Genomic DNA, 144,179 nt, shown 5'->3' on the forward strand with positions numbered 1-144,179 from the left:
ACCAGGGACTTCCCTGGTGATCCAGTGGTTAAGAGTTCACCTTCCAATGCAGGGAGGGTGGGTTCAATCCCTGGTCAGGAAGATCACACCCGCCTCACGGCCAACAAACCAAAATATAAAACAGAGGCAATATTGTAATAAATTCAATAAAGACTTCAAAAAGGATCCACATTAAAAAACAAAACAACAACAAAAAAACCTTGAAAAGAACCACACAAACTTATTATCTTACAGTTTGGAGGTCAGAAGTCTGAGGCATGTCTCTCAAGGCTAAAATCAAGGTGCAGGCAGGACTGCATTCCTTTATAGGGAGAATTCCTTTTTCTTGCCTTTCCAGCTTCTAGAGGATACTCAGAGTTCTTCACTTATGGTCCTTTCCACACTCAGAGCTGACAAAGGCAGGCTGAATCCTTCTGACTGAATTATTCTGAGCTTCTCCAGATTCACAACTCCTTTCAACTCACTCTCTCCCACTTTTAAGGACCCTTCTGGTTGCATCAGGCCCACCAGGATAATCTTCCTATTTTTAAGATACAGTGATGAGCAACATTAATTTCATCTGCAACCTTAACTTCCCTTTGTAACCTAATATATTCACAAGTTCTAAAGATTAGGATCCGGACATTTACAGGGGAAGGGAGGCATTAGTAAACTCGCCACAACAGATATCACTGGAGCTATGCTCAGTTTACAGTTTAGTGATGCTGGTATTGAACCCTGAAATTTGGAAGACAATTTCAGGGTAGTCTGAACCATCCCCACAACCTGCCAGCCTCTCACATCCAAAATGGATCTGCCAAGGTGCTAGCCACACACAGGCTAGTTAAGACTCAGGTCCCCGGGATGCAAGCAGTGTCCTCTGTGATACAGAGTTCTGATGACTCATCTTTGTAGAATTCATGGAAGTGCAAGCTCGCTGAGCTGCTCTCCTTTAATCAACTGTTTAATAAGTCCCCTCCATGTCTTTGGTGAATCATATTGGCTGATGACACAGCATGCTGAATCTCTCTGCTAGTTGGCTAATTTCTGATATATATTAACATTGTCACTTCCAACAATCGAGTGGGATGTGCAGCCATGTCAGCTGTGATTGTGTCCCAACCATTCATGCCTGTATGTATGCTCTTGTAATGATGTAATTTAATTAAACGTCACATAAACCAATGGAAGACAAACATGAAAAGAGAGGTTTTTTTTTATGTACACCAAGTAGAATGCCTTAGAAAGTCTGAATAAAGATGAGTCATTTCAAAAAAAGAAGAGACAGGCAATTAGATGGTAAAACAACTGTTAGAGAGAGAAAATATAATCACAAAAACCAAGGATTTTGCCAAAAAGCAGAAGTGGAGCCAAAAGTGAGAATTAGCTACAGTCTTATAAGAAGGAGGCGGAAGTGGAATATGGTGAAAACAAGGTGGGAGAAACCCTTGCCGATTAAAAAAGCAGTGTTAAGTGAAGCAGACCTCACTTGTACTGGCTGAAGAGTGGGTGAGTTAGGGGAAGCACACTGACTGGAACCGCCCACCCTGTCCAGGCACCATAGTAACCATTTGCATGAGTTGTTTTAGGACAGGAGGTCCTGGTAAGGAACATGGAACTAATAAGCCACCACCAACCAGAAGAGTTTGGGAAAGGTAAAAAGGAGACACCACATGTCCAACCACCTCTCAGAATCCTTCTTGCTGGCATCCATCTTGTCTGAGCAATGTGTGCGCCACCAGGAAGGACTCTGTGTCAGAGTGATGGGCCAAAGACAACCCGGAAACTAATCCCATCGTCATAAAACCCAAGACTGCGAGTCACGTGGCAGAGCAGTTCTCCTGGGTTCCCTTACCCTACTGGTCTCTGCTCAGGCACCCTTTGCAATTAAATCTCTTGTTTTGTCAGCTTCTGTGTCTACTCAGACAATTCATTTCCAAGTGTTAGACAAGAACCCATTCTCGGGTCCTGGAAGGGGTCCCCCTTCCTGCAATAGGTGGGTTAGGTCTGACTAATGTGAACTTCCTGTGTCATCCATCCACCTGAGGATGGATTTCAGGATGGTTTGAGAAGTGCTATACAGATATGAGGATTACTTCTATAAGGGTGAGGAGGACAGCAGGTTCTCCATCATAACAATTTCTGTTTCCCTAAATCCGCCCTGCCTTTCTGCCTGAAACTAGCAGGAGTATAGGAAAACCATTCTGTCTGAATAAAATCTGTCAACCTGTGCATGATCCCAGGCTGACAGATCAAGCCATTGAAATAATGCTTCTTGGAAAAACTACTTCCAGCAAGTCCCAGCCCTTTGCTTGATGACCTTACCCTTTGGAAGACAGTTATTAATCGGGGAAATATCAAAGTGCATCTGATGACAGATCTTCTGATCTCATCCTCTGTCTTGCTCTTGAGCACATCTAAAGAAGAGGATAAATACTTTCTTTAGTCACCATCTTAAAGCTGCCATGGGCCTTGTGCCCATACATGCAAATCTGGGTCCTAAATGAATTCAAGACAGTGGAAGGAGACAATTCAGAAGCCCTGGCTACACATTTCTTCTGCCTTTCCTTTTCTGTGGGTTTTCTACCAGTTAGAATGCAGAGTCTGCTTTCAGTGACACTAGGGTCTATGGCTGCTCTAAAAAGAAGAGTTGAGTCATGGAATGAGCAAAAATCCTGGTGCTACGCAAAACATATGGAATCTAGGTTCCTAACCCTTGGTCACCCCTAGCCCTCAAGGAGCAAGACAATGTAATTGTATGTAGATGGGTCAAGAAGCAGATATTTATGGTAACGACGACCCTATATGAGAGACAGCAAAAGAGACACAGATATAAAAAACAAACTTTAGGACTCTGTGGGAGAAGGCAAGGGTGGGGTGATTTGAGAAAATAGCACTGAAACATGTACATTACCATATGTGAAATGGATGGCCAGTCCAAGTTCAATACATGAAACAGGGCACTCAAAGCCGGTATACTGGGACAACCCAGATGGATGGGACGGGGAGGGAGGTGGGAGGGGCATTTGGGATGGGGGACACATGTATACCCGTGGCTGATTCATGTCAATGTATGGCAAAAACCACCATGATATTATAACGTAATTAGCCACCAATTAAAATAAATAAATTAAAAAAAAACAGATATTTAATATAGTTTCAAAACAAGAAAATAAACCAATAGACAAAACTAAACTAAAGTAATTGAAGATTAAAGGGAAAAGGAAGTTGTGTGACAGAAATACATCATATACTAAGCAAATCAACAAATGGTATTTTAAGTTGACAAATCATACCTAAATTATTAATTCTATTAGAAGTATTAAAAAAATGAAACAGTTAAAACAAGGTGTGGGACAGGGAAAGAATTGTTTCTTTCCATTGGCTACTCCATTGGATACTTTGCAGAAAGCGAAGAAGAACTAAAGAGCCTCTTGATGAAAGTGAAAGAGGAGAGTGAAGAAGTTGGCTTTAAACTCAACATTCAGAAAATTAAGATCATGGCATCCAGTCCCATCACTTCATGGCAAATAGATGGGGAACAATGGAAACAGGGAGAGACTTTAATTTTGGGGGCTCCAAAATCACTATAGATGGTGTCTGCAGCCATGAAATTAAAAGACGCCTGCTCCTTGGAAGAAAAGCTATGACCAAACTAGACAGCATATTAAAAAGCAGACACATTACTTTGCCAACAAAGGTCTGTCTAATCAAAGCTATGGTTTTTCCAGTATGGATTGTGAGAGTTGGACTATAAAGAAAGCTGAGCGCTGAAGAACTGATGATTTTGAACTGTGGCGTTTCTTAGAGAAGACTCTTGAGAGTCCCTTGGACTGCAAGGAGAACCAACCAGTCAATCCTAAAGGAAATCAGTCCTGAATATTCATTGGAAGGACTGATGCTGAAGCTGAAACTTCAATACTTTGGCCATTTGATGAGAAGAATTGACTCATTTGAAAAGATCCTGATGCTGGGAAAGATTGAAGGCAGGAGGAGAAGGGGACAATAGAGGATGAGATGGTTGGATGGCATCACCAACTCAATGGACATAAGTTTGAGTAGGCTCCGGGGGTTGGTAGTGGACAGGGAAGCCTGGTGTGCTGCAGTCCACGGGGTCACAAAGAGTTGGACATGACTGAGTGACTGAACTGAACTGATTGGATACTCTCTTGTACTGCTTGAATATGTATGTAAATAGTAAAACGTCTAGAAAAATGTACCATTAAACTTTAAAAAATGCATTCATTTAGAGAAGCAGAAAGTGAGAAGAAAATCCATTTACTTTTCAACCTCACGTTTGTATTATTCCCAATGAATCTGCATTCGCATTGAAATCTGAAACTTGACAGTGAGTGATTATATATTTATAAAGTGGGATATTATGAAACTATTTAAAATATTGTTGTTGTGGAAGACACATGGCAAGGAAAATTATTCATAATAAATGACCAAACTGTTAAGAGTCTTAAATGCTATTCCCATGTGACCAAAGTGAACTGACCATATTCAGAGCTTGTTTGATTTGAAGCTTAAAATATGTTTTAGATTGCTTGTTCTGTCAGTTATAAAAATTTCAACAACTTACTAGCAATAATCAAGTTAAGATAATAAAAGTAGAAAAATTACAGCAAAATACTCATGTTGTCTATTCCCTAGAGACAACATTCTAGTATAGAGTCTTTTGAATTTTTTTCTACGAATTTAGAAATTTTTACTCTGTACATATATACCTATAGACACATACACACATATGATTTCATTAAACAAAATGGGATAACTCCTACTGTTCTACTAAAGTAATACAGAAGGTTAAAAAATAAGTGTATCATTAATGAATAGCCCCATGTTAAATTAGGAATATGTTTGTTCTTTCACAAATAAATTTTCTCTGGAAAAAAAAAATACCATGTGTATCATTCTTACACAAGAGGCTCATTAGTTTTTTTCTGTATCCTTCTACATTTATAGTATGAACTGCTACAACAAGGATAGCATTTAAAATATTATCAAAATTATAAAGACTTTGAATTTAAAATGAGTTCAAAGACAATTAGCTTAAAAAGCCCAAAAGGCTTTATTGAGTTAACAGTACATTTAAAAAATGAAATTAATTTTAAAGCATTGATTTTTTTTCTAAAAGAGGGAGACATTTAAATTGTTTTTTAATTCAGTGTTTCAACTCAAGAAATTGAAATTAACTCAATTTAGGTTTTCTATAGCGTTTGCAAATAGGTCTTGGTATTCATATGGTCTAAATATCACCACATGCCAACTTCTGGTAATTTGCTGTTTCCCAGAAAGCTGAATTCAGCAGTCAGCAGGCTTGCCTTGAACAGCACTGCTTGGAAAATGGGGCTGGGGGAAGCACCATTTAGTTCTAGAGGCTGTCAGAGAATCATTAAATGTGATGGTTTTATGCACGTAGTCTATATAACATGTGTGTCTCTATAAAACAGGCACTGAAGTTTTAGGCTAACCCTTGTGCTAGGGAAATCTAGCTTGGGAAACGCTTAATTCACTAATTATTGTCATTCTCTGGAAAGCTGCCCCCCTGACCTTCATATCTGCTATCTTTTTCTTATTGCTTCCTCTTCAAACCATACTACATGTCTATAATCCCTGTGATGAAGGCAAATGGAAAGACTGCCTTCATTGAAAACTGGAGTAAGAAGGCACTTCTTGAGTCCAGTGCCCTCTCTGGCACACCAATACATCATGGTCTTGTATGACAAGAGGAAGGGCCACACGCCTACATGAGGCCACAGAGTGGGGAACTCGGGCTTCAGATTGGGTAGTGTGATTCATGGAAGAATTTATTAAAGCTCCCTTATGTGTAAGGTAATGCACTGGGAGCATATCCATCAGCAAATCAGATTTTTGTGTTCTAACCCTAGGGGCCCTCTAGGAAATAATTAGATGAGCTTGGGTAAATGATCTAACCCTAATGTGGCCCAGTTTCCTAATGTAAAATGGGGACAATAAATAATACCTCTGTAAATTAGCTTTTAAGCACTTTCTTGACCTAATTTTGAGGACCTGACTAGAGGCCAGTCAGTTCCCCTTCTTGAGTAGCCAAGTAGGTCTACACTCCCAACCACCTCCCCTATCAAACTCTCATACTTCGGGCCTCTATAAACCCATCTTAATCATCCTAGGGCCAAGTAACAGAATTCTTGACAGTCCTTATGGCAGAGTCTACTAAGATTATCCAAGTTAGTCAATTCTGAATCTGTTGGCCCTGCCTTGCTCTTTCCTTCCCACAGCAACCCAAATGAAGGTGCTTACCCACAATGTTCTTCCCTTTGCTTCATTATCAACCCTGATGCTTCCCCTAGTGGCCCTGCATTGCATGCTGCCTTTTCCCCAGGGACCTGTGGGAATAGCAAAACTGTATCTTTCTGTTTTCTTTCTCTTGATCTGTGTTTGGCCTCACAATATCTATCAAGGTTAAAATGACCTGCCCTGCACCACTCACAGATTGATTTGGAGACATATTAAGATAATGGATATGAAAGCCCTTCAAACAGTTTGGAGGGATTACAGACATGTGATATGGTCAGAATCACCCTGTTCGGTATTGGAGAGAAGCAAAACACCAGGTGACAGACACGCCTTGTGGTAGACATCATTGCTCAGTCACTCAGTCATGTCCAGCTCTTTGTGACCCCATGGACTGTAGCCCGTCAGGATGATAGTCAACAATAATACATTTGCAATACATACATCTGAAAAATGACTTGTATCTAGAATGTACACTGTAACTCCTATAACTCAACAATATGAAGACACAACCCCGGAGGGGGTCAAGGAAACCCCTTTAGGATGGACTAGTTGGATCTCCTTGCAGTCCAAGGGACTCTTAAGAGTCTTCTCCAACACGACAGCTCAAAAGCATCAATTCTTTGGTGCTCAGCTTTCTTTATGGTCCAACTCTCACATCCATACATGACCACTGGAAAAACCATAGCCTTGACTAGATGGACCTTTGTTGGCAAAGTAATGTCTCTGCTTTTTAATATGCTGTCTAGGTTGGTCATAACTTTCCTTCCAAGGAGTAAGCGTCTTTTAATTTCATTGCTGCAATCACCATCTGTGGTGATTTTGGAGCCCAGAAAAATAAAGTCAGCCACTGTTTCCCCATCTGTCTGTCATGAAGTGATGGGACCGGATGCCATGATCTTAGTTTTCTGAATGTTGAGCTTTAAACCAACTTTGTCACTCTCCTCTTTCACTTTCATCTTTAGTTCTTCTTCACTTTCTGCCATAAGGGTGGTGTCATCTGCATATCTGAGGTTGTTGATATTTCTCCCGGCAATCTTGATTCCAGCTTGTGCTTCCTCCAGCCCAGCATTTCTCATGATGTACTCTGCATATAAGTTAAATAAGCAGGGTGACAATATACAGCCTTGACATACTCCTTTTCCTATTTGGAACCAGTCTGTTGTTCCATGTTCAGTTCTAACTGTTGCTTTCTGACCTGCATATACAGGTTTCTCAAGAGGCAGTTCAGGTGGTCTGGTATTCCCATCTATTTCAGAATTTTCCACAGTTTATTGTGATCCACACAGTCAAAGGCTTTGGCATTAAGTTTATTTAATTTTTTAAGAAGGTAAATCAGTGAAAGGTCTAGAAGGTTTGGCAATACGAAAACAAACAGGACCCGAAACATGTTTTAAATTTCTATTTCATGGTAGAAATACAGAGATAAAAGGATTCTAATCATGTTCAGATGCCTGTATCCATCTCTGAGTACTGTGTGTCTAGTACGAAGTTAGTGCGTGTGCCCTAGCCATCCCTTTAAAAGAATCATCTGAAATAGGAATATCAAAGACATCTATGAAACAAAAGCTTGAGCATCTTCTTTTACCTAATCAACACAGACTTTCTGGAAGCAACAAAGAACTTGAAGAAGTTCTTTCACTGGCACCACCCAACCCCTTCAATAAAAAACAAACAGAAGAAATCAAAAGATGAGAATAGAGAGGCTTGTGTTTGAGACTCAGCTTTTCTACTTACCAGCCTTGTGATTTTGGCAAGGTACTTAACCTTTTTCAGACTTGCTTTTCTTATCTGTTAAATGAGGACAGAAAATATAACTCACAAATTCTTTGTAAATATTAATAGAATACCATATGGAAAATGCTTAGCAAGGCTTGATATATAATATACTTTCAGTAAACAATGGCTAGGGAAAAAAAAAGGTAGCTCTTGTTACACGAAGTTTTTGTCATATATTCCTTTTTATTTTTTATCAGCATGTGTTCCTTAGCATTCCTGGGGCTTCAATAGCCTTTAAAGCACCAAAAGTTCCACAGTTAGAATATATTCAAATTCCTTAGGAATAAGATAATATGTAAATGTTTTATATATTATGTTATCATTTTTCTCTCTATTGTTTATTTCTTCTATTGGAAAATTTATGAAAATGCAAAAGGAATGTACAGATGACTAATTTCAGAAACCTAGGGAAATCAGAGGGGACAAATATGGCAGTTAAAATGTAGTCTGAATTTATTCTGCAAAGCATGGAAGGAAATGATGTCATCACTTGGAGTATGGGAAAGTAGGAAATGGTTATCTGATGTGTGGATGAGGAGACATCTCAAAGTCATAAATGGTATGGCTGACTATCCTCAATCTTACCCATCTTTCAGGCTTACCCATCTTTCAGGCTTATTCAACTATTTATTTACAATTTCTAAATTTATTGAAATCTGTTCAGCTGTTTTCAGGCAACAAACAGATGGAGTTTAGGATTGGTGAATTCAAATCATCAGGCTCACAAACAGAGAGAATGGACTCAGTCTAAGAACAGACTGCATTGTTGAAGATAAAATGAAAAGGTAACCTTTACACACCAGCATTTAACTGCTGGGAAGTTCCAAACACTGATGGAAACAGTTGGCTGTCCATCTGGAAGAGATACTTAAAATTAAGTTAAACACAGAGTGCTGTTTTAAGGTAACAATTGCTTCCTATAGATTCCTATTCTATTAAAGCCTCAAAGTTATAAAATATAACCTTGGAATCTGTTAAAGTATAAACCAAGGCATATCAAAATGTTTTTAAGCAAAAGTTGGTTTCAGTCAAGTAATGCCAAACCAGAAGTTCTCCACCTAAAGCACAGATTTTTATGGAGTAAAGGCAGAAGCAAAGTAAAGAAATGATTGATTGGCTTGAGTTTAAATTCTAGTTGGATGTTTGCAATTGGTTGCCCTTAGGGTTCAATTTTGCAACCTTGAGTCATGCTGACCTAAGGTTAGATTTGGGTCTGCTTACATAGGTCACCATGACTTTAGAGCAATATTGGTCTAATGATCTCCTTGTTTAATTAACTTAAATGTTAGAAAGCATCACCAACTCAATGAACATGAATCTGTGCACACTCCAGGATATAGTAAAGGACAGGGGAGCCTGACGTGCTGCAGTTCTTGGGATTGAGAAGAGTTGGACACAACTTAGCAACTGAACAACAACAAAAAAAATCTCAATAATCTCAATGCTGGGATATCTTCTGGAACTCTAAAAGTTACCATTGAATTACTTTAGTTTTTTATATTTATTTATTTGGCTGTGCCAGGTCTTTTCATCTTCATTGCGGTAGGTAGGATTGGTAGAGGAATCTTTAGTTGCAGCAATATAGGATCCAGTTCCCTAATGAGGGAACCAAGCCAGGCCCCTTACACTGGGAGCACAGAGTCCAAGCCACTGGATCACCAGGGAAGTCCCTGAATCCCTTTAAATTGAGAAAGGTTGAAGGTAGTAACTAATGTCAGTAATTTATAATGAATTCAAACTCTGAAAATTCCAGATGTTAGGTTATAAGGTATATATGATTGCATTTAACAAGTTTTTCTATTCACACAGTGATTCAAAGATTTTAATAAAGTGCTATTTTAATCAACAGCAAAATGCCTGACCAAAGCTATTAGCCTCAGCATTAGAAGACTAAAAGGTAATGCTGTCCCAACTATATCATAGCTACCGAGATAGTATGGCAGCAATTAGCCTGGAAATATGGTTAAATTACTTAAGTGTTACCCAGAATAAATCAGGGAGCAGATACACCACTTTTCAGAATTAAAATCACAGTGGACCCACACAGCAGATCTACAGGTGGTTGGTAAGTTCCTTGGGGAATCTTGTTCTGCCCCCAGCTATGCAAGTTCATAATCCCGGCCACAGGCTTACAGGCCATTGGAGCAGCATCACAGTAGTCTACTCTCCTGCCCGACTATAAGGCTCCCCTGTGTATTCATTAGTTGCTACTAACTTTATGAAAGGTGAGAAAGACACAGACTCACCAACACATCTATGGACTCCTCCACAGGTCACAGCCTCCCTTGCCATTGGGTAGAGGCCATGAAATGGGTTCTGAATAATGGAAAAGAGTGGAAGTGATAAACCTTTTGGTGGTCTCACTATTAAAAACATTTCATCATGAGATCCAGCCCTTTCTTCCCCTTCTATGGCAATGCAAGAAGTCACAGAAGCAGCCCAGGACTCAGAGCTCACTGTGTGGAATACAGACACAGGAGAAAAGCCCAAGAAACAATAGGCCTTGCCTCAGAACAATATGAACATCCTCTTTTCTGCTGCTGTTATTAAGCCAGTGGAATTGCTGGGTTTCTTTGTTATTGCATCATAGCCAAGCGTATGCTGACTACTATAAAGTGACAAAAAGAATCTTTCTGTTTTGACTATAACACAGAAGAAAATACCTTTGATTCCTCTTATGCCTCATAGGTCCCTGAGAGATTTCTGTTACAAAAGATAGCTTTGTTTGATAATGAGCCAATAAGAAGGCTTAGATGTATAAAACAGTAATTTCAGCCACTTTCCAAAATTAAGAATCATATAACCTTCCATCTGTACAGCAATAACAAGTTTTTTCATAATGCTTTCATGTACACATCTTCACAACAGCCCTGGAACTTTTTTAAGTGTATAAAATCTCAACTTTATGATTGAACAAAGTGAGTAATAGCAGGATTTTAAGTAAGATGTCCAGGAACTCAGTTAGTGAGAGCACAGATGAGATAGGCTGTCACCTTTGGTCCTTCTGTAATCAAGAAATGCTCCAAGCTTTCAGCCTTGTCGCAGATTTTTACAAGCTCTTCTTTTAATAACCTTTCTCCATTGTGTTCCTGACTTATTACCTCCCTGGCTCCCAGCACTCTTATTTATATGCAGACTCATTCCAGCTGAACATCCCAGTGTTTATGCTGTGTTTACTGTGCTGTTTCCTAACTAGAGTCCATTATCTACTGAAACAAGAAGGATGTTCACAAATAACACACAGCTTGCCTATGGCTGCCAGACCAGCCAAGCCCATAACAGGGGGCAAGGATGTATCTTTGCTGATGGGGACAAACCTGCTGTTTTCATATGAGCTTCCCCTTGGGTGGTCCCAACAAGAGGAGAAGGACTAGAGAGCCGAGAGCACGTGACTTACTTCAGGGAACCAAGCCAAGTGCCATTTCAAAGTCTCACTTCCAGGCAAGCTTTGCCCTCTGACCGGGGACCAGGTTGCAGGGTAGATGGGCCCCAGTCAGAGCTGCTGATGGACTTGAGGTCAGATAGGTGGCATCTGTAATCAAACGGACTTAGAAGAAAGAAAGGCTCTAGGAAGGTGGCTGGGAAATACTTGACTTAAATTGACTACTTGGAGTAGTGAACATAGCTCAAAGCCAGCTTCAAAAGCTGTTTCTATGCCTCTTGTCTGGATCACCCATCTGGCCTGTATAGAGAGCTAACAATTAGAGGTGCCTAGCTTAGGTGGTGTGGGGAGGCCTGGGGGGAGGGGCTGAGCACTCTTACCAAGTGCCACAGGCCCCTGTCTCCTCCCTTCTGCCTAGTACTAATGGCCATTATGGCAGGTGGTAAAATGTAGACTAATGTAGGTGCAATGTACAGCCTGCTGGCTTTGAAGTCAGACCATTATATTTTCAAAATCTGGTTCAGCCCTTAAGAGCTGGGTGACTTTGGTCAAGTGATTTAACCTGTCTGTGACTTGGTTTTCTCATACATAAAATAGGAAGAAAGAATAGCTACCTTTGCTAAGTTGTAAAGATTGGGAATTATATATATACAAACATTCATATACACATGTAATGTTTGGTGCGGCATAAGCCCTGGCATATGATCAGCCCTGAGTAAATGGTAGCTTTTGTGTTGCTTTCATAACTGTGATTATTAAATGCAAAACTGCTTATTTGTGCTCTTTCTCTGATCTACCTCTCACCACCTCTATGAAAACCATCTGTGTCATATCAACTCCCAAAAGCAAACAAGCCCCTTTTGTATGGAAGAGAAACCTGGCACAATGCCCAACACTTAGTACATACTCAATATACACTTCTTGAACTGAATTGTGCCCCAAATTTTATATCCATAGGCAGCTTCCTTGGTTTGCTTTATTGGCTTCAATATTCCTCTAAAAATGAAGCTTGGCTTATTCCTGCCTGGAACCTCTGAGTGTTTTGGCTGAAGTTAAGAAATATGTATGACTTTTTGTGTATGAAGAGCTTTATATCTGATCATGTGCTTTCACATAACTACATTAATATTCTGGTGCAATTAAAAAAAAAAAGAACAAAACTGATGGATCACATTTCTATCTGTATACCACCTATTTTGGACTGGTATTCTAAAAAAAAGTAGAAGAGATCTATAAAAAGGCTTTAGAATTATGGCCAGGGATGAGAGTTTAATATTGCAGAATATTAGTGTCATGGCTTCTAAGGCTGTGGCAGGGTCTTAAGATTAGAAGGTAATTTAGAGGTCATCTAGTCCTACCCCCACACCAGGCAATGTCTGCCAGCTCATATCTTGGAAACTGTGAACAGCACTGGCTCCACAGGCCCTGGCACCAACCCCAGTTCACACTGCCAGGCCCTGGGGCACCAGATGCCCACAGCTAAGAAGGGGCTAATAGGCCTGTGAGGATTGTGTTGACCACTGTATATCAAGGATTCTTGCCTAGTGGTCTCTATCTTATGAAATTAAACAGGAATATGCAAGGTTTATTGAATTGAATATGCTTTGAAGGCATAGAGCTCTAGAGTGTCAGTGTGTTCATATGGGCACATATGTACATTTCAAGATCTAGATATAGTTAATACTCAAGATGAGGACACACAGTGGGCACAAAGGACAATGTGGTTCACACACAACCTTTTACTCCTGGAGGTCGCATATTACTTCTTAAAGAACACCTGATTCACTTATTAACCGAGATTTCATTTAGTGCACACTTCCTTCATAAAAATGTATCTTAGGGTTTTCATTTGTAGTGCTTCCTTTATATCCCTGGGAGACAGGGGTGGAGGTGGAGTCTCAACCTGCAAATTTAGGTAAAGGCCAGCCCATCAGTGCCATTTTTCCATTTTTCTAGATTTCATATATATGCATTAATATACATCTTTTTTCTCTTTGACTTTCTTTACTCTGTATAACAGGCAGGAGCAGAGACACAGATGTAGGGAATGGACTTGTGGACACAGCAGGGTAAAGAAAGGATGGGAAAAAATGAGACAGTAGCATTAACATATGTACACTATCATGTGCAAAACAGATAGCTAGTGGAAAGCTGCTGTGTAGCAAAGGGAGCTCAGCCTGGAGGGGTGGAATGGGGGAGGGGGGTGGGAAGGAGGCTCAAAAGGTCAGGGATGTGTAACACACACACACGCACACACACTTATGGCTGATTCACATTGTTGTATGGCAGAAACCTACACAACATTGTAAAGCAATTATCATCCAATTAAAAAAAGATGGAAGTGAAAGTGGCTCATTCTTGTCCAACTCTTTGTGACTCCATGGACTATACAGTCCATGGAATTCTCCAGGCCAGAATACTGGAGTGGGTAGCCTTTCCCTTCTCTAGAAGATCTTCCCAATCCGGGGATCAAACCCAAGTCTCCGCATTGCAGGCGAATTTTTTACCAGCTGAGCCACAGACAATACCAAAAAGACTCAGTCCAGGCAGTACCCAGATGAGCTCATAAACCCCATTCCTGTCCCTGCAAGGCCTAAGGTTCTACTGAGCTAGGCTTGGGTGAAGTTGGCTGGTCCCTTATCTGCATGTCCAAAGAACTATTTACATTTTAAATCCCTGCTGTGTCCTTGGGTTACATTTTGATGACTGCCAAGTAGTTAAGTTCAGAATTTTCCCTCGGAACAGTAAACAGTTTACTTTTCAAATAGCATCATTTTTGAAGTTTTTATTCCTCACCATCACTGTGTTAAGAAAGCTGTCAAGTTTTGGAATTTCATGGAGAAATGTGAAGTGGCCTTTGTAAGTGCCAGATGAACCCTTTGAGGCCTGACATTCTCAATGTGATGACTCTATTTACATATATATTGTCCTTCCTAGGAAATGCTGGAAGTTTGGATTTGGGATTACTGTATCTAGACAGTTCTGGCTGCCACAGGGGCCTTGTCTTTCTTATTTCATGTATGCATGCATGCATTCATTCATTCATTCACTCACTCATTTATTTATTCATTAAAAAAGAATTTATCATTTCATTCTGGATATCTGGGGAGGTCTGGGCTCTTGCTCTGCCATTAAGGAGGGTGACAGGAGTCAGGAATCATGCTCCTAGGGTAGAGAACCTAAACACTCAGATTGATAAGAACATCAGTTCTTAACAATGCTTATCTTGCCCAAATAATTTTCAGTCAAATAAAGAAATTGTATTGCTGTTCACCTATGGTTCAATTGATTTCAACTATGAGTATCTGAGATCCTTCTAGAGGCCTTCTTAAGGAAACCAACTTGTATTTATCCTTTCATTAGACTGGTTTTCCCTTTGCTTCCCCTCTCCTTTTTTTTCCCCCATTTATCTTTATTAGTTGGAGGCTAATTACTTTACAGTACTGTAGTGGTTTTTGTCATACATTGACATGAATCAGCCATGGATTTACATGTATTCCCCATCCCGATCCCCCCTCCCACCTCCCTCTCTACCCTATCCCTCTGGGTCTTCCCAGTGCACCAGGCCCGAGCACTTGTCTCATGCATACAGCCTGGGCTGGTGATCTGTTTCACCCTAGATAATATACATGTTTCAATGCTGTTCTCTTGAAACATCCCACCCTCACCTTCTCCCACAGAGTTCAAAAGTCTGTTCTGTACATCTGTGTCTCTTTTTCTGTTTTGCATATAGGGTTATCGTTACCATCTTTCTAAATTCCATATATATGCGTTAGTATACTGTATTGGTCTTTATCTTTCTGGCTTACTTCACTCTGTATAATGGGCTCCAGTTTCATCCATCTCATTAGAACTGGTTCAAATGAATTCTTTTTAATGGCTGAGTAATATTCCATGGTGTATATGTACCACAGCTTCCTTATCCATTTGTCTGCTGATGGGCATCTAGGTTGCTTCCATGTCCTGGCTATTATAAACAGTGCTGCGATGAACATTGGGGTGCACGTGTCTCTTTCAGATCTGGTTTCCTCGGTGTGTATGCCCAGAAGTGGGATTGCTGGGTCATGTGGCAGTTCTAATTCCAGTTTTTTAAGAAATCTCCACACTGTTTTCCATAGCAGCTGTACTAGTTTGCATTCCCACCAACAGTGTAAGAGGGTTCCCTTTTCTCCACACCCTCTCCAGCATTTATTGCTTGTAGACTTTTGGATAGCAGCCATCCTGACTGGCGTGTAATGGTACCTCATTGTGGTTTTGATTTGCATTTCTCTGATAATGAGTGATGTTGAGCATCTTTTCATGTGTTTGTTAGCCATCTGTATGTCTTCTTTGGAGAAATGTCTGTTTAGTTCTTTGGCCCATTTTTTGATTGGGTCATTTATTTTTCTGGAATTGAGCTGCAGGAGTTGTTTGTATATTTTTGAGATTAATCCTTTGTCTGTTTCTTCATTTGCTATTATTTTCTCCCATTCTGAGGGCTGTCTTTTCACCTTGCTTATAGTTTCCTTTGTTGTGCAAAAGCTTTTAAGTTTAATTAGGTCCCATTTGTTTTTTGTTTGTTTTTTTTTTTTTTTTTGCTTTTATTTCCAATATTCTGGGAGGTGGGTCATAGAGGATCCTGCTGTGATTTATGTTGGAGAGTGTTTTGCCTATGTTCTCCTCTAGGAGTTTTATAGTATCTGGTCTTACATTTAGATCTTTAATCCATTTTGAGAAATATACCATGTTCATGAATTGGAAGAATCAATATTGTCAAAATGGTTATACTACCCAAAGCAATCTATAGATTCAATGCAATCCCTATCAAGCTACCAACAGTATTTTTCACAGAACTAGAACAAATAATTTCACAATTTGTATGGAAATACAAAAAACCTCGAATAGCCAAAGTAATCTTGAGAAAGAAGAATGGAACTGGAGGAATCAATCTGCCTGACTTCAGACTATACTACAAAGCCACAGTCATCAAGACAGTATGGTACTGGCACAAAGACAGAAATATAGACCAATGGAACAGAATAGAAAGTCCAGAGATAAATCCACGAACCTATGGACACCTTATCTTTGACAAAAGAGGCAAGAATATACAATGGAAAAAAGACAACTTCTTTAACAAGTGGTGCTGGGAAAACTGGTCAACCACCTGTAAAAGAATGAAACTAGAACACTGTCCCCTCTCCTTGACTTGAGTTTTCTGGAATTGGCTCATTAAGTCTTGCTGAGAAGGCAAATAAATCTCCAGGCAGATTGCTCTTGCCCTTCAAAAATGGTTAAGGAAGGAGCAGAATTTCAGGGAGTACCACTCCTGTGAAGAAAAATTTATACCAGCTCCAGTACCTAACACGGTTGCTAATAACTCTTGCAAGACCAGCAGCCATGATATTAAATGCAATGAATGAGCTGAGCTGAGCTGTAATGACACTGCAGGCTCTGGGCTAAGAGCACACTCCCCCAGTGGTATGCTCACAACCACCCTGAGAAGCAGGCTCAGTGTCCCCTATTTGCACATGGTAAAACCAAGAGAGCACAAAGGTCACACAGGCTACCCAAGTCCCTCGTCAGTTATCAGGGGGCTAAGTTGGGATCCAAAGCAATCAATGTGCTACACTGCCTCCCTCAGCCAGGTACCATACTAAGAAGGCAAAGAATGGAATGGCAGACATGGCTGGACTTCCCTGGTGGCTCAGATGGTAAAGAATCCACCTGCAGTGTGGGAGACCTGGGTTCAATCCCCCTGGGTTAGGAAGATCCCCTGGAGGAGGGAATGACAACCCACTCCAGTAATCTTGCCTGAAGAATCTCCATGGACAGAGGAGCTTGGCGGGCTATAGTCCATGGGGTCATAAAGAATTGGACATGAGTGAGTGACTAAGCACAGCAAGACACATAATATCTCCATATTTATTATATTTCCTCATTTCCCCTATAGTGATAATCAGTAAGAGTCAAATGGTATGGGAGAGACTATGCCTCTCACATTGAAGAACTGAAGAATTCCAAGAGATATCAGGGGAGGGAGGGGGTTGATAAAAATGATTTATTCAGAGGAATAAAGGCTATACACATGTGTGTCAGGCATGGGGGACACAGGCAGTGGCTGAAATCTCTTTAAGGCCACATATTATCCTGGGTGACCAAAGAGTAAGCACCCATCTTTGGTTTGGCAATGTGGTTCTCACACAAAGGAGTGGAGAAAGCCAGAATATCTCCACATTCTGGGAGGAAGAGCTAGGGAGAGATGCTCAGAGCTTGCATCTCTCCCTAACAATGAGAAAGCAACATGGAAGGCCAGCTCCAGACAAGCCACAGGTCCACAGACATGGAAAGATGGAAATTCACACAACAGTAAGGTTATACATGAACTGGGCAATTGTGCTAACCTTTACATTTATGTTCTCATTTTAAACAGCATAGAGTGACAATGGACAGGTAAGGTCTGGCAAAGGGTCAATAGAGTGATGATTGTTATTGTTGTTTCATCACTAAGTCATGTCCAACTCTTTACAACCCCATGGACTGCAGCCTGCCAGGGGGCCTCTGTCCATGGGATTTCCCAGGCAAGAACACTGGAGTGGGTTGCCACTTCCTTCTCCAGAGAGTCTTCCTGACCCAGGGATCGAACCCATGTTTCCTGCATTGGCAGGTGGATTCTTCACTCCTGAGCCACCAGAGCTTCCCAGGGTGATAATACTTGATGTTAACATTAAAGCCTGGGAAAGAGTACATCAAAGGAAAAGGAAAAGTAGGAAATTCCAAATGGATGAAACAATGTTTGCAAAGGTGAGGGAGAGCAAGGAGATTTGTCCTTCTGACAGTGAGGGGTGGGCCTTCCTTCCACTTAGGGTCATTACAGGGAAAGAAATATTCCAGCAGGAGTTGGTACCGTAAGGTATGTCACCCACAGAAATATAGACAATAAAAGGCACATTATTTTTCTTTTGCATAGGATTGTACCCCAGCCATCTAGTCCCCAAAGGTAGAATTTAGACCTGTTATTTTTTAAATATTTATGGATCACATAAATGGGCCCTATGTCCATAAATATTGATGTAAGAGGGTGAAAATCTGGATGGGGCTGACAAAACTGATGTTATACTTTGTAAGGTATCAAGTTAATGGCCCAGTAAAATAGGCAGAAGGCACTCATATTTCTGAAAACAGGGCAGCAGCTAATAGATGTGAAGAGGTTAAAACAAGCCAGGTCCTTGAAGAGAGCAGACTTTGAAGGAGAAGCATGCACTCTTTCTTTGCCAAATGAACTGAATGGCTGACAGGCAAGGACGAGGTTATTGGTCATCCCAGGAACAGAGCATTATTACATAGCAATGCAAAGAGCCACAAGTGTGGTGTAAATCGGGGAATGATAAAACTAAGTATATATTAGGGACTCCCAGGAAAGAAAAAATTAGAGCCAGATTCTAGATAGCCTTAAAAGCCAGGCTAAGCTGAACTTTTAGTGGACAATGGGGGACCCTTGAATTTTTCAAATCAAGACAATGACTTAAGAAGATAAATCTCTTGTGGAGCATGGAATAACTGATGTCCAAGAAGTAGAGAGTGGGGAAGGAAATGGCAATCTACTCCAGTATTCTTGCCTGGGAAATCCCATGGACAGAGAAGCCTGATGGGCTACAGTCCATGGGGTCAAAAAGAGTCGGACATGACTTAACGACTAAACAACAACAAGAAGAGACACAGAATGCCCAGTTGAACCCCCATCCTCTGAGTGTGAACTGATGAGAACTGGAACAGAGTTCTGCTGGTTGACATGGAGACAAGGGAAACAAATGGAGAGATGATTAGAGACGGGTGATTTACACTGTGCTTGAAACATTGAATCAAATAAAATGTGTGAAGAAAGGCGTAATGTTATGGAGAACGTGCTGAGGTGTAACAAGGAAAAGGATACTCCTGACAATGGCTCACAATACTAAGCGTGCTTTAAAAGAGTTATGGAGAATGTGATTTTAGAAGCACTGGGAAAACCACTCAGAAGTACAACCCCCATAGGGTGGCCACTGCTTTTCTACCAGGACACTTGCCACTTCCTCTTCCCTGAGCCTATCCAGTCATCTTCTTTCCTACATACCTCCCAAGCCAGAAGGCAAAAAATAAAAAGCTAAACATGGGCGTTCCCTGGCAGTAAGGTGGTTAAGAATCCATCTGCCAATGCAGGCAGACATGGGTTAGATCCCTGGTCTGGGAAGATTCCACATGCCCGCGGGGTAACTAAGCCTGTGGCCAAAACTGTTAAGTCTGCTCGCTTAGAGCCTGTGATCTGCAACAAGAGAACCCACCCACCACAATGAGAAGTCTGCACACCACAATAAAGAGTGGTCCCTGCTCGCCGCAACTAGAGAAAGCCCACACAGCAACAAAGATCCAGCACAGCCATACAATAATAAATAGAAAAGCTAAGCAATCAGTAGGATGTTTTCCATGGATAGCTTATTCGGGGTGGCCAGGAGAGTATGAGATGATATACCAGCTCATCCCAAACCTGCCCCTGAACTGGAAGAAAGAAAAAAAGAAAAAAACCCTCAAGCTATTCAGGGTTCTATGTGAAGCAGGTAGGAAATACTTTGAGAAGTAAGGAATGGAGTGTAGGGGGTTGAAGCGTTAACCTCACACCTGCTTCCTGGTGATTCATCTTCCTTATCATGGCTCTTTGGAGCCCTACTGAGGACCACAGGGATGGGCGAGGAGCCAGTGCTCCAGACAGAGTGCACTGGGGAACCAGAGCAGGTTTATGTGGTTCTGTTCTTTCTAAGAAAAGTAGGTTCCTTCATCCATCACCCTTCCCCTGCCTCCTTTCCAAAGGCTAACCCCCAAAACAATAACAGCCCACAGGAAGACTGCAGGAGATCCTGCCCCTTTAAATTGAGTTCATCTCCTTGTGCTGAGCCAAGCCACATGCTTGGAGTTAAACTCTGGTCCCTGTTTTCAGCGGGAGCAGCATGCATCTGCCTTGCAGAGACCTAGTCCACCGCCATCCACCCCAGAAAGCTTTCAGCAGCCTCCTGACTCCTTTTAAGTCAGGAAGACTCACTGACTTGAGGAGGATTCCTTAAAGATATTCTGAAGACAATGAACCTGAGGACCTAAAGAGTCAAATAATAGAGAAGGTTTTGTAAGTGGTTCTTTGCTGGGTCCCTCAAGTGATAATAAGACATCGGTCTTCAAATTGTTTCTCCATTACCTGGCATGGTGTATCTGCAGAGTCTTCATTGTAAATAAGTGGTTGCCTCTCTGAAGACCAGACTAGGAGGCAAAGGTTAAGATCACATCAGGAGCCACACTTTCTTGGAGGCTGATGCTTCTCTATGGACTATTGATATTTAAATCCCACAAAGTCTGTGCCCTATTTTAACTGAATCACCCCAGTTAATGAGTGCAACTGTTCATTTATTTAGGAGATGGTTTTCTTTAAACAATGACATTCAATTTCCCCTGAGGTGCACCATTCCAAAATCAATGAAGACCTGTGACATATTTATATGCAATTCAGTAGGAGAGAGATGTTTGAATCTTTGTGGTCATGGATGTAATACTAGGTACCTTCAAGTCATTAATTAATTGTTCACATTAAATGAATGTTTATTATCTGCAGTATACTAACTGAAATGCCATGGAATTAAAATACATATTACTACTAGTTGATAAGTATTAATAATGTATTAATATTAATAATACTATTTATATATTTTATATTTATACACACACAACCAATCTTTAAGAGGAGTAGATAAGCCTGCAATCTTGCAGGAGATAAGGATTAGGCAAGGAAAGAAGAACTGACTCAACAACAATAGGAGAGGAGAATTTGAAGTCATGCTAATAATAGCAATAATAACAATAAAATGTATAAACAGCATACAGCATAAGTCAAGCACTCTTCTAAGCATTTTGGATATCATAATTCAATTAATCGTCCCAACAGCACTGTGAGGTAGGTGCAATATTTATCGCCATTTTACAGATAAGAAAATTTAGCTTATGGAAGTTAAGTAACTAACTTAAGGTGATAAAGCTAGTAAGTGGCAGAGCTGGATTTGGAACCAGGTTTATACAGTTTAATCCCAAATGCCATGCTCCAAGACACTGAGTTATTAGAGTATGCTGCAGAATATTCAGGAAGGCTTCCTGTGGGAGCCAGGTTGTAAGTTAGTCTTGAAAGATGAGCTAGGATTTAGAAATGTGAAGAAGAGGAAAAACAACATCCCAGAGAGTACAAACCATCTGAGACTAGTTTTGGGTGCAGGGGTAACAGCACAGTGATTAAGTATGTGGTCCCTGGAACCAGACTTTTGCAACTTCAAATCCCGGTGCCACCACTTACTAGCTGTGTGACTTTGGACAAGTTCCCTAACCTCTCTGTTGTCCTATGTTTCTTACTGCAAAATAGTTATAAAAAACAGCGTGTGCTTAGTCAGCTGGTCATATCCAACTTTTTCCAACCCCATGGACTGTAGCCCGCCAGGCTCCTCTGTCCATGGGATTTCCCAGGCAAGAATACTGGAGAGGGTTGTCATTTCCTTCTCCAGGGGATCTTCTCGACCCAGGGATTGAACCTGCCTCCCTGCATCTCCTACAGGTGGATTCTTTACCCCTGAGCCACTGGGGAAGCCTGGTACAGAATGGTAAATTAGTACGGAATGGTAAAATGGTACAGAATGGTAAGTTGGTAAACACTTAGAAACCACTTAGAACCACCCCTCACTCATAGTAAGTCTCGTATCAGGCTTTTTTGAGTGGGTAAATGTAAATCTGGGGCACTGAGAGACAGACCTGGCTAAAAAGTTAAATGATATTCAACTGCCTGTTGATATGTGTCTTCCTTCACTTCCCTCATTTTCAAGGACCATTTCCTTGGCATCCTAGCATAATTTTTTTGCTTGGGGATAGGATTAGAGAAAGCTCTTGGCCAAACCCTGTGATAAAGGACAACAGTGCACTTGACATCAAAATAACCACAAACGTTTACCCAGAGCCTACATGTGCAAAGTCCTTTTAGGTGCAGTTGGTAATTTAAAAAAAAACAACAAAAAAAAAACAAAGAAAGAAAGAAGAAATTGCAGTTTGCATGCTTCCAGGTGGAACCAGTCGCATGGAAAGCCATGGCTCTATCAGGCCCATGGCTGGCTGCAGTACAGAGCTGATGTGGCTAGTTCCAATGTTCAGAGCAGCCCCAGGAGTGACAGGCTGAGTCAAGGGGGTCAGCAGCCCTTACTAGCTCATTAGTGCTATCTGGATTTAAAAGAGAGATCCCCAAATCCCAGGAGGTGGCTCACTGCTTGGAACAAAACCCAGTGCATTAACATCGTCGTATTCCAAAATGATCCCCAAAGCCCTGCAGTTACACTGATAGAATATGATTTATACCAAAGCAAGTGATGCCAAGGCCCAGACTAGGGAGGCAGCTGAGCAAAGGAATAATTGAGAATCTACAAATTTCTCTATCTGTGAATGTTCCAATTAAATAGAAGAAGTGCATCTCAGGAATCCTGGGCCCCCAGCCCTAGACTCTGCTGGCCTGTCTGCCACCATGTGCCTGTGGGCTGCAGACCTAGTCTGTCACCACAGATTTCTGCATCTCAGCTGAGCTCTGGGCAGCCCAGAAGGGTTTGCAAAGTGCCACAAAGGCCATCTCTAAAAGCCTACTCTCTTTGAGTTTGTTGCCTTCAGTCCAATGGTTACCCAGGAGATGATCCGAGATCCAGCCCCAAGGCTGCTTCTGTTTCTTCAGGGAAGATAGAGGAAGAGATGGGAACATGCTGGTGAAATAAGCAGGGACACAATTTACACAATACAATGAAAATGCCTGTATGTATGTTTGATAATTTTTCTCGAGCTTAGGAATAGCAAGAGTTAGATTTTCTCTTACACTCTTGCATAGCACCTGATGGTTAACACTGCAGCCCAGCCAGAGAATGTTCAAGAAGAAACAGATTGGGAGCATACTCTCTGGAGTCAGACAGGCCACGGTTTGCATACATAACTCTACTGTATTAGAAAATTGTCTACATATGTTCACGAGCTCCTATCTGAGGCCATGTTCAATTAGAGATCAAATGACTATTATTTTCAACTTTGAGAGTCAGTGTATTAGTCTAGACAGGTAATTGTTGTAACAAACAACTTCCAGTTCTCAGTGACTTCACCACAATACAGGTTTATTTCTTACTTTTCTCACTGTCTAATGCAGTAGGGGGCGGAGGGGGCTCTGCTCCATGTACTCACTAAGGGATCCAGGCTTTTCAGATAGAGCAGATTCCACCATCTCCCAGGACCTTGGCATCTTACACTGCTTTATCCCTCTCCCACTGGCAGACAGGCAAAAAGTGAAGGCGTTAGAAGCCAAGTTTGGAAATGACATACATCACTCCCACCCACATTCTATTGTCACATGGACCGCATTGCCACAAAGAGGAGGTAGGAAAATATAGTCTCTCTCTATATGCAGGAGGAAAGGGAATTAAAAGGGCTTAATGAGCACTTCCATTGTCTGAAGTCAGGGAGGCTTCCTGGAGAGAGCAAGACCTGAGAGTTCTGAGGAGGAACAACATCCTTCCACCCTGTCTCTCAGGTTGGAAGTGACCGCAGAGGTCATTGCAGTCGCTATCTCGCCATTCAGCAAAGCGTGGAGCTGAGTGCACAGTAATTGCTTGGACAACATTCGGTGTTTGATCTTAAATGGGATCTAAAGGAAAAGGCAGCAGACAGAGGGGCTGAGGGTGGTAGCTGGACCCAGGATCCAGAGCTTGGCGGTTGATACGGCCTGAGTGGTAGTCAGAGAAACGTTGGGAGGATCCCTGGAAATTAACTCTGCTAATGGTGGGCAGGAGGTTGGACGAGGGAATCTGTCTCATGCTTTGCAGCTGTTGTACATATTAGAACTTTCTCCTCTCCAGTGAAAATACCTTGATAATTTCTGCTGAACATCGTATATATTTGACAGTCACCTGATTTGGTTTCACTGAACAGTATCTGGAATATATAATCTGAGACAGGTAAATACTCATTTATAATTAGCCCATTTTTGCTCCTCTCTCTGGAAGTAAAAGATTTCTAATCTTGTAGTTTAAAAATCCCACTAAAAAAAATTTTTTTGAATGAAAATCCCATTAAATTCACTGATGAATCACTATGTGCATTCTTCCTATAGGTAGAGTCCTATGGCTACAAAGGCCATAGTGGTCCTATTACCACCTTCATGGAAAGACCCCAGCTAATGATAGGAATATGTCTTGTTTTCAGGACCTCAGAACAGGATAAAGCACAGACTATCAGTGTGTGAAGAGCCCAGGGCTGTGCCATTCTGCTGAGACTCACAGATAGAGGCTAATGCCCCTCTGGAGCTGGCAACAGAATTCGAGCCCCCTTTGCTTGGGCAATGCCCAAACTCTTTCTGCTCTTCCCTGGTTTGAGACTTCCAGCTCTGTATTCCTCTGCTCAGACTGTCATAACAAAATGTCACAGACTGGGGGCCCTGAACAACAGAAATTTATTTTTTTACAGTTCTGGAGGCTAAAAACCCAATCAAGTGCCAGCAGCTTTTGCATGATGCTCGCCTCCTTGGCTTTCTTATGTGGTCTTGTGTCCACACATGGCCTCTTCTCTGGGTGCATGTGTGGAGAGAGAACTCTGGTGTCACTTTCCTTTCTCATAAGGACACTAGTCCAATCAGATTAAAGCCCCATCCTTATGACCTCATTTAACCTTAATTACCCCTTTAAAGGACTTATCTCCAAATACAAGTTCAAGCTTTAACGTATGACATTCAGAGAGGTGCAATCCAGCCCATGACAGCCACGCACTCGTGAGCCCCACCTCAAATCCTGATGCCAGTGTACAGAGTCAGGTGGAGCTAAGCGTCATAGGCGGGAGCACTGCTCTGCCTAGGCATCCAGGCCCTGTCTGAGATCCTCAGGTTGTCTCTAAGTGGTCATCATCCCATCAGGTAGTCCTGGATCCCTTCCTCTCTCCTCCCAAACTAACTGTAATCCCCCGGATGTCCAAGGTGGTCTTACCTGAGGAATCGATGCATTTCTGTTCTAGACACCTTCAATGGCAGCCTGCTTCCTTGTCTTCTCCCCCACTACAGGCTCTGGCCTAGGAAAACAGGGCTTCAATTCCCAGTTTCAGGCCACTTCAGTATTCTCACTGATGCTCAGTGCTCCCTGGAGCAAACATCATCCACGGTCAGGTGGAATGCCATGAATTAGAGATTGCTGAGTCCTGATCTCCACCACCTGGCAGAGGTCGTTTATTCCTCAACAGATTTTGGCTGATACTGATGGAACCCCCAGCTTGTGTCAGTGGCATAGCTCCTGCTTTCGCTGTGGGCAGAAATGGGAGGTGAAGACAAGGCTCTGATCTTCCAGAGGAATGTAAAGCTACTTCATAGGAGATGGAGGAATTGAAGATGCTTAGAGATCAACCCAGGACAGTGGAATGAGAAACAAAGGAAGAAGGAGCTCAGAACAGGAGGCCAGGCTTCTGTTACCAGCTCCATCAGTTATTCTGTGTGACTCGGTAACTGGCAGCCCCTGTCTGAGCCTCAGTCCCCTGAATGGTTGACCAGGAGCCTGAAGGTGCTAGTAGTAAAGAGTCCACCTGCAAATGCAGCAGATGAAAGAGGCCAGGGTTCGATCCCTGGGTTGGAAAGATCCCCTGGAGAAGGAAATGGCAACCCACTCCAATATTCTTGCCGAGAAAAATCCCACGGACAGCGGAGCCTGGTGGGCTACAGTCCATCGGGTTGCAGAGAGTGGGACATGACAGCACTAGTCAGCAGCAGCCAGTCCCCTCAGATGTGGCATGCCCTGCTGTTGCAGCCTGCTCTCAGGTCCTCGGTCCTTTGCTTCCTGGCCTGAGACACCCAGGAGGATCTATTCTGGAAGGTTTCATGGACTCCATGCAGATTCCTTGGGCCTCTCCTAATCAGACTCAGGGGCCTAGATTTCCCTGGATGGAACTGTGGCCCACCTACTTCATGTCAAGGGCCTGTCTCATTTTCCAGGTCCGAGAAGATGAATGCTCAGCATTTTCACCAAGAGAATGGAGTATTTCTTCCAGGAAGTTAATAAGATTGTATATTTTAGCCTTGGGGCACCAGAGAAGGGAAAAGAAAAATTCCCTGAAACAACATGTCTCTTGTTTAATAAAGTTTTATTATTATTATTATATATGAGTGTGTGAGAACGAGAAATCTATATCTGTTCTTCACCGTCACAGCTTTATTGGTTCTGAGCTTAAAAAAAAATCAGTTTGGTGAATAACAAAATAAAGAACTGACTGACCAGTGATTTTTAATATTTGGCTCTTCCAAGAAGCAATCTAATAGAGCAAGAGCTTATTGGAAAGTGTATATGATGTGGGAATGAGCTACGCAGAAGGGTGGGCTGTTCTGGCTTGCACCTTGGGAAGGACAGGCGGATATGACAGGTGACAGGGCCTCTTTGATTGCTGGCTCTGCTAGCTCAGTGCAACACCTCTGTTTGGGGCAGTAAAATCAAGCTGAGTGTTTTGTTTTCCTCTGACTCTTATTGTCCTTTGTTGTTATTGTTTTGTTTAGTAAAATAAGTAAAATATTTATTGGGCTTCCCACGTGGTGCTAGTGGTAAAGAACCTGCCTGCCAATGCAGGAGACATAATGAGATTCAGGTTTGATCCCTGACTTGGGAAGATCCACTGGAGGAGTGCATGGCAACCTACTCCAGTATTCTTGTCTGGAGAATTCTATGGACAGAGGAGCTTGGCAGGCTCTAGTCCATAGGATTGCAAAGAGTTGGACACAACTGAGTGACTGAGCACATGCACAGAAAGTATTTATTAAGAGGAAAAAGAGTATAGTATGTTTGGATAGACACATGGGCAGGCTCAGAGAAAGAGAGTGGCTGAGTCGCACCCTCGTGGCAGTTTCAATTACTTTTATGGGGCATTTCTTCCGGGTTTCCTTGGGCCAATAATTTTGATTTTCCTAATCCTGAGGCCATGTTTGGTATATCTCAGGAACAGCCCATGTGTACTTGCTCATCCCTTAGCCAAGATGGATTCTATTGAAGAGGCCTATGGGCAGTTGCATCACATATTATGAGGTAACACCTCCTCCCTTTTTGACTTCCAAGGAGTCTTTCTGCACATGTTTAGTCTGGGAGGTCTCCTTAACTTCAAGAATGAACTATATATGGTCTTTTATCTCTTATCTGGGCAGTGCCCAGCCTCCTTCATCATTCTGCTTTTATGAACCCTCCTTCCATGGAAAGAATTTTTCTCCCCTGGGAAACCCTTTCATTCAGACAGGTCTCAATCTTCCACCATTGTGTGTGTGTGTGTACCTACATCGAGCCTCTGTGCCCATCCACTAGGCCTTATCATCTCAGTCTGGACTTTCCCTGGGAGATAGTACACCTTGCTTCCTGTTGGGTCAACTAAACCTGGGCCATCCTCAGAACTCTATAAATCCTTATATTATATCCCAGGTCTAGACTGAGGCTCTTCTCTGGCCTAGGAATGGGGGTAAAGACTCTTTAAGAAACATCAAAAGCTGTTTCTGTTTTCCATAGTGGCTGCACCAGTTTACATTCCCACCAACAGTGTACTAGGCCTCCCTTTTCTCCACATCCTCACCAACATTTATTATTTGTAGTTTTTTTTTCCGTATGATCCAGCAGTTCCTCTGCTGAGCATATCCCCCCAAAAGGGAAACACTAATTCAAAAAGATATATGCACACCAGTGTTCATAGCTACACTGTTTATAATAACCAAAATATAGAAGCAAGCTAAGTGCCCATCAAATGGAGAAAGATGTATATATACACAATAGAACATTACTCAGCCATAAAAAAGAATGAAATTCTGTCATTTTCAACAACATGGATGGACAGAGAGGGTATGTGTAGTGAAATATGTCAGAGAAATACAAATACTGCATTTTATCACTTTCATGTGGAATCTAAATATAAAACAAAAGAATGAATATAACAAAACAGAAATAGATTCACCGATATAGAGAACAAACTAGTGTCTACCAGTGGAGAGAGGAAAGGGGGAGGGATGTGATAGGGGTAGGAGATTACAACATACATACTACTATGTATGCAATGCAGGGGACACAGGTTCAACCCCTGGTCAGGGAACTAAGATCCCACCTGCCGTGGAGCAACTAAGCCCCAGTGCCACAACTACTGAGCCCCTACTCCACAGCTAGAGAATCCATGCACCACAACGAAAGATCCTGCATGACAAAATGAAGATCTGGCATGCCACAACTAAGATCTGATGCAGCCAAATAAACAAATAAATATTTTAGATAGATAGATAAGCTACAAGGACATATTGTACAGCACTGAGAAATACACCCATTATTTTATAACTTTAAATGAAGCATAAGTTATAAAAATATTGAATCACTATGTGCTATACCTGAAGCTAATATGATACTGTAAATCAAGTATAGTTCTGTGGAAAAAAAAAAAGCAAAATGTTAAAAAAAAAAAAAAAACTGTTTCTGGAGCCTCCACTCTGGGGTCAGCCACTCTTCCCTTAATTTCTTGAGAGTCCTTGTTACTAGTCACAGCAATTGACTTTTAAATGTCTGAACTAGATAAAACCTAATATATTTTAAGTTTGGCTTTTCTGAGTAGAACAGCAGATGTGATTTTTTTAGATGTTAAAGTAGCAAGTACTCTGAGGTCAGGTGGCATATGGTAAACCTAACTCCGTGACCTTACTCCCTACTGGAGACCATGATACCAGTTGCCTGGGTTGGTGGGGGAGGGGGAGTGGGCAGAAGTGAGATTCTACATAGCATATTAGTCTGCTAGGGCCATGACAGCAAAGTATCCCAGACTGGTGGTTTAAACCACAAAAGTGTGTTTTCTATAATTCTGGAGACTAGAAGTCTGACACCAAGGTGTAGGCAGGGTGGCTTCTTTTAAAGCCTCTCTCCTTGGCTTGTAGATGGCCATCTTCTCCCTGTGTCTTCTCATGGCCTTCCTTCTGTACATGTTTATGACCTAATCGCCTCTTCTCCTAAGGACTCTAGTCAGATGGAAGTAAGGCTCATCCTAATGACCTAATTTTAACTTCAGTACTGCTCCAAAGACTATCTCCAAGAACAATCACATTCCGCATCACTGGGGCGTAGGACTTGAATCCATGAATTTGGAGGGACACAATTCAGTTCATAACACACGGGGTAAAGGCATGAAACCTGAGTGAGCCACGCCCCAGAAACTGAGAAGTAAACTGTGTCTGCAGTCATCAGCATTCCTCTTGCACTGGGGCTGCCTTCCCAGTTCTTAGTGCCAAGGGTCCCCATCACCCCGAGCGCCCTTCCCTCTGTACATCTTTTCCCAGCACATGAACAGTGCCATGACTGCTGAGTCATACAAAGGTGAGCCCAGCCAGGCTCCAGGAGAATAAGCCTCTAGCTCCTATGTGCTGTGTGCTGTGCTTAGTCACTCAGTCCTGTCCGAACCTTCGAACATGAGGAAATTATAAATACTAACCACAGAAAATAAACATGTGTTTTATAAAGATGTCCATGTACCTGAGATCATGCACCAGAAGCAGAAGTAGCCACTCTCCCCACTTCTGCCCAAGATCCAGATGATAAGATTTATTTGGTTCCTGAATATCTGAACCAGTTACTGATGACCTTATAGTCTTTTTCTCTCCAGCAGAGGAGAGTGAGAAACCAGCACTCCAAAAGCACAGAGGTGCTAAGTGGGGTTAACGTAGGGCTGTTTAGACCCAATGGCTGTCTTTCCTGCTGGATATCAGAGACCAAAGTTTCACCTCCCAGAGAAAGTGAGTGTCCAGATAGTGACATTCTGGGAAGGGCACCAAAAGCTATCAAGGAAATGCAAACCTGGATTTCTCTGGGGAAGGACATACAAGAATGCATCACAGTGACTGTCCCCAATCTCAGAGCTATTCTGCTCAGTAGAGGGTTTAAGTAATAGGGTGGACCGACCCTCTGAAGGGGAAGGGGGTCCTCCTTCCATCAGGAGCCTTTATCCCCCTCCCAGAAGCGCTTCTACCTTCCAGGTTGAGTTTCCTGCAGGGACACCCCTGAAGTAGGACAACAAAGCAGCGGAGGGGGCCTCATCCATCTTTTCTTCCTCTGTTTTAGAATTGGCGTGTCCTGAGGATAACTATGAAAAGCTCCAACTCTTCTAATTTTTTCCACTGAGTTTTTATTACACTTTAAACATTGCCATGGATGGAATTAATGAGCAAAAACCTACTGGATATGCAGTCAGAATTCTCAGAACCCCAGCAGTCTTGACTCTGAGAGCTCAGGACCACTTGGCACTTAAATGATTGCTAATTTTGTTTCTGATTAGTACCAAGTAGTACCTCAGTTACTCTTCGGATTCTTTCACCTTCTGCTCAGCTGGGAGCATGTTTGACTCACTCTGCTCTTTGTCCCCTGGACATGGTTCAGGCCCAGAGGGTCCCTCAGAGGTGGGAGTTGATGATTCCCAAGGACACGAGCTGCTGAGAAAATCACCCTTTTTACAGGACTATCTTCACACAAAGAAAAGCCCGGATGGTCTCTGCATGGATAACCAGAAACATCATCTGGCCCCTAAAATTTTCCTCCTGTGTTCTCAGTGTCTAGAATTATATTACCAGAACTCGACTCCCTTAGGATTATAAGACATTTTGGTCTTTTAAAGTCCTTAATAAAAACGCAAAGACATCTAGGAAGTATGAAAACTTGTAATATCAACAAGAATTTGAAGTCATTGAGGACAGAAAAGATGACTTAAGTGTCTTTCTTTATCTATTAGAGTCTTAGCTGCCCAGGACTCTCAGAAGGTTAAGTCATCCCATATAATCAAGGTGCTCAGCTTACAGAAGATTTACCTCTTATATGTCTAACTTAAGGAATACGAAGTGTCTAGGATAGAGATCAGATTGAAAATGTTCCATGCTACCCTAACTTCTTAAATGCAGCCTACCAAATGCAAGGAAACATTTTCCTGATAATTCAAGGTCATCGTTATGAACTCCCATTACTGCCCTCTGCATGGATTTTCTACAGCAGGCTGGCTTGTTTGTACTTGCATGGCAGTTCTTACATTTCTTTTTAAGCTTTCCGCCTTTTCCCTCTCATGTAAGCTACTTTCACTGCTTGCTCATGCCGAAGTGTTTGCCTTAGGCATTCTTTCTCTTTCTAACCTATCCTTTTAATCACCTGTGGATAGGAAATAAGATACCCAAGCTTTTGGGGGTCTGTGAGTTAAAGAAGAGAAGATAGGCTTTGAATAAGAATGTTTCCCATAGACAAAGGCAAGAATTTTATTATAGGACCCACTAATTTTTACCACACTTTTTTTTTTTTTGCTTTTTCTCTGAGCCTCAGCTATTACTTGCATAACTGAGGTGATCAAGATCTCCTGTTGCATGATCAGACAGGTGAGTTTCTTTATAAAGTTAGGGACACAGGCGCCTATTCTGTAGTGTAAGGTAAAGGGCAGGAGTTGGTCATCTCATTGCTCAAACTTGCCTCAGTCTCATCAACAATCCCTGTCTAGTCTGACAGATTTCATCAAAGTTAATTATTTTCCAAAGTGGAACATTTTTTAGAATGAAAGGATGCAATATCAATAGTTACTTCAAGACAACGGGCATACAGCAGGACTGTCCTGGGCAAATCAAGACCGAGGGTCTCCCTATTTCTAGGAAACTCTGCAGTGACAACAGTTGGGACAAAGGACTGAAGATGCTGTGGACTACAAGGACAATAAAGGACTAGTGCAGCATTGGATGTTCATCATAGAAGCAAGCATAGACTCTTTTTGGGCAAGCTCTCCATTTGGATTTATGCTTACAGGTCATGGACTCTGATAAACAGCTAAGACTCACATCTTAGCAAGGCTAAAACCAAGATTTTATCATCGCTTTCATATTTTATGGGCTTCCCTGGTGGCTCAGTGGTAAAGAATCCACCTGCAACACAGGAGACGTGGGTTTGATCCCTGGATCTGGAAGATCCCCTGGAGAAGGAAATGGCAACCCACTCCAGTATGCTTGCCTGGGAAATCCCATAGGTAGCGGAGTCTGGTGGGCTACAGGCCATAGGGTCAAAGAGTCAGACATGACTTAGTAACTGAGCACACACACATAGTTTCTATGTTTGCCCTTCTGCTTCCACTAAGGTTTTTGGGTTGGCAAATAAAATGTGGTTCTGGATTAGTTTTCTTAAAGTATCTGCTCTAATGAGTATATGACTTCAGCTGAATCTGAAGCATTACAATCACTGAATCACATAATGTATCTTCTAAAGGACTTAATCTAATACCTGGAGTATAGTAAGGGCTCAGTTAATACTAGTCAAATCACATGTGCATGTGTGAGTGTATACACACACACATATAACTCTGCTTTTCAACTAAAGCACAATCTGGCAATGGATATCAATATTTAAAATACTCCTTCACATAGATATCCAACTTTTAAGAATTTGTCCTAAAGGAGAAGCACATTTATTACAATGTTGTTTATAATATTGAAAAATTAGAATAATCCAAATCTATCAGTAGGACATTGGCTAAAATAATAACAGAGCATCTATACAATAGAATATGACATACAGTGCTCAAAAATAGTAAAGTAGAATTTTATCTATGATATGAAAAATTCAATAATATACTATCAAATGAAAATGCAAACCAAAGTATACATTTAAAAAAAATTAGTCATTTTCTCTGAATTATGGGATAATTGTTAATTTAGTTTTTTCCAAGAGGAGAGAGAAAGCCATCATTTTTATTTCTGTAGGCCTATTTGCTTATAATTAGAAAGGTAGGGGGAAGCCTAACATTTTGCTAGTTACACTGAATGAGTACCTGTGATGCATTAGATCAAAATTCCCCAAACACCCACCTCCAGGCATCATATATTACTGTGTCCTATATGCTAAGTCACTACGGTCGTGTTCCACTCTTTGCAGCCCTATGGACTGTAGCCCACCAGGCTCCTTTGTCCGTGGGATTCTCCAGACAAGGATACCTGAGTGGATTGCCACGCCCTCCTCCGGGGATCTTCCTGACACAGGGATTGAATCCATGTCTCATGTTTCCTGCATTGGCAGGAGGGTTCTTTACCACTAACACCACCTGAGAAGCTCCATGTTACTACAGCTTTGCTAATTTACACAGGGTAAATCAAGGAAAAAAAGAATTAATTACTTAGTTAATTACTTAATTAATCACTTAGTCAAGTCTGACTCTTGGTGACCCCATGGACTGTAGCCCACCGGCCTCCTCTGTCCATGGGGATTCTCGAGGCAAGAATACTGGAGTGGGTTATCATGTCCTCTTCCAGGGGAATCTTCCCAACCCAAGAATCGAATCCAGGTCTCCCACATTGTAGGCGGATTCTTTACCATCTGAGCCACCAGGGAAGCCAAGATTTACACAGGGTAAATGAAAGAAGAAAAGAATAGTGATGAGAAATTCCTCAAGTTATGTGATAACTGTTAACCTTTACTTTCTATTTTGACTGTTCTGAATTTTGTTTCATACAAATGCATTTTGCAATTATATATAAATAATATATCCCATACATACACATATATGTATACAACTTTCATAACCAGAATAAACTAATACAACTATTTAAAAATAACTCTCAGTTCAGATTCCAGACCCTCTGAGAGGTGTTCATTGGCTCCCTGGTCAGTGTTCAAAGATGCTGCTCCTTTGTGCTCTCAATTCCCAGCACATGTAAAGTTATTTGCATTTATTTCTTGGACTATAGTTTTCCTATAATATATCAGTCTCATCGAAAAAACCATGTGAATCTGAGGGCAATCCCTTGATCTGATTCAACTTTGATTTTCCCTTAGATGCCACCTGGCTTATAGTTTATGCTCGGTCAATGTTTGTTGGATGAATAAATGCATAAATGAATAGGTCTCCTGGCTTCTAGAACTAAGGAAGTCTTCAAAGTTGAGTGAGAAAGCCAACACAGAAGAGATACCCAGCCTGCCCTTTGTCATCTGGCTGCAGCACACAAGACCCACAGTCTGGGATCCCCTGAAGTGGTTCCCTTGCATACACAGCATGTGCTTGATATTTTGGTTGAAAGGAAGAATAAAGAATTGAATGGACAATGAACAGAAGAGATTATAACAGAACCAAGTCTGGCCAAAGCAGAAGATCTAATAAGGACTGGCACCAAGATCTGAAAATCATTCTGAAATTCAAAGTCAGAGAAGTAAAAGAATCTTAGGGACCAAATAATCCATCTTCCTCATTTCACAGGTGAAGACAATGGCCCAAAGAGGAGAGATGATGTCCCAGAGACACAGGTTCCCAGCAGAACCTAGGCGGGACCCAGGGCTCTCCCCTGCAAAGCTGCCTCTATCTTCAACCAGCGCCTGAGGTTTCTGTATATTTCAGCAGACTCTGCTTTTCCAGTGGACAAACAGAAGGCGAAATCAGGATGTTCCCTATTCATCTCTGTTTGTCTCTTTTCCCTTCTTCCATCCACTCTGTATGCTGTTTGAACCGAACCCCTTCGCAGAGCAACTAGCCCTCTGTCGGCAATCTGCATACATCCGGAGACCTAGCTGCCCTACGGGGTGAATCTCACCTACCAGGGTTTTGTTCTGTTGAATAAAAGCAAATCCTGCATCAGGCAACAAATACTTTCTGATTCTTGAATAATTGAAAGGCTGGGCCCCAAGCCGCAGCAGGCGAGGAACTGATTAGAAATGGAGAACGGGAGAACCAGCAGCCAGCATCACCCGGGCGAGTTTGGGCACTCCACAGGGACACTGCCTCCCTCAGGGCCTGCTGCTGGGGCTCAAGCCTGTTTGTGGGACAGCAGGAAGAACTTTGCAAGCATTAGCATCTTCCTAATTCCATAGTAACCCTCTGTTTCTGCTACCAAATTAATCTATATGGTGAGAGCAAGAAAGCAGGGATCACTTAATGTACCGCATCACCATGCCTGTGAAACCTGATCAAAGGAATTGAAAGTATGACTCCAACAAATGTCTTTATATTATTTCCAGATGGATTATCAGGGAGAATAAGCCCATTTCTCAGCTTACGTATGATTATTGAGACAATGCAAGCCTTCTTCTCATTTCAAGGTTCTCCTTTCCCAGGCCAGATGAAGAATATAAAACACACCTCACATTAACAGCATTTTGCAGCTGCCGTATAACCATGGCACCAGGCTTCACTGGTGGCTCAGTGGTAAAGAATACACCTGCAATGCAGGAGATTCATGTTCGATCCCTGGGTTGGGAAGATCCCCTTGGGTGGGGAGAAGGAAATTGTAACCCACTCCAGTATTCTTGCCTGGGAAATCCCGTGGACAGAGGAGCCTGGTGGTCTACAGTCCATGGGGTCACAAAGAGTCAGACACAGCTTACAGCTAAACACAAACACAAAAGCATGGAACCTCTTAAATACACTTAATGAGGCAGACAGAATGGGGATTGGACCCAGGCGCTGCAGCCTACGCTTGTGTTACCCTCTGGGACCAGCTGTCTCCAGTCTTATATGCTTCCTGCCTACACTCTACATGGAACCACAGCCCTTCCACAAACCTCAAGTATGACCAGATCATTTTTCTGTTTACATCTACCTTTTTCAATAATTTCCCATCACCCTTAAGAGACCCAAGTGATGTCTCGAGCCAGTCTGTCTTCTTCCAGGTTCTCAGCATGCACTGTGCCCCCCTGCAATGCGTGTGCCCCCAACCACAGCCACTTTGGCCCTCCTTCTATCCTCAGAAGTGCCAGAGTCTTTGCTCTGGTCCTTCATGTGTGTGTCTGCCAGGCCTGGAACATTCCTCACCCCCCAAGACTTTGATTCCTGAGGATAGCTAATCCCTAAGGAGGGGAAAGTAGAAAATAGTAGTCATTCAGTCGTGTCCGACTCTTTGCGATCCCATGAACTGTAGCCCACCAGGCTCCTCTGTCCATGGAATTTTCCAGGCAAGAGTACTGGATTGGGATGCCATTTCCTTCTCCAGGGGATCTTCCCAACCCAGAGATCGAACCTGGGTCTCCTGCATTGCAGGCAGATGCTTTACCATCTGAGCCACAAGGGAAGCAGGGGAAGTCCTTTTATAATACATCCCTACAGCTCCCTCTCCTCCCCTTTCGTTCCCCTCATGATTCCCACTCCAGGGCCCTCTTTCCCATCAGACTGGGCACCCCATATGATATTACAGGATCATGATTGTCTGGGCCACATCTATGGAACAGCACCTATTGCAATGCCTGGTTCAAAGCAGGGCTTAGTCAACATTTGCTTAATAGATAATTTTTTTAAGGCTAAATAAAAAACAAAAACCAAAACAGAATCAAAATTAGGCTACTAAAAAGTCCTTACTGAGTATCTTTTCATTCTTTTTTTTTTTTTTTTTTTGGTAATTGTTTAATGAATATTTATTTAGTATCTGCCATGTGGCAGGAACTGCTGTAGGCACAGAGAAGACAACACTGAAGAACACAGGCAAAAATCCTTGCACTCATGGGGTGGCTTTTGTTAAAGGAGGCAAATAATGAAGAAAATAAACAAAAGGTATAGTTTGCTAAATGGTGCTTATAACCATTGGAGAGGTGATGCCAGAGGAAGAAGGGGATGTACAAACACAGGTACTGACCACAGGTAGCTAAAGCTAATTCTCAAGCTACCTAAGAGGTCCCCCAAGTCTGTATTCCACTAAATTTCTTTTCCTTTTTATCCAATTCCCCTAATGGTGTACATTTAATTAGCTTTCTATTTTAATGCTATTTTAGCTCATTCTGGGATGATATATGGGTCAGGCATCATTTTTTCTCCCATCAAATTATTTCCTTTGGATAAATTCCTAAATGGAGAATTATTTAATCAAATGTACATTTTTCAGATCTCACAATGTACTTCCATTTTGTTACCACAAATAATTTCAGAAATGTCTAAGGCCATGTGAGCAAAAATTGATGTACCACCTTCTTCTTAGCATTAGCTAGACTGAGAACTACTATTGTCTGTTTACAGTTGTTACTTCAGTAGATGTGGAAATGCTGTTTCAAGGTTCTTTTCATTTTTCTTCTTTGATTCTCTTGTTTTTTCTTTCAAAATCTGATCGCCCAAACATTGGGTTAACCAAAAAATTCTTTTGGGTTTTTCCATAAGATGTTACAGAAAAACCTGAACAAACCTTCTCGTCAACACAATACAAAGCAGTGTTTTTCTACCTTGTGCACAAACATGACTTTGTTTTCTAAACTCAAGATCTTTTCATTTTCAATGAGAGAACAGAGACATCATGAAAGGCCAAGACAGGAAAAGAGATTCCATAGAATGACCAGGCTTTTCCACTAGATCATGAAAACTACTAGAAATGAAATATGACAAAGGTTGATAGGGCTCTGAGAGCAAACCTACTATGTTGGCACTGTGTCAAGTATTTATGAATCAAATAGTTTAGGCAAATAAGCTACAACCATATAGAATATCAAGAACTGAAGTTGTGATGGGTCCCCAGGTTCACAGAGCATCTACTCCTTTTGACCAGTTAAAGAATAGCCTTCAAAGGTAATGTTTTTTGGTCTCTACTTGCCTTTTGTTGAGTAAAGATTTTCCAATTTACATCCTGGAGGCTTGTTTATTCAGATCATTTCTGTATAGCCAAATAAATAAGTAAGTTAAAGCTTTTACAGCTAATGATTTCATTTGAAATTAAATAGCTATGTAGATCACTCATTGCTCCATTTCTTTCTTAGGTTATCATTAATATGTAGTTTTCAAAATTGTACACAGATTCTAACCAATCAGATGTTTGGTTCATTTTCACTTTCAAAGGTAGTAACTGGACATTTCAACTGCTAATTTAAGTTTACTGTTAAATAGAAGATTCTAAGGACAATTTGAGTTTTCTTATTGTCTGACATATTTTATTTTTGACATCAACTAGTTTCATGTCTTTTGACTTCAACCAGTTTTTATGTATTTATATTCCTTTTTAACATGGCATACTTTACATATAACATTGGCCATTTATGATGTGCAATTCTAAGAGTTTGACACATAGATTACAACATAACAGCTACCAGGGTCAAGATGTAGATCTGTTCCTTCAAAAAATGTCTTTATGCCCCTTGGCAACCAAGCTCTCCCTCTACTTTCAGCCCCTGGCAGCGACTGTTGTGTTTTTGCATTTTTCAGATTATTATATAAATAGAGTCATAAAGTATGCAGCCTTTTGAGCTGGCTTCTTTCATTTGGCAGAATGCATTCGAGATTCATCCAGGGTATCACATGCATCAGTGCTTTTCACTGCAGAATACTATTCCTTTACATGGATGTACCACAGTTTGTTTATCCACTTACTAAAGTGCATTTTGAGTTGTTTTCAGTTTAGAGAAACTGTGAATAAAGCTGCTACTGACATCCAGGCAAAGGTTTTTACGTGATCATATTTTCATTTCTGTTGGGTACATATACAGGAGTGGCATTTCTGGGCTATACAGTGATTTGTTAATTTATTGCTTTTGCATTCCCACCAGCAGTAAATGAGAATTCCAGTCATTTAACATGCTCATCATCTCTTGATATTGTCTGATATTTTTATTTAGCATTTGTATTAAGTGTGTGGGCTTCCAAGTTGGCTCAGTGGTAAAGAATCTATCTGCAACCCAGGAGATGCAAGATATGCAAGATTGATCCCTAGGTCAGGAAGACCTCCCAGAGAATCGCATGGAAACCCACTCCAGTATGCTTGCCTGGAGAATCCCATGGACAGAGGAATTTGGCAGGCTATAATCCATAGGGCCTCAAAGAGTTGGACACAACTGAAGTGACTAAGCGTTAGGTGTGTAGTGGTATCTCATTGTAGTTTTAATTTGCATTTTTCTGATGACTAATGAAGATGAACAACTTCACCTGAGCTTATTTGTCATCCATATTTTTTGGTTAAATGTCTTCAAATATTTTTCCTTTGGTTGGATGTTAACCTATTAATGAATTTGGAAAGCATTTGAATATAAGTCCTTTCTATTTCACCATTATTTCCTCTTAGTCCATGGCTTGCCACTTCATTTTCTTGCAAGTGTCTTTTGCCAGACAGAAGTTTTAAATTGTGAAGAACTCCAATTTACATTCTTCTTAAACTGTGTGTGTGATTTTATCCTACCCCCTTTTCTCCTTGTACCACCATCAGTGATCACTGTACAATAGCTCTGTTTTGGTCTATCTCACAAAGCAGATGCAGTTGCCACTTTCTGTGCTTAGCATAAAGGGAACAAGTATGAGGACATGGGATGAACAGTGAACTGAGTGTCAGGATGTCTAGATTCCTGTTTTGTCATTGGTTTGCTATCAACTGTGAGTTTGTTATTTAAATTCCTTTAGACTTCCATTTTTTCATCTTATATTAGAAATAAAACTCCACTCACTTAATTTCAGGAATGATGAAAATAAAATGAGATGAAAGGTACAGAAGTACCTGTAAAGTGCTGGAAGGATGCTACATGCATTATATTTTCCTCTTCTAAGAACCTCCCATCAACTTTGACAGTCATGCTGGACTCCACATTGCAAAGGTACTTTTGTAACTACAAATACAAAGCTCTAATAGACTTGTGTACCTAGTACTTCTCTCTTTCCCTCTAGAATATCTTTCGGCAACTTCAAGTTTTCTTTTCATGTGCTTGTATCACTTTTAAAAATTCTATATATTTAATACTGGATAATCTTCAGATTTCATTTCAGAAACTTGTAATTTTTAATTTTTTCAAAAAGAAATGCTCTAACCAGCAATAGAATTGAGTAAGATTCCTTCTCTTGGACATTTGGCAGAAACATCTTCTTTCATGAAATAGTGGTATTATTCAACAATGGAGCGTGATTTTTTTCCTTCTCCCTCTCAAGGGAGGAAATTGAAACATAGCAGAAGATTAAACATTCTCTAGGACATATACAGTCCCTTTTCCAGTAAAACTAGATAAAGAAAAGGATATTTCTATGGACAGGAATATTTGTGGTTAGTAATTATAGCTGTAAGCTTCTTTTTAGAAGTATCTAGGAAAGGAATAAACTTGTTTAAAAGGTTTAGTCTATATAACCATAGAGAATTGAAAGTTTTTAATATATTTATTTAACATTTTGAATTTAAATAATTAAAAAGGCTTCTTTATTAGTTATGTAGCTACTTTTGGTAAAATTATTACTAGTCGATTTTTTGCAAATAGGTAACGCTTACACTGAACTTGTTATAACCAAAAAGGGCAAATCCAGGAAAAGTGCTTTAAAACGAAGGTCAAATTATGTCACCACTCTGGTCAAAGGCTTTGTTATCTAACTCAGTTTTTGTTCTTCAGTCACTAAGCCACATCCAACTCTTGGCAACCCCTTGGACTGCAGCATGCCAGGCTTCCCTGCCCTTCACTATCTCCTGTATTTTGCTCAAACTCATGTCCACTGAGTTGGTGTTGCTGTCTAACCAGCTTATCCTCTGCTGCCCCCTTCTCTTTTTGCCTTTAATCTTTCCCAGCATCAGGTTTGTTTGTTTTTTTTTTCCCAATGAGTCAGCTCTTTGTATCAGGTGGCCAAAGTATTGGAGCTTCAGCATCAGCCCTTCTAATGAATATTCAGGGTTGATTTCCTTTAGGATTATTCGGAATGACAGGCAAGTCCTTTCAAGGGTCCACCCTTCCCCACCTCCCTGGCGTCAGCTTCTGTCACTCTCCCCTCGCCTGGCCCACCCCAGTTGACTGGCCTTCTGTTCCTTGTTGATTTCAGTGGTTGTGTTCTCACTGGGTCCTCTGCCTAAAGTGCTCTTCTCTCAACGATCACATGGCTCATTCCTAGTCCAGAACCAGCTACATAATTTGTTGGGCCCAGTATAAAATGAAGATCTATTATGTTAAAAATGATTAAGAATCTCAAGATGGCAACAGCAGAGCATTAAATCAAGTGTGGCTATATAGGTAAGTACATCCATAATGTACTACCCTGCCTGGCTCCTTGATTCCTTCATATCTCTGTTTCAAAGTTGTCTTGTATTAGAGAAGTTGCCCCTCTGTCCATTCCTTCCTTGGCCCTTTTATTTTGATTTAATTTATTGATTAACTGACTGACTACCTTTTCCTAGTGGGCTACAAAGTACTTACATGCTATATCATCCACAACATAAAACATACCCAGCAAATAACATAGTAGCCACTCAAATATTTGTCAATTGAATAAAGGAGTAAATGAAAAATAAGAAAAATCCAAAGCCAGATGAATAAAAAATCAAGACATACATCAGATTTTAAAATAGTAAATACAGAAACTGTGTTTGCATGAGTGAGGAGAGGCTCAGATTTGGAAATTCAAATTTAGGAATAAAGAGAATGGATTCTGCCTCAGCTCTTACACTGACTGGCTCTGTGACTTTGGAAAGGTCTCTTGATCCCTCTGAATTCCAGGCTGTCACATGTGCAGTAAAGGTCTTTCAACACTTCATTCTGTGACCTTATGGAACAGTCTCAAATATGACACTGTGATATAGTAATCTTATTAGTTGATATTTTCTATACATTTGGGTTTATAGAAACAAAAATGGGGTGCTGTTTGGATTACTGGTCTGACATGTATCCAGTCTGCTCCTTCAATGTGATGGTCTACTTACAGATATATATGGTATACAATATACACATATAGTCTATGATATATTGTGGCCTCACAAAACCATTTTTGTTGAGGAAAAAATAGCTCTGCTTTGAGAAGTAGTTATAATTCTTCTAAGTAGCTTATTATGCATCAGAGTTTGACTGCCTTGACCATTTAAACTCTACAGTTGGTCATATTCATGTGCTATTTGAACCCACAGACTGTCATATGTTAGTTCTTTTAATACAACGATGGAAATCTAAGTGTGGAGACCCCTGAGTCCCCACAATTTTCCTTGCTGCTTTTTGGGATATCCTAGGGTATCTTGCTGAATCCATTGTGGGAAACAGAATCTTGATTTAATATGCCAAGCTCCTTTTTGATACTATTAATTTCAAAAATCATGAAGAAATGTTGTGATCATAAATTCTCTTGGCATAGATGATATTAAAAAAAAAAAAAACTCACAAAACATTAAAATGCCTCCTGGCTCTGTATGTGTCTGTGTTGAAAAATATTTGTTTTCCAAATCTCAGCCTCTTTCCTTTTTGGTCAATAATTGTGCACAGTACTTGCTTTGCAGTTTGTTTTTCATGTCCATTTTGCTTGAGATAATGTCCTGTGTCTTTTTTATTCTTCTGATTCATTTTTCCTCTACTTATTGTGCTTTTTGAGCAAAGAAGAAAACTGATTTCTTCCCCCAGAATCTACATTAATCCTTTCCACTGAAAGATTTCTGATGTGCTTTTATCACTGTTTTTAAATAATCCCCATACTCTATCTGATAGAATGAGAGCAAGATGGACCCCCATCACACAAGAATAGACAGAAGCAAAATGAACCGAAAGTGAAAGGCAATACAGATGCTGAGAGCACAGCTGTAAACTTGGTCAATTGAATAAGGAAGGGCTTAAGAGTTCTATAAATCTCAGTACAAGGTTAGGATAGAACTTACTACCAGGCTCCACTGACACTGAAGCCTTGATATCCTCTTGATTATGAATCCTATATCTAGGGGCAAGGATTATAGCTCCTTGTTGGGCAGCCCAAATTATAACAGTTAGGGACATATAAATACAGGAAATTTGCTTCATCACCAGGAAGGCAGGTTAGGCAGAGAAGAGCTAAAGTGAATTAAATATAATTGAGTACCTTGTTGCTCAGATAGCAAGGACAAAGTAAGAATAAAAAGCACTGTACATACATATGGTTCCCAATTGTGCTACTAGCATGCAAGGAGCATCTGAGAAGCATGGAAATCCGGAACACCCCATGGAGATCCCATGAATGAATCTACACATATAGGTTCAGGGGTATCAGGTATGATTTGCTTTCTATGACAGAAAACTCCTCCTTCTCTTCTACCTAAAGGTTTGGATAAAAGTATAAGAAATCTTCCCACAACTAAAAATTAAAAGATGAATCTGGCCACCTGAGATAATAGAAAAGACTTCTGTGGTAGGAACTGGAAGATCTGTTTCCAGTCCCAACCATTTCACTAACCAAGAGTAAGTTTCCCTCCATACCAACCTTTCTGTCAGCTAAATGCCATGGGTGGGACTGACCCGGGTGACATCATGTGGAAGAGAAGAATCACTCAGCTGAGCCTTTCTCAAATTTGTGAAGCACAACACTGTTTCAAAATTATACAATGATATATTCTATAATTATTATACATAAAAAGAGTCGCTATTCGAAGCTACCAAATTTTGGAGTAACCTGTTACACAGTAATAGGTAACTGAAACTGAATTTTATACTGGAAGCAGGTGCTATGAGAACACAATCATAAAGCATGTGGCATTGGCTTTGGAGTGGAGAAGTGGGTGAGAGGTAGAAGAGCTTGGAGGAGATTGCTAATAAAGTGTCAAGGGACAAACGGAAAAATGCTTCCCTAGCCTGGAGGAAAGAGGTAGTGGTAGAAATTTAGTGAAACTATTGCCTATAGTAATGTAGAAACTAGAAAAAAAAAAAAAAAAAATATATATATATAATGAACTGTTAGATAAGGCTAAAGAGATTTCCAGACAACATCAAAAGTAGCAACTGGTCTACTTTGACTTTGTGTGATAAAAATGCCCATAGAGAGAAATCAGATTAAATGAGAAAATGTACAATTTTCCAAAAGAGTTTGGAGGACATACAAAGAGGCCAAGACTTCCTGTATTCAAAACAAAAATGTTTTGTTTTGAATCTCTGGATGGTAAAAATAATCTCAAAGTAAGAAAGGGTAAAGATTTTAAGGGTATTGCTCTAAGACCTCTGTTGTGACTCAGAAAGATTTAAGGGTGTGCCAAGTAGGACTGATAAAAATCTTAAGGGATGATGCCTAGTGGATTCTCTTTGGTAGGAAAGGAGCCTTTAAGAATCCAAGGGTAAAATGTAAAATCTCTCACTAGACAAAAGGGCTTCAAGAATCTTGAAGGCTTTGTCCCACAGCACTTCTGTGTCACCCATAAGGCAGAGAGGAGCTTACCTGGAAGATAATTTTGAGTGTGATTTTTATCTAATGGAATTAACCCCCAAAAAGAGGCCTGCAAAAACACAGTAAGTTTTAAGAGAATTGTTCCATAGAAGCAGTTAGCTGAATAGTGACAGCCCAGAATGAAGAGACCTTTGTACCCATAAAGGAAGCAGACTGAGAGAGCCTCTCAGCAGCAAGCATAGGCCATTTGTTACAGAAAAGGAAAGGACTCAGAGGGTAAAACCAGGAGCCCAGAGAAGACAGGCAGGAGCCAAGGAGAGTCATTCCCAGGGAGGAAGGCTGGGCCTAATCAAGGAAGTGGCCACAGGTGCCCAGGTCTATTTTATATGTAGTTGGAGTTCTGAATTGGTGTGGACCAGTGATGGCTATCGGAGAAGGCAACGGCACCCCACTCCAGTACTCTTGCCTGGAAAATCCCATGGACGGAGGAGCCTGGTAGGCTGCAGTCCATGGGGTCTCGAAGAGTCGGACATGACTGAGCGACTTCACTTTCACTTTTCACTTTTATGCATTGGAGAAGGAAATGGCAACCCACTCCAGTGTTCTTGCCTGGAGAATCCCAGGGATGGGGTCGCACAGAGTCGGACATGACTGAAGTGACTCAGCAGCAGCAGCAGTGATGGCTATCTGCCTCCTATTTCCACCTGTTTGGATGAGAATATTTGTTATACTTCTCCTCTTCCTATAAGACCATTGTCTGTTGGCTGTGAAGGGGCAGATAACACATCTCTTTATTCAACATACTAAACACAATCAGCTTCTAGACTTATTTATATAACAAGATTCTTAACTTTAGCTTGAGCCTGAAGCGAGAATGAGATGAGAATTTTGCAGGTCTTGGGAGATGGTAAATGTTTTTGCGTGTGGAAGAAATATAAATGGTTTGTGGCCCAAAGGTGGATTGTGATAAATGAAAGATGGTCACAATTTCTTTGATACCCTGGAAGGGTGGAGTCTAATATTCCTCCCTTCTAATCTGAGACAGCCTCCTTGACTTGTTTGATAGAATGCAGCAGAATTGACATTCTGGGATTTTTGAGACTAGATCATAAAAAGTTTTGACGCTTTCATCTGGGTGGCCTCTTGGGACACTTCCTGGGAACCAGGAACCACCAGGCTGGAGAGGACACAGGTAGGCCTCCAGGTGACACCTCCACTCAGAACAGTCCCCCATCTTCACACATCAAGGATCAGACATAACATGGAGCTCTCTTGGACCTATGGACCAGTTCATCCACCAACTGTGTATTACAGAGTGACTTCAGTCAGTGCTGTGTGGAGTAGAAGAATCACCCAGCTAAGTCTCATTTGAATGTCTGACACCCAAAATTGTGAGAAAAAATAAAAATATTTTAAAATTTAAGCTTTTATGTTGCAGGGTGGTTGGGGGATGTTTTGCAGCAGCAGGTGAGAAAAAGGTCTCTTTCTACTTCTGGGTCTTGGTTTCCTCACCAACAAAATGTGAGATTTAAATCAGATCTCTAGGTTTCTTCAAATTTTAAGAAAAATAGCAAAATAACACACAATAATTTTATTAAAATTCCATGATTTCACTTATAAAACCATTTACAGATAGTAAGCATTACAAATTATGTCACTTCTGACTAAAATATCAGAACTGGAGTTAAAACACTGGGGAATTATTGTCAATACATACTAATCACCATTCTAGCTGAAGATAGATTAGCAAGGTTAATGTTTTTATAGAGAGACAAACTGATTTCTTTTCATTGACTCTCCATAGGGGCTAGCTAAATGCACCCAAGTTATTTAATATCTAAAACAGCTAAGTCTTTCAAACAAAATTTCCCTTGAACAAGACATAAGAAAATTATCTAGAAAATTAATTCCTATGTGCAAACATATTGGTGACTATGTATATACAGGTAAATGCATATACTTCTGTCTATCTATTTAGCACAGGAGGTCTTAACTCAGAGTCTACATACCCTCAAGGAGTCCATGGATAGAGTTCAGGTGGTTCATATACTTTCATGGGGAAAAAAAAATATGTTATTTCTTTTCCCTGACCTTTAACTGAATTTAGCATTAACTTCAATTATGCATGCAGGTAGAAAGCCAGAGAAGTATTAGCAGGATCTGTGATTTTTGTCACTAGTAGCAATCACCAGTATTTTCATATCACATAACAGTTGTTGCAGATTTCTCAAATTATCATCTACATTCATCACAACTTAGAATGTAGGGTTATTAATCCCATGGAGAGAGTCATTATTTAATGCATTAATAAGAAACTAACACAACTATATGCCAATAAAAAAGCAACAGTCCAATGAAAATTAATAAAATAAATAAACATTTATTTAAAGGAAAAAATATATATGTTGTTAATATACAAATCCTACTATATTAAAATTTGCTTCTGATATTTTGATAATATTTTATCATAATTGGTTTCCTTTTTAATGCTATGTTTTTAAATTCATGTATTTTTAAGAAAACTATTCTGAAAAAGGATCCATAACCTTCTCTAAATCTAGAAAAGGGGTCCATGGCACCAAAAGGTTGCAAACCCCTCCCTAGACTCTCTAGCCAGCCAACACACACCAAGCCTCTGCCACAGGCCCAATGTGTTCCCAGAATTCAACACATTAATTTATTAGTTCTCTCTCACACTCTGCTGCTTCTTCCTGTCTCCTACATTATATCTCCTACTCTCATTTCAGCTAGGCCCCCAATCTCGCTTCTGACCTCTCTGATCACAGATGATTCTGCCTCACACTTCCTTATAGAGAAGCTGGAACTTCCTCCTTTTATCTGTGTCCAATGATTCTACAGCTACCTATATGCTGTTCTTCCTCAAATGCATACATTTACAAATCTCATGCCACTTTTGAAATGGAAAGTCTAAATTTCCAACCGCCTCCTCATCCTGAATATCCTCCACACACTCCAAATTAAACAGGATCTTTCTTTCCCTGTTCCTACCGTCAGCTGCTCTGACTCACTAACGCCAAGGCACGCAGGGCGACAGCACCTCTGCTCGTCGGAATCTTTGGTGCCTTATCTGGATTTAACTCCCTCTAGCTCATCCCCAAATTGTCATATTTACATTGCCCTTGTAAATATTTCTGAAATCCATTTCTCTTACTTGACTCAGGGTCTGCTCAATTTTTGTCATGACCATGTGAATAATCTTTTAGAGAATCTCCTGGTTTCTAGCATCTCATTGTCTTCAACTAGAATTATCCTTCTAAACTCAAATTAGACCTTCTCACTTTCCACCTGAGAAGCTATAGTGACTAGACCCATGAGCCTCCCCTGGGTGATCTGTTAAAGCACAGATTGCTGGGCCTCCTTCTCAGGGTATCTGATTCAGGAAGTCTGTAGAGGGGCCTGGAAGTTTGCACTTCTAATCTGTTCCCAGGCGATGCTGATGCTGGTCAGGATATCACACTTGAAAATTCCTGACCTAGATCATTAGTCTAGTCTATTTTTTAAAATTTTATACATTTAAAAAAAAATTTGGCTGTGCTGGGTCTTCGTTGCTTTTGTTCAGGCTTTGTCTTATTGCAGTGAGGGGGGGTTACTCTTTGCTGTGGTGCATGGACTTCTCATTGAAGTGGCTTCTCTTGTTGCAGAGCACAGGCTCTAGGCACACGAGTTTCATTAGTTGTAGCACTCAGGCTCAGTAGTTGTGACTCACAGGCTTAGTTGCTCCAAGACATGTGGAGTGTTCCTGGATCAGGGGTCGAACCTCTGCTCCCTGCATCGGCAGGCAGATTCTTATCCACTGCACCACCAGGGAAGTCCTAGACCACTAGTCTTTAAACCTGCTTGATTTGTATCTCTTCCAGGAAAAATATTTCAGTGCAACTCCCTGTCTATAAATATGCCTATTTATCTATAAATGATATATTAACACATGTTCTAATGTACTAGCATAGTGGGTACATCATGAAACATACTAAAGATCATAAAAAGATGAGGTAAAAAATGAACAGAAAGTCCAGGACTATTCTTCCTGCATCGAAGTGGACTGTGATGTATAACTTGCATTAGAGGACTCTGGGAGGGACAAAGATTAAGAAAGAGTGCATTACTTAAGATATAAAGTCTGACTGTAATTTTCTAGTCAATTACAGCCAGGCTGTGTGCTCTCTAATCCTGGCTCCAGGCCATAGGTTACAACCTTAAGAAATTTCCTTAACTTCTCTAAATTTTCTTAACCTCTCGCTCTGTCTTCCTTTTCCTCCAGAAAGTGGAGATAACATTAGTAACTACCTCATGGGATTGTTCTTAGGATTAAATAAATTCATATGCATAAAAAAGTCCCTAGCATATAATAAATGTTTGATTAATGCTGACTATTATGATTGCTCCCTGTTAGACATCTTATGCCATAACCACACTGATCAAATTCACTGTTCCCTGAGTAAACATCTACAACTCAATGTCTCTGCTCATGTTGTATTCTCTACCTAGAACATACTTTCTTTGCCTCCAGTTGATAATATCCTTCTCATCTTTCATAGCCCAGCTGAAAATGTTATGTCCCCTGTGACAACTTACCCGAACCTCCTGGCATAATTAATTGCTCTCTCCTCTGTGTTCCTTTAGCACTTTTACAAGCTTCTGAATGTGGCTCTCCTCAATGTATCATGTATAGTTGCTTACAAGCCATTACCTCCAATATTGTGAGGTCCTTGGTAATATGAACACTGTCTGGCTGCCCTCTATATCCATCATGCCACCCCCAGAAAGTGCTTGGCACATGGCAGATGGTAGATACTGATTGTGAAGGAGGGTGAGGACATGAGGGTGACAATCCTATTCTAGCACCACATCCCTGCCTGTGACTTTGTGTTCAGATGCAGATGGTATTTTCCCCAAGTGCCTCCCCACTTCAGCCTTACTTCTCCTGGTGCCTAGGCTAATAAGGCTATGATATAACAAAAATGAATATGTGATCTTTGTCCAGCTTCCTGGCACACATCTCCTAAAACCCTCAAAACCTTCAGAGTGATGAGTGTCTTCTGTGGACTAATGAGATGACTGGTTCTGGGGGTTCCTGGGCAGCTTCAGAATGGGGGTTGTCCATTAGAAAGATAAACTCTTAATTAGAAGCCTGGAACTTTTAGCCCCTTCCCCTACCTTCTCAGGAGGGGAGAAGGGCTGGAGATTGAGTCCAATCACCAATGGCCAATGACTTAACCAACCATGCCTGCCTAGGGCAACTTTCATGAAAACCCCTGAACAGGAGGGTTGAAAGGGATTCTAGATTAACAGATGCATTCATATTCTAGGAAAATGGTGCACCCCAGTTCCACAGGTCAGAAGTTCCTGCACTCGGGACCCTTCTGGATCTCACCCTATGTACCTCTTCATTTGGCCATTCATTTCTATCTTTTATAATACTCTTTCAGATAAACCAGAAAACATAATAAGGCTTTTAAACTGTTATGGCTACTAATCGAATCTGAGGAGAGAGTTGTGGGAATCTCAGGTTTATAGGCAGTTGGTTAGAAGCACAGGTGTCAATCTGAGCTTGCACCTGGCAAGGAGGCAGCCTTATGAGTGCGTGTATGTGCTTAGTTGCTGAGTTGCATTCGACTCGGCACCCCCATGGACTGTAGACCACCAGGCTCCTCTGTCCATAGAATTTTCCAGGCAAGAATACTGCAACAGGTTGCCATTTCCTCCTCCAGGAGATCATCCTGACCCAGGGATCAAACTTGCATCTCTTGAGTCTCCTGCGTTGGCAGGCAGATTCTTCACACCCAGTGCCACCTGGGAAGCTTTATGGGATTGTACCCTTAATCTGGGTTGTTCGTGTCAGACTGAATTGAATTGTAGGCTACCCAGTTGGTGTCCAGAGAGTTGAAGAATTGGTTGGTGTGGGAAAAAATACAAAAAACACCCATTTGGTGAAGTGTGAGTAAAACCAGTTCAGAGAGGCCAATTAGGTTCATATGGAAATCTGCAGCCATCTACTAGAAATATGCTAGCTAAGAGGTACCATACATCAAACTATACACTCACCAGTCTTGCATCCCATCCATCTGAACAGTATGTCCACAAAATGGTGACAGAAAAAACTTATTCAAATTGATACCTCAGTTCTTCTCCCTGGTTTCTATAATTTCACAGCCTTGGATATAAAAAAGTGAATGCTTGTCCTCCCCAACTCCATTAATAAGGAAGTCTGGAAGGTTCTGGATTATGTTACCCTTGACTCAACCTTGGACCCTCTGTTACAGCATGTCCCAGTGCAGAGCCATATCCATTTGAACCGCAGGTCAAAAGTGTTAGAGGCTGTATTCCATGCTTATCAACATTGCCCTAGTTGTCTGCAGGGCTCGTCTTCAGTTCTTTCAGAATTGCTGCATGCTTCTCTGAGTAGACTCGTTCTTTGTAAATCCCTGTTGCCCACTCCATGAAAAAAATGGAACTAAATTACACTAACATTTTAATAAACCATTCAAAGCCCATCTGCTGTGCCATGCTGAGTCACTTCAGTTGTGTCTGACTCTCTGTGACCCTATGGACTGTATTCTCCAGGCTCCTCTATCCATGGTTTCTTCAAGCAAGAATACTGGAGTGGGTTGCTGTACCATCCTCCAGGGATTGAATTGCCTCTATTATGTCTCCTTCATTGGCAGACAGATTCTTTACCAGATGGCATCACTGACTCAATGGACATGAGTTTGAGTAAACTCTGGGACCTGGTGACGGACAGGGAGGCCTGGCGTGCTGTAGTCCATGGGGTCGCAAAGAGTCGGACATGACTGAGCAACTGAACTGAACTGAAGTGCCACCTAGACAGCCCCCAAAGCCTACCTACCACCTGTTAATTAGGGTAACATTGTCACCTTCCCCCTGCCCAGGTTCAATGGAGCTCTGTTTACATGTAGCCCTGATATTGGGCTATTTTATTGTGAAAGAAAAGCTAGCTTCATGTCACATAAAATATATTTTTAAACCATAGCACACAGCATAAGAGAGCCAGATATGTCCCTGTCAACCCTAATGAAAAAAGAATATCAGACCCATTAAAAGGCTAAAGTCCAATCACCCTTCAGTGATTTTTCTTCTCATCAGCAAAAATGCTCATTAATTCTAATATCTTTGCTTTCAGGCATGAACTATGAGATCTGAACAGAAATTTCATTTGTAATGAATACATTTTGACAGAAGTAGAATTATGATGATTCTACAGATGATAATAATAATAAACAGATCACAGGAACCAGAGGATTCTCTCAGCTGGCAGGGGACCTGTGAGACCTCCCTGTCTGTGACATAGTCTTATGATGCTCCAGAAGCATCTGTATAAATAGTATGACTATAAAATCATGAGGCTGATTCTTCTAGCCAATAGACCAGAATGCATAGGTCCAGACAGTAACCATCCATTACCGACTTAATCAACCATTGAGGACATGGACTGTTCTTTTGAAAAATCCTGAAAGTCTATTTGTTAGCCTGGATTTGGTGAATCTACAGGGATGCCTTTTCTGGGGTGGGAGATTATTACAAGGATACTTGTATGTAGAAGGCCACAGTCTGTCTGGATTTTCCTAAAAGAGGAATACTCATTCTGTATGATTTAGACATCAATGAAATAAGATCTTACTTGACCTAGCAGGTATATTTCCCATCAGGAAAAAAAAAAATCATTCTGCATACAGCAGGTACTTACAAATATTTGTTCAATGAGTAAGTGAATAGGTTCATATCTGCCATTATCCACCACTGTCCAATTACTTCCCTAGTCTTCAAGGAGTAAGGCTGTCCAGTCCTATAACCTAATCCCACAACCTCACCCCACAACTACACTGAAGGCAGGGGAAAAGCCTCATGGAACTGCTCTACCAGTCCTAGGTTCCTCCCCTCCAACATAATTTAACATCAGAAAAAATAAACTATTACTTTTTTAAGCTCCTGTACTTGGGTTTCTGCTACCAATGGCCAAATGGAGTTTCTAATCCATCCCAACATAATCTGCTGCTCCCATTTCATAGGTAAGCAAACCAGTTCAGACAGATTAAGATTTTTGCACCAAACGACACAGCTAGAAAGCATGAAGCCAAGCTTTTAAACCGTGGTCTCTCATAGCAAAATCTTGTTCTTCCTAATGTGCCCACCACTGTAGTGGCCATGAATCAATAGAGAAATTAGAATTGTTATGTCTATTGTAATATGGAGTCAGGAAAAGGATTTGGTTTCAATAGATCAAAGAGAAAAGAAATTAGAAAGAGAGCCTGTGGGGAAATGTGTATGTGGAGAGTTGCCAGAAGAGAGGCCAGCCAAAAAAGGATTTAGCACAATTGCTTATCAAATGGGCAAAGGACAGGACACGAAATTCACGAGTGAGGACCCATAATTAGAAGACAAATGGGGAAAACATTTAATTTCTGTAGATATCAAGGAAAGGCAAATTAAAACAACAGCTTTATGCCTCCTAAAATAACAAAGAATGGTGGTACTCAATGTTACCCATGTGGTGTGAAGGCCATATATAAATATATAAAATATAAAACACCTATTTGAAACAAATTTACCTATAATTATCAAGAGTCATGCTGCTGTTTATGCCCTTTATCTTAAAGAAAAATATCTGACAAAGAAATATATTTATATAGCTAAAGATGCAAACCATAGCAACATTCAAAACAGCAATAGTTTAAAATTAAGTAAATGACCATAAACAAGAGGATGTTTGTGTTACACGGTGGACGGAATATTATAGCATTAGCTCATTCTATCCCCTCTGGCCTGGACCACTGCAATAGACTTGTTCCTTGCCACCAGCGTTGTCCTCTCCAATCCAGGCTCCACTCTGCCACCAGATGGGTCTTCTGAGTATGGCACTCCCATTGCCAACCTGGTGAAGTCCCAACTTCTGATATAGTCCCCTGGGGCCTCTGCATACTTTGTTCCACTGCCTGTCCAACTTCATTTCTTGCACCTACCCCACCTGCAGTTTTGTGTTCCTAGTGTATCCAATGCAATATAGACACATTCATTACCTGAATAAACATCTATAATCCAATGGCCTTGCTTATGCTATAGCCTCTACCTGGAATATCCTTCCTTTCATTTCCACTTGGTAAAATCCCTCACATACTTCACAACCCAGCCAAGAATGTTAGCTGGGCTTTGCTCACATGTCGTTAGAATGTGTAGGGCTATACCTGTGTAGTAATGCAACTTTGCCTTCAAGACTGAGCTAACTAACTGCCTCTTTGAAAATAATTTCTTAATTTTCTATACCTTCATTGCCAGGTGAAATCAACCATGTTTTCCTTGGGACCTCAATGGATGGTTTGTCATGATTATATGGATGTTTATCATGGCATCTATTGTCCTCATTGCATGTATTTTTATATATGTCTCTCTCTATTAAATTCCTTGAGGACGTGGCACACTTAGTCAATCAGATCAACATCTTACTCATCAGCATTTACTTAATGCTTGGTATATGTCAAGAACTGTGACATGCATTTTGCATTTTATCTCCATATCTCATTAAAATTTTACAACTCTGATAAAGTATGTTGTTTATTAGTGTCAGTTCAAAATATTAATAATGGAAACAGGCTCAAAGAAGTTGAGAAACTTGTCCAATGCACAGAATGAGCACAGCCAAGACCTGAGCTATGGTCTAATGAATTCCACCCACCATACTGTCTCATTCTGTTTTTTAATATGGTGAGTGAAAGTCACTCAGTCGTGTCTGACTCGTTGAAACCCATGGACTATACAGTCCATGGAATTCTTTAGGCCAGAATACTGGAGTGGGTAGCCTTTCCCTTCTCCAGGGGATCTTCTCAACCCAGGGATCGAACCCAGGTCTCCTGCGTTGCAGGTGTAGCTGACACAGAATAGCTGCTCAATGATTGTTATAAAAATAAAATTACATGGTAGCTGGATAAATGTTTACAACAGATAGACTGAAGTTAGAATATAAAAATGGATCTACTCACTGATTACAATCCAATAAAAACTGTGTGTGCATATTTGACAAAGACTTGTGAACCTGATAACAGCAAAGGTCAATTTATTAGGGAAATAGAATTTTGGCAATTTTAAAATTGATTTTTCCCTTGCATGGTATTTTTAAATTGCTTACCAAGACTTTTATTCATGAAAGACTAGCTTCATCACTGTTCCACCATCAGAGCTCCGGAAAACACAAAGGTAGCAACTGACTAGAACACAAAAACCAGGGGTCTTAACTGGTTAGCTACTGAACATTTCTGGTGTAAAGTGTACACCCGTCAGCAGGCTGGGAAAATGGAGCTACAAAAAGGGAGAAGAAATGCCAATTTCCTTTTGCTGAGCTGCCAAACATAATGAAGACTTGCACAAAACCTTGATTTTGCCTGGAAAGTAAATAAAACCAGAAGTTGCCAGCATCATTTCATAGAAATGAATTCCAGAGATGGATCTTTAAGTAAGTTCTCCACTTTATGCAAAGAATGCATTGAAAGGGTAGGAGAGAAAGGGGAGAGAAAGGAGAAAAGGAAGGAAAGTGAGAGACGAAGAAACTACATGAAACTTGACAAAGGGAAAAAAGAGGCAATTAAAACTCAAATACATCTATGTACTGGTTCTCTTAAGAGTCCTTTCCCGAATTCTTGCATTTCACAATGTGTTGTTGCTTAATTTCATCCAAGGAACAGAAAAAATGAGGGTGCCAGTAACAGAAATGGGGAATCACAAGGAGGAGAGGCTTTGGGAAGGAGCAGAATCCTGTAAAAAGAACTCAATAAATGTTTGCATGAAGGCCATTAAATCAAAGCGTCTTATTCATTGTGTTTCAGTTTCCAATAGGACATCTTTCACGGCCTGCCAAAATAGGAACACCTCCTCTCAGGGGGCAAGACTACATTTCAGTTAATTTTCTATTTCAATAAGATAGAAACTGCAAGTCAGCAAGAAAGAGAGACAGGCTGCATCATTCCCTTGGTCTTGTATTCCCAATCATAGGCAGGGCCCAAAAATAACCAGGATGGGCCTCATCACTCTTTTCTCTTTGCCTGAAAGTGACTAAAGATGATGGTAAGCTGGATGGTGGTGGTGGACGAAGGGCAGATGGGGCTACCCTGGGACTGAGGACCCCCTGAGACTGACAACACATAACCCTTTGCAAGGACTGTAAGGGAACAGCATAGCCATTTCTTCCAATCAGAGACTGACACTGAACCCATCCCTCAGCAAACACCACCTCTGCTCTTTCCTCCCTCTATAAGTCAACAGGAAAAATTACATTCCCCAAATAAGAGATTCATTTCTCATCAAAATAGAACCTTCTTTTATGTAGCTGCACAGAAGCTTCCTTACTGAAGCACCAAATTCAAAAGCAGCTATAAGTAAAAAGAATTTGCTCTTATCATAAATAAAAGATTGTATATGCGAACTTATTTGCAGTAAAATCTTACTATAAAAAATATAATTTATACCCTAGTTTCTCCTGTGTATTTTATGTAATATCCTAGTAAAATATTTCCATTTTACAACATGTACCTATTAAAACCATTCCTTATAAAACTGTCGGCATAAAATAAAATACAAAAACTGGAAGGAAAAGCAGAGGAAAAGAAAATATATCAAAAAGAGGTGATGAAAGGAACAGAAAGATGCTTGTGGAAACCCTCCCAACAAGACATAAATAACAGTAATATGGAGGCAGTGGAAGGTGCTAATAATTAAGTAGGATCTTTTAAGGTGAGAAATACTTAAATCCTCTTTGAATCCCATTCATTTCTCTGTACTAACAAGGAATTCTCTCACACTAAAATCTGGAGATGGGACCTAAATAGTGAGATAGAATAAGTCTACAAAATAAGTCAATTAAAAAGAAAGTGTCCTGGAAGTGGCAAATATTGTCTGTGAAAATGCAGCCCAATACGTGACTGAAGTTTACACTCAATTCAATAGATATGCCTCCCACCTATACAAGTGGACTTGCTGTCTGTAAGCCAGAGAGTCCTTAAAATCAAATAATCAAATTTGTCAATCTTTGGGCAGTTGTCAGCACTTATTTTGAAATCATTTCAAATATATAGAAAACTTGCAAGAATAATAAAAAGAACTGCAGTTTCCTTTTTCTAGATTTTCTACAGCTGTGACATTTTTATCACTTTTTCATATATCTATCTATATAAATTATATACATTCCTATATAATTAAATATATACATGTATTTGATCATTTGAGAGTAAGTTGCTGATTTATGATACCCATTCACTCCTGAAATGTCAGTGTATATTATTTGAGGGCACTGTTTCACAAAATAGGGGAACATAAAATCAGGAAAATAATGTTTAATATTATCTAATTTATAGATCTTATTCAAATTGGTTCAACTGCCCCAACAACAGCCCTTATATGTTTAAAAGATGAGATAGCTAAAAAAGGAAGAGAAATCAAAAGAAAATTTTGAGAAGAGAAGAGAAAGGAAGAGAAATCAAAAGAAAATTTTAGTCCAGGGTGCAAGTCAGGATCACACATTGCATTTAGCTGTCATATTTCTTCGGTCTCCCTTCATCTGGAAGAGAACCTCTGTCTTTGTTTTCTTCTGACCATCACTTTTTGAAAACAAGCCAGTATTTTGTAGAGTAGCTTAGTTTTGTCTATATTTCCTCATGATTATGTTCAGATTGCACATTTTTGGCAGGAATGCCATGGAGGTGATGTGTCTTGGTATCAGGAGCATATGCTCATTTGTCTCATAAATGGTGATAATAACTTTGATCATCTCACTAAAGTGGCATCCATTGTAAAGTTACTATTCTTCCCTTTGTAATTCATAAGTGGAGATACTTTGAGATTAACCAAACATCCTCTTCCTCACCAAATTTTCATTCAACAGTTTCAACATCTGTTGATGAGTCTTGTCTAAATTAATTATTATTGCAATGGTTCCAAATGAGAAGGGATTCGTGATCTATAGAAGGGGTGACTAGCAGCATCTCTGGGCAGTCAGATGGTTTAAGTTGTAACTTAGAAAAGAAAATAGCACCTATTTTTACTACAATCTCCCAGGTGGTTCCAGTGGTAAAGAACCTGCCTGCCAATGCATGAGACTTAAGAGACATGGGTTCGATCCCTGAGTCGGGAAGATCCCCTGGAGCATAGCAACCCACTTCAGTATTCTTGCTTGGAGAATTCCATGGACAGAGGACACTGGTGGGCTATAGTCCATAGTGTCGCACAGTCGTACACTACTGAAGCAACTTAGCACGCACCCACAGAAAGTAAATATCACAAAATTTTCCAAGTTGGTGGTGCTATGGACAACATAGCATCCATTTTCTGTGCATCAATAATTCACAACAGAAGGCTGAGATTGTTATTGCTATCAAACAGGTCACAGGTTTACAAAAGTTGAAAAATACCGTACTAGATGCTCTTCTTTCAAGAGAAATTAACCTCCAATTTAGAAAATGGAATGGCTGTTTTCCTCCTAAGTAAATTTTTTTGTTTTTATGCAAAGACTTTTTGAATTATGTAACCAACCAAGTTTTTCCTTTTGACAATACCTGCTGGAAAACTTAGAACTTAAATAGTGTGTGGTTCATGGTGATTAGGCTTTTAAATTTGCATTTTGGAGTCTCATTTACTGTTTCCACCTTGTGTTGCTTTCTTCTTTAGCTCCACTTTCTTATCTATGCATCTTATTTTATTAGGTACTTTTTGTAGCCAAATTGAAACTCTGTGGACTGAGATAGGCATATAAACTAATTAATAAAATTGTCTATACTTTCTTTTTTCATCAAGTGCTCTGTCTCAAATCTCCAGATCAAATTTCTTATCAGCTGGGGCTATCTTACTTTGTTCCACTTGATATGATATGTTGAAGAAGGAGAGTTGGTGAAAGAACCCATGAAAAACTTAAACTCAGTGTTATCAGTTAATTCAGTGACTTTTTGCTTTCCAGGGCCCTGGAGATTGGTTACTGCTTGTCACATGAAATGGATCCTTCTCAGTGCAGGGAAAAGAGCAATGAACCAGGCATTAGGAGGCCCATCCATGGTATAATTCTCTCTCTGACATAGGTGTGGTGTGACCTTGATAAATCAATTCTGACTTCTGAACTTCAGCATCCTTGGGAAATAACTAGGAATAAAAGCACCTAAACTGCCTATGCCACCAAATTGTTGGAAAATCCCATAGGAAAGGGTTTCAAGAACTGCAGGATCGAAGAATTTCGTATCATCTTACCATCTGGTAAGAGCATCAGACTACAAACAGGTGAACAAATGTACAAATAATTTCAGATAAAGGTAAAATGCTATGAAAACAAAATAGAAGAAAAGATTCAAGAAAGAAGGTGGGGAGGGTGATTTGAGATCAGATGGCTAAAGGGAGCTCTCTGTAAGGAATGGATATTTAATCAGAGATTTGAATAAGGGGAAGCAGAAAGTTATGCAGAGAAGACAAGAGCATTTGAAGGAGGGATAAAAGCTTGAAGACAGGAAGGCACTCGGTGGGTTCTAGTAACTACAATAAACCGGTGTGTGTAGGGAAGAGTTAACCAGGGCGGGTGTGGCAGAGGAGAGATTAAAGGTAGAGATGCAGCCTTTGTAAACCAATGTCTCTGCAGCCTCAGTGTTAAAAGCATGGGCTCTGCAAACCTGCAAATCTGGGTGCACCTCCTGGCTCTGACTCTACCATTGTGATGGAGGTCCTTAACCTCTCTGCTGCAGTTTTCTTTGTCTGAGGTGCTTAGTTGTTCAGTCACGTCCGACTCTTCGACCCCATGGACTGCAGCCCATCAAGGTCCTCCATCTATGCGTTTCCCTAGACAAGAATACTGAAGTGGGTAGCCATTCCCTTCTCCAGGGGATTTTCCCGACCCAAGGCTCGAACCTAGGTGTCCTGCATTGCAGGCAGATTATTTACCATCTTAGCCACCAGGGAAGCCCTTCTTTGTATATAAAACAGAGATTATGGTAGCAGCTCCTTTATAAAACGGTGTGAGAATCAAGTGGGCTGACGCTTAGCACCATGTTTAGTACAGGTGAGCTCTTAGAGAAGTTTCAGCTGTTACTTTCCAGTCCACTCCATCAATGGAATATCCATGGCCCTTACAGAAAAAATTGCGCAGTTCAGGGTTCAAGGATACTGGATAAAACTTTTGTGTTAAGACAAATAGTAAACGTCTCAAGGACAGAGAGCCTGTCTGCTTCAGCTCCTCAGCACCTGGCAGAGGGCTGCGCACAATAGGTGCTCAATAAGCTATCTACCCTGAGTAAATGTTTGTGAAAGGTAATTCCTGACAGTAGTAGCCAGCCAGCCATGAAACACAGGCAGCAAATCATGCTCCTCTGTGCCCAGTTCTGTACAAAATTCACAACAGGCACAACTTGTTTTTAAACTCAAGTTATGTGGACTGTTTTTAGATCATCCTAACATATTTGGAGGCAGGCTCACCTTAAGTAATGGGTTGTCTCAGGTGTGAGTCCCTGGCTGGGTCATACTAGCTGATTCCTATCAACAATTAGGAAAAGAGGCATTTGTCTGATTACTCGGCCAATTTCTGAACAAATGGCTCCTTAGCCAACCATTGCGAATACGTCCCACCACCACCAGCGTTTCCAGGTTCAGATTTCTCATTCTGATCATGCTAGGAATGTAATCAAGTCCCTCTGTGGAGATAAGTTAATTATCTCCTCAGGCTGTGAACAAACACACGGGTTTGGTTTCTGACCATGTTGCCTAATGAGAGGGCACCCCCACAGGAGCCAGAGGGCTTGTCGGCTGCCACCCCAGGGCCCTTGATGGCATCTGGGAGTCCTGGTTCAAAATGATCTGGCCTTTGTCCCCCGGGTCCTCCATCGCACGTGCTTCTAGCAATACAGCACTGAGCACAGAAATTGGCTCTCTCCAGTCTCCTCCGGCCAGCTCGGCCATGCCCTGATGGCTAAGGGCTGGGCTCCCAGAGCTCCCCCGGCACCTCCTGCAGCCCAGCACACCCCCCAGCTCAGGTTGTCCCCCTGGAAAGCTGATCCGGCTTCGCTGAGCCTCCTGAGATAGATAAGGGAGCAAATCAGCTTTTCTGTCCTCCATCACTGGGCTGCCAGGGACAGCAGGACCCAAAGACTCAAACATAAATCACCTGCCTATCTCCATGTTTTAAACTTCAGCTTTAATCCAGCTCAGAGTGGGATTAGCTGCCTCAGAGACTGCTAATTGCCAGATGGCCGCTGATAGCCGACCAGGGAAACGTGTGTGTCAGAGCCTGCCATGAAGCCCTAGGAAGTCAGAACTGGAAGGGATCTTAGGGAGGCCAGCCAACCCTTCACTTCTTCACCATCGCGATGGGGACACAGGCAAGGTGGCTCGCTCCTGGATGCATAGTGAGTTAACAGCACATGTGGGGACCTTTCTCTGGGTTCTGTCTGAATTAAAGGGAGAAAGAGAGAAAGCACTGGGAGACAGCGTGCATCACTAGCTGATTATGTCCTGCTGCTCCTAGGCAGGGGCAGAAGCAAGAGGAAGGAAAAATCACATGACTGAATACCTATTGTATTCCAGTTGTGATCTCAGCTGTCTTCATGTATAACACCTGGGTTCTAATCCCCGGTCTGCCACTGACCCTACATGGGATCTTGGGTAAATCACTCTCCCTCTGGGGGAGTCTTAGTACCTCAAGTGCAGGCTGGGAAAGGTAGAGAGGATTATGTTTAAGACAGTGGTTCCTTTTCTTTTATGTCCCCTGGGGGACTTGTTAAAACAATATTGCTGGACACCACCCTCAGTTTCTGATTCATGGCACTTGAGAATATGCATGTCAAACGAGCTCACCAGTGGCGCTGGTCTGTGGACCACACCTAAAAATGCATTGCTCTAAGATGCAGCCACGAACTCTCAAGTTAAATAGCAGGCATGAGTTCATGAAAAAGAAATGTCATGCATACACACACACACTCTCTCTCTTTCTCTCTCTCAGTACAAAGAGTAAAAATGAAGGACCCCAAGCTAGTAAATCAATCTCAATGGATCCAAGTCTATAACTTTTCTTAAATTCTTGAAAACAACTCAAACATTAACATGTAGTGAGCCAAATCTGAACTCGAGTTTATGTCCTGTGGCTCAAGTCCTTTCTCTGGAGAAAAATAAAGTGCTGCCTTACCCCCCAAGAAACCTTCAGGACTGAATGAGAAGAGTTCATTAACACAGTCACACTCAGATGGAGGCCTGGATGGCATCCCTGGGAAGCATCTGAATGTCTTTAATATCTGGTACATCAATACATTTGCTGGGTCCTTTACAAGGACTACAATCAGCAGGGTTACCACTGGGATGGAGACAATGTAGGATGTTGGCTATCACTTCTGTGTCCACAGCCCTGAAATCCCTACCCAGAACACTGCCAACTTCCCATCTGCAGATTGTTTCTGGGAAATTTCTCAAACATGTATCATCCCTATGAAAGGTGGGAAAGATACCTGGATGCTCCCAGGAAAATGCTTGACCTTCGACAAACTACACTCATAGGCCAAATATCTAAGCCCAAAGCTATGTTGGAAGGGTATTATGGCTTGTATAGAGCAACAACAAAAATGGTCAGGAAGGAAACCCAGAGCAAGAGAGCCAGAGGGCTTCCATGGGGCTCTCCTCTCAGAAAAGATGTCTGATGTGGCTAAAATCCAGGAAAGCCATCCAATGTTGGTATCATTTTTGACCTCTGGTCCTATAGGCAGATCTATTATCATTGCAGACAGAGTACGTGAAGTGGTCAAGGATGGGAGATGAGATGAAAGAAGAAATCTTTCCCAAGTCCCCAGTGAGCACCCAACAGGCTTAAGCGTGGGCTGAAGCCAGGTCGCTCACCCAGAATATCATCTAATGTTTTCTCCCCAGCCATTTCCTTCCTGCCTTTCAACTGGAGGCACTAAAAGCATTTACACTAAAAAGCAATTCTATATAATGAGTTACTTTTACAAATGTGGTCACAAAACAGAATGCAAATGTCATAGTTAATCCTTCCAGTAGAATATACATAATGTTAACAAAAAATTCAATTTAACTATAAGAAATTCAGTCAAAAGTAACAGTTTATCAGCATAAGCCCAGAGTGGGGATAGAGGGCCAGGTGCAGGGGAAACAGAAGAGAGGAGGGTAGAGTTAAAAATAAGCATCTCTCTTCATCTTAGACAACAGAGAGACATTCATAGATATACCTGGCACTGATAATATGTGACATATAAGCTATTTAATGTAACCACGAATAGAATGTAAAAGGCTTTATAGCTCACAGAAACTGCCAAGAGGAAATCAGAAAACAAACCACATGGAAGAAGCAAGAAAATAGCAAAAACAACAATAACAAACAAAATACCACCACCCCTTCAAAAAGGAGAGGAAAAAAAGAGAAAATAGAAAATAAGAGAGGAGAATTAAGACACACTGCTTTCCTAAGAGGTTCCCTGGTGGCTCAGATGGTAAAGAATCTGCCTGCAATGCAGGAGACCCAGGTTCAATCCCTGGGTTGGGGAGATCCCTGGAGAAGGGAATGGCAACCCACTCCAGTAATCTTGCCAGGAGAATTCCATAGACAGAAGAGGCTGGAGACCTACAGTCCAAGGGGTCACTGAGCCAGACACAACTGAGCCACTGACACACACATGCTTTCCTAAAAGACAAACCAAGTGGAAAACACCCACTGCTTCTGATGATTGTGTGATGCATTATGCCCACTCCCCCTGGGCCCCAGGTTCCTTCATTTCTTCATCTCATCCTCTTCACCTCACTGATTTCTCTCCACTTCAGCTACCACGGCCACTGTCACTCATTAGACCCTGTGATCCCTACAGGCGTCCCACCTTCAGGAGCAATCAGACCAATCACTGTGCTCACATCTCCTGACATCTCAGCTGCAAAAGTAGGGAGGACAGGTTCAAGAAAAGGCTTTGGCTTCTTTGGGCTTTTAGTAGAAGAAAATGAGATTCCGTTACTTTTGTTTAAAAGAAAAAGCCAATGGAAAGAGTCACAAAGTAAGAGGATGAACTAATAGGAAAGAAAAGGGAAATCAATAGTGGCAAGTTTTGAGGAGGGCAGTTTTGAAGTTTTGAGAGAAAGACAGGATCAGGAAAGCATGGAGCCACTAGCCTCAGAGTTAATCAAGCCTGCTTCCTCAGCTACATACCAAAGGACGGAATGAGACTGAAGCAGCACTCAGAGTAAAATTCTGAGACTCAATTTACTTGTTTCATAAAGAAATAAAATAGAGAAACTAAGCATCTACCTCAAGGTGTCAGAAAGAGAACATAATAATAGGAGGAAAGGTTGTATAAGAATGTGATAAAGATAATATTACAAATTATGTTTTTTAGAAAGAAATCTACAACAACGGGTAAATTATTCCAAGTACTGACTTAAAAGAAGCAGAAAAATATATAGTGGATACAATTAAGTGGAAAACGGTTAAGAATAAAAATGTGATTTAACCATAAATATCAAGTTTACTTTTTTAAGAGCTAAATGAGTACTATGTCAGCCCTGTTAGTATATTTGAAAATCACTAGGAGGAGAGTTTCTAGAAAATCTATAAATCACCAAAATTGATTCATTAAACAAACAGCCCAAGTAGTTCAATAATTATAGGCAAACCTTAAAGCATTCAATAGACTATATATATATATGTGTGTGTGTGTGTATATATATATATATATATAGAGAGAGAGAGAGAGAGAGAGAGAGAGAGATTATATGTATTTATGTGAAAGTCGCTCAGTCGTGTCCGACTCTTTATGACCCCATGGATTATACAGTCCATAGAATTCTCCAAGCCAGAATACTGGAGTGGGCAGCCTTTCCTTTCTCCAGGGAATCTTCCCAACCCAGGGAACAAACCAGGTCTCCTGCACTGCAGGCAGATTCTTTACCAACTGTGTATATATTTACACACATACGTATAAATACATAATGGCTTCTCAGGCAACATGAGTGGTAAAGAACCCACCTGCCAATGCAGGAGACATAAGAGACTTGGGTTCAAGCCCTGGGTCAGGAAGATCCTCTGGAGGAGGGCATGGCAACCCACTCCAGTATTCTTGCCTGGAGAATCCCATGGACAGAGGACCCTGGTGGGCTAAAGGCAGACATGATTGAAGCAACTTTGCACACATGCATATATGTTTATATATTTAAGCAAGCTGCATTCAGGTAAAACATTAATGTTCTCAGGGAAATGATACAATCCCAATGGTACCCAGACCCACAATCCCTTACTTACAGTTCTAAAATTCCAAACACTCTGAGTTTATTTTATAAAACATCTAAAGCCAAAACTTGACTGGAACTCAGTTAATGTTAAATTTGACCTGAATTCATATATCTATATATACATATATATATATATACATGTATATAATAATCATTCCAATTACTGTTTTCATGTCATGGTATGAAGCAGTACACGTGCTTTATTTATGCCCTGATATCCCAGATCTCATTGGGTGCAACATGTAATACATGGTATATCATTTATCACCTTTCTAAAAAGCCAAAGTTTCTGAATTCTGAAATATATATGGTTCCAAGGGTTTCAGAGCAGGCCTTGTGGGCCTGTACAAACTAGTACACAGCATATTAAAAAAGGTGAAAGTTTCTCAACTATTTGAAGAAGTTTGTTAACACTGATCTAATCTTTGGCAAAGGAGCATTCACTCAAAAAGAAAACTACAGTCTGATTTCATTTGACTATGGAAGCCAAAGGCTTTGATAAATGATATTTTTTATTTTTTCAAATTGGTGGTTAAAAAAGATGTAGTCTTGTTATATACTGATGGGTCCCTCCAAATTCATATGTTGGAACCCTCAATACCTCAGAATTTGACTGTATTTGGACACAGGGTCTTTAAAGAGGTAATTAAGTTAAAATAAGGTCACAAGCGTGGGCCTGGATCCAAGATGACTGGTGTCCTGATAAGTACTAGGCTAGCCAAAAAGTTTATTTAGGATTTTCCATCATGTCTTATGAAAATCCCAAATGAATTTTCTGGGCAACCCAGTATAAGACGAGAAAGTGTGAACACAGAGACACAGAGAGTAAAGTCTGCATGAGGACACAGTGAGGAGGCCGCCAACTACAAGCCAAGGAGAGAAATCAGCTCTACCAACACCTGGGTCTGGGACTTCTAACCTACACAACTGTAAGATTAATTTCTGTTGTTCAATCTACTCAGTCTGTGGGATTTGTTCTGACAGCCCTAGCAAACTAATAGAGTTATGTTTTAATAGTCAAGTTTGAATCATTACTAAGTATTCATCCCCTCATGATAAAAATATCTCTTTTCTTTCTCTCTGGGCACTACATTCATGGAAATTCCAAGAAGCTTAAGGATACTTACTCTGTGCAAAGAGTCCTGGTTACTAGTTTTACAGAACAAGTGCTAGGAAATCCGACCAGTCCACCAGGCAGCCAAGTGTACTGCTGTTATTCTCAGATCACACAGACACAGAATTTGTTGAATGCATGTGACCCAGAAACAGAGGTTATCCTTGCCCATGGACCAGAGCTCATTAATGGTCCAGATACCAACTAGTTGGTCCAAGAGCACCAACTGGTCCATGCTCCTGGGCCACTGTCACAAGTATGGAAGTGCACGAGGCATGCACCCCCCAGGCTAGCCCCCCAGGACTTCTCAGGATGCAGAGAAGGAAGGGGACACAGCTCTATCCCAGTATGATGCTTGCAGTTGTGGTTCCACATCACTGAACACTGAGCGCCCAAGGCTGCCATTCCTTCATGTGGTACGCTCCTCCTGCGCTCGGTACTTTCCCTAAGGAACATGCACGGGGCCCAGGTGACTGAGTCCAGGAGCCTCCAGACTCAGCCACACACCCTGCCTGGACATCCTGCCCCACACACTCAGCTTCCTGGCCCTCAGGAGTAAAAGCAGTCCTTCTCTCATTCAATCCAAGGCCTACCTGTGCCGGTCTACTATTTTTAGTCATTCTATTTTTCAAGGGAAAGTCTGACTTTGTGAAACCCAAGATGACCTGATGAAGTGAAACCAAAGCAAACCAAATCCTGCCAAGTAAAAAGAAGTATGTTCCATCACTAAGTAATGATTATTTCAGGAATGCAGAGATAGCTAAATATTAGGGGAAATTTTAAAACATTGTATCACTAAACCAAAGGAGAAAAAATAACATAGCTTCTTAAAAAATGAGGAGGTGACTTCAATAGCATTTCTAATGTATATCACTAACCACCACAACAAAAATATTTCATAAGCTAGCAGTGGAAGATTGTTCTTGATATGATAAAAAAAAAATTGTTCCAAGCCAAATGGCAATGTGTGTATGTGTGATGTCACTTCAGTCATGTCCAACTCTTTTCAACTCCATAGACTAGCCCACCAAGCTCCTCTGTCTATGGGATTTTCCTGGCAAGAATGCTGGAGTGGGTTGCCATGCCCTCCTCCAAGGCATCTTCCTAACTCAGGGATTGAATTCACTTCCCCTGCGTTGCAGGCAGATTTTTTACCAGTGGGCCACCAGGGAACCCCAAGCCAAATGGCAATAATAGATAGTTATAAGTAAATAATATTCCCATTCAACAGGAAATAATAAGACAAGGCTGCTTGCAACCGTGGCCACTGTTGATAATATTCTAGAAGTTCTAGACCTATCCAACATGACAGCCATTAGTCACATATGGTTACCGAGCACTTGAAATAGGGTTCATCTGAATTGAGATGTTTTGTAACTATAAAATACATGCCAGAATTTGAACACTTAGTAATTTTTAAAGAGTGTAAAATATCTAATTTTTAATTTTTATATCTATTTAGGTTGAAATTTTGTTCTGGGTTGAAGAAACTGACAAGAAATTAATCTCTAAAACATAGAAATAGCTCATGCTGTTTAAGAACAAAAACCCTAAACAGCCCAATCAAAATGGGTAGAAGATCTAAGTAGACATTTCTTCAAAGAACATACACAGATGGTTAAAAAGCACATGAGGAGATGCTAAAATCACTAATTATTAGAGAAATGCAAATCAAAACTACAATGAGGTATCACTCCATACTGGTCAGAATAGCCATCATCAAAAATCTACAAACAACGAATGCTGGAGAGGGTGTGGAGAAAAGGGAACCCTCCTACTCTGTGGGTGGAAACGTAAACTGGTACAGCCACTACGGAGAACTGTATGGAGGTGCCTTAAAAAATTAAAAATAGAACTGCCATATGATCCAGCAATCCCAATCCTGGGCATATATCCAGAAAAAAAACATAATTTGAAAAGATACATGCACCCCAGTGTTCAGTGAAGCACTATTTACAATACAATAGCCAGGACATGAAAGCAACCTAAATAACCATCAACAGAAGAATGGATAATTAGCCATTCTTACACAATGGAATATTAGCCATAGAAAGAATGAAGTAATAGTGTTTGCAGCAACATAGACAGACCTAGATTATCATACTGAGTGAAGTAAGTCAGGGAGAGAAAGACAAATATCATGTGATATCACTTATATGTAGAATCTGAGAAAAAGGGTACAAATGAACTTATCTAATACAAAACAGAAACAGAGTTACAGATGTGGAAAATGAATTTATGATTATGAAGGGGTAAGGGTTGGGGGGAGGGATAAATTGGGAGATTGGGATTGACATATATACACTAATATATATAAATAGATCACTAATAAGGACTTAATAAGCACTCAATAATCTGTAACAGTCTATGTTGGAAAAGAATCTAAAGAAAGTGGATATACATGTAACAGATTCACTTTGCAGTACATCTGAAACTAATACAACATTGTAAATCAACTATACCCCAACAAAATTTTTTTTAGAAAATAAACAATATATTATTGAAATAATTTTTCGTGTTTCTGTTTACTTTCTTTTACCAAGTGTTATATTTCTATTGGGTAGTGCTCTTCTAGACAGTGTAATATGGTAAAAGAAAAGAAAAAATCTTTAGCCACAAGAAATAAGAAGGTACAATTATTACTGTTTGAGGATTAGATGACTGTGTAGATGAGAAGTTATTAGACATTTTTAAAAATAATTATTTAGAAATTAATGACTACTTTCTATGCCAGCATCAGACAGAGAATAAAGTGGGAAAATAAATCTCAAATGTCCACAAAATATATAATATACTCAAGAATAAATTGCACATAAAATGTAAGACATTTTTATAAACAGTTTAAAGTGATTTTAGCTTCTCCTTTGACAACCATTTAGGGAAGAAGCAAAGATGTTCTCAGAGAACACTGGTCTGCACTTGTGCCCAGCTTGTCCCATAACTAAACAAGTTGCAGGACTCACCAGACTGCTAGTCTGCAGTGGCTGCTAAGGACCCAATATCCACATCCATCAAATATGGTAAAGCTCACAGCACACAGGTTCAGCAATGACCTTGCTTCTGGCTCCATCTTACGTTTCCTATCCTGATGTTTCTTTGCTTAATCATCCAAGCACTGCATTCAGTTCAGTTCAGTCATTCAGTCATGTCCGACTCTTTGCAATCCCATGGACTGCAGCACGCCAGGCCTCCTTTTCCATCACCAACTCCCGGAGTTTATTCAAACTCATCTCCATTGAATCGGTGATGCCACCCAACAATCTCATCCTCTGGCGTCCCCTTCTCCTCCTGCCTTCAATCTTTCCCAGCATCAGGGTCTTTTCCAATGAGTCAGTTCTTCACATCAGGTGGCCAAAGGATTGGAGTTTCAGCTTCAAGATCAGTCCTTCCAATGAACACTCAGGACTGATCTCCTTTAGGATGGACTGGTTGGATCTCCTTGCAGTCCAAGGGAATCTCAAGAGTCTTCTCCAGCACCACAGTTCAAAAGAATCAATTCTTTGGCGTTCAACTTTCTTTATAGTCCAAGTTTCACATCCATACATGACCACTGGAAAAACCATAGCCTTGACGAGACGGACCTTTGTTGGCAAAGTAATGTCTCTGCTTTTTAATATGCTGTCTAGCTTGGTCATAACTTTCCTTCCAAGGAGTAAGTGTCTTTTAATTTCATGGCTGCAATCACCATCTGCAGTGATTTTGGAGCCCAAAAAAATAAAAGCAGCCACTGTTTCCACTGTTGCCCCATCTATTTGCCATGAAGTGATGGGACCAGATGCCATGATCTTAGTTTTCTGAATGTTGAGCTTTAAGCCAACTTTTTTACTCTCCTCTTTCACTTTCATCAAGAGGCTCTTTAGTTCTTCTTCACTTTCTGCCATAAGGGTGGTGTCATCTGCATATCTGAGGTTGTTGATATTTCTCCCAGCAATCTTGATTCCAGCTTGTGCTTCTTCCAGCCCAGCATTTCTCATGATGTACTCTGCATATAAGTTAAATAAGCAGGGTGACAATATACAGCCTTGACGTACTCCTTTTCCTATTTGGAACCAGTCTGTTGTTCCATGTCCAGTTCTAACTGTTGCTTCCAGACCTGCATACAGATTTCTCAAGAGGCAGGTCAGGTGGCATTATAAAACACAATGCATGCATCATCTATAATTACACACTAACTTCATGATTTATTTTTTTCTTCTATTTCTTTACCTTTTTAATGTAGGGCTGGTCCTTTCCCTTCTCTCAGATGACATTTCTCAGTCATCTTGTATCACTCTTGCAGGGACATGCACATGTCTGTTTCTGCACCTCTGCCTTTTCATATCTGAAAAGATATACCCTTTTCATTAGAAGCATTTGACAATGCAACTGGTAGGACTCTTCATCTTGACAAATATTGCTGAGACAGAGGGACATATTAACCTATATTTGTCAAGGATGGTTGCATCTACACTGAGACTTTGTAAGGATGTGAGAATGTTCCCTATCAAATAAATCTTTTTGTAACTTTGGATGTTAACTTTAGTGTCACTTAATATAGGAGGAAATTTGTATACAGTTCCTCTGAATTCTTAATAACTTATAGATTCAATAGACTGGAAAGGCAAGGAAGGGAGTCACATATCCCTGGCAGAGAATATAGGCCTGTTTGGAGCAAACACGAGAAAAACCCTGAGAGCCTCCAGGACTCAATACATTTTCAATTTGTCTGGTTTATTATCTTGGCTTGGAGCTTGGGACTTTTTGCCTTCCAGGTGAAAGAAGCATTTTGGCCCTGGAGATGAGGACAATGCCTCCATCACCCACCCACACCCCCAGAAGCCCAAGGGGCAATTTACAAAGGCCCAGAGATTACAGATCCTTGCAGTGTCTCTCCACCCCAGACATAAAGGTGGGATTCTGATCAGAGGGCCATCCCAAGGGAACTATTGGGAAGATGTGAGGATCTAAGGTGATGAGGGTGGTGTGCCATTTCTTAAGGCAAAAAAGCAGTAGAGAAGTAGAAAATTTGGAGCATGAAGAGTTGAGTTTGGGACATTTTTATTTTGAAGGGTAACTACCAAGTAAAGATATATGAACAGGCATTAGGGTCTGCAGGAAGGACATCAGCTATAGACACAGATATTAACAACTATCAACCTAAGTCCAGGAGTATTTGTTGTTACTCTCCAGGAAATCACCTAGTTTCTTATTTTCAAGAGCAGGCAGAGGTCATGTCTCAGATGACAGACAGGAGATTTTAGAGGAACAGCACTGAATTGTTCTTACAATGCACATGGCCAGGAAATTCTGAGTGTGAGGTATCCATTTTTAACAACTACATAATGGATTATCACAAACTTGGCAACTTTAAACAATACACATTTATTATCTGACTATTGCTGCAGGTCAAGAGTCTGGGTGTGGCTTAGCTGAGTCTTCTGCTCAGGATCTCATAAGGCTGCATTTGAGGTTTTAGCCAGGCAGTGTTCTCATCTGAAAGCTTGACTGGGGAAGGACCTGACTCTATGCTCACTTAGATTACTAGAAGAATTTATTTCCTGTGGCTGTAAGACTGAGAGCCCCAATTTTTGCTGGCTAATGGTTGGAGGCTGCCCTGAGCTCTTAGAGGTCACCCACCATACAGAGAAGCCCACGTGGACTTTCCCAAGATGACCACTTACTTGATCAAAACAGTGAATGAATCACTAGTAAGACGAAGTCTGGTATAATGCAATGTCATCATAGGAATGACATTCATCACTTCTGCCATATTCAATTGGTTAGAAGCTAGTCTGCTCCCCCCACACTCAAAGGGAAGGTATTATACAGGACATGAATAGGAGAGAGGGACCACAGAGGGTCATTTACCTCAGAATCTGTCTGCCACATGCTATGTGCATGGGAGAGGCATGGACACAGAGTTGAAAAGCCATCTATCTCCAAGCAGCTAACATACAGCAGAGTGAGGCACATCCACCACATATCCTGCCATGGTAAGCCACAAAATAAGGTGCAAAAGACCACAAACTCTGGCAGTGCAGTGAGGAAAGCAAGTTTACCAGCTGCACATGTTAACCACTTATAAAATACATTCATTGGCATAATTCTGTTATGAGGGTCCCTCTCCTGTATTTCAGAAGGGTCAAGAGTGAGAGAGGGAGGAGAAAAGCAGTGTGGCTGACAATAACCCTCCAAATGCATCACGTGGGATATTCTTGGGACAGCTAATCACTGAATGGGCACAGTGATTGGTCAAAGAATATTTTGGTTAATTAATTTCTCCACTTTCCCACCAGGAAGAATAGAGTTGATAAGACTCTAGAAAGAGGAAATATTTGAAAACTTCCTCAAGTTAGTAATAAAAACCCTCAAGAGGGAGGGGGTGCATATATACTTATAACTGATTCACACTGTTGTATAGCAGAAACTAACACAACACAACACTCTAAAGCAATTATACTCTAATTTTTAAAAATTAAAAAAATAATCAAAACCCACACGAAATGTCAGATATAGGCTAGGTGCTAGAAATCAGATCACAGATAACCAATTTATCCATAACCTGCTGAACACATGAAGCTCCAGCCTGGGTTGTTCCTCCTGTGCCCTAAGTGACCTCCCACCCCAGCGCCTTCTCTGGAAGAGCTGGCAGAGACTTTCCAAAGCTGTCAACATGAGGGGGTATGCGGTTTTATCTCCATCTTTTCTCCACCAGAAGCATGCCCATGACACTGCCATCTGCTCAGCAATACGGCATCCCAGGCACCAGGGACCCTGGTTTGGGACATGAAACTGGGTACAGGGCCATTTCCTCTGAACACCTGAGAACTCATCTCCCTTCTGAAACAATATGGACAGACATGCCTGGTTTATCAGGGATCCAGAGAGCAGGGCTGCAAATCTTTGTTCTCAGTAATTCTGAGACTTCAAGTGTATTTGGTAGCAACTGAACCTAGTCTGCCTGAGCAACTGTGTCTGTGACACCAAAGTCCATGGGGTAGTTAATGGCGAGAAGGGACTCTTGTTTCATTGTAAACCAGCACAGGACATGCCAAGTTCTGCTTGCCCCCCACCCGCAAAAAAAAAAAAAAAACCCAAACAATGTGGGAAATACAGCTCACCCAAAAGGGCACACGGGCAGCTTCTCACATGCCCCACCCCCACCATTACCCCATCACAGACAAAGAGGACAGAGGCTACAGGAGAAAACAGTCGACCAACCAGGGCAGGGGAGGTGATACACGGAGGAGAGATGGACAAAAATTTCATTTCTGACTTTGACGATGGGCCCTTTGGGTGCTCCTTGTCCCTTGGTTTTGTTTGTTTGTGGGGTTGGTTTCTGAATGCACAGGTGTTTGTGGAAGCATGATGCCATTTTTGCAAAAAAAAAATAAATAAATAAAGACAGTATGGGATTTCTGAAAAGATGGCCTAGGTCTAAATGCTAGCTTTTCCACTTACTCTCTGCCCACCTTTCAATAGAACAGTCTAATCCCCTTAAATCTGTTTCCTCATCTTCTTAGAAGGGAACATTTAAAAGGCACTTAATCTCCCTGAGTTATTGCCACGGGAGCGTGTTGGGACCCAGCAACACGCAGAAGCATCATACACTTCCTCTGTAGAAGTGCAGAACTGAAGCCAGCCCAGACCCATCACACCCATATTAAAACTCTGCATGCCTGGAAATTAAAACCCATGGTTCAATAGGGACTTGACCAAGGTCTCTCTGCCAGCAACATGCCATGTAGGGTACTGCCTCCTGCTCAGCCTGCCAGAAAGGGGAGATGGAGTTGAAAACTCACCTTCTCTGCCTTCCCTTTGGGGGGCCTGAAGAGGTTGAGGCTTAGAGCCAGCACAGGACTGGCTGGGTAGTGAACCCCTCACCCCAGTCAATGAGAGCTCCAATCTGGCCTGCAGCCACCCTAGGTCTGTTTGTGACTTCAGCGATGCCCCTGCTGCTGGGCATCCATCATCCGAGTGGCCTATCATCTCAGTCTCTCAGACTCTGTTTTGAAGGAGAGATGGCGGCAGAGCCGGCAGAGAGGCAGTTTGAGCAGCTCCCACGCAGACCGGCAGGGCTGCATCTCTGTTCTGGGACAGGCCCATCTCTCCCAGCCCCGTCTCTCCATGCATCAGGAGGCGCCATGGACATATTTGTTTACTCCATTTGCTGATATGCAGTTTGCATAATATTGAATCTGGAAAGGACACTGCATCCACTGACAGGAGTTTTCCCAGCTGGAAAAAAAAAAAAAGAAAAAGAAAGAAACCAGCTTTACATTTTTTACATTTTGGAGTAGAAATAAAGATACCATACCATGTGCCAGGCTCCCTGATGGATGGTTCTCAGGGCGGGGAAGGCCATGTCTGTGGTCAGGCCACGCTCCCAGATCCAAAGTATTGTTGGATGGCTTTCTCGTAAACGCTGTTGGCAGCTCCAGGGGCGGCTCTTTTGGTAAAAAGGATGTGCTGGAACGAAACGTGGGCCTCCAGCCAAGACACATTTCTTCCTATAAAACAGAAAACATGCACGTGTCAGGATGCAAGAAGCCAAGCCTCTTCAAGAGTGAAGGCCTCCTCCTCCTCTGCATCCCAGGAGGATGGGGAGGACCAAGCTGAGCTAGGCTTTGACCTGAGATGCCTGGTAGGGAGCAAAGGGCCGAGGATGTACTCCAGCCCCCCACCCCGCAGCTGGGCTTTCCATCAGATGCCTTCTGCCAGTTTGCTTATATTCTCAGATTGGTCTAAATGCCTAGCTCAGATTCGAGGTATAATGAGGCCCCTCCAGGGCTTCCCTGGTGGCTCAGAAGGTAAACAATCTGCCTGCAATGCAGACCCAGTTCAATTCTTGGGTGGGGAAGATCCCCTCGAGAAGGGAATGGCAACCCACTCCAGTATTCTTGCCTGGAGAATTACATGGACAGAGGAGCCTGGTGGATCATAGTCCGGGGTGTCACAAAGAGCTGACTGAGCTACTAACTCTTTCACTTTTTCCTAATGTGTAAAAGCAAAGATGGAAAGCACAAAGTCAGGTAAATAGATGGAGGCCCAGGAGAGGTGTTATTCACAGGCCCCGGGCAACCATCCTCCTGGATATTTTCTTCTTCCTGAGACCACACTCAGACCCTTCTCATCACAGATTCTTCCAGCCTCCATGGCAGGCTCTAGGGAGCTGCACAGAAGTGCTGCTTGTCCAAGTATCACTCCACACATGGCATGACCTCCCCGGACCCTCCTACTCAGATGGGGTCCTCCGGGCAGCATCAGCCTCACCAGGAGGTTAGTTAGAAATGCACGATCTTGGGGCTTCCCTGGTGGTCAGTGGTAAAGAATCTGCCTGCCAATGCAGGAGATGTGGGTTCAATCCTTGATCCAGGAGGATCCCATATGCCATGGAACAACGAAACCTGTGCGCCACAACTACTGAGTCTGTGCTCCAGAGCCTGGGAGCCACAACTACTGAGCCCATGTGCTGCAACTACTGAAGCCCAAGTACCTAGAGCCCGTGCTCTGCAACAAGAGAAGCCACCGCAGTGAGACATCCTCACACTGCAAGAGCCCTTGCTCACCACAACTAGAGAAAAGCCCACGCAACAGGGAAGATCCAGCATAGCCAATAAGTAAATAAATATATTTTATTTTATAAAAAGAAAGAAAGGCAGAATCTTGATGCCCAGGTGTTTCATAGGCACATGGAAAGTTTTACAGGCACTGCCTGGCAACTTCCTGGAGCACCCTCATAATTGGACACATGTGTCTCCACGGTCCTGCCAGTGGAGAAGGATAGATGGACAATCAGTGAATTACGAAGTGACAAAGGCCCTCTGGCTCACAGCCGTCCCCAGTCACAGCCTGGGTTTGGGTAAAAGGCACTTGGACTACAGATCCCACAGCCCCCAGGGCTCAAGTTTTGCAGTCACCCAACCACTACACTGAGGGAGCATCTTCTCATACTCTCCCTTCACCTTTTTGGAAGAGCAAAATGGTAGAGCTTGATTCCAGGATGATTTAAGACATCAAAGTGAAGTGAAAGTCACTCGTCATATCCAACTCTTTGCAACCCCATGGGTTGTAGACAGGTCAGGCTCCTCTGTGCAAGGAATTCTCCAGGCCAGAATACTGGAGTGGGTAGCAGTTCCCTTCTTCAGAGGGTCTTCCCCACCTAGAAATTGAACCCTAGTCTCCTGCATTGCAGGCAGATTCTTTACCACCTGAGTCACCTGGGAAGCCCAAGACATCAAATGAGAGTAAATAAATAAATCAGATCTGGGTTCTTCATTGTGAACTTTTCACCCTTTAGCCAGAGTTTGGCTTTACCTGCTATAGGCACAAAGGAGCCAGGTCCCATGCAGCCTGGGTGAAGTTGGAAATTCAGGGTATCTGTGTCCCTTTGGTGGACATCGGCTATACAGGCCACACCGTGGGAGCACTGGCCCAAGCAAGGAGCCCAGACCTGTCTCAGCACTTGGTTCTTTCAATGCTGTTGGTCTGGTCACTAGTCTGGAGCCCTTATGAGCTCATTCCTGGGCAAATCACCAAGCTCTGCAGATGACTCATCACCAAAGACCCATCAGGAAGAAAGTTGCCATGCACACCAGCCAGGCTCACAAACCTGGATCCTCCCACAACATCTAATGTGATGGTGACATAACCACCCAGCCCCCATGATCTCCGAGTGCAACTGCAGACCTGCAGTTCTTCTCCAGGAGAATCAGGGACTACCTTTTCCTCCTGGCTTTTTCCCCCAGGACCTGGTCCATAAATATTACAAGTGTCTCACCTTATGTGATGGACTTCCCAGGTGGCTTGTGGTAAAGAATCCGCCTGCAATGCAGGAATCATGGTTGGGAAGCCCCTGGGTTGGGAAGATCCTGTAGAGAAGGAAACGGCAACCCACTCCAGAATTCTTGCCTGGGAAATCCCATGGACAAAAGAGCTGGGTGGGCTACAGTCCATGGGGTCGCAAGAGCCAGACACAATTTAGCAACTAAACCACCATCCACCTTGTGTGATGTGTGTGGCACCTGGAAATGTTTGTTCTGCCACCATAGCTGGTGCTCAGTGCTTACACCATGTAAGAACAATGGGGACAGAATTATAGTTCCTATCTACCTGCTACAGATGTGTGCTGCAGAGAGTTTTTGTTTGGCATTGTACACATAGATTATAAATTGTAGTTCTGGCCCACCACATACAGTTGTCAATGGTCATGCCTGCAAACTAAAGCCCAGAGTGAGAAGGAGACTTGGCCAAGTTGACTGTCCAAGTTCTGTTTTGTTTATAAGGGCTGCAGCAGTCAAAGGGTTATATAGCTGTTTAAATTTTTTTCAGGTTAAAATTACTACAGCAGATTACACTGTATGAAATCATGTGGCCTTGGTTACCATTTTCTCTGTGTGCTAAGGCAGATCCAAAGTGACTTTCTGAGGAGAATCTTGGTCTTACACACAGGTACATCCTGGCTTATCTCCAAAAGGAGATACAAGAGCTTTCTATTCAGGCAGGAGTTCTTGTAAGGTGACACAATTTTGACAAGAGTGTATTCATCTTACTCCCACCTTGGGTGACTATTAAAACATAAGGTTTTACACCTACCCACTTCCCTGCAACAGAGAATATTTGCACTCTTAGTAGTTGTCAGGGAATGTAACCTTGAACTTGGTGTCACTCAAACATTTCAATTCCTCTTGGTGGAGAGGAATTGTGTTTAGAGAGTGTTTCCCAAGGAGAACTGTATTAGTTCAAATAATGCTAGCTACTCTACCAGACAAATCAAGACATCTTAGTGCCTTGACACAAGAGAATTTGGTTCCTTGTGCAGATCACAGTCTAGGGAATGTGTTCCATTTGGGTGTCTTCCACCAGACCCTCAGTAGCCTGGGCTTCTTCCTTCCTGTGGCTCCATTTTCCTCTGGGCCCTTGTAGCCTTCATTTCTCAGCCAGTAGATGAGGATTATGAAAAGAATGCATTTACTTCCCAACCATTTCAGCTCAGAAGTGATGAATATCGCTTCTGCTCAAGCTCAGGGTCAATACCACGCCTGGCTGCAAGAAGTCTGGGAAAGGTATTAATGCACCCAGGAGGAAAGGAAACAGTCACTGGTGAACTTTCCCTGCTGTGGAAATGTGTGGCTCTCTCTAATCTCTTAAATGGACCCAGATTAAGCAGTCCATCTGAGAGCCCAGTGTCAGGAAAGCATAAGGTGGGCTCTGCAGAATGGCTTCTCTAGAAAAGCAAGGAGGTGCGCCCTTAGTCTAAACAGAGACAAAAGAGCAACACTCGGATTTAATACCCATGAGTATAAGATGCTACTACTGAGTTGGAAGCTGGGGCCTGATGAAGCTTCTTTTCAAGAATCCAGGATTATCATTCTGAGGATGTGATAGGATTTTGGTGTCACCAGTATGCTTTCCACTGTGCTCTGTCCTATGTCCTCACATCCTTGCTCTACAGTGTGACTTTGTGCCAACTCAGCTCCTGTTTGTTTTCATTTCCTGTGCTGTGATTCAAGTCACTTATCGTGCCTTCCTTTGCCTTGGCTGTTGAAAAGCTGAGACTCAGATCAATACAGCCCGTCTCTAGCAAATAAGTGAGCCATTCAGGGATGTATATTTTGAACCAACCTCACACCTAGTTCCATTCATCTTTCCTATTCTTCCATCTCCTATGCTTCGTTTTCTGTCATTTTTATGTCATCATGCCATAATCCAACTATCTTTGTGAACTGCATCTAGTCCACTTGAGGAACACAATGGAATACAAGCAAATAGGTAAACAACAGGATTATCAACCGAATACAAGAAGAGCAATGACCCAGAAGCTATTAGGGAAAGTTGGAGACACTAGCTTTTCCCTTCTCTTCCTGCCAAGGTCTTGGCATTATAGGCGTGGCTGCTTCACCCACAGTGTCTATGAATGAGCAAATCTCTTGCCTGTGCTCCGTGCAGCTCTGTGTGTGTCAGCCTTCAGGAAGACACCTTTCCAGGTCTCAAAGCATCTGAGCATCTCCGGGAGGAGCATCTTCTAATTTCTCGAGGGGATGGTAATCTCAAGTCACTCTCTTTTGTGAAAAAGGATTCATGCCATGGATGCCTCTGCCTTCCACTGAGCTTCTTCCCGCGTCCTTGCATCGCATTGCGCCTTTGTCTGGAGCCACTGTTCTAACAAGTTGGGTGACATCACCGATTCAATGGACTTGAACTTGGGCAAATTCCGGGAGATAGTGAGAGACAGGGAGGCCTGGCGTGCTTCAGTCCATGCAGTCGCAAAGAGTTGGGAACAACTTAGCAACTGAACAATAACAACATTGCTCTAACAGATCAGTCACTGAGACCCATGGACAGGTTAGCCAGGGAGTGACACACACAGCTCATGGTGAAAAGCAAGTCTCAAAGAAGAGCTCCCCACAGAACAGACAAATTCATAGCTACAGAGGACACCCTAGTGGATGCCAGAATGTAGGTGAGTGATAAGAGAAAATAGGCAAGGGGAATTTAGAGGCACAAACCTCCAGTTATATAAAAAGTAAGCCATGCTCAGTTGCTCGGTGATGTCTGACTCTTTGCAACCCCACAGACTGTGGCCTGCTAGGCTCCTCTGTCCATGGGATTTTCCCAGCAAGAACACTGGAGTGGGTTGCCATTTCCTTCTGCAGGGGATCTTCCCGACCCAGGGATCAAATCCACATCTCCTGCACTGGCAGGTGGATTCTTTACCACTGAGCCACCTGTGAATCCCGTAAGTCACAGGGATGTAATATACATAAGGAATGTGGTCAATGGGTTTCCCTGGTGGCTGAGATGGTAAAGAATCTGCCTGCAGTGCAGGTAGACCTGGGTTCAATCCCTAGGTCAGGAACATCCCCTGGAGAAGGGAATGGCTATCCACTCCAGTATTCTTGCCTGGAGAAATCCATGGACAGAGGAGCCTGGCAGGCTACAGTCCATAGGGTCACAAAGAGTTGGACGTGACTGAGCAACTAACATTTTCACTTTTCACTATGTGGTCAATAAAACTGTAATAACTTTGTACAGGGACAGTTGGATTACTAGACTTATTGTGATGGTCATTAGTAATGTATGCAGACACCAAATCATTATGCAGTGCACCTGAAACTAACATAATATGGTGTGTCAACTACATTTTATTACAGAGGGAGAAAGAGAGGGAGAGAGAAGCACTATCCAGTGCGGCAGCCACTTACTACACGTGACCACAAAACACTTGAAATGAGGCAAATCTAAACTGGGATATGCTCTAAATATAAAACGCATACCAAATTTTGAAGACTTTGTACAAAAAAAAATACAATATAACTAACATTCTTTTTTTTCTGGCTGCGCAGGGGTCTTCGTGGCTGCAAGCGGGCTTTTCTAGTTACAGCAAGTGGGTGCTACCCTCTAGTTGCGGTGCACAGGTTTCTCATTGCAGTGGTCTCTCTGGTGGAACACAGGCCAAGTAGTTGTAGCACACTGGTTTTAGTTGCTCTGCGGCATATATCTTCCCAGGTCAGGGATTGAACCCCTGTCCCCTGCATTGGCAGTCGATTCTTAACCACTGGACTACCAGGGAAGTCACAGTAGTTTTTAATATGCAACAGGGATTCTCATCTATTCTCATCTCTTCCCATTAGGTCTCCAGAGGGGCGCTTGATTGGCCTGGTATCTAGAAGAGCCTGGATTCATGTTAAAAGGTAGAGATTGGGATTCTATACCTCTGCCTACAAGTTTTAGCACCCTGTCTGATGCATTCAGCTCTGAGACTCAGCCCAGAGAACAAAGACTTCAAGGTATTATTCACCTGTATTGTGTCGGCTTTGTTTTCAAGGACAAAAACTATTAACTTAGGGGAAAAGTCATTTTGGGATTTTTTCTTTAGTAAAATTAAACATTACCTGGAGCAACTTATCTTTCTCAAGTACAGACGTTCAATGGCCCATCCCAGGTCCTCTGAATAGCAACTAAGACAGATAAAAATATTTTCCTATTCAGAGATGATTTCAGCTATCATAGCACTGAATAGATGGCAAATGAGCAACCAGCTTACAAATGTTTGTTCATGAAGCCTGAATCTGGAAGGAGCTGTGGAGGAAGTCAATGACCTGTAGGTGAAAATGATTTAAGTACACGTGATAATGCTAAAACCTGGCTCGTGGAGAACTTACAGAAGACTGGGACTTCAAACCATGTGATTAGGTGCATCTGAGAAGCCATATGCCCACAACACAAGTCTACGTCCCTTATCCTGATGAGTTTGAGAGCCCCCAGTTGCCCACAGCCCAAAGAGGTAGCCTACCTTGAAGAGCTAAGATGCCCCAGCACTCACTCCCTGCACCCTGTCTAGCCTCACGTTACCTCCCTTTTGCCAATTTACCCCTTAAGCATCCAGGCTTCCCCTCTGGGAAGCATGTGGCCCTGCATCCCTTAACCATGCGCACATCCACTTTCACCCCTCTGCTCACAGCACAGGCCAACAACCCAGCGATTCTTAACATGCACAAGTCATAGTGATGTTTCCCTTATCATCTCTGTCTTTTCGCTTCTCCAAGTCCTTCGCAACAACCCTCAGTGACACCTGACTCCAAGGAATCAATCCTTCAGTTCCCCTTCAGAGAGGGACAAGCAGAGGAATTTATAGAAGGACTCAGTAGAAGTCACCAATGTTTCCATCATTTTCCTAAGAAACCCATTTATTCATCAGCAGAAACTCATCCAAAGGCCCATGGACAGAAGTCAGAGGGTCAATGAACTCAGATGGGGAAAATGTCTGTCTTCTTTTTTACTAGCCTCTAGTTGAACTATAGCATTTCCTTCAATGACAAATGTGGGCAATAAACCACAGTTATTTTAGCAATGCTATGATTTGTGAACAGGCTTCCCAGGTGGTGCTAGTGGTAAAGAATCTACCTGCCAATGCAGGCGATGCAAGAGACTCAGGTTTAACCCCTGGGTCAGGAAGATCCCCTGGGGAAGGAAATGGCAACCCATGGCAACTCCAGTACTCTTGCCTGGAAAATCCCATGGACAGAGGAGCCTGGCAGACTGTAATCCATGGGGTCACAAAGAGTCAGACATGACTGAGGACACAAACACACACACATGATTTGTCAACAGCTATTTGAAATCAGCTATTTTAGTATGATTGTTGCAGATTTCTCAAAATATTATTTATTTCTGACATGTCAGTTATTAAACCCATAAGCATAGCTTGCTTTTTGATGAGTTAATAATAAAGAAGCACACATATGACTATACCACATATCTGTTTTATTTGTATTTTGATAACTGTATGTCAATATTATTAGTTTCCTTTGTAATCTTATATATTTTATTTTTTGCATTTAAAAACATTCTGAGGATGAGTCCTGTCTTAGTCGGGTTGTTATAACAAAATACCACAGACTGAATGGCTTAAACAACAGACATGGATTTCTCACAGTTCTGCAGCCTAGAAGTTCAAGATCAAGGTCAGTGTCTGGTAAGGAAATGCTTGCAGATAGCTAACTTCCTGTTTTACACTCATGTGGCAGAGAGAGATCATCTCTCTCATATCTCTTCTTTTTAAGGCACTAATTCCATTCGTGAGGGCTCCACCCTTATGACCTAATTACCTCTCAAAGGCATGTCTGCAAATGCTATTACACTGAGAATTAGGGCTAATGAATTTGGGAGACAAAAACATTCAGTCGATAGCAAGTCCATTGGCCTTACTAGATGCCAAAAGAGTGTATGGAAAAAAGGAAAAAGGTGGTTAGCCAACCCCTGCAATGACCCCCATGAAGCATGCCCCCACCATAAGGTTCCTGTGACAATATCAGCCACAGAGTCTTCAAATACAGCCCTGCAAGCACTTTACAGACCTGAATTCTCCTAATTCCTCAAGAGGTGATAAATATCCACATTCATGTCAAAATTGGGAAATTGATTTTTTTAATTCTATTCCCATATAGACCACTACAGAGTATTGAGTAGAGTCCCCTGTGCTATACAGTAAGTCCTAATTAGTTACCTAATTATATACAATAATATGTATACATCAATCCCAATCTCCCAATTTATCCCTCCTTCACTCCTTATACCCTGGTAACCAAAAGTTTGTCTTCTACATTTAAACTCTATTTCTATTTTGTAGATAAGTTCATAAGTAGCCTTTTAAAAATGTTTAATTTTTTTAAATTGTGGTAGAAGTCACATAATATAAAAGACTATTTTAATCATATTTGTACCGTTCAGTGGAACTAAGTACATTCAATTATTCTGCAACTCTCACCATCATCCATCGCCTGAATTTTTCACCTTCCTAAACTGAAACTCTGTCCCCATTAGACACTAACTCTCCATTCCCCCTCTTTTTTAGATTCAACACGTAAACGATATTGTATGATTATTTGTCTTTCTCTGTCTGACTTACTTCACTCATTTGTTGTTTAGTCGCTAAATTATGTCTGACTCTTTGTGACCCCATGGACTGCGGCATGCCAGGCTTCCCTGTCCTTCACTACCTCCCAGAGTTTGCTCAAACTCAAGTCCATTGAGTCAGTGATGCCATCTCACACTCTGTCATTCCCCTCTCCTCCTGCCTTCAATCTTTACCAGCATCAACTTCACTCAGTAGGAGAATCTAAAAAAGAGTGGATATACATATATGCATGGACTTCCCTGGTAGCTCAGCTGGTAAAGAATCCACCTGCAATGCAGGAGACCTGAGTTTAATCCCTGGGTTGGAAAGATCCGCTGGAGAAGGGCATGACAACCCACTCCAGTATCCTTGCCTGGAGAATCCCCATGGACAGAGGAGCCTGCACTCCATGGGGTGGCAAAGATTTGGACATGACTGAGCAACTAAGCATGGCATACAAACATATATGTATAAGTGATTCACTTTGCTGCACACTTGAAACTAACACAACATTGTAAATCAACCCCAAAAAACATAAACAAAAAAAAAAAAAGAAAAAAAAGCAAGAACTTAGAGTTTAGATGCAGCACATGGGCAGAAGGGTCTCTTCAGGGTCCATTTCTCCAGGAGAAGAACTGACTGGCCTCCTCCTCATTCTGTGACGGCCCAGCTATGCCATGTACAAAGGTAGACATCAGGGGGATGCAGCTGTAAGACCCCCTCCTCACAGGCAAAACCCAGTCCCAAATGTGTCTCCAGCCGTGAAGCACCTGCTGGTACCAGACCAACAGGGTGACTCTCTCAAGTCTCTTGGGTAAGGAAGAGGAAATTCTTTCACGAACGTAATTCCACACTGGGTGAGGGATATTGTGAGCTGCTCAATTCCCTACCCCGCACACTAATTACACAGCGCTCTGGGTTAATTAATTTGTAGGAGCGGACCATATTGCTGAATGCACATTTTTTCTGGGTTTCAACCGCTCTACTTCTCAAGTTGAAATTACTTTGCAGCAACTTTTCTTTCTTTCTCTCACCTTTAACTCTAAGTCTGTTTGCATGTTTTCCTTTTGCAGTTTGGGGGGAAAAAAAATTAAAAGGGAGGAAAAAAAAAAGAAAGGTTATTTGATCCTTTGAAGAGAGAAATCCTGCTCATGGATTTTCTGCATTGAATTCATTGGAGAGAAAAAGAGCGATTGAGTGAACAGAATGGGAAAAAGAGGACGAGGAAGGACACAGGCAGCCTTGATCTCATCCAGGTGGAGGCAAGGCAGGAGCCCCCAGTATCCCAGGGCCATCATGCCCTCACCAAGCCCTTGGAGACCCTTCTGCAGCTAGGCTACCACGCCCACCTGATTGGAGAATTCTGGGCTACAGGTTCTTCAAACAACGCTGAAGAGGGGAGCGAGAGACTGAGCCAGAAATGCTCGGGCTCCCCTCCTAGTGCTCACCGCCTCGGGCACTTTGATCAGAGGAAGAAAAGCTGAGAACTAAGAAATCATTTTGAGCGCGGGCTGAGAGAGGGAGAGCTGATAAACCAGGGAAATACTCTTGTATTTCTTCCCTCATCTCCAGGCACAGGTGGAGAGGTGGAATACGTGGTCATCAATACTCAGTGATAAATGCTCAGAACTTCTGGGTCAGCTCAAGGGCTTACCCCAGTTTGAGGAAAAAACTCCTAACACCTAACTCAGGGCAGGCATCAAGTTGAAAACGGACTTACTGCTGCTCCCCACTGTACCGCCCTCTGGGGTGGGCTGTCAGTTATAGTCAGGTGTACTCCTGACTCCGGACAGATCCATGATGTCAAGGGACTGTGAGCACCATAGGGCAATCATTAGGACTCAGTTCCATCGAAAGAACAAGATCCTTAGCACTCAATACATGCTGGGCAACATGCTAGAAAAATTTGGAGCCAAAAGATGAATGGGAGTTGGGGTGCCCACTGTTCATCACAGTAAACTGATAATAACTAACTGAGAAGTGCTATCAAAACTGCCTTCACAAGATCAAGGACAGACAAGAGGGAGCGGCGATGACTCATCAACTGGGACAAGTGATCTCTGGGAAGTCTTCAACACAGAGGTGAGAGGCAAGTTGGGTTTTAAGGAATGAGTTGGAGAGTGAGCTTCTAGACCAGAGAAAGGACGCATGCAAAGACACAGAAAAGGTATGCTCAGCAGTCAGGGTTGGCTGGGGTCCAGCGTCTGGGGAGGCAGGGAGTCTTGATAGATGTGCCTACAGTCAGGTCGCAAAAGACCTATGCCCCACAATGTCTAGCTCTCCTGAGATTTTATCCTGGTGGAGTGGTTTTAAGAAAGTAACAGGATCCAGGAGGATGTGAGTATGTGAATGTGTGGTGCACATATATGCGGCAGCAGGTGAACCAGGGGGGTGTACAATATAGCAACTTCCCTTTTGCATGTGCTGATTTTAAGGCACCTCCGGAGACACACGCAGAGAGCAGCGGGAGATGTGTTTCCATCGCTCAGGCGGGGAACCTGTGCTGAAGATGCAGATCTGCGAGCTGCCAGGAGAGCCGTGGTGGCTAAAGTCAGGAAGAGGAAGAAAAACAGATGCAAGGCTGCCACGTCTGGACCCTGGTTCTGCTGAGTGGCTCCCTAGTTTAGAAACTCCTAGAACGTCAGACCTGAAGGGGTCATAGAGATGAGCCCTCACCCCTCATTCTGCAGGTGAGGAAGCTGAAGATGGGAGACAGCTATGGCCCTAAGTTCTCTCGTCTCCAGATTCCCACCTCTGCTTCACTGTGTCTAAAATGGGCCAGAGGTGGACGGAGAAGAGGGAGGTGTGAAGGACTGAGATGGTAAAGGTGAGATTTAGAGGGAATCAATCCATGACCAAGAAGGTGTGGGGGAGACCAGGATATTAACAATAGGATGAGAAAGGGGCTGCAGGTTCCAGCGAGACACCTCCCTTCTGCCCACCTGGTGACTTTCTCCCAGCTCAAAGGCTATCTCTTCCATGAAGCATCCCAACAAGCAGAGCCCAGGGTGACCTCTCCCTTCCCTCCTTGCATGGTGCACCTATATTTAGCCTTAAATCAGAACCATCCGTGGGCAGGTCTCATGTCGCTCTGGACTGTGATGGGTGGGTGGGTATCTCTGTCTGAACCCCCAAAACTAAGCTGGGGCAGGCCTGCCACACAGTGGGGTCTCCAGGAACAGGGACTGGAGGAATCGAGGCTGACAGGGAGGACACGAGAGAGCAAGGCCAGCAGAACCAGATGCATGGATGAAAACCTGAGTAGATAGACAAGGAAAAGGAGAGCGGAGCTGGAGAGAAAGCAGAGGGGCTGCCAGCCTTCAGGAGGCCCGGCCCAGCCCCCATCCCTGCCTGAGTCGCAGGCAGGAGAAAAGCACGTGTGATCTGACACCCGTCTGGCAGAGGCAGGACGGGACGATCTAATAGATACTTTGCAGCCTTCGCGCGTGTTATCCCCAAACAAAATGACATGTGCTTCCCAGCAGCTCCTCTCTAGTTATGAGCACTATAATTAAGCATGAAGTACACACCTACCTCAGTCTGCACAGAGAGGGTGGGGAAGCCAACCACAGCCCAGCGCAGCTGCCTGGCTGAGGCAGAGGAGAGTGCCCACCTCAGATGGCTGGCCCTCAGTCTGGACAGTCCTGTGCTGGCCTGCGTGGGCTCATAGTTCACTTAAGACCCCAGGGAGTCAAGGAGGAGGCGGTGGGCTGGAAGAGAGTGGCAGAAGGCTAGCCCCCATGCTGCATTAAATGTGGGTCACTTTCCATCTTCAGTCTCCAGTATCCCATCTAGCCTCCCCATAACAAGAGTCTAGGTCCCTCCTGAGGGCTCCCCCAGCCAACGTGAGTCCGAAGGCCTCAGCAGCTACAACTCAAAGAGCAACCACGGCTCTAATAGGCCTGGATGTCCCTTTAGGATTCTGGCTGTTCCCAGAGCCCCCATCACAGCCAGCCCAGTTCTGTTCAGTGGTGGCTTTGGTTATACCTGTCTGGATTCCACCAGGGGCATTAAGTAAGCTTGGAATCACAAGCAAGATTCCCCTACCAGACCCAGAGTCTGGTGCAGGCTACAGGCAAAGACTCTTGGGACAGACCACCAAGCACTGGGTTGGGTCTTGTACACTCCCAAATTTGGCAGAGTATACACTGCCAAATTTGTACGCTCCCTGAAGTCTGACAGGGGCCCCTAAAATTTGGGGTGTACAGGGGCTTCCTTGGTGGCTCCATGGTAAAGAATCTGCCTGCCAAACAAGAGACACAGTTTCGATCCCTAGATTGAGAAGATCCCCTGGAGAAGAAAATGGGAATCCACTCCAGTATTCTTGCCTGGAGAATCCCATGGACAGAGGAACCTGGCAGGGTACAGTCACACACAATTCTGACTAGAGTCAGACACGACTGAGCGACTAAACAATAACAATAAAGAGCCAGACTGCAACAAGCCAAGGGACCCAGGCTAGTCAGATCCTTAGAGTGGTCCCTGGTGTCCTAACCTACCCAATATGTACCTGTTGACTGGCAGGGACTCAGACCTGCTCTGGGGCTTCTTTGAGGCACATAAGTAGACCCCACACATGAAGAGCCTCCAAACTCCTTTCTTGGCTGGTTTTCTAGGAATAGATCGCATGTATCTCCTCTAGCCCTGGGCTGACCCCAGATTTTTCTGCCAATGGACAACCTCCCCGCCCTGGGTATGCTGGATCTGAGCTGGCCAAGTCTGAGCCAGACTCAGTGAAGGTGGAAACAGAAGCAGAGACTGGGAGGTGTATATGGCAGTCAGAGCAAAAGACTTGACATTTGGAGAAATCCCCTGGGTGCTCAGGTCTCTCTCCCATCTTGGAGAGTTGCCACCTGCGCAGGGCAGTGAAACAGGATCCTTCAGGTCTCGCCAAAACCTAGACAATCAGCTTTGCCTGGAGGAAGCTGGAGCTCAGGCAGCAAGTCTTGTGGTCCTTCCTCCCCCTCTGCGTCCACCCCCTCTCTCCATCCCACCATCACTGCCCTAGATCGTAGATGACTTTTTGTTCCAACACAACTTTCCTGTACCTGGCAGAAGGACCTTTTTATTTTCATTTATTTTATAAGAAATGTGCAAGTGGATATAGGCATCTACTTTTAAACTTTTTATTTTGCATTGCGGTGTAGCCAATTAACAATTTTGTGATAGTTTTAGGCAAGCAGCAAAGGGGCTCAGCCATAATATACATGTATCCATTCTCCCCCAAGCTCCCCTCCCATCTAGGCTTCAGAGTTCCCTGTGCTATGCAATAGGTCCGTGTTGCTTATCCATTTGAAATGCAGCAGTGTGTACATGACTTTCGCAAACTCCCTAACTATTCCTTCCCCTCATTCTTCCTCCCAGCAACCATACATTTGTTCTCTAAGTCTGTGAGTCTCCTTCTGTTTTGTAAGTTCATTTGTATCATTTCTTTTTAGATTCCACATATAAAGAATGTCATATGATATCTCTCCTTCTCTGTCTGACTTACTTCACTCAGTATGGCAATCTCTAGGTCCATCCATGTTTTTGCAAATGGCATATTTCATTCTTTTTAATGGGGCAATCTAAGTAGCTCAGACAGTAAAGAATATGCTTGCAATGCAGTAGACCCAGGTTTGGTCCCTGGGTCAGGAGGATCCCCTGGGGAAGGGAATGGCTACCCACTCCAGTATTCTTGCCTGAAGAATTCCATGGCTAGAGGAGCCTGGTGGGCTCCAGTCCAAGGGGTCCCAAAGAGTCAGACACAACTGATCATTAACAACAAACTAAGTTGTTCTTTTTAATGGCTGAGTAACATTCCATTGTATATATGTACCCACATCTTCTGTATCTATTCAGAGGGACCTTTTTAAAGGTGGTTTCTTCCTGATATCATCCCCCAGTGGTAAACACAGGAAGCCCTCCATGTCTGGGAGATAAAGCCTGCTTAGTGGGTTCTTCATTGTCCCCCAACACTGCTTCTCAACTTCACCTTCTGTCTCATCCCTTTTTACCTCCCCTCCCACATGCTGCTCCCCAGCCAACCAGGACCGTCTTCTTCAGCCTTCCTTCTGCCCTTTCCGCGAGGCCACATCCTCAGTGCCCAGCCCGGCCTTCCCTCTGTGGGGAAGCTCGCCCTGACCTCGCCAGCTCACCCCACAGCCCAGGCCTGGCCCCCAGGACCCTGCCTCTTGGGTACCTCTCATATGGTCTTGTGAACTGTGGTCCCCAACTCCATCCTCCTTCCACTTCACAGGGGTGCAGGCCGGGGGAGGCTGGTGTGAGGGGTTGGCCCAGGGGAATCTTGTCAGCTATCTTACAACTGCCCAAGAGTTCCTACCACTCTCTGACCAGAGAGCCTGCAGAGGGGACCCTGCACCCTCCTGTCTGCATTTTCTCCACTGCCCTTACCACTTTCTGACATAGTATTTAATGTGTGCTCAACTTATGTCTCCTCCCCCTACCAAAAGAAATATACACCAATAATAACTCTGTGAGGGGAGGTTTGTTTTTCTGGTTTTGTTCACAGCTCTATCCTGTGTCTAGACCACTCTCTGGCCCATGGAAGGCACTCTATAATATGTGTTGAACAATGAATTACTGGGTGAATGAAAGCTGTCATAAGTACCAACCAAGGAGCATCCCTGTGTAGGTAGATCCTCGAAATGCGAAGCCCTTGGAGAAGCCTGAGCTGAGGTGGAGGGATCCCCAGATGGGTTCAGGTCCCCCAAGACCCAGTAGGAGCAACTTTCCTGTCCATGACCTCGGTTTTCTCATGTGTAAAATGACAGGGTTGAGTGGTGCCCGCGGCCCAGTCTGTCGCCTGGCACCTGCTGCCCACGTGCTGAGATCCCTCAGACCTTTCTCAAAAACTGCCTGCAGGCCTTGCCTGGAGCCCCGTGGGCTCTAATTAAGAGTTCATCTTATCATTTTTATCATTTAATTCTCTCTGGTCAACACCACTTTAATGATGAGCCTCTCAGTCTACATTTTGAAGGGAGAAAGCAACGGCTGGTGAGGCAGGGGCTCGGTGCCCGAGGGCTGAGGGGCGCTCTGCATTCGGTGCGGTCACGGCCTCACAAGGAAGCCCTGCCTCTCCCGGGACACAGCAGAGCACCCCCCTCCAATCCTGACCCGTCTCCTGCCCTGGCCCTGACCCCCCGCAATACTCACTTCTCCCGACGGCTCTCCCTTCTCGCCCGGCACAGAGTGCTGGCCCTTTCTTTTCTGCCCTGTTGAAGGGACTTTAAGTGAGGCCTCGGCCCCAGAGGGGCCACCTGACCTGCCTCCTGAGAAACCTGTATGCAGGTCAGGAAGCAACAGTTAGAACTGGACATGGAACAACAGATTGGTTCCAAATCGGGAAAGGAGTACGTTAAGGTTATTTATTGTCACCCTGCTTATTTAACTTATATGCAGAGTACATCATGAGAAATGCTGGGCTGGAGGAAGCACAAGCTAGAATCAAGATTGTGGGGAGAAATATCAATAACCTCAGATATGCAGATGACACCACCCTTATAGCAGAAAGTGAAGAACTAAAGAATCTCTTGATGAAAGTGAAAGAGGAGAGTGAAAATGTTGGCTTAAAGCTCAACATTCAGAAAACTAAGATCATGGCATCTGGTCCCATCACTTCATGGCAAATAGATGGAGAAACAATGAAAACAGTGACAAACTTTATTTTGGGGGGCTCCAAAATTACTGCAGATGGTGACTGCAGCCATGAAATTAAAAGACGCCTGCTCCTTGGAAGAAAAGTTATGACCAACCTAGACAGTATATTAAAAAGCAGAGACATTACTTTGCCAACAAAAGGTCTGTCTAGTCAAAGCTATGGTTTTTCCAGTAGTCATGTATGGATGTGAGAGTTGGACTATAAAGAAAACTGAGCACCGAAGAATTGATACTTTTGAACTGTGGTTTTGGAGAAGACTCTTGAGAGTCCCTTGGACAGCAATGAGATCCAACCAGTCCATCCTAAAGGAAATCAGTCCTGAATATTCATTGGAAGGACTGATGCTAAATCTGAAACGCCAATACTTTGGCCACCTGATATGAAGAACTGACTCATTTGAAAAGACCCCAATGCTGGGAAAGATTGAAGGTTGGAGGAGAAGGGAACGACAGAGGATGAGATGGTTGGATGGCATCACCTATTCAATGGACATGAATTTGAGTAAACTCTGGGAGCTGGTAATGGACAGGGAGGCCTGGTGTGCTGCAGTCCATGGGGTCTCAAAGAGTCAGACACACCTGAGTGATTGAACTGAACTGAGGCCCCAGAGGTGGGTTTGCCCTCACAAGGCTGCAGGGAGGAGTCAAGACAGGCCCTCAGAAGTTGGTGTCTCTCCAGGTCTTCTCAGGGGACACGGACATCGCACCCACTTGTGGGACTGGAACAGTTTTTTCATCTAGACTTGAGGTTTATGCTGCGATGACTACTGTGAATTCAGAGTCCTCTCCAGATCAAACTGACTCTTATTTCCAAAGAACATGGTCCTAGGAGGAGGTAGTCTTCCTTTCACCATCTTGGGGAGTTGGGGGGACAGGAGCTGAGCTTCCATGGCCAGGAGGCAGGATCTGACTTGGCAAGAGGAGAGAGGTTGGAGGGCACTTGGCTAGGATGAAAGGTTTGAACAAGGCGCTGGGGCAACACCTTGCGGAGTTGGAAGATCCTTGACACTGAGCCGTAGCAGGCTCCTGGAAGGTCCGTACTGGTATATAAAGGACTGTGGGAAGTAGGGGTGGGGCTGGACCCCACTTTAGGCTGGAGAAAAGGACACAGTGTCAAGGCCCAGAGGCAGCTTAGGGAGAGTGTCAGCACGAGCATGTGTGTATGCCTGTGTGCTCAGACATGTCCAGTTCTTTGTGACCCCATGGACTATAGCCCACCAGGCTCCTCTGTCCATGGGATTTCCCAGGCAAGAATACTGGAGTTGGTTGCCATTTCCTTCTCCAGAGGATCTTCCCAGGGATTGAACCTGCATCTCATGTCTCCTACATTAGCAGGCAGATTCTTTACCACTCAGATCATCAATTTCCTCTCCACCTCCCTGTTTGCCACATCTTCCTCCTTTCCAGAAACTGAGGTTAGAGCTCGCCCAGAGCACCAGCAGTCTGTCCAGACCAATCAAGAATCTGCCTCTTCTAGGGAAAACCGACTCCCCATCTCCAACCTCTAGTTCAGACAATGATTTCCACTGCCAAAAAAAAAAAAAAAATCATGCAAATCGGGGCCAAATTGAAAATCTGTTCATCACTTCTTCTGGTGTCTAGGGTCTCTCGTTGGGGAATTTTTAAATGGCTCAGCTCATCTGAAGCCAAAGAAGAGAGAGGAGACAGATGGAGTCATGCAATTTTACGGAGATTCTTAAGACTTGTCCTTGTGGAAACCCCTCCTGCCCATCCACACTGCAGTGGGGAAGTCTCATTCCATGACCTACTCTTACTAAAGACATTTCTCCCCACACCTGACAGCGCAGGCATGTTTCTGCGGGGACTCACTTGCACAGTGGCCTTCAGGAGGGATGTTTCTCTCACAGTTAGCTCAGAAAAATCCAAGGCCTGCTTGCCAAAAAAAAAAGCAATCTTTTTGCTGCACAACAGAATGCAAGAGTGTTGGTTTTAACAAGAAAACGTCCACTGGTAGTGGGACTTCTTGTCAATTAAAACCAACTCCATGCAAGAAATGAAAAAACTGGGAGTGAGCCAGGCTCCACCCAGAATCCTTGTCACATTTCTGCACGGAAGCTCCAATTTAGAGTCCCTGGGATTCCCTTTGTGTGAGCCCCTCTGGGCAGAGTCTCGTGGCCATGGAACCTGGTTGCAGAATCTGACTCAGTATCTAGTCCTCAAATATCCGGCGAATGGAGCCTGGCTCTCCAAAACTGCCCTTGGACTACAATCACTCCGCCAAGCCTGGCTCTGATCGGGGTGGTAGCCAGGGTGCTACAGAGAAACAAAAGGATCTAAGTGGATATACGGAGGGAAAGATTTATTTTAAGCAATTGGCTCATGGGACTGTGGGGAGGGTGGTTGGCAAGCCTAAAATTTGTAAGGCAGCCTGGTAGGCTGGTAATTAAGAGTGGGTGCTTCAGTCTTGAGTCTGAATTCTGCAGGGCAGCAGGCTGGAAACACTGGCAGGCTGTCAGTGTGATGGTCTCGAGGAGAATCCCTTCTTCTGAAAACTTTGATCTTTGTGCTTAAAGTCTCAGCAGATTGGGCGAGGGTCACCCACTTTATGGACAGTAATCTGCTTTACCCAAAATTTACTGATCAAAATAGTATCTAAAAAAATACCTTGACAGCAGCATCTCCAGTGGTGTCTGACCAAATAATTGGGCACCATAGCTTGCCAGGATGACACATAAATGAACCATCATACTCAGCATATTCTGCTCTCTGACCATCGCATTTAAGCCTGCCCACCTATACTTCTGGCAGTGCCTGCTCCTTCTTCTTGGGCTTACTTACTCATCATCAGCTCTGGGCTTTATCAAGCTACCCATCCCCAGCTCTCTTCAAATCTTTCCTTCCTCCTTCAGGACCCAATTCCAGTCCCACTTCCTTGACAGAAGTCTTCCTAGCCTTTCTAGGCCACATGTGTCTCCCTCAGGACTCTTGAATCCCCAGGTGTCCCTAGCACAAACCCAGCCTTGATCACATACTTCCTCAACTCCTCTTTTTCCTAGCCTCATTTTTGAGTTACGAGACCAGCTCACATACCTCCACCTCCCACATAACGGAGGGCTGGGATAATTGCAATGGATACAAATATCCATCTGTTGGGGATTTTCTCTACAAAGAAGGTACAGTGATGGTAAAGCATTGGATTAAAACACAAAGCTAAAACAAAACAGAAAAAGCAGAGAAAACGTGGAAGTCTTTCTCTTTGAAGTGAGTCAAAACCAAAAATTGAAGGGGGATGGGTAGGTTGAAGAAGGTGATGTCATTGTAGATAAACAAACCCTCTGGCTCTGGCCCCGGGCAACCTGTGAAAACTCGGGGTATTCTGGCCCTGCCACGGAGCTGCTCCTGAGCTGCAGATGGGGTCTCTGGCAGGCATCTGGACCGCATTAAAGGAGGACTGAGTGATTCACTCTACAGGGACCTCTCCAAACAGACAAGTTCAAAGTTCTGCTTTTAATCGATTCAGTGTGTGATATCACTGGGCAGCATTTCCTCCCAAGATAAGGGCAGCATCGATTATCAGATATGAAGTACAGCAGCCTTGAACAGCCAGGAGCCCCCTGCCAGAGCAAAGGGATGGAAACCAGCTTCAGGAGGGGGCTGCAGGCTCCTACTTGGCCTGGATGAGTACAACTCCCAGCTCAGCTCCAAGCCTGGGGGTCGGAGGAGCCCAGAGCCTCCCCACTGTGAGTCAGGCCCCAGCTTGTGAGAAGGAGAGAAGAGGAAGGGAGGCATACAGAACTGACTCTGCTGGTCGCCCCCAGCAGTTTTAACTGGGCATTTCTGAAAGGCAAAGTGTGGCAAATCTTAATGTCTGCTCCATCTCACTTAATGTATTAACATCAGTTCAGTTCAGTTCAATTCAGTCACTAAGTTGACTCTTTGCGACTCCATGGACTGCCTCATGCCAGGCTTCCCTGTCCTTCACTATCTCCTGGAGCTTGCTCAAACTCATGTCCATTGAGTCGGTGATGCCATCCAACCATCTCATCCTCTGTCATCCCTTCTCCTCCTGCCTTCAATCTTTCCCAGCATCAGGGTCTCTTCCAATGAGTCAGATCTTTACATCAGGTGGCCAAAGTATTAAAATTATCACACCCTATGCTGAGTGCTATGGATGTAACTGACAGCCCAGAGCCCTGCCGGTAGGGGGCGCCCATTCCAGCAAGGAAGAAAGATGACAATCGGTAAGAGAAATTAGGCTGATCAATTTTTAAAGAGCAGAGAGACATCATGGGAGTGGAAGGTTTTTCTGGTTGGCCAGAGTTAGGGGGTGTGTGAAGATTTTACCTCTAATTGCTCAGCTATAAACAGAAGGCTTCCAACATTGCCTTTACTCCTTAGCCTGTCCTGTCCTGGTCAGCTTCTGAAGGCTTGGCTCAGCCTGGGGAGGGCCAGTACTCAGACCTTAGACTGGATTAGAGACCCCTCCTATATGCTCATCCTGTGATCAGTGATACCTAGACATTGTATTAAAAAGCAGAGACACCCCTTTGCCTACAAATGTCCGTATAGTCAAAGCTATGGTTTTTCTAGTAGTCATGTACGGATGTAAGAGTTGTACCATAAAGAAAGCTGAGCACCGAAGAATCGATGCTTTTGAATTGTGGTGTTGGGAGAAGACTCTTAAGAATCCCTTGGACTGCAAGATCAAACCAATCAATCCTAAAGGAAATCACCCTGAATATTCATTGGAAGGACTGATGCTGAAGCTGAAGCTCCAATACTTTGGCCACCTGATGTGAAGAGCTGACTATTGGAAAAGACCCTGATGCTGGGAAAGACTGTAGGCATGGGAATAAGGGAATGACAAAGGATGAGATGGTTGGATGGCATCACTGAGTCAATGGACATGAGTTTGAGCAAGCTCCGGAGATGGTGAAGGACAGGGAGGCCTGGCGTCTGTGGTGTCATGAAGCACACATGGTGTCTATGTCACAAAGCAGATGTGACTGAGCCACTGAACAGCAATGATCAGTGATCACCACCACCCACATCACTTCTCATGCTGTATTTTAATTGTCTGTTTCACTTCCAGTCTCATCTGCTGAACACTAAGTTCCTTGCTTTCATTGGAATATTCATTGGAAAGGCTGATGCTGAAGCTGAAACTCCAATACTCTGGCCACCTAATATGAAGAACTGACTCATTGGAAAAGACCCTGATGCTGGGAAAGATTGAAGGCAGGAGGAGAAGGGGACGACAGAGGATGAGATGGTTGGATGGCATCACTGACTCAATGGACATGTGTTTGAGTAAACTCCAGGAGTTGGTGATGGACAGGGAGGCCTGGTGTGCTGCAGTCCATGGGGTCACAAAGATTTGGACATAACTGAATAACTGAACTGAACTGAAGTTCCTTGCAGGCAGGGGCATCTCAGTTTCACTCACCATTTTTGCTCTTAGAGCCTACAATTAACAGGGCACATAGCTGGCTACAGCTATAAGTAGCCCCCGCTTAACGAGCATTTATGAAAACTTCGCTAATAATCATAGCTGGCATTGTTTGAACAGGCTTTATGTGTCAGACGCTGCTAAGCACTTGGCAAACATGGGCTCATTTAGTCCTTGCAATAATCTTTTGAGTTTGGCATTATTATCCCCCTCATGCAAATAAGGGGCCTGAAACCCAGAGAAACTAAGTAATCTGCCCAAGGTCACACAGCTTGGCTAGATTCAAACTCAGAACTGTCTCTGGTTCCCACGGGTGCTGGCCTGAGTTCCCCTGGAGTGGAAGTGTGTTCTCCTCTAAGCGTACAAGGAGCAATAAGTGCTTCTAGCCAGATGTGGAAAAGATCCACAGAGCTTTGAGTGCTTGACAGACACATCCATGAGAAAGACAGAAGGATCTGCAGTTGTCAGGATCTAAAGCTCTGGGGATGGTGCTCCTAAGCCCACAGCATCCTCTGTAAGGAGGTGAAAGCAGGCACCAGACTCTACAAGATTTCTCCTGAAAGAAGATAGAAGCCTAAGGCAGGTCCTAGGAAAGTGATGGGCGTGTCAAGCGTCATTGCCCCCTGAGGTTCTTGGCATCTCTCTCAGGCTCATCTGGGCTTCTCCCTGAAACTTGGGGCCTGATGCACACAGGAAGCCTCAGAGCCAGTCTCAGACTGAGCTGGATCTGGGGCAAGAAGCAGAGGGATACAAAGGAAGCTTATTGTCACTGTGAGGGTCAGGGCACCAACTAACACAGACAAGAAGTGCAGGCACAATGGTGCCAAGTGATTCACCTGCTGTCACAGCACAAGCCTTAAGTGGGATGCGCTGAAACATCATAGACCGATCTGACTGCGGAGGTGTGCTTCTCCCCAAAGAGCTCCTTCTGCCTGCTGCTACTCCCTTGTGGAAAATTAAGAGAGGAGCTTGTCATCACCGAAGGAAAGAAAAGTAGCCTGCTCGTTTCATCACAAAACTCCTGCAAGCCTGTAGCAAATGGCCTCGATTCTTTCCTTCCACCTGATTTATACGGAAGCCATTGTTCACCCTGATGGTGCTCAATATATCACCAGAATGAACACTGTGCATCTCGGTATTTCACCCTCCAAAGCCTCATAGAAAAGTGGATGCTAATGAAGAGACCTTCCATGTTTTCCTAAGAAGGCCATCACCTCTGATAATACAGAGGACTTTGGCAGTTCAATAAAGGCAATAAATCAACACAATTTATTAAATACAACAAGCACTTTCCTAGGCAAGTGCTCAGAAAGAGTCCAGAACAGCATGTCACCAGCCCTCAGAATGGGAAAAGGTTCTGGTAGCTACTTAGTATGAGCAAAGTTTCAACAAATGCCTCAAGAGAGAGTTCAAACTAGGAACAGTGATGCTCATCATCACCCCATCCCAATCTCTAGCAGAGCTCTCCCTGTGGGATCCTCATCTGTGCTCTTTAGACAGAATCCAATTTACCATCCTTTATACAGAAACACCCAGATCAGCTCCTGGGACAAAGCTAGAAAATGTTCAAGTGAACAAGGGCAAATTCTGCTGCGCAAATGAAAGCGTGAGTGAAGCAAGATCAAATGCAACGGGTCTCAAGGACACGGAACCAATTCTTGAATCTGCCCATTGTCTTCCTAGATACAGAGCAAAGAATGGTCCCCCATCTGTGGCATGAAAGGCACCCCAGAGGAAAGCCCACATCCCAAGTCTGGATATGTAGACAGAGCTGGTATAACAACCCATCAGAGCAGGCAGACAATGAGTGTCTGCTTCCTCTGTGAGCAAGAGTTCTTAAAAGGGCCCCTACGTTGATAAAGATGTGATCACACTTCTCCCCAGCAAAGGCAAGGCTGGGCCTGCCACATCCTCACCTCAGCTCCAGTTCTGTCCTTATCTCTCCCCTCGAAGGCCATTGAGGAGGGAAGGGCCATGGCACGGCTGCTGTGGGGTGATGGCAGGGCCTGGCCTGAGAATGGACTCCTCCCTGGGCAGGGAGATTTTGTGAAAACACTGACTCTCGACATCATCCATCCTTCCATTCATCCATTCACCCATCTACCAACTCATTCATCCACGTATTCATCTATCCATCCATCTATTCATTTACCCCCAAATGTTTGCTGAGGGCCTCACTGCACTCAGGACTCTGTGGAAATACAGTGGGTCTCTCGAGGATTCAGGGCGTATAAGAGATGATAAAATAGCCTGCTGATCAGTGACATGATAGAAACAATATGAGTTCTGCAAGCAGTTACACCTGATCCTCATGTCAGCTGTGTCTTTGGGTAAATGTTGACACTTCTCTGCCTCCAATGCCAAACCTAGAAGACAAGGGTTACCGTGGTACCTACCTAATAGGTTCTTTGTGAGGACTAAATGAAATAATCGATGTTTCCTAAAGAATGATAAAGCATACCATGAGGAGTAGAGAAAATTATTTTAGTTGGAGCAGGGGCAAACTTTGATCTAATATACATACATCTTTTAGTACAAAACAATATCAAATTCAATTTCACAAAGATACTTAAGATAAACCTTAAGTTTTTATCTTAAGATAAACCTAACATTTAAGTTTACACAGATCACAAAAGGTATTTGCAATACATGTTACTGACAAAGGGACAAATGAGCTTGTATACAGAATATATAAAGAATTTCTACAAATCAATAAAAAGATTACAAAACAGATGAAATGGCACAACCATTGGAAAGCCGATTTGACACTATCTCCTGCAACTGAATGTCACAGTGCATAACCCAGCAATTATACTCCTAAATATATGTTCAGCATACAGGTGTTTTAATAAGCATGTACAAAGATGTTAATACTACCATTATTTGCAGTAGAAACTGGAAACAACACAAAGCTTTCACAAACAGCAGAATAAATAAATAAATAAATAGTAACAGCAGAATAAATACATAATGGTGCTGTAATCACGCAATGGGATCCTACACAGTAAGGAAAATGAAAGATCCCCAGTTGCACGCAATCACAGAGCCATGCTCTCAAACACCACACTGAATTACAGAATTCAGACACACACAGGGCTTCCCTGGTGGTCCACTGGTTGAGGGCATGCTTGCCAATGCCGGGGACACAGGTTCGATCTCTGGCCCAGGAAGATTCCACATGCTTCGAGGCAACTAAGCCCGTTCACCGCAACTACTGAGCCCAAGGTCTAGAGCCCATGCTCTGCAACCGAGAGGCCGCTGCGACGACAAGCCCGCGCACTGCAACTAGAGAAGCACCCGCTTGCTGCAATTAGAAAAAGCCCGTAACAACGAAGCCTTAGCACAGCCCCAAAAATTAATTAATAAAAAAAAGAAATCAGACACACACAAACACATGCACATCCTCTGATTCCATATGTGTAATGAGCAAACTAAACAGAAGAGTGTGAGAGTCACTGTGGGAGAAGGCGAGGGTGGGATGTTTCGAGAGAACAGCATCGAAACATGTATATTATCTAGGGTGAAACAGATCACCAGCCTAGGTTGGATGCATGAGACAAGTGCTCGGGCCTGGTGCACTGGGAAGACCCAGAGGGATCGGGTAGAGAGGGAGGTGGGAGGGGGGATCGGGATGGGGAACACATGTAAATCCGTGGCTGATTCATGTCAATGTATGACAAAAACCACTGCAATATTGTAAAGTAATTAGCCTCCAACTAATAAAAATAAATGAAAAAAAAAAGAAATTTAAAAAAAAAAAAGTGTGAGAATCAGAACAGGGGTACCTCTGGCGAAGCAGTCAAGGAGCATGAGAAGAGTGTCCAAGGCCCTTGCCCTGTTCTGCTTCTTGACATTTCATGATGATTTCTTGATTTATGCTTTTCACACTTTTCAATATGTTATATCCATAATTTTTTAAAAATTTACATAGTCTTTAAATATCAAGTAAATACATGGGTGTATGATTCTAGCAAAATTGTGAAGATAATGATGCCTAAAGATGGGGACGTCCTGAGGTGACAAAACTCACTAACATTCACAAGATACAAATCCTATTCTGTATGCTTCACATAAATCATATCACTTAGTTGTCACAGCAATCCCAGGAGGGAGGCAACACTATTAGGCCCCATTTTACAGATGCAGGATCTAAGGCACAGCAAAGGTAAGCTACTTGCTTAAGGTCAGCCTACCAAGTTAGCAGCAAAGCTAACTGGCTTCAAAGCCAGGCCATCAAGCGCCGAATGATGATGGTCGTGCTCTCAACTGTCTCCCCATGCTGCCCTCATGCAAAAGACCAGCACAACAACTAACACACAGTCACGCCCATTCTGTATTGACGCATATTATTACAAATAACAGCCTTTCCTTTTGATTCCCTGCCGTCTGCCCAGGGAACCTTCCCGTCATCCATCATTCCTCTCCCAATTTATTCTGTGTTAAGGTTTTGCTACTCTCCCCCATCCCCCATATTTTGTGTCCACATTTTAAGAAGCCTAGTGAGACACTGCCTACGTGGAGCCTAGGGGATATCAAAGGCATAACAACACAGCCTTCTTAAACATAAAAGCAAATAGCCAGGTGGGTAGCCATGAAATAATATGTTCACCACAAGCACACAAGATGGGATTTAGCCTCACCTGATGATGGCTGGTTGGTGAGACCACCAAAAGTGGTCCAGCGTTAAGGGCTGAGGTGTCCACATGGGCTCTTCCTTGGGACCCTGCAGGCGTGTGGGCACTGATGGTGGCCGATCACAGGGAAATTCTACTGTGAACAGCAGGCCTCCTTACCTCCTAGAAAAAAGTCAGAGATGGATGATGCAAATACATTCAGAAAGAAGCAGAGGGGGAAATGGCTCACAAATATTAGAAAAAGTAAGGAGATGCTCCCAGAGTCCCAGGGCTTGAGGATGTTGTCCGAAACAGACTCAAGATACAGCTGTTCTCAGGAAGCATTGCCTTTTAAGAATGTGAGGTCATCCACCCAGGAGAAGACATCCCTCTCCTGAGCCCCCTCCAGAGCTGGAAAGCCTGGTGGATTTGTCATCTGAAGGCTACCATTCTGGCTCTGAATATCCACACAGTCCTTTTGGTGCTACATTTATTTGTCATCACTGTAGCAGCCTGTTTAATTATAACTAATGGGTGTGCTCATACTAAGTGACATGCCATTGGAAATCCCCCTCCTCCAACTGGAAATATCTATGAAGATGCTGGGCCAGGAAGCAATGACGCTTAGGGAGAGCAAGTTCTTATGGTTGAGGCCCTACTCGGATGGAGAAATTTCACCCAAGAAATGTCCCCCCAGGACACCTGTGTGGACAGCCCCAGCCCTTCAGGCAGTGGGGACGGGGTGTCCTATTTGTGAGCTCCATTTCTGAAAGCTTGATGACAGGGGGAGAGTCTCCCCCTCTCCTGGCCTCCTGGAGAGATGTGATTTCTCATGCACATTATTAATGAGCTTCATCCTCAAGTTATTCTGGCTGCATGTGGAGCTTAGAGGACTTGGGAGCACAGCTTGGCAGGCAAGAGAGGCTTTAAAATGCAGTACTTCCCCAGCCTGTTTTTAAAAAAACGCAGTATCAAAGAGGAAATCAGAGAGTATGCGGGGGGGGGGGGGGGGGGTGGGCGGGGAGCGTAGCAAAAATGGGTTGAAAAGAGTAAAATGAGGAAAAAAACTAAAGAAGTTTTTAAAAGAAATATGTATATATGTTTGTATACATATATATCCAGCTCCCTTTCTGTTCTTCCCTGTTCCTCCCAGCCTTGGGGTCAGTCCTCTCTGGCCAGGAAAGCCCTCCCCATCTCCTCGGTCTGCTCATCCCCTGCAGGTCTTGCAGGGCTATCCAATCACCAAACATTCTCTGTTGACTTCCCCAGATCTCAGAGCACTTTTCCTCCTGGAAATTCCTTCCTAGTAGCCATTTGGCACTTCTTTCATTGAATCATTCATCAAAACAGGTATGGATGCCCTGCTGTGAAGTAATTGTGGCAGACGCTAATCCTAGGTCTTAGATAAGGCAGTTTTCCCTGTGGGTATCCTGACATGTTAAAGAGGCTGAGAACCTGAAAGTAGGAAGCATGGTGGGTTCATGGCCACGAAGCCCAAGGCCTGGCACATGTTGGCCCCTCAGGGAATGCCTGCTGGATAGCCAGTTGAACTCAGCATGATGGAGAGTGGCTTTGCTTGCTCTTTTCCAGAGACCCCTGAGAGGATGCTATCGATAGCATCTTGGCCTTTCTTCCCAGAGGGCAGCTGGGAGCAAGTACCCAGTCCCTCAAGAGGAAGGTTCTTGGATGTTAACTCAGCTTTGGCTTGTAGAAAGAAAGAACCTCTGAAGCCCCAAACATCATCCTACCCTCTCAGGTCTCCCGTCCAAAGACTCAGCATGCAAAGAGCAGAGACAGTGATAATGATGGGAGGGGAGGGGAGGAGCTATGCCTGCATGTGAGCTAAGTGGCTTCAGTTGTGTCCAACTCTGTGCAACCCTATGGACTGTAGCCTTCTAGGTTCCTCTGTCCGTGGGATTCTCCAGGCAAGAATACTAGAGTGGGTTGCCATGCCCTCCTCCAGAAGATCTTCCCGACCCAGGGATCAAACCCTGGTGTCTTATGTCTCCTGCACTGGCACGGGCTTTCTTTACCACTAGTGCCACCCAGGAAGTCCCTGATGGCCAAAGAAAGCTGGTTGCTTTCAGAGAGGAGTAGACACTTACCAGTGAAAAAGTAAGGACCATAAAGACTCCGAAGAATATGGGAAGATGGGAGGGAGGCAGAGGTAGAGACCTGGGCTCTGTCTTGTCCTCAGAAAGAAAACACATGGGAAGTAGAGCAATGGAAGAAAAATCAAGTTCCTGACCTCTTTAGAAATGACAGAGTTACCCCAACTCAAATTCAGGGAAGAGTTCTGAAACCCAGTTCCCACTTGTTCCCTAAGAAGCCTAGTCTCACACAGTCATGGTCCACCCCAGTTCCCATCCACATGCAAAAGCGTTTTCAACTAAGCCCCATCTTGGGTTATAGACACAAGAAAAAGGAAATCCTATCATTTTTAAAGGTTCACACCACCATGATTGTGATGCTTCACTTACTAAAAGATCTCACATTAGTACCTATAAAATCAATTTTCCAAGATCAGAATATTTTCCATAAGTTTCCAGGATGCATCAATTATTCTCCAAGCTGCAAGGAGAGGCAGGCTGAGTCAGCAGTCACTTGCCTGGAATTTAAGATGCTGACCCAGGCTCGCCAGGTGCTCTAACAACAAGAGCCTTGGCCTCTGCTGCTCTTGAGACAATCTGAGCTCCTGGGGCTTCTCCTGGAAGAAAAACAAGTCAGGAGATCTCCTTGATCAGAGTCAAGGCAACACCATTGGCAACTTAATCACAAAGGAATGAAGTAAAATACAGATACAGCCTAAATGTCTCACCACCTGAAGGAACAGGCCAGGCTTTGAGATTCTGGATGATGAGAAACACTCTTTCCTACAAGCTCCCTGCTGTACCTAGATTTCCACAGTATTCACCTCCCCAGTTAGCCGTGTTCCTATGGCGAGATGTGCAAAACAGCAGTTTTCTGGCACCAACTGGGAGACCTCAGGCCGTGGTCCTCATTCCCTCCTTGATCACTGTATGGATCTGTGAGGGACGCTTCCCCCATTGGAAGACACCTTGTTCCCAACCCCAAGACGAAGTGACTTTCTCCAAGAGAAAACTTTGCCACACACATCACTGCATCAGGAAGTGCATCGAAATGCGAGTCACCCCAGGGTTCATCTGTCTTGAGTCAGGATCTCCTAACTATACTCAACAAATAACTTCTCTACATTTCCCCCTGAGTTGGCTTAGGTCTAGATTCTTACATCCAGCAAAAAGCACCAATCTCCCTTTTTTTTGACGAAAATCTTGATGTATGCCCAGTACCACACTGTGTGGTGGAAAGGCTTGCCATTCTCTCCTGTTCTTTCCCTACATGGAGAGATAGCACAATGGCTCAGATCTGCCAACTGGTCCTCTTTTTTCCTGGAAAGGTTCCAGTCGAGGTTAAATAACAAGTGATTACAAAGCAGCTTTCTCATTGAAATGAGAATTAATATTAATGCAATTATGCATTGATGGCTTCAGTGTTCTGTTGACACGGATCAACATTTAAACACTGTCACTTAACAAAAGTAAAACCATCCTACAAAGACTTCAACAGTGAAGCCAAGAGGCAGGAATGCACAAAGGACTCTACTGGGTACCATTTTTGCAGGACTTTTCTAAGAATTAGAGTAGAGCAGGGGAAAACCACAATTCTCCCACTTGAAAATGTTTGTTCCCATAAAAGGTAAAAGTTGATTTATTTTCATGAAATACTACCAATACGCTCTTAAAGTCACTGCATTCCTCAACTGCCTCACCCCAAATCATTGCTTTATGGGGCTTTTAGGGCCTTCAAAATACAGCACTGTAGCTAATAAACAGGATGTTAGAGGAAGAAAGGATTCTTTCAGAACCATGGAAAACTGCTGTCTACTTCCTGCAGCCCAGATGGTGTGATCTGAGGGCAACCGAAAAGCATAAGCCTCTCCACTCAGAAACCCCTTTCCTCCCACTGCTATCTGAGTCTCACACTTAGAATCTCTGCCAGTTCACCATGAAAACTAATGGGCCACTTAAAACACAGAACTCTAGAGTAGAAGGAACCTCCATGGCCATTCAGGTCAATACACCCACGTGACAGTGGGGAAAACACAGGTCCAGAAACTCAGGCAGCATCATACAACTGGTCATCAGTAGGACTTAGACCCAAGCCTCCGCCCTCAGATGACCAGCCTGGTGAAGTGAAAAGAGTGAAAGTGTTAGTTGCTCAGTCCCATCTGACTCTTTGTGACCCTATGGACTGTAGCCCACCAGGCTCATGGTCCATGGGATTCTCCAGGCATGAATACTGGAGCGGGTTGCCATTCTCTTCTCCAGGGGATCTTCCTGACCCAGGGATCAAACCCTCATCTCCTGTGCTGGCAAGCAGATTATTTATCACTATTTATCACAGCCATGTATGTGGGTTTTATTTCACAATTTAGGTAACTCTAAACCTTGACTTCTTTAAAAGTGAAAAGACAAAATTTCTCTGAAAGAAACTTTTATAAATGCTAGCCTCTGAAAGGCACAACCTTGGTCAAAACCCAAGACTAGGCCAACAACCCTGAAAGTGAAAGTGAAAGTCACTCAGTCGTGTCCAACTCTTTGTGACCCCATGGACTTTACAGTCCATGGAATTCTCCAGGCCAGAATACTGGAGTGGGTAGCCTTTCCCTTCTCCAGGGATCTTCCCAACCCAGGAATAGAACCCACGTCTCCCACATGGCAGGCGGATTCTTTACCAGCTGAGCCACAAGGGAAGCCCAAGAATACTGGAATGGGTAGCCTATCCCTTCTCCAGTGCATCTTCCCAACCCTGGAATTGAACCAGGGTCTCCTGCATTGCAGGCAGATTCTTTACCAACTGAGCTATTAGGGAAGCCCTAACTAGATACTATTAGTAACTCCATTTTTGGATGAAGGCCCTCAGAGAGGTTGCAAAAACTGCCAAAAAAAAAACAACAACAACAACAACCAATGAGTAAGCAGCAGAGTAGATTTCAAACCAACCCATTTAGTTCCAGAGCACAAGTTCCTGAGTAGTACATAGTACACAAGGTAGTGAGTATTCCATCACCAGCAGTGTTCAAGCAGAAGTGGAGGGCCACCAGTGAGAGATACTTTCTAAGGAATCCCTTCCCTTGAAAGAGTGAAGGTGAAGTGAACCTTAACCTTTTCTAAGGTTCCACAAGCCTTGAGCTGCCCTGATTACAATCCTATAGTTAACTACTGGTTTGAGGACTCAAGAGGAATTTCAAAGAGGAATGAAGATAAGAATGTGAATCAGGATTAGTATAGACAGAAAAGGAATTAGTGCTTTAAGGATGGGAGTGGAAGATTTCAGTAAACAGGAGGAGATTAGGAGGAATAGCAAGGGAGATTCATGTTCTAGGGCTTTCCTAGTTAGAATCTGCCCAGGGCTGCAGCCTCTCTGATTTTTCTGCTGCTTGTGGGATCACCAAAGCCTCTCAGTTGAGCCTCCATCCTGTGTGCAGCTGATTAGACTGAGGCGAACCCTCGCATCTTTAAAAGTCTTACAGTAGTAAAAATGGATATACAGCTGAAGTTCTGAGCTCTTCATTTACCATGATTTCCAGCCTGAAGTTAAACACATACACATACATAATGCTTCCACCAAGCTGGTGTCCAAGCGCCCGAGTACCTTATATTACCCTTAATGTCAGCCACCTGCACATGCAGTGGAAAGAGAGCTGGTCCCGGACTCCTCAGTTCCCAGGGCAGCTCCCAAAATTTATGCAGAGTTGGAATCACAGGCATTTGAAGGATGGCTTTCTCTCTCTGCCAGAGTTCAGACAGCAGACATGGGCTTCTGATGCAGCCATCGCAGAACATAAAACTTGCTCATTTTCAAGCTAAGTTTTTATTTTCTCTGGTTTCAACAGGTTGCTGTGCAGAAGATCCACTCAGTAGGTGACATTTTCTCAGCTTGCTTCAGAAGAGGAAAGGCAGACTCTCAAAACCCACAGAAAGGCATTTCTAGGTCAGTGGGAGAGAAGAGTGGTTCAGAAGTCTGGTGCTGGCTCCCTGGAGGGGCTGGTAAGGGAGCCGCTTAGAGTGGGGAGAGGAGCATCTATCTTCAGACTATGAGGCATGTTAGGAAAGCTGGACCAGAAGAGTCTCCAAGCTCACACGCAGTGTGGGTGCCCCAGAGCTAGGGAGTCAGCACCTCTGGAAAGAAGGCACATGCTTTACATCCACCCCTACAGAGAGGAGACCCTGCTTGTTTCTCCCACCTTCTAAAAAATGCTCAACGCAGACTTTAGTTCTATAAACCTTCATCAGTTTGTGAGACACAGCTGTTCATTTCTGCCAAAGGAGAGAGGACTCTATGAGAGCAAAAATAAAGCCACAAGTAGAGTAACTTCAGTATCTTGCATCTTTATATAAGTGTTGTTGGTGACTGGTATTTTAAAATGCTCGCTGCACCTCTTATGTAGGTGCCAGCAAACACCCACTCCCCAATCATGAAGGGCTCCTTCTGAGCATTGGATGGGGTTTTCTTTCTCTCAGGCAGCCAGGCAACTCAAAACTCTTCTTTGGTACTTCCCTAAAAAAGCTATTTTCATCCTAGGTTTCTGGTGTATTTTTCACCCCATCACTGCCACCTATCAAATGACATTTGATCATTAATTGCCTTTTAATGACTCCATCTTGACCACATCTCATATGGTAAGCTGACTCAAATCCTCTTTGGAAATAGCTGGTTATAAATAATAAGCACCATCACAAAGTATTTAAGATAAAATGGGCGGAAGGACTCAGACTTCAAGGAAAACACTTCCAGTGATTATATATGGCATTTTAGAGCAAAAAGAGAATGTCTGGCTCATTGTCTCATTCCTCCGACAGGAACACTGAGGTCAAGAAAGAGAATGAGACTTGCTCAAAGTCACACAGCTCATCATTGGACAAATGGCCTGAAACAGAGGCGCCTGATGAGGACTCAGTGCTACCTCCCTCACAGTCACTCATCAGAACACATTTGGACACGTGGGGCTCAGGCCACCTCTACAGATTCTGTTGTGGCCACACCCACTGTGTCCAGCAAGACTAAGCAAGAGGAGTTTCTTTCTCCCCCTTTATTCTCTTTGTTTTCCTGAAGCCCTTGGTTAGACTGCAATGGAGTCTACTTTGCTTCTGAGAGTTACTATCTAGGGAGGGGGTATAGCATCCTCAGGGTTAGTTGGAGTTGTGCAGCCTCAGACTTGCTGTGACCTCGGCATTTTCCACGAAAACATGCAGGATGTAATTAAGCAAGAAGGGGACGCCCAGATCCCCTGCAGCAACATGCGGAATACACTGTTTGTCCCCAAAGTCCCAAATATCTCAATGTCAAGTTTCTTTCCTCCCACTCTGCAAGCAACACTTTGGGCAAAGCACAGATTTCCCTTGAGAATTTGTTGTTCTGCTTGTTCTCGGCTTGAAGTGACAATTCCTTGAGTGAAGAGCCTGCGGCTGCCGTGGAAATAAGGAGACAGAGGGACACCTGCGGACAGAGAACAAGGGCAATGAACCTTCGATGAACCGTGGATGTCCCCGCCTGATACCCTGCAAGACTCGCCCTCCCAGGACCCTCAAAGGGTCAAGTTCAAACACCTTGCCTGGTCCATAAGGGCTTCCCTGGTCTGCCACTGCCCAGCTCTCCAGCCCACCCCATCATGTTACTGCCTCCCCTTCATTCCACACCCCAGAAACACTCAGCTGGTTGTAGCAGCCCAAACACACAGAGTCTGGACTTAACCCCAGAACTTGGCTCATGTAGCCCTTCCCCTGTTCCTCCATCCTTCCAATTTCTCCCTGATCCCCACCCTGGGCCCCAAGGGGCCACTTCCTCTCTTACCTACCTGGCTTGATTTTTTTTTTCTTCTTGCAGTAGAATATTAGCCCAACTATTAGGACTATCCATTTCACCCTAGACCCTTCATGTTCCCCTCAAAGTCATGGTCCCAGAAACCATCCAAAAGGTTGACTCTTCCCTATAGGTCATGCGCTCTAGGGTCATCTCCGGTTTCCAAGGTCATGTCCTTTGTGGTCCCATCAGGGAAGCTAATTAAATCCTCCTTCAGCCTCAGGAGTGTGAGCCACTGGTCCTCTTTTTCTGCAACCATAGTGACCACTAAAACACTTTACTTCTCTGTTGCTTGGGAAATATCCCATAATCATCAGTGCATACATCTTTCTCCTCCATCCTAGGAACTTTGGAGCCTCTTAAGGTCCCAAGGGGTCAGCTGGTTACAGCAAAACTAGAATGTGGATAAGAGGCAGAACTCAGGATCCCCAAGAGTTCCTCCAATGTTAATATGAACAAACATAAATGAGAGGACATGACCCAGACATCTCCACGGACTGAGTCAAAATTTAAGAGTTACACTTGGTTCAGATGATCTTCACATGAATCATCTGAGAAGTATTTATTTAAATATGCTGTGGCATAACTATTTATTTAATTATAGAATCACTGCTGTTGATTGCTGCTAGGATTTGCACAAGATCTTCAATCCGCCCACCTTTTTCAGATGGGGCGACCAGGGCCAAGAGGGGAAAATTAAGGAACTCAAGTTTCTTTTCTGGGGCTAAGTCCCCTGTCCCTCAGCCCTACCTAGAGTCGCCTCACCCAGGGACCTCATTCATAGATCTGTACATTGCACACAGGGAAGGAATCTCTGGCCCTGCCACATGCTCTGAGAGCAGCTTCACATCTCCCAACTGTGGCTGCTACAGTGTATGCAGATATGAGCAAGTCTGCCTGACAACATCAATAGCAAAGTCTCCCTCTCTCCACAAGGGACTAAGTGACTACACACAGGTGTCACGTTGTCTGTAAGGCTCTTGTCCCCATTCTTTCTTTGTCTTTGAGCCCATCTCCTGAAGCCAGACAAGAGGAGAGAGTCTTAGGGATCCTTCTTCTACTGTTTCCCGGTGGACAATCTCTTATAAATAGAATCTTCTTTGGGATTAAAAGTCCGTTGTTTTACACTGGTTTCTTTGACTTAGTAATATGTATTTTAGATTTTCCCATATCTTTTTGTGACTTGACAGTTCATTTATTTTTAGTGCTGAATAATATTCAATTATCTGAATGTCCCAGTTTATTTATCCACTCATCTACAGAAGGACATGGTGATTGCTTCCAAGTTTTTGGCAATTGTGAACAAAGCTGCTATAAACATTCATGTGCAGGTTTCTGTAGGATATAAGTTTTCAGCTTCTTTGAGTAAAGAACAAGGAATGTAACTGCTAGATTCTATGATAAGAGTGTGTGGAGTTTTATAAGAAATCATCAAAGTCTTCCAAAGTAGCCCTGCCATTTTGCATTCCCATCAACAATGAATGAGAGCTACTGTTGCTCTGCATTCTCTACAGTACATGGGATGATCAGTGTCCTGGATTTTGGCCATTCTAATAGGTATGTAATGGTATCTCATTGTTGTTTTGATGCTGTTTGGGTTTGTTTGTTTGTTTGTTTTTGTCTGTGAGGCATGCTGGATTCTAGTTCCCTGACCAGGGACTGAACCCATGCCCTCTGCAGTGGAAGCTCGGAGTCTTAACCACTGGACCACCATGGAAGTCCCCTCATTGTTGTTTTAACTTGCATTTCCCGCAAGGCCCATGATAAAACATCTTTTCTTATGTTTATTTGCCATCTATACATCTTCTTTGGTGAAGTGTCTGTTAAAGCCTTTGGCCCATTCTTAAATTGGTAGTTTTCTTATTGCTGAATTGTAAGAGTTCTTTGTATATTTTGGGTGACAGTTTTTTATCAGGTGTGTCTTTTGTGACCCAGAACTTTTGAGTAATTCAGAGACAATTAAGACCCCTGGAATAGACTGGAGCTTTAGGATTCAGATTCCCAAAGAGATGGGTCTGAACAAAGTGGAACCCCAGAGAGGACTCTAGTAAGAGGAGTTTGATGAGTGACTCTATTCCTATTGAGAAAAGGCAGTTCATGCTTAGGAGGCAACACCACTGAGACTTTAGGGGTCAGACACATATAGTCCCCAGATATCCACAGGGCACTCACTCTGTTCTAGGTACTAAATCTAACCATAGGCACAGGCATCACTGGGAGGAACAACAGCAATATCTAATATCTTTGAGTGCCAACCAGTGCTTTCTGTGAAATATCTCATTTTATCTTCAAAATAATCTAATGAGGTAGTATGGTTGTGTGACTGAATAATACCTGAAATGTCCACAACATAAACCCTGGAATCTATGAATATGCTACCATTTATGGCAAAAGGGACTTGGCAGATGTGATAAAGTTAAAGATCTTGGAATGAGGAGATAATTCTGGATTATCTGGATGGGCCTAATATCATACAAGGATTCTTAAAGGAAGGAGGCAGGAGGGTCAGGGTTGGAGGAGATGAGATGATAGAAACAGAGGTCAGAGTGGTACAGAAGATGGAAGATAATAAAGATGAAAGGGGATCATGAACCAAGGAATGCAGATACCCCCAGCAGCCAGAGACAGTAAGGAAACAGACTCTCCTAAAGCCTCCAGAAGGAATGTAGCCCTGCCACACTGGATGTTAACCCAGTGAGACCCATTTCAGATTCCTGATCTCCAGAACTCTAAGATGACACGTGTGCAATGTTAAGCCACAAAGAATGTGGTAATTGCCACAGCAACAACATGAAACTAATACAACTATCATCACTCCCATTTCACAAATGAAAAAAAAAAAAGATACAGAGATGTAAAATAACTTGTCCTAAATTATACATCTATTAAAGAGCAACTGGCTTGAACCAGGACTTGAACCCTGGTAGTTTGATTCCGGAGCCAGGATTCTTAATACTAAACTATAATGTTAACTACTAATTGAATCCATGAGTTAACAAATAAATAAATAGTGAAGATACATCCTTGAGGTGATAGAGCTTAGAATTAAGTTAAAAGATGATGTAAAGACAAAAATAGAGAACCCAGAAGGCATCTAACACAGATAAAACATGCCAAATTTTTCTTTGTAGAAGAGTTCCTATGAGACAAAACGATCAAGCTTTGCTGGTGGGAATGCAAAACAGTTCCACTGTTGGGGGAAAATAATTTACTGGTTCCTCAAAAAGCTAAACATAAAATCATACAACCCAGGAGTTCTACTCCTACACTTACACCCAAAAGAAGATTAAAAAAAAATTTACTGAAACAAATATTTGAGCAGATGTGTTCATGGCAGCACTGTTAACAATAGTCAAAAGTGAGGAATAATCCAAATGCCCCAGGAGATAAATGAGTTGCAGTATGTACATATAATGGAAGGTTATTCAACCATAAAAAAGGAATAAAGTACCAATACATGTAACATATATGAACTGAGAAAACATCATGTTAATTGAAAGATCGTGGCATCCAATCCCATCACTTCATGGCAAATAGATGGGGAAACAATGGAAACAGTGACAGACTATTTTTTCGGGCTCCAAAATCACTCCAGATGGTGACTGCAGCCATGAAATTAAAAGACACTTGCTCCTTGGAAGAAAAGTTATGACCAACCTAGATAGCATATTAAAAAGCAGAGACATTACTTTGCCAACAAAGGTCGATCTAGTCAAAGCTATGGTTTTTCCAGTAGTCATGTATGGATGTAAGAGTTGGACTATAAAGAAAACTGAGCGCCGAAGAATTGATGCTTTTGAACTGTGGTGTTGGTGAAGACTCTTGAGAGTCCCTTGGACTGCAAGGAGATCCAACCAGTCCATCCTAAAGGAGATCAGTCCTGAATATTCATTGGAAGGACTGATGCTGAAGCTGAAGCTCCAACAATTTGGCCACCTGATGTGAAGAGCTGACTCATTAGAAAAAAGCCCTGATGGTGGGAAAGATTGAAGGCAGGAGGAGAAGAGGGTGACAGAGGACAAGATGGTTGGATGGCATCACCAACTCAATGGACATGAGTTTGAGTAAGCTCCGGGAGTTGGTGATGGACAGGGAAGCCTGGTGTGCTGCAGTCCATGGGGTCGCAAGGGGTCGGACACGACTGAGCAATTGAAGTGAACTGAATTGAAAGAAGCCAGGCACATACATTGCATGACTCTACTGATATGAAATAGCCAGAATAGGTAAATCCATAGAGAGAGAAAGCAGATTGGTGGTTGCCAGATTGAGAGGGGTGAGTACGTGTATTAAGTCACTTCAGGCGTGTCTGACTCATTGAGACCCTATGGACTGTAGCCTTCCGAGTTCCTCTGTCCATGGGATTCTCCAGGCAGGAATACTGGAGTGGGTTGCCATGCCTCCTCCAGGGGCTCTTCCCAACCCAGGGATCGAACTCATGTCTCTTAGGCTCCTGCGTTGGCAGTGCTAACTGGGAAGCCCAGACTGAGAGGTAGTGGGAAGTAACTGCTGAAAGAATACAGAGCTTCACTGGGGGAGGAGTGATAAAAATGTTTTGAAACTAAATAGAGGTGGCACTTGCACAATGTTGTAAATCTATTAAATGCCAACAATGGTTAATTTTACATTATATAAATTTTGCCCCAATAAAAAATAAAAGAACCCAGCCAAAAAGAAAAAGAAAAAGATCAAGGAAGGCTTTCCAGAAGATGCAGAACTTAACCCAGGCCTTGAGAGATGACTGGGATTAGGCAAGCTAGGAGAACATGGAATAGTAAACCAGGGTGGGCGGGGCCGGGGGTGGGAGAGAACAATTTCCCATTAATTCCACACAGTAGACATTCTTGCAAATCTGCAAGTTGGTGCTCAGTCTTCCCCAGGCTTAGCCCACTTAATGCTTTCAAAGACTCCACCCAGCACGTGGAGATTCTGCAGGAATTACCAAGGGCACTCCACACATTTGCCAACGGTTTTATACAAATTGTGTGAAAAAGAAGCCTTACTGGAGAGCAATGTGCTAATGCCAGATAAACCGGGGTGAATTCCAAGTGATGTAGAAAGCCATAGAGTACCCCAGATTAGTCCAAAGGCTTGTGGCTAGGAGGTCTGAGTGACTGTGCATCACGTGACCCACCCTTCAACCCCAGAGGCACCAGCAGCTCTGTCAGGCAGCCCACCGCCATGACCTACTTGGCCCTTCCCCACCATTACCTGCCCCCTCCCAGGATTCCTGCCAAGGGCGCAGGTCAGGTGTCCCCAGAAATCTGCAGAATAAAAAAAAAGCCCAGCTTTTTTCAGTCATCAGTCACACAGCCTAAGGACAGAGAAAATGCCTATGGTCTCCCTGAAGGCAGAAGGCTGGATCCACCTTTCTTAGGAAGCAGAGCAGTTCAAGGAGGCTTGCTTTCACTGCCTGCCCCTCTAGGGGAGGATTTGAGGAGCTGCTTTGAAGAACTCCAGGAAGAACCCACATCAACAGCCTGTGTTCTAACTCTGAGCTCTTAGTCACTTCTGTGGGAGTTTCCCAATGCTGTCTTTGGTCACATCATGGTCCTGTGGTTTCTCCCCTCATGCCCAGCTGTTGGTTGCAGCAGGATGGGAGGCTGGTGAGGAGGAGAAATGAGATACATTTAGTTTGAAGTGCAAATGGCTTCAGCCTTAGAAAGAGAGAGGTGAGTCTAAATATGAAGTGTTACTGCCATGGAAGAAGGATGTGTGACTGATTGTTGTTGTTCAGTTGGTAAGTCATTTCCTACTCTTTGTGACCCCATGGACTGCAGCACACCAGGCTTCCCTGTCCTTCACTATCTCCCAAAGTTTGCTCAGATTCATGTCCATTGAGTTGTTGATGCTATCTAACCATCTCATCCTCTGCTGCCTGCTTTGCCTTTTGTCTTCAATCTTTCCCAGCATCAGGGTCTTTTCTAATGAGTTAGCCATTTGCATCAGGTGGCCAAAGTATTGGAGCTTCAGCATCAGTCCTTCCTATGAATATTCAGGGTAGATTTCCTTTAGGATAGACTGGTTTGATCTTGCAGTCCAAGGGACTCTCAAGAGTCTTCTCCAGCACCACAATTCGAAAGCATCAATTCTTTGGCATTCGGCCTTCTTTATGGTCCAACACTCATCTGTACATGAATACTGGAAAAACCATAGCTTTGAATAGATGGCCCTTTGTTGTCAAAGTGTGACTGATAGCTTTGCCTGACACCTACCAAAGCTCAAGGCAAAGCCACTGTCTCTGCCTGAGACCCCAATTCCTCATGCGGAAACAGAGACACTGGCCACAGAGACTCTCATCTCCAGGCAAACGCATCATCCTATCCAAGTCCAGAGATCTCTCCTCTGAACTCCTTCAATTCTCCCTATGCGCACACTCGCTGGGTATGGTATGTCATAGACAGCCTCATTCATTACCTTTCATTGGTATGCCTTTCATCTAATTCCAGCCTGGCAGTTCACCCAGGGGTAGTCTTCCTCCTGAACTCTCACTGAATGTGTCCTGGTGCCTCTGCATCTACATGCTGGCTGACCAAATGTCGTGCATTTATATTCCTGCTCCTCTGTCACCTATACTGCAGACCTTTGTGATCTCAAGATTTATGCAGACAAGTAGTAAAATTGTTAACATTTATCACACGCCTATTGTGTGCTAAGCACGATGGTGTGTGCTTTATACACACTCTCTCTCCAAACCCTGTAACTACCTGCAAATATTCCACCCTCAGGGGACAGTTAAGGGCAACGCCATCTCGACATCCTCAACTCTTTCTCTCCCTGAGCCATGCCAGCTAGTGTCCACTCCTAGCTTCCTGCCAATCCACCAAAACTGCCTTTTCCGATGTTGCCTATGACCCCCGTGTTGCCACACCCGATGGCTACTCTTTGGAGCTCATCTTGTTGGACCTAAGCAGCATACATCCAGGCTGACCACTCCACCTGGAAACATTCTGCTCTTAGTTTCTAGGCATCATGGTGCTTGTTTTCCTTCTATCTCCTGATATCTCTGACTACTCTGTCTCAGGCTCCACATGGGTTAAGGGAAAAGTTCTGATGCCAGATTGTCTCTTCCAATGACTAACTGTGACCTTGGACATCTCAGTCAACTTCATAGGGTTCTGGTGGAAATAAAGAAATAAATCCATGCAGCATGTTTAGAACAATGCCTAGCCCATTGTAAGCCCTCCATGAATGCTAGCACTTTGTAGCATCACTATGATAATCCATTATTATACTATCTCTAAATTTTGAAGTTCACAGAGCCATTCTGGGTCCCTGTCTCATCTCACTCTTGCCTAAGGCAGCCTCATTCATCTCTGTGATTTCTGATGACATCTGTATGCTGGCATCTCCAAATTCATATCTCCGACCCAGATCTCACTCAAGCTCCAGACTCATTTATCCAATCATGTACTTGACACATCCATTTGGAGGCCGTGTAGTCACCTCAATTGACATGTTGAAAATTGAACATTCCTCTTCTACTTGGCCCTTCTTTTCTTTATCATCATCATGCACCAATGATGACTTAAGTCAGAGACCACAGGATCATCCCTGCCACTTCTCTTTCTCTCACCTCCCACATCCAATTCATTGTTGCAAGCTTCCAATTTCACCTTCAAATATCTCAACTCCCTTGTCTACGTTTCAATTGCCATCACCCTCCTCCAAGGTGCAAATCTCCCTGTTTTATCTCTACCAACCCAGTATTCCTTTGCTCACTTGCAACAATGAGGAAGTTATTGGTGGTGATGGTAGTGGTGGTGGTATCCTTGTAATGTTTTAATGTAAGTCAAATCATGAAGTTGATCTATGTTTAAAACTTTCCAGTTGGTTCCCATTGTCCATAAGAGAAAAGCAAATGCTTCAGTGTGACCCTCAAGGCCCTTTGATCTTGTCATCTTGCCATCCTCTTCCTGGCTGACTCCACTCCTGCTTCACTGGTGGTGCCTCCCTTCCCTTCCCATCTCAGAGCTTCAGCAGGCTGCTCCTGCTGCACTCTGCTATCTTAACCCTTTCGTGCTCTCGACTGCTTGGGCAGCCTGGAGAAGCCTCTGGGCCCCGGCTCGGGATGTTTGTCAGTGTATAAAATAAAACACAAAGGATTACCAAGGGAGCCAGTTATATCAAAATATATTGATATATTACTTTAAAAACTCATAAAATAATATTTTGAAATATAAAAACTCATTTGTGACATACCACTCTGGTGAGGGATTTTGATAGTGGGGGAAGCTGTGTGTATAAGGAGGAGGGGCAGAAGGTTTATGAAAAATCTAGCTTCTGCTCAGTTTTGCTGTCAACTTAAAAGCTGTTTAAAAAAAAAACCCTAAAAAATTCACTTGTGATGTAGCAGCAATACATGTTCTTCTTTATCAAGGCATTAACTAACAAGATCCAGCAATGGGTCTAGTAACTGCCATCATTTCAACATGATAAAATAGCTGCAATTTTCACTGGTGACAAAGTCACACACAGTTACCACTAACACTGCTGTGAAATAAGGCCAAATTCCCCTGCAGTTAGGAACCTTATTCTTTGACTGAGTAACCCCTACTCATCTTTCAGCCCCAGAATTCCCTTCCTTGAACCCCACCAAACTGAGAACCCTCTTATGTCACCTTCTCTCTATACCCTATTTTTCATTTCAACATCATAATTTTATCTTAAATTATAATTGTATATACACTTGCTCTCATGCTTACTACCCATGTCGCCAGATTGATAGCCCTGTGAGGACTGAATGATGCCTCCTCTGGTTAGTGATGGAGACACAAGAGGGAATGAATCAATGAAGGAATGAATGAATGAGTTACTCCTAACTGGTAGACAGTGGGACAAGGATATAATAACTCCGAGGTTTTCCTTCCTTGTGCCACATTAAAACATGTTAAGAGATGCTTTCTGCTTCATACACATGTACATTTTTAAATCATCTTCCACTGATCTCTCTGCTCAACAGAACAGTTTCCCGTGTCAGCCTTCAGAGAGGTTCTCTTTACCGAAAATATTTGTATCTCCAATGGTAGTTTTTGCTGAGAAGACCGTCAAAAAATGGGTTTGTGATTTTAAGTTATTTTTGTGAAAATATAAATGATTTCAGATCTATTCAGTTACTGAGAAATAGAATTGTGGTGATGATGATAATAATGAACATCTACTGAGTGTTCTAGGCACTTTTCATATACCTCCTGTGTGTTCAGTCGTGTCTGACTCTTTGCAATCCCATGGACTGTAGCCCACCAGGCTCCTCTATCCATGCGATTTTCCAGGCAAGAATACTGCAATGTGTTGCCATTTCCTACTCCAGGGGATCTTCCTGACCTAAGGATCAAACCTGTGTCTTCTGTGTCACTTGCATTGCCAGGCAGATTCTTTACCACTGAGCCACCTGAGAAGTCTTTCATGTATTAGCTCACTTAATCTTTACTATATCCCTACTTCACAGTATAGAGAAGGGAGACAAAGAGACATGACGAACCCAAGCCAAAAACTATGCCTTGCTCCCCCTCCATCACCACATGTTTTGTTTTGTTTTTGTTTTTTTTACTTTGAATTTATTTATTTATTTATTTATTTTTATTATTTTTTTTTTCCAGTGGGTTTTGTCATACATTGATATGAATCAGCCATGGATTTACATGTATTCCCAATCCCGATCCCCCCTCCCACCTCCCTTTCCACCCGATTCCTCTGGGTCTTCCCAGTGCACCAGGCCGGAGCACTTGTCTCATGCATCCCACCTGGGCTGGTGATCTGTTTCACCATAGATAGTATACATGCTGTTCTTTTGAAATATCCCACCCTCACATTCTCCCACAAAGTTCAAAAGTCTGTTCTGTATTTCTGTGTCTCTTTTTCTGTTTTGCATATAGGGTTATCGTTATCACCTTTCTAAATTCCATATATATGTGTTAGTATGCTGTAATGTTCTTTATCTTTCTGGCTTACTTCACTCTGTATAATGGGCTCCAGTTTCATCCATCTCATTAGGACTGGTTCAAATGAATTCTTTTTAATGGCTGAGTAATATTCCATGGTGTATATGTACCACAGCTTCCTTATCCATTCATCTGTTGATGGGCATCTAGGTTGCTTCCATGTCCTGGCTATTATAAACAGTGCTGTGATGAACATTGGGGTGCACGTGTCTCTTTCAGATCTGGTTTCCTCAGTGTGTATGCCCAGAAGTGGGATTGCTGGATCATATGGCAGTTCTATTTCCAGTTTTTTAAGAAATCTCCACACTGTTTTCCATAGCGGCTGTACTAGTTTGCATTCCCACCAACAGTATAAGAGGGTTCCCTTTTCTCCACACCCTCTCCAGCATTTATTGCTTGTAGACTTTTGGATAGCAGCCATCCTGACTGGCGTGTAATGGTACCTCATTGTGGTTTTGATTTGCATTTCTCTAATAATGAGTGATGTTGAGCATCTTTTCATGTGTTTGTTAGCCATCTGTATGTCTTCTTTGGAGAAATGTCTGTTTAGTTCTTTGGCCCATTTTTTGATTGGGTCATTTATTTTTGTGGAATTGAGCTGCAGGAGTTGCTTGTATATTTTTGAGATTAATCCTTTGTCTGTTTCTTCATTTGCTATTATTTTCTCCCAATCTGAGGGCTGTCTTTTCACCTTGCTTATAGTTTCCTTTGTAGTGCAAAAGCTTTTAAGTTTCATTAGGTCCCATTTGTTTAGTTTTGCTTTTATTTCCAATATTCTGGGAGGTGGGTCATAGAGGATCTTGCTGTGATTTATGTCGGAGAGTGTTTTGCCTATGTTCTCCTCTAGGAGTTTTATAGTTTCTGGTCTTACATTTAGATCTTTAATCCATTTTGAGTTTATTTTTGTGTGTGGTGTTAGAAAGTGTTCTAGTTTCATTCTTTTACAAGTGGTTGACCAGTTTTCCCAGCACCACTTGTTAAAGAGGTTGTCTTTTTTCCATTGTATATCCTTGCCTCCTTTGTCAAAGATAAGGTGTCCATAGGTTCGTGGATTTATCTCTGGGCTTTCTATTCTGTTCCATTGATCTATATTTCTGTCTTTGTGCCAGTACCATACTGTTTTGATGACTGTGGCTTTGTAGTAGAGTCTGAAGTCAGGCAGGTTGATTCCTCCAGTTCCATTCTTCTTTCTCAAGATTATTTTGGCTATTCGAGGTTTTTTGTATTTCCATACAAATTGTGAAATTCTTTGGTCTAGTTCTGCGAAAAATACCGTTGGTAGCTTGATAGGGATTGCATTGAATCTATAGATTGCTTTGGGTAGAATAGCCATTTTGACAATATTGATTCTTCCAATCCATGAACACGGTATGTTTCTCCATCTGTTTGTGTCCTCTTTGATTTCTTTCATCAGTGTTTTATAGTTTTCTTTGTATATGTCCTTTGTTTCTTTAGGTAGATATACTCCTAAGTATTTTATTCTTTTTGTTGCAATGGTGAATGGTATTGTTTCCTTAATTTCTCTTTCTGTTTTTTCATTGAATATAGTAAAGTTGCAGGATATAAAATTAACACACAGAAATCCCTTGCATTCCTATATACTCACCACATGTTTAAAATTTTTCCCTCCACCCTCAAAGCCTGAGGCTTCATAGCAGAGATTTGGAAGGGGTGGTACCTTAACTTAATGATCTCAACTAATACACTACCCAGGACTAGTCTATCATCAATCAAGTCAGCAAGTCTTTCACTCTGGGAATCAAAAAGCAATGACATGAGTTCAAAATTTACAGCTCGAAACCCTGCCTGGAGGATAGAGGTCATCATATTAGGGATGCCCAGAGCAATCGATGTGTGAATGGAAGGGTAAATGGGGGAAGGGTGTGTAGGAAAACAGAATATGACACCTCAAAATAACCACTCTGACATAAGGATTATTTTGAGCTGAAAGCAATTGAGAAAAAGTGGACACAAGATGAGCCCTCTACCATACCTGTGTCTACCTGAAATTAGATCCTAACATCCCCCTGGGAAGGTGTTCTCCTCAATCTACTTCCCATACCAGGAAAGGAATAACAGTCTTACCACCAGTGATGCAAAGGCACAAAAAATAGTCTACAAGTCTGCCCACATCTTACTAACCTGTCCTTAACTACCATCTTTTGATTTTCAGTCACTCAGTGGTGTCTGACTCTTTTTGACCCCATGGACTACAACACACCAGGCTTCCCTATCCTTCACCATCTTTGGAGCTTGCTCAAACTGATGTCCATTGAGTCGGTGATGCCATCCAACCATCTTGTCCTCTGTTACCACCTTCTCCTCCTGCCTTCAATGTTTCCCAGCATCAGGGTCTTTTCTAATGAGTCAGCTCATCGCATCAGGTGGCCAAAGTATTGGAGCCTCAGCTTCAGCATCAGTTCTTCCAATGAATATTCAGGGTTGATCTCCTTTAGGATTGACTGGTTTGATCTCCTTGCAGTCCAAGGGACTCTAGAGAGTCTTCTCCAACACCACAGTTCAAGCATCAATTTATTGGCACTCAGCCTTCTTTATGGTCCAACTCTCACATTCACACATGACTACTGGAAAAGCCATAGCTTTGACTACATGGACCAGTTTCCCCATATATTTTCCTGCCTACAATTTGCTGACCCTCAAATCTCAAAATCCCCTTCCTTTGTGTTATCACTTCTCTTTAAATTGACCTTCTTTTCCCAAAATGGTTTAAAAGCCTTGGAGCCTAGCTTTTTCTTTGGGAGTTTTCTTTCTATGAAGCCCTCCTATGCAACATAAAACTTTTAACATCAAATACATTTGCACAGCTTTTCTCCTGCTAATCTGCCTGTTGCAAGGTTTTTTTGTTTTTGTTTTTGTTTTTTTCACAGACATAGCCAGAAAATAGAAGAGGGTAGAGGAAAATTTTTCTCCTCTACAAGTGACAGATGAAAGTACCAAATTTCAGCTCAGAAAAGCCAGACCTTACAACCATTTTCTCACTGGGTTAGGTTTAAAGTTAGTATTTGAACCTATAGTGGCAAGATTTAGTTATAGGCAATGTCTAGACCAAGGTAAGGGTTGAAGTGAAAGTCAGAGTGTTAGTCACTCAAACCTGTCTGACTTTTTTGACCCCATGGATGCTAGCCTGTTAGGCTCCTCTGTCCATGAAATTCTCCAGGCAAGAATACTGGAGTGGGTAGCCATGCCCTTCTCCAGGCAATCTTGACCCAGGGACTGAACCTGGGTCTCCTGTATTGCAGGTGGATTCTTTACTGTCTGAGCCAGCAGGTAAGGGTTAGGATCAGTCTATATGCTAGGAGGAGAACTTTGCTTCAAGTGAAGTTTGGTTCAGGCACGGCAGAGTTTTGACCTAGACTTTAGTGTTAGGTAATATAGTAGAAGTTGTTGAAATCTGGTTTGGGGTCAGTGTTATCCGTTTATTGTCAGAGTCCAAATCTCCACCAGGAAAAGAGCTTGGAGTTAGTAGTTAGGTCTGAATTCTGATCTTCAAGAATATTATGCTTCAGGTTGCTAATAATGCCCAGAGAAAGGACGTGCAGCCAGCCTGTGTTTTGGGTAGACATATGAGACCAGTTTTTGCGTGTTGGCAAGTACAGATGACAGTCTGGGACTGCATCTGGTGTAGACACTTTCACAGTCTAGAAGGAGTATGTTGGACATTACCACTGCCCACAGCAGCTTTGCCCCAGGTCCCTGGTGTTGCTGTCCCTGTGAACAAGAATCCTAGGGTTCCAAACCTCTCCCCACCGAGAGCCACTGCCAAGCCAGCCCTCCGACCTTGTCTTACTCACAGTTCCTACCCTCAAAACAGCAGCCCACATCCCTCAGGAAAAGTGTGGGATGCCTGAAGCCCCACAGCACAGTCCCAGTCCCAAACAGCCCTGATCATCCCTCATTCAAGCCTCTTCTCTCAAGCAGCTGAACTTGGAGCTGAACAACTCAACCTGAAGGAAATGTGGGGGACAGTAAACAGAGAGCACTGAGTCCCCAACAAAAGCAAAGAGCACATCAGATTCATGGAAAATACTCAAGACAGAGCTAGCCTCACCCAGATATAACAACTCTCTCCACTCCAATGGTGATGGGTGGGCTTTGTCCAGTGGAGAGACCATGGGAGCCTCATAAGTAGAACCAAACTGTGGAGTTTGATTCTGATCGTCTAGCTGCTAATAACCACCAGGGATTCGTTTCAGTCATCACTGTAATAACAATGAGGAGACGTGGCCCCCATTAGGAAAGGACATGGAAAACAGCTATGATATGCAACACAGCAAAGAGCACAGGGAAACTCCAATCCTTTCAGGAGACCTCAAGCTTGCAGAGGCTCTTTCCCACGCCTTCCTGGGACACCAGGATCTGACTTGCACACCAGTACCCACACTCTTTACAAACCTACCCTGGGAACCATTTGAAAAAGCAATCAAAAAAGAAATCACCTTTTTCCATTAGGAAAACATTATAATTGGAGGTATATCCCTCCCTCAAAGCCAGTACAAGATAAGAAGGAGGGTGAGGGGACCTGGGTTCTAACCTAGAAAATGCCACTCACTGGGCCACATTGAGAGACTGGCTCCTTGAGGACTTGGGCTGGCATCTGTAAGATGGTAGTTGCTCTGTGACCTCACCACCCGGGGTATGGTGGCTATGTTGGAAAGGAACAACACTCACTGAAAAAGCCAGAGAGCTCAAGCAAACACATCTGTTACCTTCTGAGACTGCACGTGTGAAATGCTCAAAGAGCAATGACCTGGGGAAATAGCAGAGTACAAACAAATCAGCAGCATGCCCTGGTCTTTGCAGGAACAGCTCTGGAGGGGTGGGCCTCCTCCAAGGGGGGGCTCCTTCCACTAATTGACCCCCCAGTCACCAAGTGCTCTCACCATGCGGACTGCATGTGTCCTTCCCTGATTTGGGGCCATTTCTCCTTGTTGTTCCTACACTGATGACTGAAATTAATCCCTGGCATTTCCCAACAGCTAAATCATCATAATCAAACTCTGCAGCTGCCAGATCTGCTGACTCAAACCCCCTATGTATTCATATGATATTTGCCGGGTAATTACAGAATAGAGGTAATTATATTCATGACTCCATTACTTTCATAATTTCAGAGACCCAGAAATCACTAAAAAAAAAAATTCTCATAGGACCCAGAGAAGAAATTCCTTCAATAACTACCCCAATCCAGCTCTTATCCTGTTTGTCTCCTCACAGAATTCCTTCTATAAAACCTTTCCACTCAACCATGACACCTCCTGAGCTCTTCAATGAAGAGAGGAACTAGGGAGATCACTGCAGACCAGGACAGGGTGGCCCAAGCTTGGTTAAACCAAAAACACTTAGAGTTGACAAGACCAACGTGCATTAGTTCTAGTAACATTAGCTACTATACTAGTTAAATTCTCAAGAGTTCTCACAGGTTAACACAATGAAAATGTACTTCCTGTTCATGACACAGTCCAATTCCAGTGCTTCTTGTCAAGCACCTCAGCGACCCAGGTTCTGTCTATATTGTGGCTCTGCCCACTCTAAGTCCTTCAAAGGTTTCTCCAATTAGCTGACAAGTGGGGAGAGACTTTTGATCTTCCTTGGTCCAGACATGACCCGCAGTAACTCCACTAACATTCTTATTAGCAACAGCTCATCACATCACTATCAAACACAAGGATGGTGAGTGTTGCCCTCACTGGTCAGCTCCTCCGAGTTACAGCTCTGTGCCATATCCTTGGTGACCATTTGGCCACTTCTGCCAGTGATGATCTTAACAGGGCACAGGTGAAAGAGGGCCAAGGTACTTGTGAAATGATGGATCTCTGCACACTGCCATGAGATGCAAATTAAAACCATGAAACAAATAACCTAAAGAGATGGCAAAGAAAATTCACTGTCTTCTGTTTGTAACTTCTGAAAATGATCCTTTGGCGATTGTTTCCAAATGGGACCCTACAGCCCTTTCTGGGCAGGGGATTTAGTGTCCCCTCTCCCTGGTCGTTCAGATGATAAAGAATCCACCTGCAGTGCAGGAGACACAGGTTCGGGAAGATCCCTGGAGAGGGAAATGGCAACTGCTCCAGTATTCTTGCCTGGAGGATTCCATGGACAGAATTCTCTGGCAGGCCTTAGTCCATACAGTCACAAAGAATGGGACAGAACTGAGCAACATTCACTTTCACTTTCTCATGTGTCACTCCCCACCCTGCCTATCTTGCATACTGTCACAGATGCCTTCATGGTGCGGCACCTCAACCAAGGATTCTGGTCACCGCTCAAGGGACAGGCAGGATGACCCATGGAGCCTAATGAAACTGAAGAAGGAGGCAGGTTGTGAAGGCGAAACTCAGGAGTCCGGATGCAGTCTTGTCTCACAGAGGCACCCCAAGGCTGTCCCTGGGAACATGTGGCCCAAGTTTGACGGCAGCACAGGAGACCCAGGAGCAGAGACACAAGAGCATAGAGCAGGGTGACTAGGCCCTGGGTCCCGGAAAGCCACAGGAGGGGCCCTGCAGCTGCTCACAGACTAGGAAGGGATTACCACTGGACTGAGCCCGTGTGGGCAGCAGCAGTGAGCTTGCCTGTGAGCAGCTTGGGGTGGGGCCAGGGGATGCTGAAATGAAGTCAGGACTGGCAACGAGGCCAAACAAAAGAGAAGTTCATGGAAAGAGTCCATGAGAAGCCTATCACTCATGTCAGACAGCCTGTGAGACCTGAGTCCATTGCCCAACAAATGGGTGGTTCCCCCCGCCCTCCATGCAAACACATTGAACACTCACAGGAATTCTTTCTCCTGTTTGAAACTCTGACCTAATGACTACCCTATATTTCCCATTCTGAATTTTCCACTTCAGCAGTTTTCTTTTTGTTTGTTCCAGAAAAAGGATAGAATTAAGTTTTACTGGGCATTTTACACTTGAAAACCTCTACTACAAAATATAGCTTTTCTCCAGAATTGCTCTTGTGACTGGTCAGAGAAACCCATCGACTGGGGCACCCAGGCAGCTTTCCAACCTGATAGCACAAAACCCCAGCTCCCAAGAGTCAAGGGTGAGCCCCTTTCCCCCACAGGGTCCTTCCATGGGTGGGCAACAACAACTAGAGCAAGAATAAGAATCTTCCAATTAATAAGCCATCCTCCAAGGCCATGATTTGCCCTTGTCAACTTTCCCACCTGGAAAACCATTGGGATTTCCAAAACACTGGTGGGAAACATATTATGTGTGGTAGGTATCATAATTTTTTTTTAAGATGTCACATGTAGAAGCATATATTAATCAGCAATCACAAAGAATAGGTGAGTTTCTTTCTTCGTGTTTTTTTAATCCTCTTCAAGTAGAAGGAGATGGACTGTTCACCACTCTCTTTTCTATGGAGTTTCACACTGTATGGACCACCTTTTCTGCACTTAAGTTATGTGTCTTCATCCAGAACTCAAGTGTCCTACAACCTCAGCCATTTGGAGCACAGCTGAGAAAAGAAAGGCGTTAAAAGGGCACCTGAGCGCCCAGGTGAGAGGCTCCACTATCCATGCAGACACACATGGGAGCCCCTCAGCCTCCTTGTCACACCTACGTTTTAGTAGCTCCGTGAGTTTTGTTCATAGCCTGTGGCACACAGGGCAGCTAAACGGTAAGGGAACAGGAATTACCACAAAGGAGGTGGGAATATTGGGAGCATGGAGGTGAACAATCTAAAAGCAGGTGACAAAAGCTCTAAAAGCTTAGGCAGCTGGGTCGCTGATGCCTGAGCAAACAACCCACGCCTTGGCAGGAGCTGGAAGGTCCTGGAGGACAGAGTCCTGCCTGAAGGGACAGAGGCAAGCAATCCAGTCTGGCAATTAAAAAAAAAAAAAAAAAAAGTGGAAGGAGCAGGTACTTATGTTAGGAGAAAAGGCAGAGGGAAACGGCAAGGGTGAACAGCACACCTGGAAGACAATGCATGGAATTCAGGCCCCGCTGGCTCCGCATGGTCTAAACGGGGAGCCATCAGACCAAGTGGTGTATGTACGGGATGCGTGTGAACCTGGGCCCGGGAATGGAGGTAGTGATGGGGAGACAAACCATATGGGCCACAAAGAGAGCTTCTGGGAGATAGGAGGTGTGGGCATCCCACAAGGACCAGGGAGCAGCCTGGGTTCTTCTGAGAAGGTACATCAAGGAGAGATACCAGGTTGGCCTGGGGAGTCCAGAATCTCAGATCCATCGTCACACACAACAGCAGAGTCGGGGAGCGGGTGCGGAACCTGACACATCATCAGATTTCCATCCCTGCTTTGCAGGCTCTGACTCAGACCCAGATGGGAGTGGTAACTGGTCCATGCTTTGACAATAGACCAATGGGACAACTGGGGTTGGTCTGAGACCTCTGCCTCTCTGCCCAGGAATCCACATCTGCCCCCCCAGGCGGCCCGGAGCTCCCTCCCAGCCCCCATCCAGCCAGGGCTCCTAGTGTCTGTCCCTGTCCTACATTGGGGTCAGCAGGATCTCCCATTACCCCGAGCTCACCCAGAGAGTGGGCCTCAACCATTTAGCCTTGACAGAAGCTGGCAGTGGGGCGTCTGCCTGGCTGGGGAGTTGGGAAGCTTCCTTAATCATGCTTTCAGAGCACTTTGCGATGCAGAGATGAAAGACGTCTGAACAGAGCAAAGTACAGCCATTACCATCTCCATCTTTCTAATTGAGGAAAATGAGGTTATTTCCAAGCCCTTGGTGATGCGATGGGAAAAGTGCTCGATAGGCCCTGCTCTGCCGGCCTCCCCGCCACAGCTCCTAGGGGCCCAGAGCACCCAGCCACCCCACTCCAAGTGAGGGCCCCACCACGTGGACGTGCCCCAGCTGCCCAGAACCACTCCTGATGCATCAGCCCAGGGAAGGGCAGCCTCTACACAACATCAAAGTCGGCGCCTTTGTGCGGCGTCAAGTCCTCCTCCTCTGCACTGAGTAATTGGAACAAAACGACCCAGGTAGTCTTGCTGTAACATCAAAGCTGCGTATAATAACCTCACAGATGAATTCAAGAGTGAATACATTCACAGCCTCTGTTCAAGTTTGAAGTATGCTGTGTTTTTTTTTTTTTTTTTCCAGCTTCAAAACTGAGCAAGAGGAAAAGGAAAAATCACCAGCCATAGCCTTCTTTGTGAACCGGCTGCCTCCCCTTTCAGGGTGCAGTGACAGGTATGGGCTTACAGCCCTTAAGGAGTGAAGAGTCAGTCCAGGAACACCAATGAGGATGGGGAGACCAAGAAGAGGACTGGAGGTCAGGGAGAGATCCGAGGAGGTACACAAATGCAAACCCTGGCCCACCAGCAAGGCCCCCCGGGCCATGGAGGGATGAGCGAGGTCAGAGGGGCACTGATCCAAGACCTGCGATGACTTGACCATCAAGGTCACGATGGAGGGGCCAGACATCCTATTGCCTCCAAGGAGTCATTTCCTTTCTTTAGGCTAGTAGACTAGAGATGTTTATTTATAAATAATAGAGCAACAAAGAAAGGAATTCACACTTAGTAAACAGAGCAATACAGGAAGCCTCAGAGGCTGAGCAGCTGAAGCCCTGGGACTTTCCAGAAGCAAGGCACATGCCTTCCCCCAATTCTGGGAGGGATCTCAGAGATCATAGCCAATGTGACTCAAAGACAGGACAGTGGTATGCACCATGGCTGTAAAATAGTATGTGCGACATAACAGAAGATATATATTGGTCTCTGCCCCCAGTTCCTGGCTCAGAGCTCCTGAAACCCTTGGCATTTCCCAAGAAATAAGAACGTCAGGAGCATCTCTTGTTCTAACACAGGTCATTGACCTCTTTTCCCAACACAGGATTCCTAAAACCCTTGTAACCGAGTAATTGACCTCTGTCTCCAACATGGGGCTCCTAAAACCCTTGTAACTCTGTAATAGGAGTGTTTTTTATTCTAATGAGGGAACGCTGGGTGGACTCTTAGATGAGGACTGGTCATCAGAAACAACCAGCCATGATTAGAAGTTTGTGATTTTTAACCACAACCCCCATTCTCTTGAGAAGGGAGAAAGAATGAAAATGGAATGAATGATAAATCATGTCTACATGATGAAGCCTCCACAGTGTCAGAGTTTAGTTGAATTGTAGGACACGCAGCCAGTGTCAGAGATATGTTTGGTGTGGGGAAAAAACCCACACGTCAGAACTAGTTGGCATCAGAATCCAGCATCATATGTTGTTTGGTTGCTGTCGTGTCCAACTCTTTGCAACCCCATAAACTGCAGCACACCAGGCATCGTCTGGAATACAGCTGAAGGCAAGCTTATCTCCTGACTTCCTTCTGCTGCTCTCTGCCCAGTCTGAACCCCTCTATTCTGTGCCACCTCCCTTTCCTCACAGCCTAACCAAATGCCCTGAGGCTTCTATGCCTTGTTGGTCTTAACTCCCCACCCCTCGTTCCAGACATGGCCTGCAGCCAACATGCCCGTTGCCTCCCTTTTCATAACTGCCATGCAGCAGGATTACAAGATCCACTAAATGCACTATTTATTCAACCCATTTCACAGCTGAGCAAACAAGGGGACTAAGAATAGAATCCCCCTCTTCAGAGAAGAAACATACGGGTGGCACATTATGGCCGTAACAACTGACAAGTGCATGATCTCCAATTGTCGAGGGGTCTTTAGGCCCATTATCATCCTTACACCAACTTGGTGATGCAGCATCTGGAAATTCTGATTTTACAACTAAGGACAAGCCCTGAGTGACCCACCCAGCCCACATGCTACAGGGCTGCCCCCTAGCCCATTCCTAAAACTCATATCATCCCCAGATCTGGGGTTGACTAAAAGGTTCATTTGGGTTTTATCGTTATAATCATTGGAAAAACCCAAACAAACTTATTGGCCAACACAACACCTTATAGTTCAGGGGGCACCCTTGTCCCCTACTATGGGTTGACTTCTGTCTTCTCAGAAAGATGCTTAAGTTCTAAACCCCAGTACCTGTGAATGTGACCTTCTTGGGAACGAATCTTTGCAGATGATCAAGTCAAGATGACGTCACTAGGGTGGGCCTATTCCAATATGACTGTATCCTTATGAAAAGGAGAAATGTGGACACAGGGACAAATGTTGTGCACCCTGGGGGAACAGCAAATGAAGAGTCAGAGATCTGGGTGATGCAGCTACAAGCCCAGGAACAACAAAGATAACAGCATACTAGGAAATGCTGGGGATACTCAAGTAGCAGACTCTCCCTCACAGCCTGTGAAAGGAGTTAGCCCTGCCAACACCTTGATCTTGGACTTCTAGCCTCCAGAATGGGGAGGAAACATGTTTCTGCTGTTTTAATTGTACAGTTTGTGGTTCTTTGTTAGGACAGCTCTAGGAGATGAATACAACCCAGTTATACCCATTTCAACCTTTGTGTTCTCATCACTGATGTGGATGCAACATGTTTTCCCGAGCACAGGGCAGAATCAGGAGGAAAATGATAGCCTCCCTTATACTGAAAACAGGTGAGAAGTGGTCAGGTTTCCAGGACTCTCACATATGCCCTCTTATTCCAAGTCCTGCGCATCTTCCCCTGCCACCCGCCACACACACAGTAGCCTCCCCAGGCACACAGCAGAACTGAAGGGCCTAGGCCAACCTCGGCATATTGGGAAGAATGTGGAAAGACCAAGGGGGGCACCCACTGCTACTTGAAGCCTCCACCTCCCCTCTGCTACTGAGCTCAGCAGCCTCCAGGCCAGGGCTGGCTCACACTCCTAAATCCCCTTATCTGCCCATCAAGGTGATGAACTGTTCCTGCCTGCCACGGCTGACCATGGCCCCAAAGCCATCATACTGAGTGCGTAGTGTTAGCTGACCCCAGAGGGCACTGACCTTCTGGCCCTCCTATTCTTCAGAGGACCCATAGAGCATTGGCTCACACTCCTCAATCCCCTTACCTGCCCATCAAGGTGATGAACTGCTCCTGCCTGCCAAGGCTGACCATGGCCCCAGAGCCATTATATTGAGTGTGCGAAGCTAGCTGACCCCAGAGGGCACTGACCTCCTGGTCCTCCGAGTCTTCAGAGGACCCATCGAGCATTTCCTGACTCCAGGCTCATCCCCTGGAAACTCACTACTTCCCATGCCAGTGTTTTACAGGAGTTCATGGTTACTTTTAGCCGCAATTTTGCCTTCTCTGTACCCCAGACTTGGAGGCTGCATGGGAACACCTGAGTCTCCCCCTATTCCGACCCCTCCTCTTTGCCAAGCAACGCTGTGATGTCCTGACAGCTCCAACCAGGCCCTCAGTGCATCAAGTGAAGAAGCGGCCAGGATGGGCATGGGAGTTTTCACTGGCACAGCTCAGGATGGCTTATCAGACTAACTGTGGTGACCCCCACCCCAGGGCTGCCTCCCCTGAGTCCAAGCATCCTGAACACCCTCTGCAGGGTCTTCTGGGCTCTGGGAAGAGACAGGGGTGGAGGCTGGCAAATTCAAACAATGGAAAATCGCCTTTGACATAAAGTTATGACTCAGGAAACAATCAGGTAGAACGATTTCTACAAAAGTCCCTGACTCACCATGATTTTGACCTAGATGTTCAATTTTGAGATTTCCCTCTTGGTTCAACTTTTGTAACTTATTGTGAATAACATAGCCTTATTGATATGATTTTATGTCACTATTATTTTCCCCATAAGGGGTGACTTTTTTAAATGCTTGCCAGTTAGGTAGGCTGATATTCTACATAAACCATAGTTATGTTTCATTTTTCCTCTGCTAATCCATATCTGATCTTTTAGCACATTCAGTAGAAATTCCTGCATAGCTTACTCATCTTTCTGCGAAGTGAGGATTGAAGTTTTATTCGCCTTGTGTTCCGTCAGTTCCTGCCCCCTGCACATGAGGTGTCAACATGCACATACACAGGAATTAAGTGAATTAAATGCAGGGGCGGATGATGGAAAAGCTCCTTCACTAGATGAAGTATTTGGAGATTTATCAGCATCTCCAGGGCACTCTGAGCCTCTCCGGGTTACCTCTGAAATGCACAGGATTTGAGAGGGATTAGGAGAAACTTGAAAATCTCTAAGAATGCAAGAAAACAATTAACAACTTCGAAAATAGGACTCCTTAAGGTAGGTTAGGAATGTGGGCATGCAGTTTGAACAAGAGCCAATTGAAGAGATAGGAATGGTTTAAGGAGCCTTTGAGTCCAGCAAGAAATCACCCAGATCTAATCTACTTTTTCATTCTTTTATTATTAAAGTAAAGCAATTGCTTCTTTCCCTTTGGCCTCTTCTTCCTTGATCTCTACTCAACAACCCCCATCCCTACCTTTGTCCACTTAGTACTTATCAGCTGTGAAAGATATGTCTTCGGTAGCTTCTCAGCGGCTCTTTGGCTTATTTATCATAGCAAAGTACAAGTGGGAGGAGAGAGAGTTCAGGGGAACGTGACCCAGCAATCAGGTGATAACTGTCCACCCACCCACCACTCGGGCTTCCCTCGTAGCTCAGTCAGTAAAGAATCTGCCTGCAATGCAGGAGACTCAGATTCAATTCCTGGGTTGGGAAGATCCCCTGGAGAAGGAATTGGCAACCCACTCCAGTATTCTTACCTGGAGAATGCCATGGACAGAGGAGCCTGGCAGGCTACAGTCCATGGGGTCACAAGAGTCAGACACAACTTAGTGGCTAAACCACCATCACCACTCCCCACTACTCACCCACATTTCCACCCAGTGCCTCCAAAGTGTCATGCTCTATCATGCAGCGTCTCTAACACCCTCCCCGTTGCAAACCCTGCAGTCAGGCCTCACAGTATCACTGCTCTTTCGCCACTCACCATAATATATACTGTGTCTGCCCTCGAGGTATTACCTCTACCAAGGCCCCACCACTATAAACATCCCCGTCCTGTAAGGCTTCGGTCAAGTCCCTACTCTCCATGGATCCAGCCTCTTTCCGGCACACGTTGAACAATCCTTCCTCTAAGAGCCTGCCCAGATAGGCAACAGACTGGTGGCAAAATATTTAGATGTATGTAGGAACTCATATTTTCACATGGACATACTTTATCCTCACAACTCGACTGTAGGCTTCCCAGAAGTCCATGTTACATCTAGTTAACATTCAATGAGAATTATGGCCAAGGTGGAGATTTAACCGCTAAGTGGGGGATGACTCTTTGTGACCCCATGGACTGTAGCCTGCCAGTCTCCTCTGTCCATGGGATTTTTCAGGCAAGCATATGGGAGTGGGTTGCCATTTCCTTCTCCAGGGGATCTTCCCAACCCAAGGATCGAATCCAGGTCTCATGCATGGCAGGAGAAGTCATCAGGGTGGGCCCTAATCCAATATGACTGGTGGTCTTACAAGAAGAGGGAATGTGGACACAGACACACACAGAGGGAAGACCATGTGGAGCCACAAGAAGACGGCCATGGGTGAGCCAAGGAGAGAGGTCTCAGAAGAAACCAAGCCTGCCGATGCCTGGATCTTGGACTTCCAGCCTCCATAACTGTGAGGAAATTCTGTTGCTAACACTCCCCAGTCTGTGCTGCTTTCTTATGGCAGCCCCTGTCCATGAACACAAGTCCCTTTCAAGAGTCCGAGGCCCCCAAAAGACTTATACTGAGTTAATGACAAGACTTCAAAGTAGATCCTAACTATAGGAAATTGTGGAGACTTTTTTCCAGACCTAAGAGCACACAGGTATCTCTTTTTCTATCAGGAACACATTCATTGGAGTCTCACTAGAAGGGGGGAAAAAATTGTTTCTAAGAGCCCCCAGGTCATGTACATCCCCAGGGGCCTAAGAACACTAACTCTGTCCCCAAAGGGCCTTCCAGTTCCCTCCGAAGGATCGAGCTGTCCCTGGACCTTGATCTGCTTTCCCTGCCTGTCAGAGCCATCCCTCTCACTCTCGGAGCCAGTTTCCCATTCAGATTGTATTCTGAAGTTCCCTGTGTGGGGCAGGAAGTGCATGAATGCTCTCAAAGGAGAGTCTTTATCCCAGAGCCTGAAGCTGTGACAAAGAGGGCATCTTCACCTGTGAATTAGCTTGATTTTTCCAGCTGCTGCTGCTGACTCTTCCATCAGAGGACCTATCCTCTACACCAATGACGTCTCTGAAAGCTGGAGCAACGTTTTCTAGCTAATAGCAGGCTTCATGTGTTTTTTTTTTACTCAGCCAGGAAATGTCCTTTTTTAGCAGGCAGCTTGAAAAATACTCTTGCAAAGAACTGAGTTGTCAGTATAAACGTCTAAATGAACCTTTATTAGAACTATAAAAAAAGGCTGCTTAACATGTAATTGGACCATTCTTCATGCTTAAACACATTGTTAAAATCATGTCAATAGCTGAGTTAGAAACCCACAGTAAAAGGCAAACATTTTATCTGCAAGCTCCATTTTATAGCCTGGTAAGATGATATCACATCCATCTCTGTGCCTTTCAAGATGATAGAAAATTTGCCCAGGTACCTCTATGCCATTCAATCTTTTCTCTCAGATTTACTGAAATCAGCTAATGGAAAAGTCACTCTAACAAACTCATTCTACCAAGCCTGCTCCAAGCTGGATGGAAAGATGAACTCAAGTCCCCCACACACCAGTGAGGTTCCATTTCCATTTCCTTCCCTAATCCTAATGTTCATAGGGTTGTTTATTATCAACCATTTTATAGATCTCTAGTTAATATTTGCTCAGGGCTTATGTTGATTTCTCAATACATGCAATTTTCTGGTTTCATCTTTATCTTTAAGGATTAGATTGGATCGAGCTGCCTTGTAGTAATTTAGTTTTTATCTTATGCCTTACAGTTTTATGTTCTTGTAATAGCACTTGCTTCTCCTTTTTATTTAATTAAATATATCTTCTTTCACAACTCCAGCATTTTTGTTTTGAGTTTATTTATTTAACAGCTGGCAGGGTGCTGGTGTTTTGTAGAGGGAACCACTCTGGGTATTTTTAGAAATTCAGAAGTTGGGGAATGCACCAGCTGAGAAGATGGAAGGAAAATCTGAACTTGGGAGATGAATGCTTAGAGATTAAACTTGGATTGCTTTGGTTGCATGATGGAGCACCATAGATTAAGTCCTTAAAACAAAAACAGAAACAAAAACAAACAACAACAGAAATGGATTTAAAAGTTCGCTCAAGAAAAACACTCCAAGACTCTCGCCTTGTCCTTCTAGAGAACAGCTGGCTCCATTCATCAGCTCAGCTGGTACAGAATACAGGCACTGCTAACACCTGAGGGCCACCTCCCCCAATCAGAGAGGGTGATAGAGATTGGCAAGGCTTTCCAGCCATATCTGTTTTCACTGACCAGCTCCATGCAAGTCCAGTGGACAGAAAATTTGGGTCCATACAAGACTGGGGCCAAGCAAGGTTGTACAACCCTGAGTCATACCCCCTTTAATTTTGGGTTGTCCAGGAATAACATCCACGTGTTCAGTAACCATAGTGTTCTGTTGAAAGCATGCCCACAGCAGTGTTCAGAATCCTGAGAATGAGCTGACCATGAAGGAATAGTGAACAAGGCTGGAGTGGAAGAGGAATTACCGTATGTAATGCTCTCTCCTCCAGAGAGCATGCCTCTGGTCAATCCTGTTAATTAATTCCCTTACAAGGTCTCATTGAATACTTACCAAAAACCAAAACCAAACAAACAAAACACAAAACACAAAACACCACCTGCGAAGGACTGATGAAAGCTAGGAGACCAGTGTGTCCAGGCCCAGAGTCTCTGGGGTAGAAAGCAAGGTAGGAACAGGTATGAGAAGACGAAAAGTGAAGGGAAAAAACCCATGCTTGCTCATACTATTTGGTTGTTATTCTTTAGTCACTAAGTTATGTCCCACTCTTTTGTGACCCCAAGAAATGTAGCCCACCAGGCTCCTCTGTCCATGGGATTTCCCAGGCAAGAATACTGGAGTGGGTTGCCATTTCCTTCTCCAGGAAATTTTCCTGATCGAGAGATAGAACCCAAGTCTCCTGCACTGCAGGCGGGTTCTTTACCACTGAGCCATCAGGGAAGCTCTAACTCATACTAAGCCCAGCCCAAAGGCCAACGTCTTCCTTCAGTGCCTTTATAGGATACAAGCATCCAACAGCCAGTTAGGGCTCATCCTATAAATACCTCATGCATTTCCTTTCCTTGCTGACTTTTGCTGAAAAAAGAAAATCAAGGAACCCTTGTCTTTGGCCCTTGATCCAAAGACCCTGCTGATGCACCATTTGTGCTGAGTCGGGACAAGCAGAACTAGCCTCAGAAAGAACACAGGAGGCATTAGGGCCGGTGGGATGTTGGGAGCATTGATGCTGGGAGCCTAGGTTCCCCAGCCAGAGTTCTGCTCCTCACTCATCCTGTGACTTTACTTGAGGCAAAGTCCCACCTCAGGCACTGCCAGACCTAGGAACTGGCTTCTGTTTTGCTGAGTTTGCATGTAACCAGGTCACTGAATTAGCCTCTAAGGGCCCAAATGACACTAGTGTCAGTGTCCAGCATACTGGTCAGGCAAATCCCCCCTGCCTCCAGGCATAATGAAGTGGTCACCGGAAGATTCAGTAGCTACAGAAAAGCTGCCATTAAACCAACTTTCATATCCAGAGCCCAGCCAGGTGCCACCATCTGCTGCCAGAGTCTCTGCTGGAGCCTGGCATGAACCCTGCATCTCAGGTCAATGTGAGGAGGGGGCTGCTTCTGGTTTTTTTGTTCTCATCATCTGAGGCTTTCAAGGGTATTTTGCCTTCCAGATTTATTTCAGCAAGTTGCTGTTAATTGTGTTTTCAATTAGTTATGCTTAAAACATCTTGAGGTTTGGGCAACTGAAATTGCAGTGCATTAATAATTATTAAACAGAGGTTCTAATCCATTATTTATTGAATAAATTTTTAATACTAATGCAGAATCCATTGTCACTGCCACCATGAGTTTGGCCATTAAGGAAAAAGCTGACGGAAGAAAACTGAAGCTCCAGGATCCTTAAACAAAGGCCCGTGGAGCAGAGCTTCCTGGAGTAAAGATTGGCAGCTGTTTCTCTTTCATGTCTGTTTAATCAAGGCTTTGTTGCCTAGAGAGAGAGAGCGAGTTCCCACGTAGCAGGCACTTAGTAAATGTTTGCACAAGGAGCGAATGAATGAATGAGTAAATAAATGAATTTAAGAGGAATTAAACTAGGAGAGACTCTTTAAGATCTTTTTCTATTTTAACCATTAACAAACACTTAGAGCATTCAGCTAGGCAATGAAGTGTCCATGATGGATAAGACAGTAATCCCTTCCCTCTCAGTCTGACAGATCATCATAATACAAATTTAAATACAGTGATAATAAAATGTAGTAACCCCACGTGGCACAAAAACCCACGTGGTGGATGACCCTTGCTGGAGCAGTTAAAGAAGGCTTCAGTAAAGAGAGGGTGTGAGGCCCAGATGCTGACTTTTCCAGATACAGAAATGAGGAAAAGATACCATAGCTAGCATACTTATGGGTACATGCAAAGACTTGGATGTGGGTGAAGTCAAGATCATGAGGAGTTTTTGAGGAGCATGGGAAGTGAGACTAGGGAGGTTGGAGAGGGAAATAAACCACACTGAGAAGTTGGTTTTCACTTGCAGACAAACCCGCAGGTAGGTGTCAAGCAATGGACTGCTTGGTCATATTTGTATTTCAGGGTAATTCACGCTCTATGAATAATCTAAGCTCTATGCAAAGAGATTGTGGCTAAAACAGCAGGGATAGATAAGGAGAAGGGGTGGGATGAAGAGTGATCTAGCAGCCACAAGTATAGAACCAAGACACCATCTCTTAGAAAGGGTGAGGGGGTAAGAGATGACCCCAGTGTCTTGGCTGTAGAGGTTTAGAGAAAGAAGGTCTAGGTTGAGCATGTGTTTGGGGTGGGGCTGACGAACACAACAAAGCTCCAGAAATGCTAACTCTGAAGTCTCTACAGGATATCCAGGTGGAAACCCAGCAAGTGAGTAGATACAGAGGTCTGGAAATCAGCAAAAGGTATGGGTTGAACTCTAGATGGAGATTCACATATACAAGGTGGCAGTTTCAAGCATTTGTTCAGAATATACTACATCCAACACTTGGGGAGATAAACCATTTGCTGAGGAGAGTCATTAAGAAGGATTATCTCTAGAATGCTTTAGTAAAATTAATGAAACATAGGGAGAGTCTAACGTCTCTGTGTCCCACTCCAGTACTCTTACCTGGAAAATCTTATAGATGGAGGAGCCTGGTAGGCTGTAGTCCATGGGGTCACACAGAGTCGGACATGACTAAAGCGACTTAGCAGAAGCAGCAGCAGCAGCAGCAACATCTCTGTGTAGGGCAAAGAAAAGAAATACAGTAAGAAAGCAAAGCAGTGAAATGAAAAGAAATCTTTTTCAGAATTCATACCAGTCTTAGACTCAACTGAAAATGAACGGATCCATCAGTTAATATTACAAAGCACCACCTCTTATCTTAACCTTTAGGAATCCAGCAATACAAAGATGACATCATGCAGTCCCTTCCCACCCTCACCAAAATCCCTCAGACACTTTGAGCCTCAACTTCACCTGTCTGTCCCACCTGCTTTCCAGAATCTTCTCTGACCACTGAAGACTAGAGAGCTTCAACATCTGAGCACCTTTAGCCTTGTCAACCTCTGATCCTCTTAAGGCTCTGAGCAAGCACTGACCCTGTATACCTAAGGCTCCTGGGAGGTCACAACCCACCTCACCCCTACCCACAGATTCCAACAAGACCCAGCACAGGGCTGAACATGTAACATTTTGTCCTGGCAATTTTTGGTCCCCCAGCAACACTGCCAGCCCTACAAGGTCTCCACTCTCACCCCTGCCCCTCCTCTAGGGTAGTTCCATTTGGTCAGCCACAGAGATGAGCTCACATTAAACACCTCACATTAGGTGTTTAGGGAGAACTTGAGTGTAATGACCCATTGGATCTGGGGCCTCACACCTCCTCAGGCAACTTCTAGCACCAGCGGGACTCTGAGCCCCTGGCTCATGCAACCTCGCCAGCTGGAGGGAAGGGAGATGGAGACAGAGGGAGGTGAGATGGGTTAGATCCAGTCACCTTCTGCCCCCCTTCTCACTGACATTCCTTCCTGGAAATACTTTAGAAGCCCCCAGTGTATGTGTGGTGCTCAGTCACCTCAGCTGTGTCCAGATCTTCGTGACTCTATGGACCATAGCTCGCCAGGCTCCTCTGTCCATGGGATTCTCCAGGCAAGAATACTGGAGTGGGTTGCCACGCCCTCCTCCAGGGGATCTTCCCAACCCAGGGCTTGAACCTGGGTCTCCTGTACTGCAAGCAGGTTCTTTCCCACTGAGCCCCTGGGGAAGTCCAGACTTCCTCAGTACCGATATCCAAAGGATATGAGACACAATTCCTGTGACAGGGAAAGTGCTAATGAGAGGGATGACGTCAGAACGTAAGAGTGGCCAAGCCTACTCTTGGATGACATGTGTATAGGCCAGCAGCCTCGGAAATGAGGTCCATAAGAACTGCCAGAATCAGAGGTGTGGAAACAGAGCCCACACAGGATGTGGAGCAGTGAGAAGTGAGCCAAGCCCAGAAGCCATCTTCATCCTTCCAGGCAAAACCCCTGACTCCTTCCTTCATCCTTCTCACATTTTTCTATCTATCTTTCTACTCATTTTCCTACCCCCATCCTAGATATGAGCTCCTTGAGACCAGGAACGTGAATTTCTTGCTTTTGTATTCTCTACAGTGTCTAGCAATGACTTGGCACATTGTAAACCCTCAAAAAATGGTTGATGCCTACAGGAATAAGTGAGCCCTATTTTTAAGAAAGTTTATTTACTATGCAAGAGTTGAGAATTTCATAAATGAGCTTCAGTTCCTTCTAATCCATCATCAAGTTGGCAAGAAAATATAAAACAATATAGTGTCAAACTCTACTACTAAATACTGTAATGTGACTTTCTGAATACATCCTGCGTATCCAAGAGGAACAGAAAGAGCAGAGGGGAGAAGTCGAAGGCCATTACATGACTGTGTGGGGTTTCAAACTGGGTCAGTGTCTTCCAGGAGGGACTGAAGATCCATTAATAACATTTGGATTTTAGGGGAAATCTTTTTAAAGGAAAATGTTGCACCTTGCAAATATTCTGTGTCCTCAGGGAAAAGAAAGCCAAGGAAAGAAAAACTGCAGCCAGCCCACTCAGGAGGAATTGGGTTGAGGCCAGGAAATCAAAATGAGAATGAATTTAGCATTGGTGTTGCTGGAACTAATTATCAGGAAGATTCTTTATATATATATTTTTAAGGGCAGGAGGGAAGAAGGAGCAGTACTCTTCACTAAGATGACAGCAGATAATGGGCAGGAGTGGGATATTCCTTTTTTAGCCACTGGATGTAGCATGATCATGCTACTGAGAGAGGCAGACCACTGTCACATTTGACATATAAATCCAATGACTTTTTCAATAACAAACATAAGCAATAAAACATATTATGATTTCAAAGATTACATGATCTAATTTGATTACATGACAACCTTCTAAATACAGTTACCATTGTCCCTGTCCACAGGTGAGAAATTGAGAATCCCAAAGTTAACCAGTGGTAGACCTGAGACTCAAATGGATTTTTTCTGACTTCTATCCCTATGTGCTTTTTTCCCTCTGTTTGGCTTGGAGAACTTCCCAAAGACAAATTCCCTCTAGGTCTAGGAAATGGTGGTAGTTTTTATTCCCACATGAGAGCTGCAATGACTCAGGTCCCTGCTTACACAGAAAACTAGAGCCTTGGAGGCCCTGGGGTCTCTCCACCCAGTAGGACTTGAACCTCATAATTAGTAGCATGACACATCCACTTCTCCCAGGCATGGATTCATGATGGAGCTGGCCCACTTAGCAGCCTCAAAAGGTTTAGTTTGAAACAGGGCTGCCTAATGGCCCCATCAGAGGGCTGTTCATAGTTGAAATCCAAGGATCAGAGCAAGAAAGACACTTCTGAAATCATGAAACCTACAAGGGGGCAGCAACTTCAGTGGCTTGTCCTTAGATTACACTTCCAACCCTGAGACCCCAGCTCCCCTAGCCTGCTGTTCCACCATCACACTCGCTGTGAAATAGGAATGAAAAGAGTTCACACATGGGCTTGTTGTGAGTTCACACTAGAACAAAAAAGCATGAATGAGCTCTTCTTAATATACCCCATCCTAGCTTAGGAAGAGAAATCTAGAGATGGGCACAATCAGCCTCTTTCTCTTTACTGCCGACCTTGATCCCAAGGACCAAATAAGAGAGAAGACAGGGATTCAGGACTCAGTATACTGGTTAGGGTTCTCCAGAGAAACAAAACCAATAGGATTTATATAGAGAGATCTATCAAAGGAGACTGATTGTGGGAACTGGATAAGGTGGTCATAGAGGTGGAGAAGCCCCACCATCTGCCTTCTATAAGATGGAAAATTAGGAAATCCAGTGTCATGAGTCCAAGGCCAAAGGCCTGAGGGCCAGGAGCTCCAGTGTCTGACGGCTGGAGAAGACACAAGTCCCAGCTCAAAAGAAAAAAAAAAAATGGTGGGGGAGAGAATTCACCATCCCTTAGATTTTTTATTCTATTTGGGTCTGCAACAGATTGGATTGGTAAGTGAATGAGTGTGGATCTTCTTTACTCCATCCACAGAATCTAATGCTAGTCTCTTCCAGAAACATTCTCCCAAACAAACCCAGAAACAACGTTTTACCAGCTACCTGAGCATCCCTTAAGATAATCAAGTTGACACATATACTTAACCATCCCATTCAGGATATACTACAGCCTCAGAACAGAAGTCCAGCCAGGCTCTGTCCCCTGAATGTGGTTCTGAAACAGAGAAGTATACCTGCTCACTGGTGCCAACGGCACGGTGTTCCAGGGCTAATTGTGCCCACCCTGCCCTATGCAGACAATGAAAGCATGTCTTAAATGCAAACCCATCTCTTTTCCCTTGACCACACTAAACCTCCTAATTTCTCTTTCCCTCCTCTCCAGTTAGTAACTTAAGTCTGCTTGGAGCTAAATGACCCAGTTAATACAGCCTGGCTGGGAACATGGCTAGCTGTCAAAGCAACATCCTGCCCTCACTGGGGAGGGACCTCACAGCACAGGGGCTCGTACATGTGCCATGATTTTCTAGTCCATTCCAAGCTTAAGTTTCTAGGTCAAGAACTCAAGAGGCTAGCAGGTTCTGGACCCTCCCAAAGACAGCCAACATCACCTAAGTCTGACCTTGCCTGTCACACGGCTCATCTCCCTCCAGGTCTGGATGGATGAGCACAGGGTTTATTTTGTTTATTAAAGGGGCAATGCTTTCTCTTTTAGAGAAACACACTGAGATATTTATATAGAGGAAATGTGATTTACAAGATTTCCTTCAAAACAGCCTGAGAGGGGGTTAAAGAGGCTCCTGAAATAAGCTTTGAGGACCTCCAAGCCAGAGGAAGTCCTGCGTTCCCACTGAAGGGGTCAGATTACTCTTTCCAAGCTAAGTCACAGAAACCAGAGTGAGCACTCCCACAGTTTTGTTGCTGTGCACTAAACCAGCTTCATCTAAAGTAGGCAAAACTCCTCATCCCCTCCAGATAATGCAAAGCCACTCCAGGCTGCTGGTCTGTGGGTGTAGGACATGTACACAACACACTGGGTAACTGACTCTTACTACACTTCCTAAAGAAGGTGAGGCCGGCATGACTACAAGGAAGAGCCAACTAGTGCATCTGAGACATGACTTGAGATCATCCCCTGCTCCTAAGGCAGCCTGATCTAAATGAGCAGGAGGTTGGACTTTTCCCCTGACTGTTAAAAAAAAAAAATTTATTGGAGAAGAGTTGCTGGAGAAATAACAACAACCTCAGATGATACCACCCTAATGGCAGAATGCAAAGAGGAACTAAAAAGCTGACTTAATGGACATGAGTTTAAGCAAACCCCAGGAAATAGTGAAGGACAGAGAAATCTGGCATGCTGCAGTCCATGGTGTTGCAGAGTCAGACATGACTTAGTGACTGAATAATACAATGTTGTGTTACTTTCTACTGTACAGCAAAATGAATCAGCTATATGTTATGCACATATCCCCTGCTTTGGATTTCATCCCCGTTTAGGTCACCAGGGAGTGCTGAGTAGAGTTCCCTGAGCTATACAGTAGGTTCTCAATAGTTATCCATTTTATCCATAGTATCAACAGTGTGTATATATATATCAATCCCAATCTCCCAATTCATCCTACTTTCCCTTCCCCTCCTTGGTGCTCATATGTTTGTTCTCTCCATCTGTGTCTCTACTTCTGTTTTTCAAACAAGATCATCTATACCATTTTTTTCTAGATTCTACATGTATATGTTAATAACAAAACTTGTTTTTCTGATTTAGTTCACTCTGAATGACAGTCTCTAGGCCCATTCATGTCCCTGAATTTTTAGTGATATGGAGGCTGAGATTCAACAAATTAAATCATTTTAAAGATTTTAAAAATAGTAGGTATTCAATAAATATTTACTTAACGAATGAAAATAATCAGACTGATACATCAGACTGCAGTGTCTTCTTTCTTCTCCTCTAAGAGTCTTACCTCTAGAGGTAAGGTAAGATCACAAAGAAATTATTTCATTGCACTGATTTCGTTTGATCCTGAGAGGTTCTGCTTTTCCAAAGAAAAGACCCTGATGCTGTGAAAGACTGAAGGCAGGAGGAGAAGGGGACGACAGAGGATGAGATGGTTGGATGGCATCACCGACTCGATGGACATGAGTTTGAGCAAGCTCCGGGAGATGGTGATGAACAGGAAAGCCTGGCGTGCTGCAGTCCATATGGTCACAAAGAGTTGGACATGACTGAGTGACTGAACTGAACTGAGGTTCTACTTGTTTTTGAGAACTGTAAAGTGTGTCAGGTTGAATTATAGATAGGGCTTCCCCATTTTTAGAGCTACTGGCTGGAGACACCCCCTTAAAATTAGGATCCTAAGTTCCTGGTGGGGATGAATCCTTTCATGTTCACCTTCTTCATATGAAGCACCAAACCAGCTGCACCGGCAAGTTTTCTGCATGTTTCTCCCACCTAATGGAACTGGGCTTAATAGAGAACAGACAAACAGCGGCCACATCTGTTGTACTCAGAGAGGCAAACTCAAGGTGTATTGCTAAACTGGAGATTAAGTGTGGGCCTGTAAGTTACTAAAATTATTAAACTGGGCAATGATTCCAACTTAGCCCCAGCCTCACCAAGGTCTTCCCCTATGGTGCTAAGGAATGACCCAAGAGATGAGAAATCTGGTCATTTCTGATGATCAGAATCTCAGTGTCACTTTGTGTGTCTTAGCAAGACAGCTGGAATGTCATCTCAAATGTCACACAGTGTTCTTACATTTTTTCAAGGAGCCCTTGTATCATGTTAATAGATCCTCAGGACAACTCCGTGGGGAGGGTGGGGTAGGGATTAGTATC

The 144,179-nt window shown here is 43.4% G+C and overlaps 2 long non-coding RNA genes across 2 annotated transcripts; both read right to left on the bottom strand.

Annotated features, from left to right (window-relative positions):
- Positions 1–2,330: 2,330 nt before the first annotated feature.
- LOC122703196 lies at positions 2,331–69,052 on the bottom strand. Its single transcript, XR_006343415.1, has 3 exons — positions 68,807–69,052; positions 7,996–8,049; positions 2,331–2,396 (listed from the first exon to the last, which is right to left on the bottom strand). It is a non-coding gene; the product is annotated as an uncharacterized LOC122703196 (long non-coding RNA).
- Positions 69,053–69,948: 896 nt separating this feature from the next.
- Positions 69,949–103,488, bottom strand: LOC122703193. Its single transcript, XR_006343412.1, has 5 exons — positions 103,008–103,488; positions 100,930–101,085; positions 74,140–74,332; positions 73,625–74,060; positions 69,949–70,164 (listed from the first exon to the last, which is right to left on the bottom strand). It is a non-coding gene; the product is annotated as an uncharacterized LOC122703193 (long non-coding RNA).
- Between the last annotated feature and the right edge of the window lie 40,691 nt (positions 103,489–144,179).

The sequence above is a fragment of the Cervus elaphus genome, chromosome 11 (genome assembly GCF_910594005.1).
Source record: "Cervus elaphus chromosome 11, mCerEla1.1, whole genome shotgun sequence".
NCBI classification, from domain to species: Eukaryota; Metazoa; Chordata; class Mammalia; order Artiodactyla; family Cervidae; genus Cervus; species Cervus elaphus.